Source organism: Magnolia sinica, chromosome 8 (genome assembly GCF_029962835.1).
Source record: "Magnolia sinica isolate HGM2019 chromosome 8, MsV1, whole genome shotgun sequence".
Classification (NCBI taxonomy): Eukaryota; Viridiplantae; Streptophyta; class Magnoliopsida; order Magnoliales; family Magnoliaceae; genus Magnolia; species Magnolia sinica.
Genome location: NC_080580.1, coordinates 89238122 through 89382300, shown reverse-complemented (window position 1 = coordinate 89382300; position 144179 = coordinate 89238122). Strand labels below are relative to the sequence as shown.

The following is a 144179-nucleotide window of genomic DNA, read 5'->3' as shown; positions in this document are numbered from 1 at the left end:
GTAAACAACAAGATTAAACTAATTACCAACCAATCAACAGTGCATGAAAGTTAGGAAGGGTACCATCATCCAACCATGCCTAGGAGACGATGGTAAACAACAGGGCTTCCTGACGTCATAAACATCAAAAAGGGAAAAAGAAATATTCAAAGCCATTGCAGACCCATTGTAATTTTAGTCACAACAGATCATTAAAGACTAAGAAAAACATTCCTTTAATAATCAACACAAATCAAATTCAGTTTATGAATTTAAGTTAAAAGCTTGAAATAGTATCTCCCATCTCGCTACAGGCTTCACCTCTTAGCCCTAGCTAAGGGGTTTAGCCACACATAAATGGGCTAAAATAAACAAATAAACAAATAAACAAAAGAAAAAGAATAGGAAAGAAAAAACCACAATAAGGAAAGTAAAAAAAAACTTCTCTCTCTCCTCCCTGTCTTCACGTTCCCATCTCCCTTTCAATCGTCCTCCTTGTTCCAGCCAAGCCAAACTCACGTGCCACCTCTCCCCCTCTCTCTTGGCCTCCACGGCTGCCCATGCCAAACTTCCCTCCACACGCTCCAGCCGTCCGCCTGAAAATTACCTCTTCTCTCCCGCACGTCTCCTCCTCTTTAAAGATGAAAGGACTCCTTTGGAACTGCTGTGGAGTCCCAAAAGAAATAGGTTGCGGAAGAGGTCTTTACGCACAGCAGTTCACCGAACTGGAAAGTCGATGGCGTGAATGACCCTTACGCAGTCAAATTCGGAGCCTCCAAACTCCCATTTTCCTTGCAATCTGTCCGTAAAATCAACATCCCTTGGGACGTTTTTGAATGAGCTACATGATGGACGGATCAGATCTTCTATCCGATCATTGCCATGATCGTGCAATGGCCAAAAAAGGAACGCCCAGTGTCCGGCGCTAAAACAGGGATTGCGGATGGCACTTGCGCTGTTTCGATGGTGGGGCCCAAAATCAGTGTCAGACGAGAAATCCACCACGTCCATTGTGTTCTCCTCGGAAAACCGTTTGGGACAGGCTGATTGGTCTCGAGTTTGATGCGGCCCATGGTACCAGATCTTCTAGTCGTCTGTCCTCCGTTTGAATGATTGAAATCCGCTTAATGCTATCTTCTATAATTCCTCCACCTAGGAGAGGGTCAAGCCACCCCTCTAGGACACATTGGACGGTCCAGATCATGAAAAAGGATGATGGATGGAGCTCACTGTAAAAACCCAATCACAGGCACGTACGTCACTGGACGTTTTTTTACTATTTGCATGTTTTGTACAAAAAATTGGTGGGGCCTACTTATGATGACATTCTTGGAGATCCACTCCCTCCATCAGCTCCTATACATAGTGTTAGCCCATGACTTCCAGTTTAAAGTAGATCTGACTTCAGGGTGGGCCACACGCTTAACCAATGTATGGACAACATTCACCGTTTAAAAAAACAATGGGCTTCACGTAAGCCATGCATGGCACATCTATTTACAGATTTGTCATTCTGTTTTGTTATATCTTCTGCCGTCATTATCTCCTGATTGCACCATCCAAAAGAAGTAAAATTTGACAAATATCCACCGTTTTTCGTGCTCTTTCCATCAGTTCAGTTTGGGTCCAGATCTCCTAAGGATGTCCAAGATGCTTTCTTAATGGTTATTATCCGCTGATCTCTTTATTGAGCCACTTCCACAAGGATCTAATAGCTGAAATTTGACGTGTACGGTTAATTTATGGTCCTCAGGCCATGTATGAAGTTTCGAGCCGAGTGGATGGTGGAAACCCTGTGATCTTGCATTGTGACTAACTTTCAGGCCACTTAAGCTTCAGTTTCTCAATTTTCTCGAATCTCTGACGTGTATATCCATCGATCTCGGTCCCTTGGAGTCCATTCCTTGCTCTGGTGACTTCGGAGCATTAAATCCATGCTTTTAATACTCTTTTTCAATCAAAGCTCCTTATTACATCCTGCAACAAAAACACGATTAAATTATAATATTAGGCATTATCGTGTACGTAAAATCAGGCAGTAATCGGGGTCTGATATACAATATTCGACCCTCAACAATATGCGAGATGCAAAGCAAGCATGCCAGTCCTCATCAAGTACACATGTCAGTACAGTTCCTCTCTGGATATCACCGGGGTCTGATACACTCCACACAGACTGCCTCCTCCCTAGCTGCACGGTCGAGAAAGTGGAATAGACCTCACTATCCGCCTGACCAGTAGTCTGCCAATACCTACCCGGCTTGTCGATAGCGGACTCATTTACAAGCTGGTCAAACTCAGCCTAGCTTATAGCCCCCTCACTCGGGCGGATAAGGCCACACCCCTTTCCAATCGACCACGACACAATGGGAGACGCGGCCTACTGGTATTCGGCACTCGGGCCCTCATGTATCCACTCGGTCTAGACGTTGGAGCATCTCTTGGTACCAAAAAGGTTCTGAGACTTTCACCCAAGGACATCCTAAGTGCCCACAATGCTAGAGCCAATATTTTCGGTATCCGATATGACCATCCACGATGTGCCTGTGGAGGCCACGGCCCCGATGTCGCTAGGGCGTGTAGTGATCAAGTTACACATATGTGGAATGCATGAGTCACATCGTCAAATCATGCAGTAATCCTGTGCGTACCACGCACTCATGTGGGGGCACTCCGTCTCATAAGGAGTCCCGTAAATGCCACAGCCCAACGGCTTATGCTATGATCAAACATTCCTCATATCAAGCATACATATGATGCGTATGGGCATATATCATGGAGCTATACTAAGCATGTTATAAAGTGATGAATTATCCCCATAATGCAGATGGGCCTAGAAGGCCTACACATCACAAGTACGGCCTATCAATGGGCCCTAGGGAGAGTCGTAATGCGGACATTTAACCAACATTATACTTGCAATGTGGACGTCAAACCAACATTGCTCCCAAGGCATAGCCTGCCACAAACCATGGAGAAATCACGCATTGCAATGGACCCTAAGGATAACCCATTGGGCCTCGACCCATGGGCCTTAGGTACATCAAATGGGTCGTATCACATGGGCCTTACATTCATCAAATGGGCCACATTAATGGGCCTCACCAACGGGCCTTATGTACATTGCAATAGGCCATAACCCATGGGCCTTAGAATACATCAAAATGAGCCTAATCACATGGCTTTACGTATCTCAAATGGACTACACTAATTGGGCCCCATATGTACATCAAATGAGCCTCATAATACGGGCCTTATAAATGCCAAGGTGGGCCTTAAAAATGGCCACAAATACATACATACATACATATATATATATATATATATATATATATATATATATATATATATATATATATATATATATATATATATATATATATATATATATATCATGTCAAAGGATCAACCGATCCTCACTTTAAATAATAGTGGTAGGACCCACTTGAACCACGGATCTGACTCATACTTTAGCTCATGCCTTAAAATGAGCTTGCAAAATGGATTAACGGTTGGGGTGCAACACAAGCATCATGGTGGGGTACACTGTCCAGACAGCGGACAGTGTGGATAAACACATAAATCATAGTGCACCCCACCGTCTGCTGGACGGTGGAAATGAAACACGTACATCACTTTGGGCTCCATCGTCCACTAGATAGTGGGAGTAAACACATAAATCACTGTGGGTCCCACGGAGGGCCCACCATAACATTTATTTTCCATCCAGACCGTTGATAAGGTCACATGGACTTGGATGAAGGGTAAAAAAAAATTTCAGACTGATCCAAAACTTCTGTGGCCCAGAAAAAGTTTTCAAAGGCAGACGTTCAATCCCATTGTTTCCCATGATGTGGGCCACCTGAGTCTTGGATGAGGTTGAAATTTGGAGGGGCCCCACTTATGGAGGTGTCCCACCATATGAACGGGTTTGATGGCAAATATACATCAGGGTGGGCTCCCGGATCTCATACCCGTATTCAGCGTTTGCATATATATATATATATATATATATATATATATATATATATATATATATATTTGAAAAACTTAGTTTTTTTGTGGTTTTTCAGAGGTAGGGTCCACATCTGCTGAATCTGGGTTCGTCAATGGATTCTACCATGCGTAACAAATCTATCAAGCCCAATATTGGGCATTTTTCGGTATGTAGAAAAACTAAGGTAAGTTTCAACGGTGAAAATTACTATTTTCAAAGGTGTGGCCCGCCAGAAAGTTAGATCAGTCCCATTTTTTGGCTCAACGCCTAAAATAATTTGGAAAATGAGATGAATGGCTTAGATTTGAAGCATACATCAATGTGGGGCCTATATGAGTTGGCCACCAAAAAGCTTGTGAACCAAGCTTATATTTGTGTTTTCCATGCACGTCCAGCGTCCACGGACGCTGGACGGTCTGCGCCTATCACACGCACAAGGTGGGCCACCAAATGGTGGGTGTTGTGGATACAATACATATAAGGTGGGTCCCACCTATAGATGGTTTGGGATAAAATACAAGCCTTATGGTGGGGTCTATTCGGGTGGGCCACACAATCACACCAACATCATATGAAAAGAAGAATAAAAAGAAAGAGAGGGAGAGGGAGAGAGAGAGAGAGAGAGAGAGAGAGAGAGAGAGAGAGAGAGAGAGAGAGGGACCCCGGCACGATGGGCCCTCCGTTTCAAGCATCCAATCATACATCAAGTGGGTCCCATTGCATATGGGTCCACCAAATTGAAAATCAACGGTGGAGATCCTTTCTCCACCAAAATAGAAGGTCTAGATGACCCTATTCATGCAAGAAAATAAACATCATGATGGGGTCCATGGAGAATGGCCCCATCATGGATTGATCTTAAGCATCAAGGTGGGCCATTGGCCACATCAAGGGTCCAAAGTGACATCCATACCATTGATCGGTAGGCCTCACTTGGCCCATCTTAAGAACATAAAAATCTAGTCTATAGAAGCACCCACCGGTCGATCTTCTCGGTCCGTTGGAATGCTGATCTCCTTAAGCTTCACTTTGATGGTGGAAGATGAGAAGTGAATGGCTAGGATGGAGGATTTGGGATGGGAAAGTGGGCCACACACATGCACTCTCTCACATAGAAGAGAGCTTGGACGTGAGCTCTCTTGTTTGTTTGGGATTGAGTTGAGAAATGAGAGAGAGAGAGGGAGATGGGATGTAAAGAGAGAGAGTGATAGATGTGAGTGATGGGTGAGGTGATGTTGTACTTGACATGTATGGGTGTGTAAGAGAGAGGGTGAGAGAGAGTTGACTTGGTGGTTGCCTGGGGATGGGATGAAAAGTGATGTGTACTTGACATGATGTGATTGATTGATGGATTGATTGATGGGATTGATTTGACATATTGTAGAGATTCTCTTGGGATTGCAAATGCGCAGCGTTTTCTTCGAAATAAATGACGGCTCACATCTTCCTGCCAGGGTATCGAATCGGTGCGAGAGACGCGGCGTCGGAACCGCGGCGACGGTGCGGTCGCAATGGTACAAGTCTTGAATTAAGCCGACTCAAATCTACAGCATAAGACTTAGGGTCGATCGCAAACATCGATTATACGTCACAGGTTGCCGGAATTCGACAGGAAGGATCGCGGGATTCGACGGAACAGTACGGAGTAGGATACGGGTCTTACAGTGTGGGTGCGGGTGCGAGTGCGAGTACGGTGTGTGTGTACTCGCGTGTGTGTATGTGTGTATGGGTACTCGCAGGACTGTATGTGTGGGAGTATACTCGCATTTGCGCTTTTTTATTTTAAACTAGAGAGATGCGTCCCTTCCGGTTGGTCGCCCCTATTAGGTTTAAATCCAACGGACCTAACCTTTTATAAAGGGTGCTTATGCACCACTTCAGAGTCTATATAAAGACTACCGATTTCAGTTTTAAATATGCAAAATTATCATCTCTCTTATAAAACTCTCTGATACAATTTTAAGAATTTTACTGAGTTCATCGCTAAGTCAACTCAGCACTTTCGGATTAAATTGCAAGTGGTCGAGCCCGTGTACAGTGAGTGCACCGCTGGGATCGGGTCATGGTCGTTGTATCCTGGAGGTCGATTGCTCTGGAAACCTGTTGCACTTGGGACGCTGTCCAAGGGGAGCAAATTCGATTTCAAGCCGAGTGACTCAGTCACGCCTCGACTCAATTCAATAAGTTCTTCTTTCTCAAAATTTATTTTCCTTTTTTTTGTTCTCGATTTTTAATAGTCTATTTAATTCAACCAAATATTCCAACATCCCATTCATTCTGGGAAGGCCTTAGAAGCACAAGAAGCAGAAGAAGAAGAAGAAGAAGAAGAAGAAGAAGAAGAAGAAGAAAGCAACATGTTTCTTCAGCTTCATTATCAATAGCAGGATTTTCAACATTTCGTTGTACCTTGCTGTCAGCAATATCTACAACAACGGTTTCTCTTCAGCAACTGCCTTATGGTGTTGGTAGGTATTAAGTAAAAGTCTTGAATCTTTGTTGAAGGTTGGAAGAAGTTGTCAGTGCAGTCCTAGCCTGAATTCACTACCTGTTGAACCCTGTGGGAGAAGCTCCCGCCTCTTGCACATTGGTCTTTGTTATGCTTACGTCTTGGTCTATCGGTTCGGCTCCAAACGCTATGTTGTTGCATATTTTCCTTTTGTTTCTATTGTGTTTGGATTGAGATTGGGATTTCCCTGTATATTCTGATGGCAAATGATCCCATATGTTGTATAGGTCACTTGAAAAGTCTTGGTCCTTGTCTGCACCTTGCTAGGTGGTTTTTTTTTTTTTTTTTTTTAAATAAAAAAATCTTATTAATAAAATTTGCAAGTAGTGTGCTCCCACATTTCTAAAAAAATGATAAATAAATAAATTTTTTTGAAAGATAACCGAACTTTATTAAAACTTGCACAAAGTGAAAAAGAGCAACCAAAAAGAAGAAACCATAAAAGAAGACTTGCAACCCTAAGAAGCAGACATCTCCCAATCTGAAACAAGCCTATTAACTCTAGCAATAACTTACACACCATTCCATAGCTCAAGTGGTAGATTGAGCGAAGGTAACCCCGTTTCAACATTGAGGTCTTGGTATCGATTTCCAAGTGGGGTGTGGCTAACAGTGGGTTGTACTAATAATGGGGTGTGTATTAATAACAAAAAAATAAAAAAATAAATCTAGCAATAACTTCTAATGACTTTTTGACTTGTTACAGAAACAACAACCATTTTAAGAGCCCCAAATGACCCAAAAGATCGCCATTATAGTCAACCTCAACGCCAGTTTGCTTGCTTTCCCTCCTTTGTTGTGTCAAGCCCATAATAAATCCTTAACAGATGTTGTCATCACCCAACAAATATCGAAGGAGAACAAGAAGTGATCCCATACTTTAGTTGCAAATGGACAATGGATGAAAAGGTGATCGATCGCCTCCTCCTTTTCCATACACATCAAACAAATATAGGGAAGGATGAGGGCTCTCCTCTGGAAAAAAAAAATCATTTTATTGAAGGACTTCCAAACAAGGAGAAAGAAGATGGTTGCAAGTTGCAACAAGGCCAACTGAAGTTCTTTTTTTCTTATTTTCTCTTTTGTTTAAAGAAGCCACTGTCTATGCCTACTTTCACAGATAAATGAACCCATTCTTCTACTTTTGATGACACATTAGTACACAACTGGTATCACAGAAAAGGATTACAATCCCCATAAGGTAAATTCTTGGGCATAAAAACCTTCAGTTAGAAGATAACCATCAAACGAGAAAATATTTTTATTCTTTCAACCTATTTTTATTACATTCGGATTTTTATCACCAATCCTAGAAATCTATATTCTATATAAACATCAATTCCACACACTGAACTATGTACGCATCATAACAAGAAAAACAAACACCTCCGTGATTGATTATTTTCATACGATGGACACGCATAGTAATAATGTTCTTGCCACTACACACCCACAACCTCACTAATTTTCATACACCCAATTATTCCTTGAGATTCATCAGTTGACAAAATGTAAGTGCATTGAATGACTCTAGAGAGAAAGAAGGCCTGCCAACAGATAGCTCCTGAGCCACGTGGTGCATGTTTGGCCGAGAGTCTGGATCTAGCTGAATGCATGCAAGGGCCATGGACACTGTAAATATGACTTCCTGTGCAACCTCTGCCATCGGATCGGAGAGACGTTGGTCCAACATATCCTTTAGCAGTATATCTTCTCTATTTGGTGATGACAAAAAGGAGATGAGCTCCCCAGGATGCCTTCCCATCATCACTTCAAGGGCCACAACACCAAAGCTAAAGACGTCACATTTCTCAGTCACCCTCATTGTATATGCAAGCTCTACATGATAGAAGATTGTTCAGTCAGATTCTTTAGTCTTTGCTAATCATTAATAGATAAACTCTTATGCATATATCAAACTAACCTAGTTTCTTAATCTAGGTTTCATATCTTCTAGGCTTTTGTGCTTGCTAATACCAAAGCATCTCTACAAACTGAGCATGTGCCAAGTAAGGTGTTTGGTACATCTGGGAGGAACATAACATGGGCCAAACTTTCTGATGATCTCGCTAGGAGGTCAGGATCGTCCACTCATTAGGAATGCCACATACTGATGCAGAGTGGGTCACGGACAGTTACATGGCCAAGATGGATCAGAAAAGGCCCGGTCGACGACAGAAGTGATCCAAACCATCGAACCTTAAATCTGGCGTATCTTGCAATACAGAATGAGTTATCTGACGTAAAATATATGATTTTGGGGTAGAACGAGCTACTGAAGCCAACCAACCAGGCTATGCCGGGTTATGTAGCCCGGAATTGTGAAAAACCCCTGGATCGACGGTCGTTTCCCGGTTTTAATTTCATTTTTACTGTAAATAGTAAGTTTTAGTTTGATTATAACTCTTCATCCATCGGGCTTTAGGAGTTGCGCCCAACATGAAAATAGCATAGAATAATTAGGAGAACAGTTTGGTGAAGCCAAATAGGACACTTACTATTTTTGGCCGAAAACCTTGCGCACTAGTAGACATCACGACCGTTTATAAATAGTAAGTTTACTATTTATAGTAAGTCACGGATTCTAGGAGTTTGAGTTGTAGTTTGATTCTAATTTCTTTCCCATTGCTTGGTACCCCTATTTAAAGGGTTGTGAACTCGTTTTTATTCATCAATTAATCAATTTCGAATTTCTTAGAATTTATTTCTATTTTCTGCTTTCTTTCCTCGTGGATTCAAGAAGTCTCTGTGAGGAGTCCAGAGAAGCTCCGTGGATTCGGAGTAGTTATCCTCATCACGTTCATCCTTGCGTCACATACATACATACATTGAATGCATATTGTTGGCCTTTTATTAATTATTTTATTTTTTCTCAAAATTGTCCATTGTTTTGATGTGGTGTTGGCCTTCCCGATAACAGGACAAGCTTAATCATTGTTGGGTCATTTGGATGGTTGGGCCTATTTTAATGTATGCCTCAAATTTCCTAGACGCGTGAGAAGTTGGCATGTGTGAACTAGAGATTTTAATGGCGTGTATAGGTAATGCTGTATTTAACATAATTACTTGTATCAATATTGTGGACCAACAAACTAGTATCAATATTCTGGACCTATAAGCCGAATCTCTCTCTCTCTCTCTCTCTCTAGAGGAAGTAAAGGAAACAACCCAAAAACGTGCTTAAGAATATCTAAGGTTTTAAGACTGTACTAGTGAGGTCCATAGTTCTAAGATCCAAACCATTGACATGGTGGTCCCAATTTGGATGGCTCATGCATTGGCAATTCTCTAATTGGAAATCCTAACCATTTTAGTGGCCAACAGATAAATGATCAGGAAAGAAATAAAGGTAATTGTGCACATTCAACAAAGAAAGACCATAGATTCAATGGCTAGGATTTTTCAATCAACTTCTTTTGTTGTATGGGGCATTCATTGTGTGAGACATCACATGGACAGTTTGGATCTTAGAGCTGTGGAACCCTTATACAGTAGGGAAAGCCCAAGCTCATGCTCTGGGATCTCTTGGTAGAGTATTTCACGATCCCACATTCCCTGATGCATCATTTTCAGATTTACTAGCATGGGCTAGAAGACATGAGCTTTTTCAATCATTTGTTAACTACTTGTAACTCATCTATCTAAACTTGGTATGCATGTAAATCAATCCATACCATCTGCAAACATGATCACCCATGTTGTAGATAGAGAAGATCCCAGAAATGACACTTATGGAAGGATTCTATCCAACCAATTGGTGGCCAACAAATGTACAGTTAAAAATGGTCAATGCCATAAATTTAATAGCTAATAAAATGTGGTGAAACTTTCTTAAGATTTTCAAATATGAATTTTCTCATATTCCAGTTGCCTTAGATTGCCCCATTTGATAATAGTGTGGTAACTAATGCACAAATTTTATAGTAAATAATTTAAACAAAAAATAGAAAATATTAAGAAAAATGCAGGCTAATTTATAATAAAACTATTAAGTGTTGAGAATATATTAGTGACTAACCTGGAGCGATGTATCCACAAGTGCCTGCAAGCGTAGTCCAATTGGACGAATCAGGTATCAGCAATCGTGCAGTGCCAAAATCAGAAACACTAGCCTCAAGTTCTGAATTTAGCAGAACGTTGTTGCTTGATAGGTCTCGATGGACAATTCGCAGGGTGCAATCATGGTGCATGTAAGATAAAGCATGGGCCACACCTTTAACAATATTCACCCTTAGAGTCCAGTCCAATTGTGCAGCTCCTTCATCATTGCTTAGGATACTTGCCAAGCTTCCCCTTTCCATGTACTCATAGACGAGAAACGAGCATCGAGGATGGCAGCAAAAGCCATAAAGCTTCACTATGTTGCGATGTCGGATTTCGGTTAATGCTTGTATCTCATTTCTAAAACTTCTTTGATCAGATTGATCCCCTCCTTCGAGTGGGTGAAGTTTCTTCACAGCTACTACCTGACCCAGCGGTAGATTTGCTTTGTAAACTTTTCCATACCCTCCAATGCCAATGCAGTATTTGTCGTCAAAACCCTCTGTCGCCTCCACGATGTCTTCAAACACAACAATCCCATCATAATTCCATATTGAAAATGGATTTCCGCTTCTTCTCTCAAGAACCCTTTTTTTTATATTTCTTCTTCTTTGGTAATAAATGGAAGAAATGCCAATGATTACTAATAAAAGAAACAAGGCCACTGAGACAGGAAGAATAATGAGGATCACAACTCTGTGACCTTTCATCGCTTCACCATGATTGATTGAAGAGGCATTGCAAGGTCGCAAACCTTGTACTTCACCACATAAGCCCTTATTATATATGAATGCCTCTATAGGAGCCTTCTGAAAGCTTTTGCTGTTGGGAAGATGACCTTCCAAAGCATTGTATGAAAAATCAATGGATTGCAAGCTGAACATCCCTTCAAAAGAAGGTGGAATGGAGCCTGATAGCATGTTGTGGGAGAGGTTTAACTTTTCCAGCCGAATCAATTTCGTGAGTTGTGGTGATATTTGTCCATTGAGGGAGTTATGACTTAGATCTAGTAAGCCTTGTAGGTATACTAGGTTACCGATCTGAAAAGGAATGCTTCCATTTAAAACATTTTCGCTCAATTTCAGATATTGGAGTTTGAAGCAATCACCTAATTGAGGTGGTATTGGACCACTTAGGTGATTCATTGACAAGTCAAGAACCTCCAAATTGGATAGTTTTCCAATCTCCTGGGGTATCTGACCAGAAAGCTGGTTTTCATTTAAAGTTAAGTTGAACAAAGAAGTCAGCCTCCCAAATTCCTTTGGAATCTTGCCTACCAGCTGGTTTGAAGAAAGACCAAGCACACGTAGCTGCATCAACTGCCCTATCTCAGGAGCAATTCTACCGGTGATCATGTTCCCGGATAATTGTAGCTTTGTCAAATTTCGGCATTCTCCCCAATTTGGTGAGAGTTCACCAAACAACATGTTGTTGCTGACATCCATGAATGAGAGATGCGGGTATACACCAAAGGCTTCCGATACGTTTGCAGCAAGTCGGTTTCCATTAAGTCGCACTCTTATTAAGCTAGTGCAGTTTCTGATGCTTTTTGGGATCTCACCAGTGAAATGGTTGCCAACAGCAGTGAAGAATTGAAGAGATCCGCCCTGGCATAACTGAGGTAAATAGCCAGAGAGGCTGTTGCCATCCAAGTAGAGTCTAGCAAGATTTGCCATGTTTATCATTTCTTGAGGCAAGGAACCAGATAATTGACAGTCAATGCAGGAGAACCAAGTAAGCTTGGTCAAGTTTCCTAAAGTAGCAGGGATATAACCTGTTAAAAGGTTAATGGACATGTCAACCATCCTGAGATTAACCATATTCCCTGCTTTGTGAGGAATAGAGCCAGAAATTTGATTTTGAAAGAGGTAGAGGAGTGTCAGCTTTGTCAAGTTCCCTAAAGTGGAAGGGATAGAACCTGTTAGACTGTTAATGGACAGATCAAGTTTTTCGAGATTCGTTAAATTCCCAAATTGTGGAGGAATTGAACCAGAAATTTGATTGCTGGAGAGGAACAACAGTGTAAGGTTTCTCAAATTACCCAAAGCAGGAGGGATCAGACCAGTCAGATTGTTTTGCCTCAATGTTAGCTGATTGAGACTAATTAAATTCCCAAGTTCTGGAGGAATAGAACCAGAAATTTGATTTTGAAAGAGGGAGAGGACTGTCAGCTTTGTCAACTTCCCTAAAGTGGAAGGGATAGAACCTGTTAGAATGTTCATGGACAGATCAAGATTGTTGAGATTCATTAAATTCCCAAGTTCTGGAGGAATAGAACCAGAAATTTGATTTCGAACGAGGAAGAAGACTGTCAGCTTTGTCAAGTTCCCTAAAGTGGAAGGGATAGAACCTGTTAGACTGTTATTGGACAGATCAAGATTTTCAAGATTCATTAAATTCCCAAATTGTGGAGGAATTGAACCAGAAATTTGATTGCTGTAGAGGGACAATAGTGTAAGGTTTCTCAAATTACCTAAAGCTGGAGGGATCGGACCAGTCAGATTGTTTTGATACACAGTCAACAGAACCAGATCTTGCAGATTCCCCATCTGTGGTGGAATGGAGCCAGAGATTCGATTTTGGTCCAGGCGCAAGATGGAAAGCTTTGACAAGTTCCCTAAAGTGGAAGGGATAGAAGCATCTAGGTGGTTAATGGACAAGTCTAGTTCATTCAAATTCACAAGATTCCCTATATCTAGGGGTATTGATCCACTTATACTATTTGCAGACAGATTGAGCGATGTGAGTTTATAAAGAGCGCCAATATGAGCTGGGATGGTACCAGTGAGAGTGTTGCTACTGAGATTGAGATGAACGAGGTTTGGAAATGAGGGGAAGCTCAAGTTGTCGAGCTTACCTTGCAAGCCTGCACTCGGTAGGCTTATCTCTGTTACACTTCCAAGGCTGTTACATGAGATCCCAGTCCATTTGCATGGAGATAGGGTGTTGGTGCTGGCATTAGTAGCAGGAAGTGACCATGAGTGGAGAGCTTGTGCTGGTGAGAGGCTGGCTTTCCATTTCAGGAGAGCCTCTGCTTCTGGCAGTCCTGCTGTTGCAGATGATATTGTTGCATGGGAAGAAGAAAGAAAGGGTAGGAAAAAGAGGAGAAAAGCGAGGGAGAGAGATTTATGTATGGCCATGGCTGTTGTTGCTTATGGTCTGTTACAAACTTACGATGGATATGGGTATTTATAGGAAAAGAGAGAATTATTCTGGTTTTCTGATTTTCCATTTTCACATCAGTGCTGATGTCACATATCTTCCTAACGCTGATATATGGTTTCTATCAGTAAAACAGAGTGGGGAATGCCAGCGCTACACTGGGGAAGCGACCTACCTTAACTGAATGGGTGAACCTGTGATGTTTTTCGTATATTCACTCTGTCCATCCTTTTTTAAGATCCAAAATGCAAGTGGGCCACATCACAAGAAATGGGCCACACCACAAGAAGCAGTGGTGATTGAACAACCACCATCGAAAACTTCTTGTGGGCCACTGAAGTTTCGGATCAGTCTGATATTAGTGTTTCCCTTCATCTGCATGGGAATCAACTTATTAACGGTTTTGGTTTTAGATGGCATATAAACATAAGGCGGGTCTTTGGAAAGTTTCAACGTGGGCATTTCTATTCCTGCTGTTTTATGTGGTGTGGCTCCGAGTCTACATCAATTTTAACATCACCTCCTAATCCCCTTCAATCCGGCCGGCCAAACAGGCCTATAAAGACAAGTTTCTTTTATTATTATGAGTGCGGATCTTCTGCCTCCCGGACCTCCGGCGTTTTCATTGGTCAACGTCACTATAAGTGCCATGTCATCAGATTTTTTTAATATAATTAAAAAATACATTTAATAAGAAGTATAACGGACGTTAAACGGAAGCGGTTTGTATGCTGAGTAACTCAGCAGGGTAAGCGTACTGAGTAAAGTCTGTGGAGCCCACCGTCGTCATTCGTGCATTGTATCAACTCCATCCATCTCTTTTATCATCTAATTTTAGGGTTTTACAACAAAAATTAATCATATCCAAAGATCAAGTGGGCCACACCACCTGAAACAGTGTGAATTGAATTCTATCGTTGAAAAGTTGTTGGGGGCCCACGGAAGTTTTATATCAAGATGATATTTGTTTTTTCCATTCATCCATGTCTTTGTGATCTTACAAACAGTTTGGATGAAAAATAAACATCATTGGGGGCTTAGAAACATTTCAATGGTGAAAATCAATACTTCCACTATTTCCTTTGGTATGGTCTACTTGACCTTTTGATATACTTCAGTTCTGGGCTCAACGCCTAGAATGATTTGAAAAAATTGATGGACGGTGTAGATAAACCACATGAATTCACAATGGGCTCAACAGAGTTTACTCAGTGCGATAAGACTCGTACGCAATCCAATTTCACGTGTCTAATGAGGGGATGCGGATTTCCGGCCAAAGCCTTTTGCAGTAAGATCCTGCAAGGGAGTCATGCTCCCCTGCGCACCTACGCACGTGCGCACCTTTTCACACGTGCCATGGGTGTCTAATCTGAACGGTCCATGTGATGCGGAATCCCGTAAAACCTCATTGCACAAATTTTCACCCCGATATAATATTCTGGTGGGCCATAGCAAAGAGAAATGCAAATCAAGGGAGGAAACTGTTTTCATTTTTCATGGCCCATCAAAGTTTTAGATTAAAGTAAAACTTGGGTCCTGGGGGTTTTAGGAGGTTCTGCTTCACATGAACGGTTCAGATTTTGGATCCACATCACGTATGATGGGTTCTCAAAAAAGTTCGTACGTAGTACGTACGAACTGGTTCGCAGGTGAGCGTTTCCCCTGCGCAAGGATTCTGGATGGGCCCACTGCGACGTTCGTGATAAATCCAACCCGTTCATCCATTTTTAGATATCATTTTAGGACATAATACCAAAACTAAGGTGTATACAAAACTCAAATGGGCCACATGAGAGGAAACAGTGGGGATTTAGTGTCCACCATTGAAATATTTATATGGCCACAAAAGTTTTGCATCGGTCTAATATTTTGGTATTTTCACTTCATCTTAGTAAAAATGACCTTATAAACAGTCTAGATGGCATATAAACATCAAGACGCTTAGGAAGGTTTCGACTGTGGGAATTTCTTTCTCCACTGTTTCATCTTGTTTGGCCTAGTTAAAGTTTTTGATCATTCTATTTTTTAGTTACATGTCTTAAAATGAGATCTAAAAATGGATGAATGGATTGAAATTCTTATAAACATTATGGTGGACCCCACCATACATCCTGGTGCTAGAACTTCATGCAAAAGGCTTTCCCAGGTGAATCCGTGTCCACGGTTTCCATTGAAAATAGACTGGCTACTTCCCTGCCACTCGGTACTATATGAGCCCACCATGATGTATGTGTTTCATCCATGCCATCCATTTATTTTTCTAGATCATTTTATGGTCTGAGACCAAAAATGAGGTAAACCCAATCTCAAGTGGACCACATTACATGAAATAGTGTTGAATGAACGTTGACCATTAAAAACTTTTTGGGGGCCATAAAAGTTTTAGATCAAGCTTTTACCTTCATCTGGGTCTTTATGACCAAACCAACAGATTGGATGTCAAATAAACAGTACGGTGGGCCTTAGGAGGACTTTAATGATGGATATTCAATCACCATTGTTTTCCTGTGGTGTGGTCTATATGAGATTTATATCCCTCTCATTTTTGGGATCAACCCCTAAAATTATATGTAAAAATAGATTAACAGAATGGATGAAACATATACATAATGGTGGGGCCCACAGAGTACCGACCACCACCACCACCGGGCTGGTGGTGGGGGGAGTAGCCAATCCGCTTTCATTTTCATTTGGGATTCAGTGAAACATTGACTGGTGAGACTCGCTATTGAAGTGATGTCACCTATTTATATGGGTCCCACTATGATGTATGTTTTGTATCCACACTGTCCATACATTTGAAGAGATCATTTTAGGGCACGCATGAGCCAAAGAATGAATCAGATCCAAAACTCGAGTGGACCCCACCACAGAAAATAGTAGAGAGAGTCATGCTCACCATTTATTACGACTGATGTTAATCCAAACCTCGTTACTTTGTCTACTGAACCCCGTCACTTTGTCTACTGAACCCCGTCACTTTGTACTGCAACCCCATCACTTTATCTACTGAACCCTGTCACTTAGTGTTGCAACCTCGTCACTTTGTCTAGTGAACCCCGTCACTTTGTCTACTGAACCCTGTCACTTTTTACTGCAACCTCGTTACTTTGTCTGCTAAATTCCGTTACTTTGTACTGCAACATCGTCACTTTGTCTACTGTACCCCATCACTTTGTGTTACAACCTCGTCACTTTGTCTACTGTACTCCGTTACTTTATGCTGCAACCTCGTCACTTTGTCTAGTGAACCCCGTCACTTTGTACTGCAACCCCGTCACTTTGTCTACTGAACCCCGTCACTTTATACTGCAGTAAACAAAGTGACGGGGTACAGTAAACAAAGTAATGATGTTGCAGTACAAAGTGATGGGATTCAGTAGACAAAGTGACGGGGCTGCAGTACAAAGTGACGGGGTTCAGTAGACAAAGTAACGGGGTTACAGTACAAAGTGACGGGGTTTAGTAGACAAAGTGACAGGGTTGTAGTACAAAGTGACGGGGTACAGTAGACAAAGTGACAGGGTTGCAGTACAAAGTGACGGGGTACAGTTAGGGGTGTACACAAACCGGGCTAGCCCGGTTAACTCACTCGACTCGGCCCAACCCGGATTTGAGTTCGGGTCGGGACGGGCCATTTTCTTCAGCCCGAAACTGAGTTCGGGTCGAGCTCAGATAGGTCCCAGTTTGGCCCAACTCGACTCATCCTGACTCGCCCTTTAGCGTATATATACCTTGTTTTAAGGAAAAAGAAAAAGAAAAAGCTTCTGAAACCCTTCTCTCTCAAGGTATGTCTGTTTTCTTTCTTTCCTTTTTGTAATTTTAGATTCAAAAATTTTATTTTTCTTCATTTTCTTTTCATGGCCTAGATCTAGATAGATGTTGTTACATTAATAGATTTTCAATTTTAAGGGGATTTTAGGTACTTTTATTTACGGTGTAGATCTTACTGTGGATGAGATTTCCGTTATCTGCTTCTGATTTTCATGTTATGTGGTGGTATTATTGAATATGATCTTGAACCTACGATCGGGATTTTAGCTGTTATATGTAGTCTTTCGAGTTGTTTATTTATTTATTGTGAATTTTGTTGTTTTTCTTATGTTATTGTTGTGGATCTTTAATCTACGACAAGGTTTTATTTTATTGTATCTGATCTTGAATCTATGATCGGACTTACAGCGAAGTTTGTGGTTTTTTTCATGTTATTGTATTAAATCTTGTATCTACAATTGGATTTCGATCAGTTTTTGTTGAGGTTAGATCTGCGTAGAGATATGCGATCTGCTGATCCTGACTTTACGATCTGATTTTCAGTTATTTTTGTGGTTCGAGCGGACCTACTATTTTAAGGGGTTTTGGCTATTTCTTTTTGCTACTTCTGAATCAGATCTAGCCATGGATGACATCTCAAGCTGTTTTTTCTGATTTTCAAACTGATTGGTGATGGCGTTGGATCCGATCTTGGACGTACAATCCCATTTTCAACTTTAAATTGTGGACGTTTTAAAGAGGGATTTAATTTTTTTTTCTTACTCTTATGTTATTGTTGTAGGTTTTCGGCTATTTTCAGTTTTGTAGGTTTTCCTAACTCGGCCCGACTCATCCCGAAACTGGCCCGAACTCGAAGGTTCGAAACTTGCCCGAACTCGCCCGATTGCTGACCGGGCCGGGTTCGGGCTAGACATGTTGGCCCGGTGACCGGACCAGGCCGGGCCGAGTTCGAGCTGGGTGTGGCTGGTGACCGGGCTGGGCTGGGTTGAGCCCAGTTCAACTCGGATCGACTCGTGTACACCCCTAGGTACAGTAGACAAAGTGACAGGGTTGTAGTATAAAGTGACAGGGTTTAGTAGACAAAGTGGCGGGGTTGCAGTACAAAGTGACGGGGTTCACTAGACAAAGTGACGAGGTTGCAGCACAAAGTGACGGGGAATAGTAGACAGTGATGAGGTTGTAGCACAAAGTGACGGAGTACAGTAGACAAAGTGACGATGTTGCAGTACAAAGTGACGGGGTACAGTAGACAAAGTGATGATGTTGCAGTACAAAGTGACTGAGTTTAGTAGTCAAAGTAATGGGGTTGCAGTACAAAGCGACGGGGTTACAGTACAAAGTGACGGGGTTCACTAGACAAAGTGACGAGGTTGCAACACTAAGTGACAGGGTTCAGTAGATAAAGTGACGGGATTGCAGTACAAAGTGACGGGGTTCAGTAGACAAAGTGACGAGGATTGGATTGGATTCAATTGTAATAAATGGTGGGCGTGACTCTCTCCACTATTTTTTGTGGTGGGGTCCACTCGAGTTTTGGATCTGATTCATTCTTTGGCTCATGCCCTAAAATGATCTCTCCAAATGGATGGACGGTCTGGATATAAAACATACATCATAGTGGAACCCATATAAATAGGTGACATCACTTCAGTAGCGAGTCTCACTACCCAATGTGGCACTGAATCCCAAATGGAAATGAAAGTAGATTGGCTACTCCCCCAACCACCAGCTCGGTGGTGGTGGTGGTCGGTACTCTGTGGGCCCCACTATGATGTATGTGTTTCATCCATTCCGTTAATCTATTTTTACATATAATTTTAGGAGTTGACCCCAAAAATGAGAGGGATATAAATCTCATATGGAGCACACCACAGGAAAATAATGGTGATTGGATATCCATCATTAAAATCCTCCTAAGGCCCACCGTACTGTTTATTTGACATCTAATCCGTTGGTTTGGTCATAAAGACCCAGATGAAGGGAAAAGCTTGATCCAAAACTTTTATGGCCCCCAAAAAGTTTTTAATGGTCAACATTCATTCAACACTATTTCATGTAATGTGGTCCAGTTGAGATTGGGTTATACCTCATTTTTGGTCTCAGATCATAAAATGATCTAGAAAAATAAATGGATGGCATGGATGAAACACATACATCATGGTGGGCCCACATAGTACCGAGTGGTAGGGGAGTGGCCAGTTCATTTCCAATGGAAACCATGGACGCGGATTCACTGAGGAAAGCCTTTTGCATGAAGTTCCAGCATTGGGATATATGGTGGGGTCCACCATGATGTTTATAAGAATTCCAATCCATTCATCCATTTTTAGAGCTCATTTTAAGACATGTAACCAAAAATTAGGATGATAAAAAACTCAACTGGGCCATACAAGATGAAATAGTGGAGAAAGAAATTCCTACAGTTGAAGCCTTTCTAGGCGTCTTGATGTTCATATGCCATCCAGATTGTTTATAAGGTCATTTTTACTAAGATGAAGTGAAAACACCAAAATATTAGACCAATGCAAAACTTTTGTGGCCATATAAATATTTCAACGGTAGACACTAAATCCCTATTGTTTCCTTTCGTGTGGCCCATTTGAGTTTTGTATACACCTTAGTTTTGGTATTATGTCCTAAAATGATATTTAAAAATGGATGAACGGGTTGGATTTATAACAAATATCAGTGGGCCCATCGGAATCCTTGCGCAGGATCTTATTGCAAAAGGCTTTGGCTGGAAATCCGCTCTAACGTGAAATTGGATTGCGTACGAGTCTTATCGCACTGAGTAAACTCTGTTGGGCCCATTGTGAATTCATGTGGTTTATCTACACCGTCCATCTATTTTTTCAAATCATTCTAGGGGTTGAGCCCGGAACTGAAGTATATCAAAAGGTCAAGTAGACCATACCAAAGGAAATAGTGGAAGTATTGATTTTCACCATTGAAATGTTTCTAAGCCCCCAATGATGTTTATTTTTCATCCAAACTGTTTGTAAGATCACAAAGACATGGATGAATGGAAAAAACAAATATCATCTTGATATAAAACTTCTGTGGGCCCCCAACAACTTTTCAACGATAGAATTCAATTCACACTGTTTCAGGTGGTGTGGTCCACTTGATCTTTGGATATGATTAATTTTTGTTGTAAAACCCTAAAATTAGATGATTAAAGAGATGGATGGAGTTGATACAATGCACGAATGACGACGGTGGGCTCCACAGACTTTACTCAGTACGCTTACCCTGCTGAGTTACTCAGCATACAAACCACTTCCGTTTAACGTCCGTTATACTTCTTATTAAATGTATATTTTTAATATATTTAAAAAATCTGATGACATGGCAGTTATACTGACGCTGACCAATGAAAACGCTGGAGGCAGGGAGTTCCTGCCTCCGGGAGGCAGAGGATCCGCACTCTATTATTATTAATTTTATTTTTTTTTGTTGGAGCCGGCAGATTTCAAAGAATGGGCCCATGACAGGATGGGTTTGGGTCCAACATGACGTTTTGATGCCATCCAACCTTGTTATTCTCGTGGGGCTGAAGGGAAAAGATAGAATCATCCTGATCTAAAACTTTTGTAGCCCAAATATGATTTCAACAGTGGGCATTCGATCTCCACTGTTTCTAGTGATGTGGCCCACTTGACTTCTAAGTCTGAATAATTTTTGAGAACATGTCTTAACATGGGCTAGCTAAACGGATGGGCAGACTGGATATGATATAGACATATCAGAGCAGGCCTTATGGAGTGTGGCTCCGAGTCTACATCAATTTTAACATCACCTCCTAATCCCCTTCAATCCGGCCGGCCAAACAGGCCCATAAAGACAAGTTTCTTTTATTATTATTAATTTTATTTTTTTTTGTTGGAGCCGGCAGATTTCAAAGAATGGGCCCATGACAGGATGGGTTTGGGTCCAACATGAGGTTTTGATGCCATCCAACCTTGTTATTCTGGTGGGGGCTGAAGGGAAAAGATAGAATCATCTTGATCTAAAACTTTTTTAGCCCAAATATGATTTCAACAGTGGGCATTCGATCTCCACTGTTTCTAGTGATGTGGCCCACTTGACTTCTGAGTCTGAATAATTTTTGAGAACATGTCTTAACATGGGCTAGCTAAACGGATGGGCAGACTGGATATGATATAGACATATCAGAGCAGGCCTTATGGTGCTGAGGGTTACACAAGGATCATGTAACTCCTAGTCAGAGGCAAGTTGCGTTCCAGTGAAAAATCCGGACCCTTACACCCTTTAGAGAAGTTGTGATGTGGCTGTAACTTCAGTCGATGGTGTTGGATTGGGGACCCAGCCCTGTTTTATAATGCAGATGGCAGAGGAGTTTGAAACCCATCAAAACTCCTCTCCCTACGGCTCCACACGAATTTGACGATCCTAATTCATCTCGACTACTGTAGCACTCCACCTCTTACCCGAATTTCTAAATGTATCACAACTTAGTGGGGCCCACTGGGATACCCGATCACATTATCCAACCCTTAGGACAATCCAGACCGTTGATCAACAAGGCCCACCTTATGGAATTCTTACAAGATGATATTGGTGTTTCCCTTCATCCATGAGGGAATCAACTTATGAATGGTTTTGGATGGAATTTAAACATTAGGTGGACCTTAGGACAGTTTCAACACGGGTGTTCCCATCTCTAGTAATTCATGTAGTGTGGTTCATTTTAATTAGTTTTTGAATATTCCTTATTTTTAACATCACTTCCTAACATAGTTTAGCACAATAAATTGGACAGATATAACATAGTCGACGTCACAACACTCCCATAGAGCTTAATGGATGCTGATTGGGTCCTATCCCTGCCCGGACGGTAATCCATCTGGGCAGGGCTCTGTGGGGCCCACTGTGACGTAAGTATTTTATCAACACTGTTCATCGCTTTTCTCAGATCATTTTAAGGTATTATACAAAAAAATGAAGCAAATAAATAGCTCCAGTGGACCACATCAAAGGGAGATGCAGTTATAATGACACCCACCGTTGAAACCTTTCTAAGGGCCACCGTCATGTTTTTTTACCACCCAACCTATTAATAAGGTCATGCAGACTTGGATGAAGTGAAAACACAAATTTCAGCTTGATCTGACACTTCTTCAGCTCCCAAGAAGTTTTTAATGGTGGACGTTCAATCCCCACTTTGTGGTCCACTTAAGCCCAGAAACTACCTCAATTTTTGTCTCATACCTTAAAATAATATATAAAAACGATTAACTGTGTGGACAAAATACTTACATCACGGTGGGCTCCATAGAGCTTAATGGGGCATTTGGCGCAGGGTATTGGATAGGATTGGTGGGATAGAATTGCATTTGGTCCGTGCAAATTCCAATGCAACATTTGGGGAGGATGAGAAAGGTTGGGATTAGGTGGGATGGAAATACATTTAATCCCATGGAATTGCATTTGGTCCCATGTGGGTTTTCTGTGGATTTTGAAATCCACTACACATGTGGGCCCTATAGTGATGCATGCATTTATCCATGCCATCCATCCATATACACGGTTTACACGTGACATTCTGGTTATATATGTGTACAAGTGAACGACATCCGTTGTGAATTTGGTCCGTTGATTACAATTCCATAGTCCACCAAACAGGATTTTACTTAATCCAGTGTTTTCCCATGGTGAGAATTTTATACCAAACATGGGATTGGATGGCTAAAATGCCATGGTATTTCAAGACATGCAATCATTGTGCAATAACAATGTTAGTCCCATCTAATACAATTCAATGCCATTTTATTCCATGGCCCAATCATGCCATAAGGCTTTAGGGGATTCTAGAACCTCGGAAGACAGGCAAGTTCCATCCTTGATATTCCAGGGAGTGGGGTCCAGTACTTGATGATTTTGGAGCAGTATTCTATGTTTGGAGTATTGTCTCCTTATTAAATTGGGTGCTATGACATTTTCAGGAGTTGGGTATGGGACTGGATGGCTTCAGCCCCTCCTCTTTTGTAAGAAGCATCAAGAATCAAGAGGTGGGACCTTGGACTGGATGGGTTTGGGCCTAGATATTGCTTTTGCCGTCAAATCTCTCATCCTTTTAGAAGTCAAGTCTTTTTCTTTTATTTGGTGCTGCCGTAAGAGTTGGGCTCATGCTTGTGTAGGTTTGGACACAGTTTCTACATTTATAGTTAGGTCTTCCTAACTTCTAGGGTCTTCAAGTCCTTTATTGTTGAGTCCTGCCAGGTACCAAGGAGTGGGATGAATTACTGTTGCGGAAGCGGCCCCATATGGTGTGTATCATGGTGATGCAGTTTGGCTGGTGACCCAAACACCAGCCTAGCCAGCTAGCTGGTGTCAGAGCTCTGTAGGCCCTACCATAATTTATGTGTTTTATCCACAGAGAGCATCCATTTTGCCAGCTTTTTCTAGGGCATGAGCCCAAAAATGAGGCAAGCCCAAACCTCGAGTGGACCACACCACAGGAAACAATGAAGATTGAAGGCATCCAAAACTCTAGTGCGCCACACCACACAAAAGAGTGGGGATTGAAACACTCGGTACCCTGATGTTTATATGGTACCCAAACTCTTGGTACAGTTACAGTTATTCCCAAAAGGATGAACATAAAACACAAATATTAAGCTGATCCAAAACTTCAGTGACCCCAGGGGAGGTTTCAATGGTAGGTGTTCAATCACCACCTTTTCCGGAGGCATGGCCCACTTGAATCTTGGGTCCAACTCATTTTTAGGCAAGGTGGTCAAACTGATGGACAGAGTGGATGTCACACCCACATTGTGGTGGGCCCTACAGCTTTTTGCTTACATGGGCTCCATGTAATGGCAGTTGCAGGAACAGGATCCCTCCAACACTGGTCATACATCTTCTCACAGCTTTGGTTTACATGGGACCCTCAACACCGGTTATACGCAATGCATAAAACACCCAACAGCTGTGAGGCCCACCAGTTCTATATATAAAATACACTCCACTCAAGACAGTGGGCTAACGTCATAACGTGATCCGATAAAATGGATGAACAGAGCTTCCCCCCAGGGTGCTCCCTGTATGGTGGGCCACAGGAAAGTGGCATCAAATGCGAATTGCATATAATCAGAAGTTATGTGAATCTGATATATACATATAAAACAGTGGGGCCTGAAACATATATACATCATGGACACTTTCTTGGGCCCACAATGATTTCTTTTGGATCAAGCTGGTATCTGTGTGATCCTTCCATCCGATCTTTGTGACCTTATAAACAGATTGGGTGGCAATTAAACATTACATTAGCCCCAATAAGTTTTTAATGGTGGGTATTCAATCGCAATTGTTTCTTGTGGTGTGGTCCACCTAAGGTTTGGACCTGCTTCATTTTTAGAATTAATGGCCTAAAATGAGCTTTCAAAATAGATGAACGGCATGGATGTAAGGCATATATATAACAGTGGGCCCCACAATAAAGGATTCACCGTAGTCGTGCCTGGATCTGGGAGGAAGCTCTGCTACCATAGTGTTGACTTGGGGGTGTCAACCGCCGGGTTAGGCTGGGCCAAGCTCTGTGGAAGCCCAGCCCTCAATTTCTCCAAATGAAATTTCCAAATAGAGTTGGAGATGTGGATATGAATATGAATATTTTGTTTTAAAATAAAAAATAAAACAGAGAGAGAATAGTGATGGATATGGAAACTGAGAGAGTTATTATCGGTAGCTTTGAAAGTGCAATCTCCACTGTCGACGCGGGTCGATAATGTGGCCAGAGATCGGATGGCTTTCCCATTTGGACGGGACTTCGCCACGACCCCCAAACCAGCAATGCAGGTAGGATCCCAACCGTGGGCCCACCTAGATGTATGCATTGTATATCCACGCCATCCATCCGTTTTTTTCATATTATTTGAGGACATAGTCCCAAAAATGAAGCAGATGCAAATTTCAGGTGGACCACACCACTGGATATAGTGGTCTATGAACATTTAAAACCTTTTGTGGACCACAACAGTGCTGGATCAAGTTGATGTTTGTGTTTTCTGTTCATTTAAGTTAAGCGTGTGACCTTAGCAACAGGTTGGATGGAAAATAAACATTACAGTAGACCGTAGGAAGTTTTTAATGGTAGCCGCAGTTTCCATTGGTGTGGCCCACCTGAGATTTTTATTTCCTTTATTTTTGGGACAGTGCAATAGAATAATCTGGAAAAATTGTTAGACGGCATGGATGTACATGCATACATCAAGGTAGGCCCGGCAGTTCACTCGGGTCCCAGCTAATGGCATCTGAAGACACTGGGACTGACGTGGACCAAAATCCCCCACCCCTGTTGTATAGAGAGTGCAAGGTGCAATGCTCGAGTACATACTGAATGAAGAAAAATCCATAAAAATAGATCTCATCCAGATCTTACGTCAGTTATAATATTTGAATGTAGATGTTTTAGTGGTGATTTGGCCCATTTGAGTTTTTATCACCTGAGTTTTATTAATTAGAATTATAACGGGATGGCTGAGATTTTATATAAACATCACGATCGGCCACACAAAGCTAAAGTGTTTCACAAATATCAACTTGATATGAAACTTTTGTGGTGCCCTCGATAAGTTTTCAACTGTAGACGCTCAATTCCTACTATTTTATGTGGTGTGGTTCACTTGAGAGTTGGATATACTTTATTTTTATGCTCTTTCTCTAAAATGATTTTAAAAAAAAATGTATGAATGGCATTGAAAATCCATACATCAAGGTGGGCCTTACAGAGTTTACTCACCATACTATAATGTGGTTACTCATTACATAATCTGTGCCTGTCCCAGCCTATGGCTAGGGTTTGGGTGATACCATTGAGAATGCTATGTGCACTTGCACGAGTGAAATTATATTCATAATGCATGTGGAAATAAAAAGTACGTGCAAAGGAATCATATCCTCTCGTGAGGAAATACCCAGTGAAAGATACATTTCGTAGGCCGGCTGAGAGAGAGAGAGAGAGAGAGAGAGAGAGAGAGGGATTGAGTACCGGGGAGGAGGTGAGAGATTGAGTACCGGGGAGGACTGGGCCAGGCTCATAGGCTTTCGTTTATTTACGTCCAAGCTCTGCCCGATTTTCTTATGGGCTTGGTTTTTAAGCCCATGCCTAATTGTTAGGCCCGAACTTTGGCCCAAGCCCAACGGGCCAACCTGGCCCATTGACACCTTGTAGTGTTTGGTATGGTATGGTTCACCTGAGCTTCGTATCTGCCTTATATTTGGATTAATGTAATAAAATAAGTTGGCAACATGGATAGACGACACATATAACAAATACATGATAGTGGTCCCAGAGAGCTTATGGGCATCTCCAGGCAATGCAATCCGCATACAATTTATAGGTTATCAATCTCCTTTTCATATACCAGACTTTCAAATAAAAGCATAAAAAGACAAAAGGGCCAAAAATTAAAAACCCTTAAAAAATTATCCAAGTATATAACTAAAGGAGAAGATGGATGAGAAGAAGTAATGCAAAAAAGAGAAGAAAAATGTCATGGAAAAGAGTGTTACCAATATAAATATAAAAGAAAGGATGGTTGAAAAGAAAGAGATTGAAGAAGAAGACAACAACTACAATATAACAATGAATAAAAACGGGCCAGGCAGAGGCAGATCAATTGATCCCTTTCTTAACTCGATAGTGTCTGATGAGGCCTACCCCTGTTTTTTCTAGGACCATGGATCCTCTAATAGGCCTGGGAAGAGGACATATTTCTCCCCTGTTGTTTCCTCCGGTGGTATGGTCCATTTGAGGTTTGGATCTGCTTATTTTTGGGCTCAGTTAAAATAGATGGACCGTATGGATAAAACACATACATCATGGTAGGGCTCACATATTTGACACCAGCTAGCTGGTTGGTGTTCGGGTCACCAGCCAAACCACGTCCGTGCCCATTTCTGCAACACTTAATCACCCGCAGGGAGAATTGATCATATAAACATTATGGTGTGCCCAAGGAAGTGTCAATGGTGAGTGTTCCTGTCCCCACTGTTTGTGTGGTGTGGCCGGTTAGAGTTTTGGATACGTTCAATCCTCGCTGTTTCCTGTGGAGTGGTCTACTTGAGGTTTGGATATCATTCCCCAAAATAAGCTGGCAAAATGGATGGACTACAAAGATAAAACAAATAAATTATGGTAGGGCTGACAGAGCTTTGAGACCGGATAGCTGGCTGGTGATAGGGTCACCAACCAAAATGATCTCCATGATACACACCATATGGGGCCCATTTCACATCATCGCAGCTGGAAAATGTTTTCACCTACTGCAATTTATTCATCCTATGGTGTGGGGCTGACAGCGTGGTGCAACTATTACAGGGGTTGGATCTCATAATCACCGTCTGGCCTTTACAATGCTTGACTGCATCACTTCTAAAAATTTACAAAAATAAAAATAAAATGATACAGGGATGCATAAAACGAGATTCTTCTATGGTGATTTAGGGGCCTTTTGGATGCACTTCCACGGTAGGGGTTTTTGGATGAGTTGGCACTTGGCAGCCTACTTCTTTGATGATTTTGGGGTCCATTTTCATACACTTCCACAAATTAGCGTTTTTTGACGGTTTGCTTTATAGTGTCTATTTTGTCAAGCAGAAGAAGGGGATTACGCAAAGTCACGTCATAAATTGTTGTTTGGAACAAAAGTGCTCTTAGGGCTTAAACACTCCTTGGGAGGGTGCATCCAAACGGGCCCTTGTAATCTAATAGCTCCCTAAAAAAGGGGAGACGTGACTCAAAAGTAAAGGGGGACTTGACTTTGAAAGTAGAATCTGGACCCAAACCCATCCAGTCATGGGCCCAAAAATTTCAAAATCTACCAACACCCAAATAAAAAAGATAAAAGACTTGAGACTCTAAAAGCTAGAAGGGAAGACTTGACTTGAAATGTAGAATTAGGGTTAAACCCATCTACTCCACTGTTCCACTAGGAATCTCGAAAAGTAGAATCAGGGCAAACCCAGGATTACGAGAATCACATGTGACTTTAGGCTCTATGAGGGCAGCTGTGACGTCTGTGTTACTCCATTCCTAGTGCCAGCAGAACATGCTAGGAGGTGATGTTAAAATTCATGAAGATTCAGAGCCACATCGCATGAAATAGTAGGGATATAAATGCCCACGTTGTAACTTTCCAAAGGCCCACCTTATGTTTATATGCCATCTAAAACGGCTAATAAGTTGATTCCCATGCAGATGAAGGGAAACACTTATATCAGACTGATCCGAAACTTCTGTGGCCCAGAAGAAGTTTTCAATGGTGGTTGATCAATCACCACTGCTTCTTGTGGTGTGGCCCATTTAAGATTTGAATATGCCTTATTTTTTAAATGAGTTCCTAAAATAAGCAAATGCAATGGATAAATGAAGTGGATATAACACAGACATCACAGTGGGCCTCATTGAGCTTAGGATAAGAGTAGATTCCTTTAACCTCTAATTACTGCCAATTTGCATTTGATGCCTCTTTCCTGTGCCCCAACATGCATGGAGCTCCCAAGGCAGAAGCTCTGCCCATCAATTTCACTGGAATCGCGTTAGGACATGAGCCCAATCATGATGAGGCAGATCCAAAACTCAAGTGGGCCACATGATAGGAAATAGTCCTAAGATGAACCTGCAAAACGAATGGACGGAATGGATGTTGCACATAGATTGTGGCAGACCACATATAGCTACCACCTACTGGAACATCTTCTATGCAGGGGCACAGCCAATTCACATCCATTCATCTCCGAAGTTCAGAGCAGGCAAGAAATAAAGGAATTGAATACCACCATTGAAAATTTCTTTAGGATCATAGAAGTTTCATATTAGGCTGATATATATTCATATTTTCCATTCATGCATGTAAGAATTGTCTTATGAACATGTTAGATGGACGGCATGGATGAAACACGTACATCATGGTTGGGCCCACGGAGCATCCACCACTAGCCATTGGCTGGTGGCAGTCCGTTTCCACTAAAAACAAGGGGGCGTGACTCAAAAGTAGTGGGAGACTTGACTCTTAAGGTAGAATCTGGGCCCAAACCCATCCAGTCATGGGCCCAAAACTTTCAAAATCTTTGTTATTGATTCAACACCAGGAATAATTGATTCACTAGAATGCATGTTATTTGACTCGGTTTGAATGGTCTCTTGGCTACTGATCTTGGCCCTCAATTTCATTAAGAAACAACAAAGTTGTTACTGACTAGGCCAAATCAAACTTGGATTTCGTAGATTGGCCATCGGAACTAATTCTAAACCTTGAACACCTTAACACGTTTATGGTTTTTTTTTTTCTTTCAATGCTTTGAAATTGAATATCGAGGACTAGTAAGTCAATTTTAATATGCATATATTGGTGGGTGACTCATTTTGTCCTCTGTTAAAACAAAATTGGGTTACTAAACAACCATTAAATCTTGTTATTAGTTTACCAAGCTTGCATCTGAGGATTCTGAATATTTACATTACTCAGGGATCTTATTTTTCTCACTGCACATCTATTTGGCTTTTTTGTTCATAACCGAATGCAGAGAAGATCCAGGAATGAATACTCCTTTCCGGAATGAATGATATGGACATCAAGTAGAAATTTCAAATCAAGTTTGAGACTGGATTTTAATGTGTTTAGATGTACAATTTATACCATGCTGCGCGGTAAAACACATCCGATTTATACCCACTCGACTGGTCAAGCAGCGCGGTAAAACACATCCGATTTATACCATGCTGACCAATCTCTCCTCTGAACTGAGGAGGAAAACCCCATCCATATTCTCCCACGTGGAGAAGTTATTCATGTCCACGGAAACATGTTCACATCATTACCTTTGAAAACGTTTTCACCTACTGAAAGTTACTCATCTTACTGTGTGGGGTGACTGTGTTAGTTTTATACCATCCCACAAGCACATTTTAGCGAGCCCTGCCATGATTATCAGCTTGGACCAAAAGCCAAGTCAGTTCCAACCGTGAGGTGGACTACAGGCTGAGGTTTTTTTTTTTTAGTGTATTATAGTTTTCTAAGGTGGCCCACCTGATGGTTGGACCAGCTAGATTTTGGAGTCATCTAGTCATGTTAGTCATGGTGTAAATATTGCTGGGGTTGGATCTCATAATTACCGTCTCGGCCTAACAACGCTTGGCTGCACACCACTTAAAAAATAATTTTAAAAATGATACAGGAATGCATAAAATAGATTCTTCTTTGGTGATTTAGGGCCTCTTTGGATCCACTCCCTCAATAGGGTCTTGGAAAAGGGGTTCCAAACCTGCCTTTTGGTTGAGTTGGTAGCCTGCTTTGACGATTTTGGGGTCATTTTCTTTCACTTCCTCAAATTGGTTTTTTTTTGAGTTTATTGTTTTATAGCATCTATTTTTTTCAAGCAGCACGAGATTTTGCAAAGTCACACCATCAATTGCTTTATCGATCAAAACTGCTCTCAAACACCCCCGGGAGGGTGCATCCAAAATGGCCCTTGGAATGGGAGCAGATTAGGTGATACCGCAGATCCACTGAGGTTGGTGGGACCACTGATTTGGGGCCCACTGTAATGTACGTGATTACATTCACGCCATTCGTCCATCCCTATTGAAAGCTCATTTCAGGGCATGATCCAAAAAAAGAAGCAGATCCAATTCTCAGCTGGACCATAATAGAAGATACAGTGGTAATTGACCAATAAAAACTTCTCGTGTGCCACAGAAATTTTGGATCAAGCTGATATTTGTGTAGTCTCTTCATCCAGATCTTTGCGACCTTATCAACAGGTTGATGGAAAATAAACATTCCAGTGGGCCCCATGAAATTTTTAGTGGTGGGGATTCAATCACTACTGTTTCATGTGGTATGATCTACATAAGATCTGAATCTAGTACATTTTTAAACTGATGTTGTGAAATGAGCTTTCAAAACGGTTGGATGGAGTGGATTTAAGGCACATACATCACTATGAGCCCCACAGTCAGGGGTCTCACTGACCTTGGTGGACCCGGGTCTCATCTAATCCGCTCCCCTTTGGAATCCAGTAGCTCCCTTAAAAAAGGGGGACGTGATTCAAAAGTCAGGGCAGACGAGAATCACATGTATACAAGTCCAAATCCATCCTGTCCAACCCAAAAAAAAAAAAAAAAGACTTTCCCTTTAAAAGCAAACCTGACTCGAAAAGTATACGAGTCCAAATCCATCCTGTCCAACCCATATGGCACTCCTTGGAATATCGTTGATGCATTACGAGAATCACATGTATGTGACTTTAAGCTCTATCAGGGCAGTTGTAACGTCTGTGTTACTCCATTCTTTGTGCCAGCCCATGTTAGGAGGTGATGTTAAAAATCGAGAAGATTCAGTAACTAAAGTGAGCCGTTGAGATTTGAATATGCCTTATTCAAATCTCAAAAGATAAAACACAAACATCACAGGTGGACCTCATAGAGCGTAGGATAAGAGTAGATTTACTAACTTCTGATTACAGGCAATTCACATTTGATGCCACTTTCCTGTGCCCTAGCATACAAGGAGTCCCGTAGGCAGAAGCTCCATTCATCAATTTCCCTGGATCACCTTAGGAGATGAGCCCAATCACAAGGGAGATCCAAAACTCAAGTGAATCACACAATAGGAAATAGTCCTAACATGAACCTGCAAAACTGATGCATGAGAAACGGATGTCGCACATAGATCAGAAAATGGGAATGCTTCGTTAGACGTTAATCCTCTGTGCAAGTGCACATAGTAATAATCCAAACGGTTAAAATAATGTTAGAAACTGTGGATAGTCCATATACTTAAATGGCTCTAAATAAATTATTCCATCCATCATATCAATGTCTAAAATATGTCCATAGTTATGAACTGGGTCAGTCTAGATCGTGTTCGTCCATGTGTTCTACAAAGCGGAAAGGACCTGCATTCAATGAACAAATGCAAATCATACAGAGGTGAGATAGGTCCAATGGATCTGATTTCAGCTATTACTCTCCATCTAAGTTAAGGTCAACAAATTGGGGTAGTCTAGATTGTGTGCCTGCCTGTCTAAGTTAGGGTCCACAAATTGGACCACGCCACAAGAAACAGTTGTGATTGAATACCCACCATTAAAAACTTCTTGGGGCCAATGTAATGTTTATTTCTGTTTATAAGGTCACAAAGATCTGGATGGAGGGATCACACACACAGATATCATCTTGATCCAAAACATTTGTAGCCCACAATAAGTTTTAAATGGTCAATCACTACTGTTTCTTTAATTTGGTGTGGTCTTCTTGAGATTTATATCTACTTAATTTTTAGGATTATGCCTTAAAATGAGATTTCAAAATGGATGGATGGCATGGATGTAAAGCACATACATCAAAGTGGGCCCTAAGTGAGGGATCCACTAAAGCCGTGCACCCCAAAACTAACTGCTATCCTACAAGCGTTAAGGACACAGTTTCGAAACGAGTCGAATTAATTGAACTTTTTCAAGTAGAGTCGAGTGAGCTAACCGAGCTAACTCTGCTCGTGTACAGCCCTAAGGACACTAAAGCTCCGTGGGGCCCACTGTGTTGTCCGTAACATCCACTCCATAGATCAGGTGAGTCTCTACATGTCAAGCCTTGGGTGAAATGTCCATGACATCCACTCCATATATAGTGTGTATTTCAACCAACCCATTGAAATAAGGTGGTTCAGCAATACAGGTGGGCCCCATTGAAAATCAATGGTGGGTGAGGGTCTCCACTGTTCCTTATACTTTGGTATACCTGAGTTTTGGACCCTTGGGGATCTGATGGATGGGTTGGATTTGATATATACATCACATGGGTCCTGCATCCACCCAGTACCACGGTAGCTCACCTCTTTTATAAAAGAATAGTAATGGTAGCAAGATTTTAAAACAGTTCCCTATTTATTAGTAACAAGAGTGAATTTGGATGGGTCACATACACACCCTGGTTGCTCCACACAAAGCTATGGTTGGTATCCAATCCATTATTTGAATGATTTCTTTTACCTCATAGCCTAGACTCAATGATAGAACCTGATGGATGGAGTTGATTTCACGTATAGAACTGGTGGACCCCACTGCTCTTGGGTGTTTAATAAGTTGTGTAGAAATGGTGTTGAGGGTCCCATGTAATCAGAAGCTGTGGGACCATGTAAAACCGGACTTGGAGGGATCCTATCTAAACCAAAGCTTTGTAGGACCCTATAACCGGTACCGTAGAGAGCCCCTACCTACAACTGGGTTATATGGAGCCCGTTTAAGAAAAAAGTTGTGGGGTCCACTGTGTTATGCGTGTGACATCCACTCTGTCCAGCAGTTTGGCTAGCTCATTTTAGGGAGTGAGAGCTCATAAAAGAGGCCGATCCAAGACACAAGTGGGCCACCCACAGGAAATAGTGGTGATTAAATGCCTACCATTGAAACTTTCCTAGGGTCAATGAAGTTATGGATCAAGCTAATACTAGGCTCTCAGCTGTATAGCTTATCTTGTGAATAAAATTTCTTTTTGCCGTAAAAAAAAAAAGGTCTAATATTTGTGTTTTCTGTTCATCACCTTTGGAAGTATTGGATGCCATATAAACATCACGGTGGGCCCAAGGAAGTGTCCATGATGTGTATTTCGGGCCCACTACTGTTTTGCGTAGTGTGGTGATGGAGTTTTGGATTTTGCCACATTAATTTTTCCGCTCATGGCTTAACTTGAGCTGGCGAACCCACTTGATTGGATCAACCCCATTTTGCAGGTCCCTCATGAGTTGATTAGGTGCAATTGATGCACCCGGGGTTCGGATGGGTGAGGTGTTGGTGGATTTTGGACCATTAACACTCATAAAAGACATGAACACGCTGTTTGGCTGGTGACCCAAACACCAGCCAGATAGCTGGTGTCAAAGCTCTATTGGCCCCACCACGATGTAGCTGTCTGTCCATTTTGTTAGCTTATATATTTTAGGTCATGAGCCCAAAAACAAGGTTGATCCAAACCTTAAGTGGATCACATGAAAGGAAACAGTAGGGATTGAAAGCTTATTTTGAAAACTTATTAGTGGGGATTGAATGCATGGTGTTGAAAACTTATCAGGGCCCACAAAAGTTTTGAATCAAGATGATATTTGTGATTTTCTTTCATCCATGTTTTTTGACCTTGTGAACAGGTTGGATGATAAATAAATATCGCTGTGGGCCCCAGGAAAGTTTCAAGGGTGGACACTAGTCTCCCTACTGTTTCCTGTGATGTAGTCAAATTGAGGTTTGGATCTTCCTTATTTTTGAGTTCATGCCCTAAAATAAGCCGGCAAAATGGATGGACTGCAGGGATAAGACACATCCATCATGGTAGGGCCCTCAGAGCTTTGACACCAGCTAGCTGGTTGGTGTTGGGTCACCAGCCAAACCTGTCCCCCTTATACACAATGTGGGGCCATTTCTGTAACACTTCCTGTGTGTAGAAGTTATTCGCATTGAACGGGAAACTTTTTTACATCATCATTTGGTCACCAGACAAATCCCATCCTTGTGATACACACCATGTGGGGCCCATTTCTACAACACTAGCTCATGTGCAGGGAAACTTGTTCGCATCATGGTACTGGAAAACATTTTCAACTACTGAAAGTTATTCATCTGACCGTGTGGGGCCGACTGTGTTGTTTGTGTGCCTTCCCACAAGCGCATCTGGTGAGCCCCGCAGTGATGATCAGCTTGACCCAAAAGTTAGGTCGGTTCCTATCATCAGGTGGGCTACAGGTTCCAAGGTTTTTTGTGGTGTATTATAGTTTTCTAAGGTTGCCCACATGATGGTTGTACCAGCTAGATTCTTGGGTCATCTGGCCGAGATGGTAGTGGTACAAGTATTGCTGGGCTTGGATTCCAAAATCACCATCTGGGCTAACAATACTTATCTGCACACAACTTTAAAAAGAAAAAAATATGATTGAGGGATTCATAAAATAGTTTCTTCTTTGCTGATTTTGGGCCCATTTGGATGCACTTACATTAAAATAAATGCACCACTGGGCCTAGAAATGAGAGCACGTGGCTCAGAAGTAGGGAGAGACAACTCTAAAGGTAGAATCAGGGCCCCCTACTTGGAACGGCGATGCTCTTTGCAAAAGAAGAGACTTGACTATAAAACCATAAACTTTTGGGGTAGAACGAGCTACTGAAGCCAACCAACCCAACTACGCCGGGTTACGCAGCCCAGAATTGCGAAAAGCCCCTGGATCGACGGTCGTTTCCCTGTTTTAATTTCGTTTTTACTATCAATAGTAAGTTTTAGTTTGTTTATAACTCTTCATCCGTCGGGCTTTAGGAGTTGCGCCCAACGTAAAAAGAGCTTAGAATAATTAGGAGAACAGTTTGGTGAAGCCAGATAGGACACTATTTTTGGCCGAAAACCTTGCGCACTAGTAGACATCACTACCATCTATAAATAGTAAGTTTACTATTTATAGTAAGTCGCGGATTCTAGGAGTTTGAGTTGTAGTTTGATTCTAATTTCTTTCCCATTGCTTGGTACCCCTATTTAAAGGGTTGTGAACTCGCTTTTATTGATCAATTAATCAATTTCGAATTTCTTATAATTTATATCTATTTTCTGCTTTCTTTCCTCGTGGATTTGAGAAGTCTCTGTGAGGAGTCCAGAGAAGCTCCGTGGATTCGGAGTAGTTATCCTCATCACGTTCATCCCTGCGTCAATTGGTATCAGAGCGAGGATTCCTCTCGGGTCGATGGCAAACAATGAAGGTATGAATCAAAATTCAGTGGACGGTGATCCAGGGATTGGTTATCTTTCGAAAAGAATGGAAGCTTTCCACTAAGAGAGTCAGTTGACCATGTAAGGGTTGCAGGCAACTCTCGACCGTCTTATGGATGCGCTACTCCCGCCCCGAGCCCTAGGCGATGCTCCACCACCTTTGGTTGCTCCCCCACCCATGGTGGCTCCACCACCCATGGTTGCTGTACGACGTAACCTTGATTTTCGTAGAGCACTACCAGTGGCAAACCGTAGGGCTACACCAGATGATTCAAGTTCTAGCGATGAGGACCTTAATGAGGGTTTTGCCTGACGACCAATCCATGGAGGTGATCATCTAGACATGCTGAAAGAGACTATCAAGGTAAGGCTGAACTTCCTAGTTTTAACGGTTTATTACGTATAGAAGATTTTCTCGATTGGCTAGTCGAAGTAGAGAGATATTTTGATTACATAGACGTGCCAGATCATAAAAGGGTAAAATTGGTAGCGTTTAAATTAAAATCTGGTGCTTCTGTATGGTGGGAACAATTACAACTCTTATGAGCCCGCCAGAACAGGGCGCCCATCTCATCATGGCCACAGATGAGATGTCTTCTTCGATTTTAATTTCTCCCCAGTGATTATGAGCAGATATTATTCCAGCAATATCAAAATTGCAGACAAGAAAATCAAACAATCACAGATTACACTGAAGAATTTCAATGGCTGACTACACGAAACGATCTGTCAAAATTTGAGTCACAGAAGGTGACACGATTTATAAGTGGGTTGCGACCGACAATTCATAATCGAGTTCGATGTACCCAGTCGGATGTGGATGAAGTAGTTCAATTGGCGGGTAGGCGAAACACAACTTGCAAGAGCTCCTGCTCGTCCATATCCTTCAACTCGACCCCCATGACGGGTCCCACGCAAAATCCAGTGCTGCCACGAGGAAAAGACCCAGTACCTCAACTTCCTATAACCGCAAGTCGTGATACGGGGAGCGATTCATCCAGACCTCAACGTGCAGCACCCACAACAGCAGGTCTGAGTAGGATTACAAATCTTTATGCTCGGCCAAGGTCGAACAATTGTTACCGTTGTGGCCAACCAAGCCACTTATCAAACACTTGTCCTCAACGTCCCGCAACACACTTGACTATAACGAAGGGGGCACTGAAGATGATGCCGCAGAAGAAGACCATCGCTTTGATGAACATGAATAAACCACTAAAGAAATAGCAGGTAGTAATGAAATGATGGGCGAGGATCGTGACGAATTTCTAGTTGTGAGGCGATTGCTGTATGCCCCACGAAAGGAATTACATCCACAACGACACAATATATTTCGTACTCGGTGCACCGTCAACGAAAAGGTCTGTGATGTGATCATATATAGACAATGGTAGTGGCGAGAACATCGTCTCAAGAGTGATGGTGGACAAGTTGCGGTTACCAATGATGAAACATCCTTCCCCGTACTCAATTGGTTAGATAAAAAAGATAAATGAGACAAAGGTAACTGAACAATGCACTATCTCGTTTTTAATTGACAAAAATTATAAGAATCAAATACTTTGTGACGTGGTCAATGTGGAAGCTTCTCATATACTACTCGGTCGACCCCTGGCAGTTGGACCGTGATGCCACCCATCGAGGACGAGATAATGTTTACGTATTCGAAGGATAGTCGAAAAATAATCCTTGCCCCTATGGCACCAGAGAACCACCCTGAAGCTTCTAAAGTGGAGGGGAGTTTCCTCTTAACCATTCGGGATTTTATGGAGGAATCCAAGGAAACCGGCGAGGTATACACTGTAGTGGTGAAAGGTGAAGAAGAGGAACCCTCAAACATCCCTCCAAGTTTAAGACTGTTATTAAACAAAATCAAAGAAGTCTGGCCTGAGGATTTACCTGATGGATTACCTCTCATAAAGGACATCCAACATCACATAGACCTCGTCCCTGGAGCTAACCTGCCCAACCACCTTCATTATCGGATGAGTCTAAAGGAGTGTGAGATACTTTAGAGGCAAGTGGAGGAATTGATCCGTAAGGGTCTCTTGAGAGAGAGCATGAGCCCATGTGCCGTACCGGCATTATTAATGCCAAAAAAAGATGGAATGGCGCATGTGTGTCAACAGCCGGGCAATCAACAAAATTACCATCAAATATCGGTTCCCAATAACACGGTTAGACAACATGCTCGATATGGTAGAAGGGGCCAAGGTATTTTTTAAACTAGATCTAAGGAGCGGGTACCATCAGATTCATATTCGACCCGGTGATGAGTGGAAAACGACATTCAAGACCAAGGAAGGGTTATATGAGTGGCTGGTCATGCCCTTCAGCCTATCGAACGTACTAAGTACTTTTATACGTTGGATGAATCAAGTTCTAAAACCGTTCACCGCCGATTTGTGGTAGCATATTTTGATGACATATTGATATATAGCCAGGATGAGGCGGAGCACGGAAACATCTTAGGCAGGTGCTGCAAGTCCTACAAATTAACAAGTTGTACCTCAACTTGAAGAAATGTAATTTTTTAATTGATAGTCTGTTGTTTTTAGGATTTGTTGTAACGTCCATAGGCATCCGTGTAGACGATAAAAATGTGCGAGTTATTAGGAAATGGCCGATTCCGACAAACATTCATGAGGTGAGGAGTTTTTAAGGGTTAGCGACTTTCTATCGTCGATTTTAGCACTATAGTCGCGCCTATAACAGATTGCATGAAAAAAGGACTGTTCCAGTGAACCGATAAAGCTGACAAGAGCTTTCATGAGATCAAGTATCGTTTGTTTACCACACAGGTCTTGGTGCCTCCTAATTTTGACAAATTGTTTGAGGTTGAGTGTGACGCTTCATACGTTGGAATTGGAGGAGTATTACTACAAAAAGGCAGGCTGATAACCAAGCTCAGCCCGAAAGAAGTGGTCGACTTATGAGCTTGAGTTCTATGGGCGCTGTGACATTGACGGCATTATCTCGATTCAAAGAGAGTTTGTTTTGTATACGACCATCAAGTATTAAAGTTTATTAATAGTCGGACTAACGTGAATAGTGTGCATGCTAGATGGGTTGCATTTTTACAGAATTCACGTTCATTCTGAAGCACAGGGCAGCAAAACAAGGTGGTCGATGCACTTAGTCGTCGTGCATCACTACTTGTTACGATGAGCAACGAAATGGTCGGCTTCGACGAGCTGTATGTCAAGGATGAGGACTTCAAAGATTCTTGCATGAAGTGCCAAGAAGGTCACCCGGTGACCTTCATATACGGGACGATTTTCTCTTCAAAGGGAATCGATTGTGCATCCCTCAAAGTTCTGAGGGAATAGATTATTCAGGAGCTACATGGAGGTGGCCTCGGTGGACACCGGGGCGAGACAATACGCGAGCTCTTGTGGAAGAGCGATATTATTGGCCGCAATTAGTACGCGATGTGGGAAAAGTCGTACAATGTTGCCATGTTTGTTAGACCTCCAAGGGACAATCTCAAAATATGGGCCTCTACACCCCGTTACTGTGCCTAATGGTCCTTGAGAGGATTTATCAATGGACTTCGTGCTTGGTCTCCCACGAACACAACGCGGCATAGATTCGGTGTTCGTGGTGGTAGATCGCTTCTCTAAGATGACGCACTTTATCCCATGCAAGAAGACCCTTGATGCAACACATGTTGCAAATCTATTTTTCAGGGTGGTCGTGATGCTAAACGGTGTCCCCAAGACCATTACTTCGATCGTGACACGAAGTTCATTAGCCACTTTTGGCGGACTTTATGGAATCGATTCGATACACGACTGCAATTCAGTACCACCCACAGACTGATGGGCAGACCGAAGTTGTGAATGGCACGTTGGGAAACCTCCTTCGCTGTATTTCAGGAGAAAAACCAAAGCAGTGGAATTTGACCTTGTCTCAAGCAGAGTTTGCATTCAACAATATGATGAACTGCTCGACAGGGAGATCATCGTTCCAGATTATTTACGGACGAGTACCTCGCCACACACTTGACTTGGTCCCTCTGCCCAAACACCCAGGCACGAGCATTGCAGCAGAACATATGGCAGACAAGATCATGGGTATCCATGCAGAAGTGCAGACCAAGCTACATGCCTCGAACAAGAAGTATAAGGAATAAGCAGACAAGCATCGGCGATAAAAAGTGTTCGAGGTGGGTGACCGCGTTATGGTCCATCTGCGCAAAGAGAGATTTTCGACCGGGACATACAACAAGTTGAAAAATAAGAAGATTGGAATGGTACCAATCATCCAAAAGATTAATGACAACACTTATGTTGTTGATCTCCTAGATGACATGGCAATCTCACGGACTTTCAATGTCACGGACCTAACCGAGTATCATGAACCAGAGCATGACGAGAACTCGAGGACGAGTTCTTTTGAAGTGGAGGAGACTGATGTAGAGCGGGTCGCGGACAGTTACATGGCCAAGATGGATCAGAAAAGGCCCGGTCGACGACAGAAGTGATCCAGACCATCAAACCTTAAATCGGGCGTATCTTGCAATCCGGAATGAGTTATCTGACGTAAAATATATGATTTTGGGTTAGAACGAGCTACTGAAGCCAACCAACCCCGCTATGCCGGGTTACGCACCCCGAAATTGCAAAAAACCCCTGGATCGACGGTCATTTCCCTGTTTTAATTTCGTTTTTACTATAAATAGTAAGTTTTAGTTTGATTATAACTCTTCATCCGTCGGGCTTTAGGAGTTGCGCCCAACGTGAAAAGAGCTTAGAATAATTAGGAGAACGGTTTGGTGAAGCCAAATAGGACACTTACTATTTTTGGCCGAAAACCTTGTGCACTAGTAGACATCACGACCGTCTATAAATAGTAAGTTTACTATTTATAGTAAGTCGCGGATTCTAGGAGTTTGAGTTGTAGTTTGATTCTAATTTCTTTCTCATTGCTTGGTACCCCTATTTAAAGGGTTGTGAACTCATTTTTATTCATCAATTAATCAATTTTGAATTTCTTAGAATTTATTTCTATTTTCTGCTTTCTTTCCTCGTGGATTCGAGAAGTCTCTGTGAGGAGTCCAGAGAAGCTCCGTGGATTCGGAGTAGTTATCCTCATTACGTTCATCCTTGCGTCAATTGGTATCAAAGCGAGGAATCCCCTCGAGCCGATGGCAAAGGTAGAATCAAGGCCCCCCTACTTGGAATTCTGATGCTCTTTGCAAAAGAAGAGACTTGACTATAAAAACGTAAACTTTTGGCCCAAAGCTACCTTGGAAATCTCATAGCACCCTATGTGTGTGTGTGTGTGTGTACAGTGGGTTGCAGACACTTTCATGGCAAAGATGGACCAGAGAAAGCCCAATCGAAGGCAAAAATGATCCGGACTGTCCACATGATTTTGCTTCATACCTTTGCCATTGGCCCGAGGGGAGTCGTCGCTCTGAGACCAATTGACGTAGGGATGAACATGATGAGGTCGATCGCCATCTTCCTCAAGGATAACTACTCCGAATCCACGTAGCTTCTCCGGACTCCTCACAGAGACTTCTTGAATCCACAGAGAAAGAGAGCAAGAAAATATAAATAAATTCTAATAAATTCATAAATTGATTGATTGATGAAATAAACGAGTTCAAAACCCTTTAAATAGAGATACTAAGCAATGTGAGAGATTTCAAAATCAAACTACAACTAAAACTCCTAGAATTCATGACTTTCTACAAACAATAGATTTTCTATTTATAGTAAGTGTCCTATGTGGCTGAACCATGTTATTCTCCTAATGTTTCTAAACACTTTTCATGTTGGAGACACGTTTTCACCTACTGAAAGTAACTCATCTTACTGTTTGGGGCTGACTATGTTATTTGTATACCATCCCACAAGCACATTTAGTGAGCCCGTCCAAGTCAGTTCCAATCGTTAGGTGGACTACAGGTTTAGGTTTTTTGTGGTGTATTATAGTTTTCTAAGGTGGCCCGTCTGATGGTTGGACCAGCGAGGTCAAGTTGGTCGTGGTGCAACTATTGTTGGGGTTGGATCTCATAACTACTGCCTGGGCCTAACAATACTTGACTGCACACCACTTTTAAAAAAATGATACAGGGATGCATAAAATAGATTCTTCTTTGGTGATTTAGGGCCTGTTTGGATCCACTTCCTCAATAGGGTCTTGGAAAAGGGGTTCAAACCTGCTTTTTCGGTTGTGTTGGTAGCCTGCATGGATGATTTTGGAATGATTTTCTCTCTCTCTTTCTTAAATTGGTTTTTTCCAATTTAGTGTTTTATAGCAATTAGTTTGTCAAGCAGAAGGAGGGGATCTTGCAAAGTCACACCCCTCGGGAGTGTGCATACAAAGTGGGCCTTGGAATCGGAGCGGATTAGGTGAGACCCTAGATCCACCCAGATGGGCAGGATATGATCCAAGAAATGAAGCAGATCCAAATCTCAAGTGGACCACAATACCAGAAACAATGGTACGAAGCAGATCTAAATCACAGGTGGACCATAATACAAGAAACAGTGATAATCAACCATTAAAAACTTCTCATGGGCCACAAAAGTTTTGGATAAAGCTGATATTTGTGTGGTCTCTTCATCTAGATCTTTGTGACCTTATCAACAGGTTGGATGGCAAATAAACCTTCCGGTAACCCCATGAAGTCTTTAATGGTGGGGATTCAATCACTACTGTTTCATGTGGTATGATCTACATAAGATCTGAATCTAGTACATTTTTGAACTAATGTCCTGAAATGAGCTTTCAAAATGGTTGGATGGTGTAGATTTAAGGCACATATATCACTATGAGCCCCACAGTCAGGGGTTTCACCCACCTTGGTGGACCAGCGTCTCACCTAATCCGCTCCCCTTTGCTATCTAGTAGCTCCCTAAGAAAGAGGGGCGTGACTCAAAAGTGGGGGCAGGCTTGACTGTTAAAGTAGAATCTGAGCCCAAACCCATCTAGTAATGGACTCAACTCCTTGAAATCTGCTAGCACCAAAAAAAATAAAAAATAAAAAAATAAACAGACTTTCCTTTTAAAAGGAGGGAAAACCTGACTTGAAAAGTATATTCGGGGCCCAAATCCATCCAGTTAGTCTTCATACTTGAAATTACAAAAGAATATTATTTCATATTAGCCCCAATTGGAGCAATGTTAAGCTTCTACTAAAACCTCAAAGTACATAGAGAATGGACCACCTGAGTTTTTTTATCAGACCGTCTTTGTACATTCACCTTACGCCTCTTGGTTACACTTGGATAATGGGTTTGACAAAAGATACAGACTTATGGTTGGCATCCCTTCCATTATTCCATAGGGGTGGCCACTTGAGTTGTGGATCACTACTCTGATTTTTTATTTATTTTATTTTGGCATCACAACCAAGACTCATGGATGGAACTTCATGAATGGAGTGGATTTTATATATAGAACTGGTGGGCCCCACAGCTCTTAGGTGTTTTATGGATTGTGTAGAACCGGTGCTGAGGATACCATGTAAACAAAAAGTTGTGGGGCCATGTAAAAACAGAGTTGTAGGGAGGCCCATTCCTACAATTGCGGTTACATGAGTCCGTGTAAGCAAAAAGCCATGGGGTCCACCGTAGGACCCATGGAGCTTTGACACCAGCTAGCTGGCTGGTGATCAGGTCACTAACCAAGCCGCATCTCCATGATACACACCATATGGGGCCCATTTCTACGACACCTTATGCAGTAGTTATTCACGTGGACAAAGCTTGTTCACATCATCTTCACTTACTGAAAGTTTTTCATCTTACCGTGTGGGACCGACTGCAATTGGATGTTTTTTTTTTTGGTGTAATATAGTTTTATAAGATGGTCTACCTGATGGTTGGATGAGCTGGATTGGATTTTTGGGTGATCTGGTCAAGTTGTTGCGTGCAACTATTGCAGGGGTTGGATCTCATAATCACTGTCTGGGCTTTACAATACTTGACTGCATCACTACAAAAAAAAAATGATACAGGGATGCATAAAACAGATTCTTCTCTGGTGATTTAGGGCCCGTTTGGATGCACTTCCACGATAGGGGTTTTTGGAAAAGGTGGTCCAAACCTGCTTTTTCGGATGAGTTGGCTCTTGGCAGCCTACTTCTTTGATGATTTTGAGGTCCATTTTCATCCATTTTCACAGATTTTTTTTTTTTTTTCAGTTTGTTTTATAGTGTCTATTTTGTCAAGCAGAAGAAGGGGATTTTGCAAAGTCACATCATCAATTGCTGTTTAGAACAAAACTGCTCTTAGGGCTCAAACACCCCCTTGGAGGGTGCATCCAAACAGGCCCTTGGAATCTAATAGCTCTCTGAAAAGGTGGGGACGTGACTCAAAAGTAGGAGGATACTTGACTCTTAAAGTACAATCTGGGCCCAAACACAACCAGTCATGGGCCCAAAACTCTCAAAATCTGTCAGCACCCAACTAAGAGAGACAAAGACTTGCCTCGATAGGTAGAATTAGGGCTCAAACCTATCCAGTCCAGGGTTCCACTAGGAATCTTGAAAAGTAGAATCACGGCCCAAACCCATCCATCAGAGCAATGGCCACTCCCAGAAATCTCACAGCACCCAAAAAAAAAAAAAAAAATAAGAAAAGAAAAAGAAAGAGACTATTTTATATCCAGAAGACAAGTCCAAAACCATCCAGTCCCTCCCTAATCGCACGGCTCCCCTCTAACCCAGGGTTACGAGAATCACATGTGACTTTAAGCTCTATGAGGGCAGCTGTGACGTCAGTTTTACTCCATTCCTTGTGCCAGCCCATGCTAGGAGGTGATGTTAAAATTGATAAAGACTCAGAGCCACACCACATGAAATAGCAGGAATAGAAATTCCCACGTTGAAACTTTCCAAAGACTTGTATGCCATCTAAAATCGTTAATAAGTTGATTCCCATGCAGATGAACGGAAACACTAATATCAGACTGATCCGAAACTTATGTAGCCCACAAGAAGTTTTCGATGGTGGTTTTTCAATCACCACTGCTTCTTGTGGTGTGGCCCATTTCTTGTGACGTGGCCCACTTGCATTTTGGATCTTAAAAAAGGATGGACAGAGTGAATATAAGAAAAACATCACAAGTTCACCCATTCAGTTAAAGTAGGTCGCTTCCCCAGCGTAGCACTGGCATTCCCCACTCTGTTTTACTGATAGAAACCATATATCAGCGTTAGGAAGATATGTGACATCAGCACTGCTGTGAAAATAGAAAATCAGAAAACCAGAATGCTCTGTTAGACATTAATTCTCTGTGCAAATGCACAGTCGTCATCCAAACCCTTAAAATAATGTATACAACAAGTCAATACTTCTTTTTTTTTTTCGTTTTTCCTAGTCATAAAAATAAGATGGGCAGCGCAATCAAAGCCATTTGTATCAACCTTTTCCTATAAATACCCATATCCATCATAAGTTTGTAACAGACCATAAGCAACAACAGCCATGGCCAAACATAAATCTCTCTCCCTCGCTTTTCTCCTCTTTTTCCTACCCTTTCTTTCTTCTTCCCATGCAACAATATCATCTGCAACAGCAGGACTGCCAGAAGCAGAGGCTCTACTGAAATGGAAAGCCAGCCTCTCACCAGCACAAGCTCTCCACTCATGGTCACTTCCTGCTACTAATGCCAGCACCAACACCCTATCTCCATGCAAATGGACTGGGATCTCATGTAACAGCCTTGGAAGTGTAACAGAGATAAGCCTACCGAGTGCAGGCTTGCAAGGTAAGCTCGACAACTTGAGCTTCCCCTCATTTCCAAACCTCGTTCATCTCAATCTCGGTGACAACACTCTCACTGGTACCATCCCAGCTCATATTGGCGCTCTTTATAAACTCACATCGCTCAATCTGTCTGCAAATAGTATAAGTGGATCAATACCCCTAGATATAGGGAATCTTGTGAATTTGAATGTGCTAGACTTGTCCATTAACCACCTAGATGGTTCCATCCCTTCCACTTTAGGGAACTTGTCAAAGCTTTCCAGCTTGTACGTGCACCAAAATCGAATCTCTGGCTCCATTCCACCACAGGTGGGGAATCTGCAAGATCTGGTTCTGTTGACTGTGTTTCAAAACAATCTGACTGGTCTGATCCCTCCTGCTTTGGGTAATTTGAGAAACCTTACACTGTTGTTCCTCTACAGCAATCAAATTTCTGGTTCAATTCCTCCACAATTTGGGAATTTAATGAATCTTGAAAATCTTGATCTGTCCAATAACAGTCTAACAGGTTCTATCCCTTCCACTTTAGGGAACTTGACAAAGCTGACAGTCTTCTCCCTCTTTCAAAATCAAATTTCTGGTTCTATTCCTCCAGAACTTGGGAATTTAATGAATCTCAACGATCTTGATCTGTCCATGAACATTCTAACAGGTTCTATCCCTTCCACTTTAGGGAAGTTGACAAAGCTGACAGTCCTCTCCCTCTTTCAAAATCAAATTTCTGGTTCTATTCCTCCAGAACTTGGGAATTTAATGAGTCTCAATAAGCTAACATTGAGGCAAAACAATCTGACTGGTCTGATCCCTCCTGCTTTGGGTAATTTGAGAAACCTTACATTGTTGTTCCTCTACAGCAATCAAATTTCTGGTTCAATTCCTCCACAATTTGGGAATTTAATGAATCTTGAAAATCTTGATCTGTCCAATAACAGTCTAACAGGTTCTATCCCTTCCACTTTAGGGAACTTGACAAAGCTGACAGTCTTCTCCCTCTTTCAAAATCAAATTTCTGGTTCAATTCCTCCACAATTTGGGAATTTAATGAATCTCGAAAATCTTGATCTGTCCCATAACACTCTAACAGGTTCTATCCCTTCCACTTTAGGGAACTTAACAAAGCTGACAGTCCTCTTCCTCTTTCGAAATCAAATTTCTGGTTCTATTCCTCCAGAATTTGGGAATTTAATGAATCTCAACGAACTTGATCTGTCCAATAACATCCTAACAGGTTATATCCCTTCTACTTTAGGAAACTTGACCAAGCTTACTAGGTTGTCCCTTATTGACTGTCAATTATTTGGTTCCTTGCCTCAAGAAATGACAAACATGACAAATCTTTCTGAACTCTACTTGGATGGCAACAGCCTCTCTGGCTATTTACCTCAGTTATGCCAGGGCGGATCTCTTCAAGCCTTCACTGCTGTTGGCAACCATTTCACTGGTGAGATCCCAAAAAGCATCAGAAATTGCACTAGCTTAACAAGAGTGCGACTTAATGGAAACCGACTTGCTGCAAATGTATCGGAAGCCTTTGGTGTATACCCACATCTCTCATTCATGGATGTCAGCAACAACATGTTGTTTGGTGAACTCTCACCAAATTGGGGAGAATGCCGAAATTTGACAAAGCTACAATTATCCGGGAACATGATCACCGGTAGAATTCCTCCTGAGATAGGGCAGTTGATGCAGCTAAGTGTGCTTGGTCTTTCTTCAAACCAGCTGGTAGGCGAGATTCCAAAGGAATTTGGGAGGCTGACTTCTTTGTTCAACTTAACTTTAAATGAAAACCAGCTTTCTGGTCAGATACCCCAAGAGATTGGAAAACTATCCAATTTGGAGGTTCTTGACTTGTCAATGAATCACCTAAGTGGTCCAATACCACCTCAATTAGGTGATTGCTTCAAACTCCAATATCTGAAATTGAGCGAAAATGTTTTAAATGGAAGCATTCCTTTTCAGATCGGTAACCTAGTATACCTACAGGGCTTACTAGATCTAAGTCATAACTCCCTCAATGGACAAATATCACCACAACTCACGAAATTGATTCGGTTGGAAAAGTTAAATCTCTCCCACAACATGTTGTCAGGCTCCATTCCACCTTCTTTTGAAGGGATGTTCAGCTTGCAATCCATTGATTTTTCATACAATGCCTTGGAAGGTCCTCTTCCCAACAGCAAAAGCTTTCAGAAGGCTCCTGCAGAGGCATTCATATATAATAAGGGCTTATGTGGTGAAGTGCAAGGTTTGCGACCTTGCAATGCCTCTTCAATCAATCATGGTGATGCGATGAAAGGTCACAGAGTTGTGATCCTCATTATTCTTCCTGTCTCAGTGGCCTTGTTTCTTTTATTTGTAATCATTGGCATTTCTTCCATTTATTACCAAAGAAGAAGAAATATAAAGAAAGTGGTTCTTGAGAGGAGCAGCGGAAATCCATTTTCATTATGGAATTATGATGGGATTGCTGTGTTCGAAGACATCGTGGAGGCGACAGAGGGTTTTGATGACAAATACTCCATTGGAATTGGAGGGTATGGAAAAGTTTACAAAGCAAATCTACCACTGGGTCAAGTAGTAGCGGTGAAAAAACTTCACTCACTCGAAGGAGGGGATCAATCTGATCAAAGAAGTTTTAGAAATGAGATACAAGCATTAACCGAAATCCGACATCGCAACATAGTGAAGCTTTATGGCTTTTGCTGCCATGCTCGATGCTCGTTTCTCGTCTATGAGTACATGGAAAGGGGAAGCTTGGCAAATATCCTAAGCAATGATGAAGGAGCTGCACAATTGGACTGGACTCTAAGGGTGAAGATTGTTAAAGGTGTGGCCCATGCTTTATCTTACATGCACCATGATTGCACCCTGCCAATTGTCCATCGAGACCTATCAAGCAACAACGTTCTGCTGAATTCAGAACTTGAGGCTAGTGTTTCTGATTTTGGCACTGCACGATTGTTGATACCTGATTCGTCCAATTGGAATACGCTTGCAGGCACTTATGGATACATCGCTCCAGGTTAGTCACTAATATATTCTCAACACTGAATAGTTTTATCATAAATTAGTCTTTATTTTTCTTAACATTTTCTATTTTTTGTTGAAATTATTTACTATAAAATTTGTGCATTAGTTACCACGCACACTATTGTCAAATGGGGCAATCTAAGGCAACTGGATTATGAGAAAATTCATATTTGAAAATCTTAAGAAACTTTCACCACATTTTATTAGCTATTAAATTTATGGCATTGACCATTTTTAACTGTACATTTGTTGGCCACCAATTGGTTGGATAGTAATTATGTTAAATACAACATTACCTATACACGCCATTAAAATCTCTAGTTCACACATGCCTACTTCTCACGTGTCTAGGAAATCCGAGGCATACATTAAAATAGGCCCAACCATCCAGATGACCCGACAATGATTAAGCTTGTCCTGTTATCGGGAAGGCCACCACCACATCAAAACAATGGACAATTTTGAGAAAAAAAAAATAATAATTAATAAAAGGCCAACAATATGCATTCAATGTATGCATGCGGCATGCCTAATGAGTGGACGATCCTGACTTCCTAGTCCAATCATCAGAGAGTTTGGCCCATCTTATGTTCCTCCCAGATGTACCAAACACCTTACTTGGCACATGCTCAGTTTGTAGAGATGCCTTGGTATTAGCAAGCACCAAAGCCTAGAAGATATGAAACCTAGATTAAGAAACCAGGTTAGTTTGATATATGGATAAGAGTTTATCTATTAATGATTAGCAAAGACTAAAGAATCTGATTGAACAATCTTCTATCATGCAGAGCTTGCATATACAATGAGGGTGACTGAGAAATGTGACGTCTATAGCTTCGGTGTTGTGGCACTGGAAGTGATGATGGGAAGGCATCCCGGGGAACTCATCTCCACTTTGTCATCACCAAATAGAGAAGATACACTGCTAAAGGATATGTTGGACCAACGTCTCTCCGATCCGATGGCAGAGGTTGCACAGGAAGTCATATTTGCAGTGTCCATGGCCCTTGCATGCATTCGGCCGGATCCAAACTTTCGGCCAACCATGCACCACGTGGCTCAGAAGCTATCTGTTGGCGGGCCTTCCTTCTCTCTAAAGCCATTCCATGCACTTACATTTCGTCAACTGACGGATCTCGTATAATTGGGTGTATGAAAATTAGTGAGGTTGATGGCGTGTAGTGGCAAGAACATTATTGTTGTGTGTCTATTGTATGAATATATATTTCTAGGATTAGTGATAAAAATACAAATGCAATAAAAGTAGGTTGAAAGAATAAAGATGTTTTCTTGTTTGGTGGTTATCTTCTAACTGAAGTTTTTACGCCCAAGAATTTACCTTATAGGGATTGTAATCCTTTTCTGTGATACCAGTTGTGCACTAATGTATCATCAAAAGTAGAAGAATGGATTCATTTATCTGTGAAAGTAGGCATAGACAGTGGCTTCTTTAAACAGAAGAGAGAAGAAGAAAAAAGAACTTCAGTTGGCCTTGTTGCAACTTGCAACCATCTTCTTTCTCCTTGTTTGGAAGTCCTCCGATACTATTCCAGATTGCTTGTTGGCTGATTTCTATTAGTTTAAATATGTCGAAATATTGTTTGACAGGTAAACAGTTGAGATCAACAGGTCAAAAATTACAGAATTTTCTATTTAAATCTCTGGATAGTTTTTAGTTGTCTCAACTTATAGACTAGACAACTTGATGACAGGTCGATCGACAGTGGAAATTTACATATTTTTCAAAGTTTATTTTCTTATTTGATTGGAATTCTTTGATTACATTTCTAAGATTTGTTTAGGATTATTTAGAGGATGTTAAACTCTTTTTTTATATCATTCATTCAATCAACAAACTTCTTAAGAAATTTCTTATTTTCTCTCATGGATTCGAGAAACCTCTTGTGGATTCAAGAGTGCCTTGTGGATTTAAGGTATTTATCAATTGAGGAAGATGGTGATTGACCTTATCACGTCCTTCCCTGTATCATATTGGATACTTTAACATAACTTATATGCTTAAGCAAAAAAAGATTGCTTTTCTATTAGAGTGGAGTGTGATTGAAGGTGTTCGCAATAATCCTAAACAGAAACCCATAGTTAAAGGGAAGACCTCCACTGTTGTGATCCAATAAAGAATCTCCTGACGGTTTTGAGAACTCTGGATTCCTTTCTGCCAGAGATTTTCCCTTTGAAACTTCCAGTGAAACTGCAGCTGTGGATTTTTGAAAATTTTCCAAATCTTTTGCTGCAGCTGTGGATTTTTGAAAATTTTCCAAATCTTTTGCTGCAACTTCAATGGAGGAATCTCCCATCAATTTTGACAATACTAGATTACTCTTTGCCAGAGATTTTCCCTTTGAAATGGCGGCATCTGCGTCCTCAACATTGTTTATTCTCTCCAGCAACTCTGAAGCAGTAGATTGTACGAAAGAATCTGCCTTTGACGTTGAAAACCTTAGATCCTCCTTTGCAGGAGATTTTCCCTTCGAAACAGTGGCATCAGCATCACCGATATTGTCAATTCCCTGCAGCAGCTCTGCATCCATGGATTTTTCAGAAGAATTCACCTTCGATTTTGAAAACCTTAGATCCTTCTCAGCAGCAGGAGATTTTTCTTCCGAGGCATGGGATCTCTTCGTGCTCCTCTCTACAAACCCTAGATTCGCACCATCCCTTTGACAAACTACTCCGACAACACTCGGAGGATCATTGACAACATCGGCTGCATTATCTCCACTAACGATCCTTAGCGGTGGGGAAGAATATCCCTTTCACTCCGGAGACCCTAAATCTGGAGATTTTCCGATTTTTATCGAGACTTGATCCTCTCAAAGAACCATAGATCCTTCTCCACCAAGGATTTTCCCTTCGAATCGATCCTCGAAAGCCCTACATCAAGAGGGAGAGAGATCGAGAGGGAGGGTCAGGAATAGGGAGTGGGAGAAAGGGAGAGATCTGGCGAGAGGGCTGGGAGGGTTAGGATTGGGGTTGGAATTAGTCACGTGTTGGTTCTAGAAAGGTATAAAATAGTTCCACATTTGATACAGTTTTAAACCGTTTCAAAACCAAAAAAGTACCCGTTCCTGAATGGCCTTTTTGGTGTAGTGACAACCATATCTACCAGATGACCCAAAAGTCTAGCTAGTCTATCCATCAGGTGGGCCACCTTAGAAAACTACAATACACCAAAAAAAAAAAAAAAAACCTCCAGACCTGTAGCCCATGTGATGATTGGAACCGACTTGACTTTCGGGTCAAGCTGATCATCATGGCAGGGCTCACCAGATACGCTTGTCAGAAGGCATACAAACAACACAGTCGGCCCCATAGTAAGATGAATAACTTCCATGCATGATGTGAACCAAGTTTCCAGGCACGTGAATAACTTTTCCGTGCAGTTGAATAAGTGTTGCAGAAATGGGCCTCACATAGCGTGTATCACGGGGACGTGGTTTGGATGGTGACCTGGACACCAACTAGCTAGCCGGTGTCAAAGCTGTGAGCCCTACCATGATGTATGGTGTTTTATCCATGCAATCCATCCATTTTGCATGAGCCCAAAAATAGGCAGATCCAAACCTCAAATGGACCATACCACATGAAATACCCAATTATGGGGCTACTGCCAGAAGCTCAGAAAATGAATGCAATTGAGGTGTATAAGATCTCTAGGGCCATGTTCTTGGTGGCGCTCTTCGCCACTGTCCCGGGCGACTGGTTTACTGTCTTCCTTATTGATCAGATTGGACAGTTTGCGATCCAGATTGGCGGGTTTCTCATGATGTCCATTTTCATGGCAGTTGTTGGATTCCAGTACAGTGAGGTAAGGGGCAATTCTTGCGACGGACAATCCCTGTCGGGATTTTGCGAAGAAAACATATTCCAGTTCATGGTGTTCTATGGGCTTACCTTCTTCTTTGCGAATTTTGGGCCTCACAGCACAACATTCATCCTGCTGGCTGAGCTGTTCCTGGCGAGGCTCTGGTCCACCTGTCATGGGATATCGGCAACTGCTGGGAAGGCGAGGGCCATTATCAGTGCCTTCGTCGTCTAGAGATGCACAGTACTCCATGTGGACAAGAACGATGATAAGATCAACCGGGTGGTGAATTTCATCGGATGTCTGTTCACTTTCATGTTGCCGGAGACCAACGGCCGATCGCTCGAGGAGATCTCGGGTGAGGACAAGGATCTCGGCGGTGGGAGGGAGGAGAATGAGAGGAATTCAATGGCTGAGATCTACCCTATAGTGGAAATGGTTTAAGTTAATGGCATTGATTTAAGGGTGCTAAGACAGGAGTGGCTTGCTTGGGTGGTAGACTCTCAGGAGTTTCAACACCCGGTCAAGGGTTCAAGTATCCATAGGTGGTGAAATTCCACTAGCGTGAGTGTGTGGGGTGTGTGTGCGTGTGTAAAATAAAAAAAAAAAGGAGGTGGTAAGACAGTGGGCCGGAGCCAAAAATTACAAAAAAAAAAGTATGATTCTAGCGTGCCTGATGATGAGGCATCTAATGGGTTCCCAAATTCAACAAATCAACATCTATTAATTAAACGTAAGTGGGATTATCTGATCAATCTGATTTTCTGTTTATGACCAATCTACAGTCGGTCCCACTATTGGACGGTTCAGATTTGAAGTAAATGCGATGAACATAATAGAAAAACCACCCCAACAATACTGCAGTTTGGAGTATGGTATGCATCCATGCATCTTTGTTTTTCCGCACGTTGTTTGATTTTGAATTATCTACTGTGGAAGTCGTGTTTGCAAACACGACTTCACGAAATTTCATGATATTTGGTACAACCAAATGCTCCTAACAAGAAAATAATAATAATAATAATAATGTGGTAATTTCCCTGGTGTGTGGCCCATGGTTGGTTCATCAAAGCCATTGATCTGATGGTCCCCTATCATGAATGTACCATACTCAGATCGCTTGTAATCTTTTTTAGAGGAGAGAAACTTTGATACTCTGGCAGAGTGTGATGGATGATACACATGCACTTAGAAATTACTTAGAAATTGCATATGTGGAATATACGTAATTCAAATTACACATAGAATGATAAGTACTTCCGATGTTGAAGATTTCTGAGGCAGTTACCATCAGCTGTTTGCCTAGCCAGATCAACGATCTGGATCACTGATCCATAATCCCACATGTACATGGGAATTGTCTGAAGGGCAGGAACTTATGATGCTATTTGCCTAGTCAGATCAACGGTCTCGATCACTGATCCATGGTCCCCCATCCAAGCGGATTGCGTGGTAACCCCAACATCACTGATATCCCTGATGATCAGACTCTGTAGGGTCCACTGTGATGTGTGTGTTTTATCCACACCGTTGTTTCGTTTTGCCAGCTCATTTTAGGCTCATGCCTTAAAATGAACTGTCAAAACGGATGAACGGTGTGATTAAAAAACATAAATTACGGTGGGCTCCACAGTGTCCCGTTTCTTTGAAAGGCAACACTATTCCAAGGCTTGGACCTGGATCACTCGCATACACTATACTACCCCTACCAACTCATCTAGGCTGCACGTCTTGAAAACCCTGTGCAGGTAAATTCCTACCGTTGAAATCTCGCTGGGTCCTCTATGATGTTTATATACCATCCATACCGTTCATATGGTCATTACTATTAGTATGAACTGGAAACACAAAAAATAGCCTGATTTTATAACTTATGTGGTCCACGCATGTTTCAACTGTAGACGTTCAATCCTCTGCCGTACGAGCCACTTGATATTTGGATTTGGGTCATTTTGGGTCTATGTCCTTACATGATCTGGAAAAAAATAAAAAACCAATGGACGGGGTGGATTTCCCATAAACATCACGGTGGGCCCCACATAGCAGGAAATCCGCGTCCTAAAGACCATTTTCTTGTTGGTAACGACTTTTCAAAAAAGCCGTTACTTCCAAAGTGAATTTCTTGTTTAAATCACAGCCAGAACTTCCAAACACCAAGTTCGCTAATTCCACACGCGACGGTATATGCCGTATCATCCATATGTGGTCACGCGTGCAAATATGAGACACGTGTATGAGATCTGATTTTTACGTGTATGAGATCTGATTTTTTCATAAGGTTGAAAATAATCCTTAGTTCTTCTTTCTGAAAACTCAAAACTATTCATTTCTTCAAGTGGGCCACAAGTTGCAAAGTAATTTGACGGTTGAAATTTCCTTCTTTGTAGCCATTCATTTTTTTTCAATATAATATGGCCCACTTAGTTATAAAATGACCTGAATTTTATTCCAGAAGATCTAAACAATATTGTAGATCACCTGATTAAGAGCTAAGATCTCACAAATGTATAACAGAGAGACAGATGCACTCGTGTGGAGATGTGTATGTCTCCAACACGTGTGGATTTAGCCACTCCTCTCCCATACGCAATCCAGATAAAACAGAAACCCGCCCTATGCAACACCACCATTCCATCTCTAACACACAATCCTCAACACCCATTTGGCGACGCTCAGTCGGACGATCGGACGGTTGAGATTGGTTAGCAATGTTACTACCACAAGGTATGATCGCCGTCTTCTCGGCGCTCGACAATGAAAAGGCCCAGCTCTACCATTTCACACAGATCGCCGGGATGGGGTTCTTCACCAACGCCTACTACCTCTTCAGCATCACAGCCGTCATTAAGAAGATAGGCCGCCTCTACTACTACAATCCAACGATCCAAAATCCAGGGACCCTGCCAGACAATGTCAACAATGCAATCTCCGGCGTAGCGCTGTGTGGGACACTCGCCGGCCAGCTGTTTTTCTGGTGGCTTGGAGACAAGCTTGGGAGGAAGAAGGTGTACGGTATCAAGCTCGTTACGATGGTTGGATCTGCGATCGCATCCGCCTTCACAATGGGGTCCACCGCCAAGACCGCAATGAGCTGTCTATGCTTCTTCCGCTTCTGGCTTGGATTCGGCATTGGTGGTGACTACCTCCTATCGGCTGTCATCGTGTCGGAGTACACCAACCAAAAGATGCAGGGTGGGTTGATTGCTGCCATAAGCGCGATGCAAGGAACTGGGATTATGGTGACGGGGTCCGTCGCGATGTGCGTCTCCATGGCATTTTGTGTGTACTACCCACCACTAAGCTTTGTTACCAACCACGTACTGTTGACACAGCTGGAAGGTGATTTCGTCTGGCGGATTGTTCTCTTGTTAGGGGCGATTCCAGCTGTTCTGACATACTATTGGCGGATGAAGATGCCGGAGACAGACCGGTTCATTGGAAAGGGGGACGATAAGAAGGCGGTGGCTGACATGGAGAAGGTCCTTGAGAGCGATATACAGGCTACTGAAGTTGAAACCGGGATGAGAAAATCGTATGTGTTGGTCTGCAAGGAGTTCGTGGCTTGCTACTGGCCCTACCTGATTGGAATATCCATGACATGGTTCTTCCTTGATATCAGTTTCTTTGGAACATTCATGAGATGGTTCCTCCTTAACATTGCCTTCTACAGCTACAACATCACGCAGAAGGACACCTTTCCGGCGATCGGGCTGGTGCGGAAAGCCCAGAAAATGAATGCAATCGAGGAGGCGTTCGGGATCTCCAAGAAAATGTTCCTGGTGGCGCTCTTCGCCACTGTCCTGGGATATTGATTCAGTCTTCCTTATTCACAGGATTGGACGGCTCATGATCCAGCTCGGCAGGTTTTCATGACGTCCATTAATCTTACACCGAGTCAAAGAACGCAATAGAAAATGAAAATTTACAAGTCACGTTTTTAAAGAAGTCCAGTAGAAATCATGAATGTCAATAAAAAATAAGTTTATCATTTTTATTAAGTCACGTTTTTCATGGAGTTTGATTATGAAACTTCTTCCCACGTTGTGAGGAGTTCAGCTTCTCAGAGAAGCTCTGTGGACTTGGAGTAATTATCTCCTTGAGGAAGATTGATCGACCTTATCACATTCATCCCTGCGTTGGTATTAGAGCGAGGAGTCCCCTCAGATTAATGGCAAATAATGAATAAAATTGACCAAAATCCTGTGAATGGTGATTTAAGGATTTGTTATATTTTGGAAAGAATAAAAGCTTCTAACCAAAAGAGTTATTTAAATATAAGAATTGCAGGCAACACTCAGACCATCTTGTTAATAAGCTAATTCGACCTCGGCGATGCTCAGCAAGTGGTTGCCGTACAACACAACCCAAATTTTTATAGGTCACTGTCACTGTCAGTGGTAAATCGTAGGACTACCCCATCACTTATTTGGCATTATCAATTCACCGTGAGTCGTAACAAATAGATGGATCGGATTGTTCATTGGACCTAGTTGTGTAAAAAAACTTGGCCGTTGGATTGAAGTGACGTTCCGAGAGCAACCGACCTTTTTCTCGGGATTTTTTTTTTTTTCGTTTTTCTTTCTTTAGACACGCGCCACATAGCACACGAACCCATGACCCGATGGTAGAAACGGACTGTCTACCAGTGAGCCATGGGATGGAAACCACGGGATTAGATGCACCGTTGAATTGAATTAGCATACTCTAACATTCAATGGAAAAAAGGCCAATGTTCGGACGGCCAGGATCTTCCAATTTAGCGATTATGGGGCTTGGGCCAACAGATCAATAGCTTTTGGATCCACACGTGCGCAAATCGAAAGTTATCAATCAGTCAAAAATAGAACCCTCCAGCGAAACTAGTATGATATGTGGCCCTTTATCTTTGCATAGCACACGCTTTCTCAATTCTGGAAAGTGGGGCCCACGGTTTGATGATCCAAACCGTTGACCTGTCGAATCCTACTGTGAATGGAGCATATGCCGCCCTCATCTTTGCAAAACATACACGGTTTTTGAATTCAGATAAGGGCCCCACAGTTCGATAAACCAGACCATTAGTCCCTTGATCAGTTCCACCTCTGATAGAGCAAGCCCAAAAACCTCCAAGATTGAAAGATCCCAGCCAGCAACATCAGGACCTTTCCAGGTTGAATCTGCACCATTGTTTGATTTCTCTCCTTGAACCATCTATTCGTAGGCCATGTTTTAATTTCAACTGAAGAAATTCTCAAGGCATAGCCAATACATAGCGGAACACAACAAACCAATGGTCTGGATCACTTCACCTTCGTCCCCAACTTTCAGAATTGAAAATCTGTCACATATCCTGTAATTCCACTCAGTGTAATTCAATCCAGTGGATTAGCTGTTGTACCGCACACCAGCAACCTCGCTGGTGTATGTATGTGGGGGCACACAGAAAAGTCCGGCAGAAGATCAACGTTCTATGGGCCCCATTATGATATATTTATTACATCTACACCGTTCATACATTTGGCGAGATCATTTTGGAGCATGCGCCCAAAAATGAGTCATATCCAAATCTCAAGTGGACCACATCACAAATAGCAGTGGGGACAATGATTCCCACTGTTAAAACATTCATAGGGCCCACCATAATGTTTTTTCTCCCTCAAATCTGTTCATAAGGTCACACAAACATAAACGAAGAGAAAAAACAAATATAAGATTGATCCAAAATCAGTCCATGAAAAATCATTCTATAACAAGTAAAATCATTTCAAGAAAAATGATAAAAATAAATAGGAACTCTTATTAGCATTAAATTGCCTTTTTCATCAATCACATTCAACTACACCATGAATATATAGAAATATGTACTAAAAACTTACGGATTTTGCTGCCGCAATCTTCCATGGACGTCCATTCGACCTTAGTAGAATTTAATGGGGTGATGGATGCAAACAAACGGCTCTGATGCTTTATGCCTTTTTCAAGTGCTGGAAAATAGCTACATGAGCTGCATCCAATTCGTACGGAAGAGTTTTGCACTGATGAGAATTTTTCTTTCTTTTCCTTCCAAAAGTTCCCGAGTCCAAAACTGAGTTGACTCAGGTCATTGTCTCGATTTTGGTCTGCAATGAGTCACTAGACCAAAATGGAACTGAGTCAGGGCGAGTCATAGCAGTTTTGGTCCGCAATCCGTAACCGCTGTTAAAGACCATGTCGCGGAAGCACCCATTGTTCACTTGTTATCTTTTTAGAAGAGAAAAACTTTGATACTCTAGCAGAGTGTGATGGATGATACACAGGCATTTAGAAAATACTTGAAATTGCATATGCACATCAGGTAGTTCAAAATAAACTGTAAAATTATGGGTCCCAGTTTCAATGTATCGTGAACCAAAATTATGCGTATCTGATTATCTAATGCACGGGCATTTTCACACCATACATGAGTGGGGTGACTTGTGCGATGCAAGGCACACTTGGTGTGGGCGGCCCGTGTGAGGTAGGCCCCACCCATGTGAAGCAGGTGGCTTGTGTGAAGTGGAACCCATGTGAAGTGGGACCCATGAAGGGGGTTCGGCCGAGGTCCTAACCCATAGGATGTGGGGCTTAGGCTTTGAGATAAATGGATTGATTCGCCATGCTCTATCAATTCACGCTTTTAGAACAATTGGTTAATTGTACTGCATCAAATTGGCATCGGAGCGTTGATTAATGGAGTAGCATTTTCACACCAGACTCGAGTGGGGTGGCCTGTGGGATGCCGGAGCACACTTGGGGTAGGTGGCTCATGTGAGGCGGGCCCCACCCGTGTGAAGCCTGCATCATTATCTGACTGTAAAATTCATGGACATTTATTGGACAACCAAAAATGAAAAATATCCAATGGTCCTATTTCAACAAACAAGTGTCCGCAGGCCTGAGGTTAGGATTATTCAACCGATCTGATTTTGGGACCAACTTAGCACCAGTGGGTTGCACAATTTAGTCAGTTTACTTTGAGTTAATATAAGCCACGTGTATAATCTCTGAGCCTGAGTATCAAGCATCAGACCTGCTAGAGTATCAAAATAACTCCCTATTCAAGAAATGAATCCACCATTTACACCCACCCCTTACGCTTACAAGAGTGTTACTTTCCACTAATCCATTTTTTGAGCATTTTAATTGATTTTTCAATGATACTTTCACTAACCTGGAAAATCAAGTGATCATGGTCACTTTGGGTAAACATGATAAGCATGCTTATCTTCTGCCACGTGGCCTTAATAAAAGAAAAGTGTGCTGATTGGGGGTATTAGAATTGCCCGTCCCTGCAATGGTGCGCCTTGCTTTACTGTTACTGCATCAAAGGCCACGATTTCAGTGAATTCGTATGTTAAATAAGAGAAGAACTTCCAACCTAAATACACGATCTTGATAACCATCTCCAAGGGTTATGATCATAGCAGATTTATAGTTACTGAGGTGTGGGAATCCATGCATGTTGTGTTGAGGGTCAAATATTGCATATTAGACCCCAATTATTACTTGGATCTACAAGCATAATTCCGTTTAAGGGCTGATTTAATCATGTTTGTGATGCAGGGCGTATCTACGAGTCTGGACTGGAAAAGGGTACTAAAAGCATGGATTTAACGGTCTGAAAGGCAAGGGACGGACTCCAGGGGACCAAGATCGGCAGATTTGCACACTAAGGATCCAAGAAGATCGAGAAAATGATGCTCAAGTAGCCCTCAGGAAGTCAAGAATGAAAGATCATTTAAGAGCTTGGATTGAAAAGAATGCTAAAAGAATGGATTTAATGCTCAAGAATCGCAAAAGCCGCCAGTGGACAGATCAACCATTAAATTTTAGGCCACATGATTGCTGGATATGCTTCAAATTTTGGACTCAACCACTTAAATTAGATGGAGAAACCGGATGGACGGAACAGATTTCTCCTACTCATCAAGGTAGGCCCCACTTCATGTAGCTTGTGTACACAGCAGAAGTACGCCTGCTTTGTACCGAATCAGAAAAAGATTTCAAAAAGCACTATCCCGCATAATCCCGAACGGATTCAGAAATTCGAATCGCACACTGCGAATTGACAAACAGAGACTCGCGGACGAAATTCGGTGGGCCACCATCTTAATTCAGAAGCCTAACCGTACTGTTCTATAAGCCTCCACGGTCCTCTCAGTCGAATTCGGCGACCCGCGATCTAGTATCGGCGTTTGCGCCCGATCATGAGTCGTGTCCCGTATATCAGAGTCGGATCGACTCGAAACTTATACCCTTGCGACCGCGCCGTCGCCGCGGTTCTGACGCCGCATATTACGCGCCAAGGCGAGACCCGGTCCAGGAGATGTGGGCCCGCGTTCAGTTCGAGGAAAACGGCGCGCGTTGCAATACCGAGAGAATCTCTACAATAGGTCAAATCAATCAAGTACATGTCACCTTACCCAAAAAGCAACCCAAAGTCAACTCTCCCTCTCTCCACCCATCCCTTTTCAAGTACACCCATCACTCACCCATCACTCACCCCATCACTCACCCATCCCTCTTTTTCTTACATCCTCTCTCTCTCTCATCTCTCTCTCATTTTTCTCTCCCAAGCACCATGAGAGCACCCCACGTCCATGGCTCTCCATGGGAGGAGCTTTGTGTGGCCCACTCCCTACCATCTAAGCCAATCCTTCAAAGCCGATCTCAACCGTTGAATCACACCCATTCGAGCTCTAGATCGCATTGGCGGAAGAAAGAAAAGAGATCTTAGGTGGGTGATTTTATTACTTGATTTATGATTCGAAGGCCCACACATGTGGGACCCATCTTGATGTATGTGTTGTATAGAGGGGCCCATAGTAGCGGGGTCCCTCCTATTTCCACCGATCTTTCCTCCTTTTTCTCTATTTCTCTCTCTCATTCTCTTTTGGTGTTGGAACGTGGACCCACCTTGAAAGATGGTGCTGGACGTGGGACCCACCAATCGTGTGTGTTGAATCCACACCGTTGAGCAACCCTGGTATGGTGCTGGACCCACCAGATGCATGTATTTTTATCCCAGCCATCCATCAGCATGGTGGAGCCCACTGACGCATGTGTTGTACCCATGACTGCCTAGTCCATGGGGCCCATGAGATGTATGTATTTTGTCCTGGCCTCCACCATCCAGGCGGGGCTGGACGTGGACCCTAGCATGACATATGTTTTGTACCCAGACCGTCCATCAAATGGACGTCCAGTAGGGACGTGGCCCACCTTGGATGTCTGTATTCTGCGTCCACATTGTCCGTCCTTCCGTTCACACGTGTGTACCACCCCCTGGCGTACATATGGGACCCACATTAGGTATGCTTTATATCCACGCCATCCAGCAGCTTCCGTGATGCCCCGAATTCGGCACTCGACTTCCATACACCAAGTCCCGAGTTTGTTGAGGGTCGAATATTGCATATCAGACCCAGTTATTGCCTGGATTTATAAACATGGTACCGTTGAATAGCCCATTTTAATCATGTTTGTATTGCAAGGTGGAATTGCGAGCTGAGACTGGATCGGGATGCTAAAAGCACGGATTTAACGTTCAGAATGCACCAAGGCAAGGGACGGACTCCAGTGGACCAAGATCAACGGAATTACACGCCAGGGATCCACGAAAATTGAGAAACTGAAGCTCAAGCGGCTTAAAAGTCAGCCAGAATGCAAGATCACTGGGTTTCCATCATCTGTTTGGCTCGAAACTTTATACATGGTTCGAGGACCAAAAACCAACCGTACACGTCAAATTTCAGCCATTGGATCCTCGTAAAAGTGGCTGAACTAACAGATCAGTCCATAAAACCCTGATTTAGGGCCCACCCGCTGTCCGGATACTCTTTAACTCGGCCCCACGGCTCAAATGAAATGAGGAACAAGATGGATGGTGTGGATTTCTCATAATCACCATACAGTGTACATAGTACACTTTTTGCACTAAGACGTGCATGGCAAGACAGGGACGTCTCCCTCTCCAATTCAAATTCTCGCCAGCGCGCAAACAGAGCTCCATCCAATTTTGAGTTGTGGGGCCCATACATTGTTCAAACTGTAGATTTGGACCGTCTATTCGATCCTTTGGACGGCCAAGACCAACATATAGGTGTCCGTTTGCCACCTTGCAAGCAGTTGTGTGAAGATCTCAGTGGAACGGAAGATGGACGGTAAAATGAAAAATTCAGTGGACCGCATTAAAAGCAATCCAAAAGCAGTCATTTCTGACCGAAATTTCGAGAGTAATCCGGTGGACGGAATGGATTTCTCAAAATAAGATCGAAGTGGGCCCCACCGACTTCAACAGCGACCCCATCCTTGCGCAGACTCTGTTTTCCGCGTCCGGAAAAACCGGGACTTCCAGGCCGTTCCACGATCAAGATCATGGTCGGTTCGTTGATCTGAACCGTTCAAAGTCTTCCAATGGGGCCGCCTTCCATCACCAAGGAGTCTGAACGGCTCAGATCTCAAACTCAGCTGCTCCATCGTCCCAAGATCGGGCCAAACGCAAGTGAGTTGGTTTCCTTTCGCATGCAGACTCTTCTGCGTAAAAGAGGCCACCGACTCACGCCTCTGGGGACGCACTCCATCCCACTGGCCTAGTTTTTCTTTTGTCTATAAAAGGGAACATGAAGAGGGAGAAAGGGGATCATCCAATCTTTGGAACATGAGCAGCCGTGGAGGCATCTGGAAAAGGGAAGCTTTGGGCATCAGAAGAGGCTGGGACGTGGCTGGAACGTGAGAGAGAGACAGAGGCAGCCGGTTTTCTTCTTTTCCTTTATATTTCTTTTGTTTATTTTTAGCCCATTCATGTGTGGCTAAACCTCTTAGCTAGGGCTAAGAGGTGAAGCCTGTAGCGAGATGGGAGATTCTGCTTTGTGCCTTTAATTCATAAACTGAATTTGATTTAGTTGATTATTAAAGGAATATTTTTCTTAGTCTTTAATGGTCTGTTGTGACTGAAATTACAATGGGTTTGCAATGGCTTTGAGTATTTTTTTCCCTTTTGATGTTTATGACGTCAGGAGGCCCTGTTGTTCACCATCGTCTCCTGGGCATGGTTGGATGATAGTACCCTTCCTAACTTTCATGCATTATTGATTGGTTGGTAATTAGTTTAATTCTGTTGTTTGCTTTGTCTCCTAGGCATGGTTTGATGATGGAATCCATTCTAATTCATATACCTTTCACCTCTTGAAAACTATATCAAAGGAAGTCTAGTTAATTTCTATGATTTCTAAAGCAGGTATAAGATCTCCCTGATCCCTACAAGTGGATCCTCTGAATCCCTAGTTTTTCTTCCTCTGAATTTCTTAAGTTATTAGATAATTACTCCACAATTACTCCTTAAATTCTATTTGGTTTAGATTTCATCTTAGCCTAGTTCTAGTATGCTTTATATCCACGCCATCCAGACCATCCATCATCTGGACGGTGGTTGCGGGACACCTCACGTCCAGTCCGTGGGCGTGGGACACCGCAGGACGTATGTATTTTAATTACACTGTGTATAGATGGTGGAATAGCCCACCATGTTGTATGGATTTCATTTGCACCGTCTGTGCAGGGGCCACCGTGATGTATCTGTTAACCCTGCCGTCCATTCATAGGGTGGGACCCACCTTGGTGGATGCCTTGCATCCACGCGTGTGGAGCTTACTTGGTGGATGGCCTGATCTTGCACCGTCCAGCAGCAATGGTGGGGTGTTATTGTGATGTACGTTGAACACCACCTGTTCTTTGCATGGAATGTGGGGCCACTTGATGACGTGTTGAGTGCACACGTGGCACTATTCTGATGCAAGTGTTTTGCCACACCGTCCAGACCTTGGACGGTGGGGCCCCTTCTGATGTACGTGCTTGTACACACCGTCCATCAATTTTTAATCCAAACCATTCGAGCTGTCTGATGGTGGGACCCACTGCAAATTTCGTCAGCAAGTTGTGGGTCCACGCAGCTCAAAGCTGTTGTACGGCTGTCAGTAGGTTCCGTGGACGTGGCCCACATGGTTTTTGTAGTTCATCCCACGCCGTCCATCTGTTTCATCCACACAGTCCATTACCTAGATGTGGGGCCTACCATGATGAATGTGTTGCATCCTCACCGTCCAATTACTGTACGGTGGGACGGTGGCATACCTCTCACCTATTTTATATTATAATATTATATTATATAATATATGTATATATGATATATATCTGCTGTATATATATCCCTGGACGTGGCAGATTCAAAAGAAGAGATAATATATATGTATATATAATATCTATATATGTATATATTATATTATATAATACATAAGGTGGGCCCCACTTGGAAACCCACCTGATTGGAGGGGATTGGCTGGTGTTTGTACACTGTCCAGATGGTTGGACGGTGGAACCCAGCTGATGTATGGATTTCATCCATACCGTCCATCCATCAGGGATGGGCCACCCTGGTGTTTATGTTCTATCCACACCATCCATTGTTTGGGACGGTGGGACCCTCTCACGTATTGTATATGTTGGACCCAAACCGTCCATCCACCTTACGGCCCACGTAATGTATTTGTTTCATCCTCACCGTTCAGACAGTGCTGGATGGCACTGAACAATGTTTGGATGGTGCCAAATTACATGGGAAATGTTTGGATGGTGCTGATTTACCTGGGCAATATTTGAACAGTGCTGATCATCATTAGTGGGCCTGTGCCCCATTGAATGATAGTGTACAGTGATATACATATTGCACATACAACTATTGAAATGATTTTTAGATGTAATCCAAGCCCCATTCGTCGGGCCCACCTTGATGTATCTTATGGCCCATTCGTCAGGCCCACCTTGATATATTTTATGGCCCATTAGTGCAACACATTGTTGCAGCCCACTTGTTGTATTTGAGGCCCATAGGTTGCGGCCCACATGTTATGTATTTGAGGCCCATGTGCAGGGCCCACCTAGTGTGTATTCGAGGCCCATGGGTTGTGGCCCATTGCAATGTATTTGAGGCCCATGGGCGAAGCCCAATGTGATGAATGTGTGGCCGCTACGTTGTGTATGAATCTTTTATGTGGGCCAATCCTTGGGAGCAATGTTGGTTAGATGTCCACATTGATGGGCAATGATGGTTGGATGTCCACATTGTAACCTTCCCTTAGGCCTTGTTCGACCCTTTCTCATCGAGGCCGATTGTCATGACCGATTTGCCGATTTTGATTATCGATCGATCCGATTATCGTGACCGACTGCCGATTCTGAATGACGATTTCGATTTGTCGAGGCCGATTGTATAGGCCGAATCTGATTGTCAAGGCCAAGTATTGAGGCCGATTTTGATTGTCGAGACCGATTTCGATTGCTAAGGCCGATTATCGTGACCTATGTGATGTATATGAGGCTTATGTGATGAGGCCCATTGTGATACATTTGAGGGCCAAGCGATGGAGCCCATTGTGATGTGTATTAAGCTCTTGAATGAGGCCCATGGTGTTGTATATCAGGCCCTTTGTGAGGCCATGGGTCCACTATATATTAGGTTATATGTAGGCCACTCCTTGGGGGTAATGTTGGTTAAATGTCCACATTGTCGAGGCCGATTATGATTTGCGAGTTATTGATACCGATTATGAGTGTGTGACAACATAGCATCACAATACATGCCCATACGCATCATCTACATGTTTGTTATGAGATATGGTTGACCATTACATATGACATTAGACATCTTTGTTATGAGACTCCCTAATAGGTAGAGATTGTCTCACATGAGTACACGGTATGCGCGAGAATTAATGCATGACTGGATTGTATGACTCATGCATCGTGCATTATGTGTTGTGATTACCGTACGCCCTAGCGACATCGGGCCGTAGCCTCCACAGATATTTCGTGGATGGCCGGATGGGACACCGGAAATTCATTCTACATGGGGTGCTATAGATATCCCTGGGTGCAAGTCCCTAAACCCTCTTAATTCCGAGAGGTTGCTCCAACGTTTAGGCCGAGTGGATGCATGAGCGTATGAGGGCCGTATACGTTAGGCCGCGTCTCCCACTGTTTCGTGGTCGGTTAGAAGGGGTGCGGCCTTACTCGCCCGAGAGGAGGGGGCAATGCTAGGTGATTCGACCGGCTCGAGGAATGGGTCCGCTATCGACAAGCGGGGCCTGATATTGGCGAGTGGATAGTGAGGTCTCTTCCACTCACCTTGTTGCGCGCGATGGGGCGGCAATCGGTTTGGAGTGTAATAGACCTCGGTGATTTTCCAAAGAGGAACCGATCGATATGTGGACTTATTGAGTAGGAGTTGCATACTCATACATCCATTTCATTCACTATCCACTCGGTGGTGGTGCGCACTAATTATTGTGTACCTTCGCATGGCCAGGATTTCGGTTGGGCGCACGACTAACATGAGATCAGGAGTTACCATATTGTGTTCGACTATCTAAATTTAGGTATGGGACTGGTTTGGATAGAAGCCCTTCGTGATAGACCCCTAGCTTGCGATACTACGTACAACCATCCCGACTTCACAGACTTCGGCTTGGTCATTTCATTCGTACTACATATTGCATTGCATCCGCAGTAGTTAGCATTTTGGGTTACTATGTTTTTGCACTTATATGACTTAGACGGACTTAGCGGGATTTACATATTACATTGTACTCTCGGCATATGATATTTGACTCTCTTTGACTCTTCATTTGTATAGTTGATATGTATCGTGTATTCTGATAATGTTCTTCATTTGTATAGTTGATCGTATCGTGTATTCTGATATTGTTCTTCATTTATATAGTTGATCTGTATTGCCGAGTCAGATTGTCGACTCATGGACTTGTCGATATTTTCGCTTACTCGATAACGTATGATTCATAACCTTGCGCTTATTTCAACTTTGTATGATTATGTCATTGCATTGAATACTTGGTACTTACCTTATGCACACACTTACACCACTCACTAAGCTTTACATAAGCTTATGCACGACAGATGCGTGTAAGTGATGTTAGGTTGCGATAGCATTGAGCATGGAGCGTGCAGCGATCTTTTGGAGCTTCGATTTATTTTATATATGTATTTCCCTTTCGATTGTACTCAAACGATTATATTAGTGGATATGTGATGGTGATGTTGCTTTTGTGATTTGGGTAATCTTGTGGTTATGCTCATTACGAGATAAATGTACGTTGAAAAAAATCCTCCTTGTAGGATCTCAGGATCGGAATCTGGCGTATATACGCTGGGAGTCGAGAATGGGGTACTACGGACGAATCGCCCACTGCGAATGGACAAACAGAGACTCGCGGACGAAATTCGGTGGGCCACCATCTTAATTCAGAAGCCTAATCCGAACTGTCCATTCGAACCGGACGAGGGGCCCGACCAAGATTTGGGTGATCTTGGTCTAGGACACGTTAGACAGCGGCCATTAACTCACTGAGCATCAGATTCTTCACCGCACGATCAATCAGGTGGGCCGCATTAAAGACAATCCAAAACTGTCCATATCCGACCGAAATTCCGCCAAGAATCCAATGGACGGAATGGATTTCTCCAAATCCAGAGAATACAGGCCCCGCTGAGGCTATCACAACCTGCATTACACAAGAATTTACGTCCGAGAAATCCGGACGATCCGACGTGCAAATTCGAGATCAAAAGGACGATCTGGTCCGTCCAAACTTCGAGAGAGGGGATTTCGACCCTTCTTATGCGGTCGGTTTGAGTGGATTGGATGATCCTTCCTTCCAAACTTGGATCAAACGCAACCAGTTTCTGCATTTTTGCTACGTAGAAACAGAGGTGCGCAAGTCGGTTCTGCGAGCGATTTTTCCTAAAAAAACCTAGAAGAAATACAGCACACCAGAAAGAGGCTTGGGCAGGACGTGGAAAAAGAGAAGGGAAGGAAGAAGAAAAGGGACAGGACGTGGAGTAGAGAGAGCTGGGAGTGGAGAAGTTCACAAAGTTCTTTTTCTTCCTCTCTCCTTTGTTTTGATTTTATGTCTTTTATGAGATCTAGTCCCATCATGTTGGGCTAAACATCTTAGCTAGGGCTAAGAGGTGAAGCTTGTAGCGTGATGGGAGAACTTGTTGCTTGTGCCTTTTGTTTAGATTGAAGGGGTTTTTTATTTAATTTTATTATGAGAATATTTTTAGTTTTTAATGGTCTGTTGTGACTGAAATTACAATGGGTTTGCAATGGCTTTGAGTATTTATTTTTCCTTATTTTGATTATGACGTCAGGAAGCCCTGTTGTTCGCCATCGTCTCCTGGGCATGGTTGGATGTCGGTGCCCTTCCTAACCTTCATAATCACCTGATTGGTTGGTAATTAGTTTAATTATGTTGTTGACTTTGTCTCCTGGGCATGGTTTGGCAATGGAATCCATTCTAATTCATATACTTTTCATCTCTTTAAAATTATATCAGAGGAAGTTCAATTTAATTTTCATGATTACACCCTTCAACTAAATCCCCCTGATCTTTACAAGTGGATCCTCTGAATCCCTAGTTTCTTATTTCTGATTTCTCTTAAGTTTTAGATTAATCTCTTACCATTATTCATCACTTTACATTGGATTTAGATTTCACCTTAGGCTAGTTCTATTTCTATCTAGTTTCAGGTAACGTACAAGTGTCACTCAGTCTCACCGAGTTCATTATTACATCACAACCCTATACTTGGGGAGTGAACAAGTTTTTGGCGCCATGGTCGGTGATTTAGACCATTGATCTGATGACCCCACTATGACTGTAGGATGCAAAAAAATCTCTAGGTTGGAGACTGCTAAACTTCAGAAGTTAGGACTATTTTCTGATAAATGTGAATTGTTGGGGTGATTCTTTTTTCCATCTATCTGCACGCCAGTGATCAGAGGGTTAGGAATCTTCCTATCTGGGAGATTTTTGGGCTACTGAGCTGATGGGCCCACCAAAGGGTGGGCTATGCCCCAATATCTCCCCCCATCAGATGATCCTACCCATCCAAGAGGCTCATGGGCCCACCTTACCGTAACTTATAGTCCAACCAGTTCGACTGGAGACCTAATATTTAAAATAACTAATTGGAAGTTGAAGAATAAAAAATAGTGGAACTAAGCATATGCATAGTTGTCGGTATGGTGGTTATAAGTGTTTGCTTTGCAGAGTAAAAACCAGCAAGCAAGTTTCCTAGTGACTCATCTCGAAATCTCGCCCACCGAGTTGAATCGACCGACTTTCAACTCGAGTCACCGAGATTTAAAACTACAGTTTGATTAGGCAACACCAACGGAAAAGAGCGGTAAAGAATCAAACGGAATACCTAACAAAGAGAAAACACATGCAAATCTAATAATGAAACAATGGCTATGTAAATTACCTCAAAATTCACTGGGTCAAGCTTAGTTTCGAAAGAACAGCAGCTGCCTGGTCACCGCCCAATAAGAAATACGGATGCCTGAGAGCTGCAGCGGCTGACAACCGCCCTCGTCTCTGAAATCCTCTCTCAGAAATAAGCTTGTTGGCCAAATCCCACCCTCTACCAGAGTCGAGATCAAGTATACGTAAGTCCGGCGTTTTCCGTGTGTACTCCCTCCATTTCTTTAAGTCGTATCCGACGCTCTTTATTTCTGAATTGAAATTCTTCAGACCTGCTGAAGACCTCAATGTCGGAACTGCCATTTGCATGAGTATAATTCCGGCAGAATACATATCAAACAGATCGGGACTATTAAGCTGTAAAAATCACAGAAAAACACACCCGTAAGAGCGTTGAGCTAGAAGTAATGGAGAAGTATAAAAAATCCAACTACCGGAATTCATTTGCGCCCATCATTCCATACATGTGGGGCCTGCACGCTTTCCAGTGATCCAGACTATTCTATGGCCCTTGCCCTGGATGCATGCAACAACAATGGAAGGGCTCCCTCATCGACAATCCTAGCCATCAGATTTTTGGACTCAAATGGATGCTTAAAAACAGAATGCAGCAAACGGTCCATGTGCGAGGGGACAATGTCCAACTATCAGATGGCTGGGAATTGCTCGACGAAGGTGATTTCTGGTCCATCACCCATCCACTAATAGGGCCACAAATTAGGGATGTCAATTGGCAGTTGGCTCCCGGACCGCGGGTACCTGATGGTCCTGACCTAATGTTAACAGGTCTGGTCCAATTTCTCAGACTTGTTTAGTAATCGGGTCGGGTTTGGGTCTGCCATTTGGACCTGGTAGAAAAACTGTCTAGTTGGGTCCTGGTTCACCATCTTGGACCAGATTTAAAAAGGGGGCTGGGTCTGGTGCGGACCAGGTCTCTTAAATTTTCTAGAATCCAAATGAAGTTTGCCAACCCTTATCACTTTGAATTTGTAAAATTATCACATGGATGTGTCATCGAATCCATCAATTCGAGTGAGCTGACCATGTAAATGTCCTCTTTTGATGTGGGCACTACCCGAATCTGACTCGAAACTAAGATCCGAAGACCCGATGGGTCCCCGAAAGCACCCGAAAGCCAATCAGATCCAGGTCCAATACCTGAAAAAAGACCCAGACCTGAAACAACCTGATCCGGCAAGACCCAACTTCAATCAAACCAGATCCGGGAACACTAGGACTAGATCCGAACCTGACCGATTGACAGCCTTACCACAAATGAATAATAAGAATAGCTGAAAAGTGGGCCCTGTCTGTATTGGATACTGGTCTGAACAATGACACTTAATTCAATGCAAGCATTGTATAAATACCCCAAGATGTTAAATATACCTGCCAAAGGATCGGAGAAAGGATAGCTGCAATCGGTTCTGGTGGAGGGTTTGGTGTCTCCTCCGGAAGAACGTATAATTCCCGCGGACAGTAGTCCGGGTCAAGTAGACCACGGTTGGGTACATAGTTCTTGCCAATACGGAGATCTGTTGCTGCCCCAAAATCGATGAGCTTGATCCGTCCCTTCCTTGTCACAACCAAGTTGGCCTGTTTTATGTCCCGATGGACAATGCCTGTGTCATGGATCTTCTTGAGAGATGTAATGATCTGCCGCATGATTTGCTTGATGATCAGTGCATTCCTTTCAATCGAGTCTAGTCCTTGTATGACCCGCCCGAACATAACAGACTCTAAGTTGAAAGGGAAGCTGCGATCTTTCATGTAGTCGGCCAGGTCTCGGTCTCCCTACGACAAGGTACTATCACCAATTAGTGACAGAATAGAATTAGGAATAAAATTCTACATAGTGGGAAATTTGGGTGTCTTGAAATTGTAGATGGGTGCATGGTTTTAAGATTTGGACAAGAGTTGGCCAAACCCTACTCCGAATCCTAGGTCATGATTTATTACTAAACATTTATAACCACACTTAACTAATCTCATTACAATAACAACGTTCATCAAATACAATCTTTAACTATTACAGCCTAAACTCACTTCTAAATTCTTATTATACATTTTTTTTCCATTGGTATAAATAAAAGATAAGTAAATTAATGATTGGATCTTCACTTCACTTTGCCCTTGACTAAACTCTGATGCTCTGAAATACTGTTATTTTGGGTATGAGCACAACCGCTTGTGGGATCTTATCCAACCAAATCTGAAATTTTTATATTTATATCGAATAAATAAATAATAAAAGTACTTTCTTGATATTCAAAACATAAATCAAAATATTGAATATTAAATATGACATGAATGTAATACTAGAATCATAAAGACGTACTGAATGCTACACTATCATGAATTCAATAATAAAATTAAATAATCATCATATCTTACAACACCATACTTAGGTGTATGGTCACGTTATATTAACGCCCACACACTGGTACCTCGTGGTGAGGAACCCATTTATACGTTAGCTGGTCAAACTACTACTCCAGTTGTACCTCTAATGTATGTTTGTGCACACAATTGTACTCATACACCGTACACAAAGAAGACTCCGAAAGATCCAACGGGTTTTAGGGTCTTTCACCCAAGGGACACGATTGCCCTACTTGCTGGCTTTAGGGTCTTTCACCCAAGGGACATGATTGCCCTACTATGGCTTTAGGGTCTTTCACCTAAGGGAGACGATTGCCCTACTTGCTAATACCATAATCATTTCCTCATTTTTCTTTCTTTTTCTATAATTCCATAATCAGTAGAGATGAATGCATTTCATGAATTATTCTAAAATCAGTAGTGAAATAATTTAATTATTTAAATCCCTATACAACAATGCAAGTTTTATACAAATGTGTAGAAATTCGATGCCGTAAAAATTCAATTCCTAAAATTTACTGAAACATCAAGCTATTTTCTTTGCCTTTTAAAAAAAAAAAAAAAATCAAAATTTAGAATTAAATTAATTAATAGTATTTTAAACCAATTAATTTAAATCAATTACTTTAACACAGATTTAAGGTATAAATCTTAACACCAAATTTCATAAATAAAAGTTAGATTAAAATCTAACTCTACAAGTTAATCAGATTTAGTAAATGCTATAATTTAGAAAAGTAGATATTAGGTATAAAGGAATTTGACAATATTAATATGAAGTCATTATGTCAAATAAATAAATAAATAAATAAATTTTCTAAAATACATAAAATCAAAAAGTTCATAAATGGAGGAGAATTACCCACCTGATATTTAGATCGTCGATTTCTGGAGTAGACTATACGCCCACGACCTACTTAGCGTCGCATGCTAGAACTGACTCACGCTTACGCTCTCAACGAGTTTCTCCCACTGACGCAACACATAGCATTAACTTGTTGTTTATACTCGCTGAATGCGTGAGAAGTTGAGTTTCAGGACACCATCTACCAAAAGAAAATAACACCTAAGTGGTCTATTTGATGAATGGTTTGGATTTCAGGTTAGTCTATTTAACCATGGCTGTTTCCAATCAAGGTTTTCTACTGTTCATGTTGTTGGGCTGATATGGTATGTAAGATGAATCACTGTTCTACAATCGAAAATATCAACAATATAAAATTTTATTTCTAATTAATAATTCTAGATATTTTTTTGTTAAAACTTTAATAATTCAAATACTTAAATAAAATATTTTTTTACTATTATTTAATTTAAGAATTACAGTGAAATAATGTACAAGAAATTTTATTTAAATTCTAACTTTAATTAAATTAATTTTTTTACTTAAAGAATGTTAAATACTAGCATAAAAATATTTATTATTTTTATTCACTAAATTCTAAAATTAAAATTTTTATTTTATTTATCTCACACACACACACACAGACACACACATATATTGAAATAACTTGATTATTTTATAACAAATTTTAATTTCTCTTTTATAATTCATTGAGAATGTATATTTAGGTTTAATCGATAAATTATTTAAATTTTAATTTAAACAAAAATTTTGAACTACAATGAAAAGATTTTTTTTTTTTTCAAAGTTAAAAATCTAATATTATACTTTATTAAAATTTTAATTTAATAAATTTTTAAATATACATTAATCACTATAATTCCAAAATATAGAAATCTAATCAATTTAGCTTCAATTCCAAAATTTTGAAAAAAATTTCTTAAACTTAAGTTCATTTAAATTTAAATTAATTAACTCTTTAAAATTTTAGAATTAAAATTTGAATTTTTAATCTTTACAGAAACAAAAATATTACAATGATTTCTATAATATAGCATTAATAATGTAATTAAATTATTATTTAATAATTTAAGTTAATCTATCTTAAAAATTTTAATCTAATTATTTTAAATCTAAATTCAGAATTTTATTATTATTTATTTTTATATCTAAATTTAATAAGTTAAAGGAAGTTATTAATTTGAACTTTGGATACTATTATTTTTTTATTTCATTTTAAATTAATTTTTTTTAAATCATAATTAATTCTAAGTATTATAAATTATTGAAATTTAAATTTTTGGCTTACCTTTTTTTTATTTGATTTTTATATATATATATATATATATATATATATATATATATATATATATATATATATATATATATATATATTCAGATTAATTACAAGATTAAATTTAATAACTAACATACTTATTAATTAAAAATATTCTAAAAGTAATTCAAATTTACTAATTTAAATAAATTCATAAATTAATTTAAATTTAATCTATTTTTAATAATTTACTTTCGTATTAATTAATTTTTTAAATTTTAGGAATAATTTATTTTTAATTTTTAATCTTAAAAAAAAGAATTAATAAATTAAGATATAAACTTAGATAAATTATATATTTTATTTTGTATATTTTTTTCTCTCTTTTCAAAAGGATAGAAATAAAGCAATTAATATTTATTCTAATCAAACAAACTTAAATTAGATATTTTAAATTAGAATTAAAGTCTAAATTTAGCTAATTTAGTTTAATATACCTAAAACTAAATTTCAGATTTGATGTTAGAATAAAATTGAACTTTATGAATCAATAAAAATAAATTAATATTAAATTCAAAAATATAAACATCATGTATAAATGAATTTGATAATTCTATTTATAAGAAATTTATTTTAAATTTTAATTCTCAGAAATATATAAAAATAGAAAATTCATAAATGGGCAGGATTACTCACATAATAATCAATGAAAATAATATTTCTATTAAAATTTTAGAATAAATAATCATCATAATTAACTGAAAATAATAAACTTTAGGATAAGATCACCTACCTCAAAAATCTGATGATCCGTCCCTGCTCCAGTCTCTCTCTCTCTTGATCTACAGAGTTTTCTCTCTCCCTCTCTCTTCTTTTGATATGATTGAATATTTGTTCATGTCTTTCCTTCCTTTTTAATGGATGTGAAGAACGAAGCGGAAGAGTGGGAGGGTTCAGTGCCTATTACTGTACGAAAAGGAAGGAAGAATGGAAAAGGTGGGTTAGGCGGCTGCGGAAGATAAAATCTTTATTTTTATTTTATTAATTTTTTTAAAAGATCTGGTGGGTCCCACTAACGATGATATACATCTACTCCGTCCATTATCTTGGCTTGACCATGAGAGGATATAAGGTCAAAAATGAGGCTGATCCAAAACTCAGGTGGACCACACACAAGCGGACGGTGGGGTTGGTTCTCACAAAAAATGGGTTGTTCTCGATTTTTATTTTATTTTTTAACAACAATCTAGTAGTTAAGATCAGATTAATCTCAATGCACAGTCAATAATTGATGTTAGCTAGATTTGGATTAGTTAATAATTAAACACGTGGTCTTAAGTATATGAGATGAGAGAGTGCATTATAAATAAACTTATATATATATATTCTACCAAAATCATGTAATCATTAATGACATTAATTAATAGTTCGCACTAAGCAAAACGATCACACATATCAACGGTCACAATTTACATGAGCTGATAGATGTATGTGTGCATGGGTGCATGGATGTATGCATGGGTCTATGTGTGTATACTCCAATGAAGGCAATTATGTATACATGTATGTGTATGCACGTGTCTTGAAATTGTAGATGGGTGCATGGTTTTAAGATTTGGACAAGTCCCCGGCGGGTAGTCGGGGCCAACTTGGAGGACTTGGTCAGACCCAATCCAGTTTGACACCATGAATCACCCCCAACTCAACTGATTTGGGCTGATTCACCCCTGACTAAGGAAAGTCGCAACTTGACTCGAGATCAAACAAGTCAGTCCGAGTTTCCGAGTCTTTTAACCATGGTCGGGTGGCATTCGATTCTGAAAAAAGGATAGTGCAAACCATACAGCCTGTTTGTTTCTCCTCTTAGTAGAAACGAGTGGAATCCTTATTTCAGGCTGATTTGCCTTAAACAGATTTCCCACACAATGCGAAATTCATTTTCCATGTTTTTCCAAATACCTCTTCATCAATTTCCAAATGCAACCTTAGGGTGTGCTTAGAGGTTGTACTTTCTATTGTTATTTGGATGCGCCTTGTTATCATACACATAGAAAACATGTATGGTGATCGAGATTGTTGCTCCAGTGGGCCACCAAACAGATGGCTATGGTAGGCCAAATAGTGTAGTAATTGGATGAATATTGTGGATTGGTATGGAAGAGAGTGGAGGTAGGTATTGTAGAAATGAACCCATATAAACCATTACCACATACCTCAAATTTCCATACAAGCCATTTCCCTCCCTTAGTGAATTGCGAGTTTGTCTTGTCAGCGATGAAGCTTCCAAGGAACTCAGCGCATGTCTCGGGAGCTGCTCTTGAAAGCCTGTAGTTAAACCACTCCTCAAAGTCGCCGCATTCTTCCGCCCCATTAATTCCAACATGGGACACCCAACAGCTGTGAGGCCCACCAGTTCTATATATAAAATACACTACACTCATGACAGTGGGCTAACGTCAAAACATGATCCGATGAAATGGATGAACAGAGCTTTCCCCCAGGGTGCTCCCTGTATGGCGGGCCACAGGAAAGTGGCATCAAATGCGAATTGCATATAATCAGAAGTTGTGTGAATCTACTCTTATCGTAAGCTCTATGAGGCTCACTGTGATATCTGTGTTATTTCCACTTCGTTTATCCATTGTGCTTGCTTATTTTAAAGGTCATTTTAAAAATAAGGCATATTCAAATCTCAAATGGGCCACACTAAATGAAGCAATGTATATTGAACCATCATCATAAAAAAATTATCAACTTATGAACAGTTTTGGATGACTTATAAACATCAGGCAGGCCTTTGGAAAGTTTTAACATGGGCATTTCAATTCCCACTATTTCATGTGGTGTGGCTCACTTTACTCTCTGAATCTTCCTGATTTTTAACATCACCTCCTAACATGTGCTGGCACAAGGAATGGAGTAACACAGAAATCACAACAACCATCATAGAGCTCAAGGTCACACCTGATTCTCATAAACCTGGGTTAGAGGCAAGTCTCATCTATGATATTCCAACGGGTTCGGTCTGGAAATTGATGGTTATATATATATATATATATATATATATATATATATATATATATAGCAGCTTTGGGCCAAAGGATTAGGTTTTTATATCAAGTCTCCTCTTTTACAAAGAGCATCCAGATTCCAAGCAGTGGGGACCTGATTCCAGCTTTATAGTAGTCTCCCCCTACTTTTGAGTTATCGTTCACTCAATTGTAGGCCCAATGGTGCATTTATTTATTTTTCATTTAATATTTTTTAAAGTAAGTGCATCCAAAGAAGTCCTGTATCATCGAAGAAAAATCTACTTTATGCATCCTTCTCTATCATTTTTTATTTTTTAAAGTGGTGTGCAGTGGAGCATTGTCAGCCCTATCTGGTGATTTTGAGCCCTGCAATACTATATATATATATATATATATATATATATATATTGGTAAAGGTAGGAGGTGAGAGATTGTGTAACGGGGAGGACTGCGCTGGGCTCATTGGCTTTCGTTTATTTACGTCCAAGCTCTGCCCGATTTTGTTATGGGCTTGATTTTTAAGCCCATGCCTAACCATTAGGCCTGAGCTTTGTATGGTATGGTTCACCCTGTAGTGTTTGGTATGGTATGGTTCACCTGAGCTTTGTATCTGCCTTATATTTGGATTAATGTGGTAAAATTAGTTGGCAACATGGATAGATGACACATATAACAAATACATGATAGTGGTCCCAGAGAGCTTATGGGCATCTCCAGGCAAGGCAATCCGCATACAATTTATAGGTTATCAATCTCCTTTTCATATACCAGACTTTCAAATAAAAGCATAAAAAGAAAAGGGGCCAAAAATTAAAAACCCTTAAAAAATTATCCAAACATAGAACTAAGGGAGAAGATGGATGAGAAGAAGTAATGCAAAAAAGAGAAGAAAATGTCATGGAAAAGAGTGTTACCAATATAAATATAAAAGAAAGGATGGTTGAAAAGAAATAGATTGAAGAAGAAGACGACAACTAAATATAACAATGAATCAATGGTCAGATCTTCACCAATGTATTCTTGAACTGATCTTGAAACATACGACTCTACATGATTGCAATCAATTCCGCTCCATCTATTGCTCATGGTGTGCAGTCAAAAAGCAAACTCACCTACCTCAGCTCCCTTGGCTCATGTTCTACAGAGACTGTTCAAGCGAAATTGAGACTCTTCTATGTGAAGGATGGATATATGATATTTTTGATGCAGCATCTGCAATATCTTCTTCCTCCTCCTCTCCTGCACCAAAAAGGGTGTAAAGGGGACCCTGGCTAAAGCCAAAGAACATCCAATGCTTAAGTCAGTTGATGAACAAGGAAGAAGGTCTTTTTAAGGTATTTTCTGCGTACCTAATTTGATCCCGTAGATGTCCTTTTTTTATAGGAGTGGGAGATCTCGCCGTGCAGGGATTCTATTCCCAATTCGTAGGAGATTTGATATGGTTATAGATTTTATCCGACCCTGAGATTCTTGCGATCATCGACCTGTATACTGGATTTTCGAAACGGTATTTAGGATTATACCGTCTCATTCCTTGATCGGCTCTGCCTTAATCGACTCTGGTAGTAAACGAGTCTCGGCTAGCTAAAAGGATGGAGCTTTTTGCCTTCTGTCGGACGGAACAGAGTCAGCATATGACCGATATCCTTCCTTAATCTGATAGTCGACACTATAACCGGCCTAATATGGGTTGGTTTCATAGTCGGTCAGGTGACTTCTAGCATTTGGGTCTTAATTGGCCCATTTAGACGTTGCTGTTTCGTTAGCCGAGTCAACTTTATGCGTCTTATATATTTTGCCTATGGCTCTTGACTCTTTAAGTCTAGGTCGCGATTCATTTTCTACAAATCCGAACTAAGTTTCTTCTTTAGGCTTTCTCTTGCCTCGGTCCAACCCGTTGCCTCGAACTTTCTGGCAGTGTCAGTAGAGTTGGTCCATTCCATAACCGGGTCTTCGGACTTGTCATATTTTCCCCCAACAACCAAGCCCCACTCCTTGTGTTAGCTATGTCGACATTAAGGAGTAATGAGTTTTTAGTTGGTGTGCCCTGGAGACTAAGGTTATGATGGAGCATTTAATGTTTCTCATGTCATTCTTAACGTACGTCGGTTCATTGCTCGAGGTCGCACGAGCGGACGATCGTCAAAACGTTTTCCCACTTATCGGCATTGGACGTGTGGCGAGCGTTACTTGCTTCAATCGGCGTGCACCACATATCGGGTAGGGGAGTCGAAAGCAGGCATCGATTCGACTCCTTAAATGCCTCCGCCACGTGGCGGCTATAAAAGGAAGAGCGGGATCGATTTTTGCATTTTCGCCCATCCGCTCCTTCTGTGCTCGATTCCCTTGTTTCCATTTCTCCCGCCGTTCTCGTCCTTCTTTCTCCTTTTTTACCTCCTCGTCTGTGTGCTTTTCGCCTCTCCGGTGAGTTTTTCTCCCTCCCTTTCCTTTTCAATCTCAATGGCAATGCATTCTTCAAGTCCTCGGGAGGGAATTTTCGGTGATGAGGACGAAGCGAGCATCTCTGGAATGTCTCGGAATCGCCCTCATTGCGGCGGAGATGGCGATTAATGCCAATGAGGCTTTTCGATTTTCGAAAGAGTGTTTGGGCCGTCGTGAGCGTCCTACTCCGGCAGTCCTTCGGCACGATTACTACCCTGGTAGACCTACCCCTTATTTTCCGGGATGACACGGAAGAAGAGGATGAAGAGTTTGAGGAAACCACTGAGTTGGTTCCTCTGCGGAGATTGGCGAGGACCGTTGAATCGGTGCCGAGGAAGGGGAGGCCGAGGATGAACAGAAGGGTTTGGTCCCCTCAGTTTTAACTGAGGTGGATCTGGACATGATTAGAGTCGGGTATCATGTCCCGGACTCGGTCATCCTGCCCATCCCCCTCCTGGGATGGTCGTAATTTTTCAAGTTGCCATGCAATGTGGCTTGCGTCTTCCCCTACAACCCATTGTTCAGGATTTTCTTTCCCGACTCAGGATTGCTCCCAGGCAGATAGTCTCAAATGGGTGGAGGAACTTGTTTGGATGTGCAGTGTTGTGGGCCGCGACTGAGCAGCCCCCACTGACTGTGGACGAGTTCCTCTATCTATACCAAGTTCAGCCGAATACTTCGCAGCCCGGCTGGTATATTTTGAGTGCTTGGTGGAACAAGGGTGGTTGTTTGATAACCGACCCTCCTACCTCTAACAAGCACTGGAGAGAGAGGTGATTCTGGGCATGCAGTCGCTGGGAAACTGCCGAGCCTGGGCTCTTTGAACCTCGCGTTCCTCGAGCATTCTCTAAAGCAGGTGACTTGGCATGTCCTTTATGTGTCTTCTCTTGCTATAATATTTTTGAGTCTGACTGGATGTATTCTACAAAGACATCCCTAAAAAAAGGCTGAAGTTAGGCGCAAACGCTTTAGCCCGGATCAAGGAACTGAGGGCGCTAAGTCTGGAAGAGCAGTCTTGGAAGAATCTTCTTCAGCCATAGCGTCTTCTTCTCGCAGGCCTAGATTCCATCGTAACAGGTATCTTCTATTCGTTTTGATGTGTTTCTTCTGGACTTTACTTAACTTTTTTATCTCGTTTGATGAAAATATGGCTGAAGCTTGACCTCTTCTAAAACCAGCATCGAAGATGAAGGCTCCTCCGAGGTTGGTGCTTCTGTCGGAGCCTTGGCCTTCAAAGAAGGCAAAGACGGCTCCAAAGGCTAAGGAGCCGTCTGCCCCGGTCGCCCTTGCTCCGGCCGTTGTCGTACTCTCTGACCCCGAAGAGAGGGCAGAAGAGGTGGACACGGTTCTTGCCGTGTCCCAGGTGGCTCCTGAGCGAGGACCCGTTGCAGACGGGTCTCGGAACTAAGAGAGGAGCCGAGAGGGGAGAACTGAGGAGGGGAGATGACTCAACAGGAGCCCTCTCCCCTTCTGCGAGATGTGTCGGTTATGGTCCCATGGGTCATCTCTCATGAAGGGGAGAAGGACTATGCCAGCCTCTGCGGCTCTCCTTCGAGGCGGCTTCTTGCTCACGCAGCGAAGGTGCTGCTCAAGGTAAGGTCTTTGATCTTTATCGTCTTAAGTAGTTTCCCTTTTGTTTCGGCGACTTAGTTCTGACCTCAAGTTTTCTTTTTGTAGTTTGCCCCTTGTACTCTCAGAGCAAGTTCGGAGTTTGCTGATACTGAGAAATGAGTTACGAAGTTGGAGATGCAGCTCGAAGGCACTCTGACTCGGGCTGGCATACTGTCGAGCGACTTGGGTCTTGCTAGAAAAGCTGCTGAGGATGCCAAGGCTGAGTGTGCCCGTGTAGCCTTGCTGCTGAAAGAGGTTCAGGAGGAGAGTCGGCGACTTCGTATGGCTCATGCCTCTTGTGCGGATGGCTTGGCTCAAGGCCGAAACTAGGGCTGCTATTGAGCAAGCCAAGGAAGAGGCTAGGGACCAGGCCATAAAGGCCTTTCTTGAATCTAAGAGTTTTCGGATGAGAGGGATCGCTTGTATCAAGGTGGGTACACGGTTTGTATCCAGGCGATGAAGCAATCTTTTCCCAACCTTGATGTAATGACCCAAAAAATTTCGTGCCAAGACCCGAGTACTATCTCTATTTTCCTTAAAAGTTATTTGTGGGTTAACTAGCGTTAAACTCGATTGCTTGTGAAATTAGCATCAATTACTTTAAATTTGATCTGCAGGACTCAAAACCTGTAGAATCGTTAGCGCTATGTTACTCTAAAATCTGGGATTCATCGCTAAATCCAGTTGTTCTTGGAAATTTTTGGAAGTTCTGGATCGGACCTGGACCGCGCATCGAAAGTCCGATAGCGATGATCTTAGGCAGTTGTGGTCACCATGTTGGACTTGACCATCACCTCATAAATCAAGTCCAGATGATGTTCTGGGTTGATTTGATTGAGTCCGGAGTGAAGAGTGTGAGAACGGTGAGAAATTAAATAAGATTTTATGAAATCTGAGTCGTGTCGCTTGCATGACGATTTTAAGCAATCTGACCGTTGGATTCTGACCCAATTTCACCCTCGGATCAGGGAAGGTGGTCTAGGCATGTCCTAGTGCTTGTGGTCCTGATCGAGATTCGGTGACCGTTGTATTGAGTGTGGTCCGCCACGGCTGATTTGAAGATCCGATCGGTATGAAAACTCGGCTGACCTAGATCTATGGTCGGTGAGCTTAAGTCCGACCGCACGTGGAGAAAGGACCACCTGGAAGTGCTCAGTTAGATCGAGAGAGGCCTGATTTGGTTATAACCTAAGTATACCTTGGCCCAGTGGCTATTTTCATCAATATTAGGCATATATAAATACCTTAAAAGACTCACTCTATTTCCCATACGAATTTCCTAACCCTAGCTAAGAAAGAGAGAGAGAGAGAGAAGAAAAGAGAGAGAAAGTAAGAGAGAAGTTGGTGAATCATTGGAGATTCTTTCTTGTTTCCTTGCATCCTTAAACCATCACTTTTGAATCGTTCTTCCGATGATTCTAAGTTCCTTCTTGGGTAAGTTAATCTAACCCTAATCTGTTTTAGAGCTTAGAATAGTCTATGTGTTGATGTAGCTCATTTCTATTCTTGCCTTAGGTTATCTAGTCGCCGTTGACGAAGACATATCGTCTGAATCAGTTCGGTGTGCTTTTTCTGGTTTAAGGTGCAGACTATATTCGTATAGGTTATGGTTTTCAAGGCTTTCAATGTCAGATAATGGTTTATTATTGTTATAGATGCAATTTCACATGCCAAATGCTATGTTTATTTTGCGTTCCTGATATGTATGTGTTATATTGAGATTTGTGTATTCTATGTATATGTAGGAAGTATCGTATATGTATAAAATATGAACATGTGTTTGCCATGATTATTTATCGTGTACTTGTGCTAGTTGTATGTGTGTCAACTCCTTGGCAAAAGGAATTTTCCAAATGCGTGTATTCCAACATACATCATGTATGTTGAACTATGTAGTCTAAGTGTTTGTAGAAATGTCTGAATAGTCTAAAGCGTAATATATTATCCTATTTGTGGGCGTTGAGAAGCGATTCTCAATTCTCCTATTGGTGTGTATGATTTCCTACATGCAAGTCACATTCTTTGTTGTTTAACTTCAAGTATTACTTATGTGTAAATCCATGTTAAGTTGATATTCTTCAAATGCTCACATACTACATGAGTTGAATTGTTGTTCCATTACTGTTCTAAATTGTATATGCATATTTGTGATAATGGAATGTGTTTGGGACTATGAAATAGTCCAGGAAATCGGTAATCGGCCTTAAGTTCGTGGCTGAGGTTGCTTTCGCCACGAAGGACATGATTTGACGAACCCGAGTTGTATTAGAGTTGTCGGCAGTGGTTTGGCCACATGGAGTGTTTGCGCACTCTATGTCGTTCAACCCAATGTGCGCTCGTGCTAGTCCAATTCATCAAGTAACCCGATTGTCCGATGTATGTTCACCATGTATGGACGCTATTGTTTGAATCTAGGGTACCAAACTTACCGATGAAATCTCGTTAACCGTGGTACTTTGATCCGCTAAGACTCATGAGCCGGACATGGTGGTATGGGACACCGTGGTTGAGCTGTCGGCCCTACGCTGGGGTGACAAGCCTCCCGTAGTGACCGGTGAGCACACCGGACTCATGAGCCGATTATGGTGGCATAGGACACTATATTCGTGCTGTTGTCGGCTTACATTGATTGGTGGCGAGCCCTTTGTAGTGACCTCGAGCATACCTTGATCTCGCATTAAGGCGACGAGCCTTAGAGTAGTAACGAAGGTATGATAGGCATGTATTGATTGGTGGCGAGCCCTTTGCAGCGAACTAGAACCATATGATCGTATGAGATGGCCTAGGGTGATGACCCTAGAATGGATCAACGTGTGAAAATTGATATGAGGAAGGTATCTTAGCTTCCCAATCTGCTTGTATGAAAAGGACTAATAACAATTGGTAATCATGTTTATGCACGCATTGCATGTGCGTAGAAGTTGTTGGCACTACGGGAGGTTGTCATGCGTAACGTCAGATGAAGACTCCAGGGAGTCCACGGGCGAGAGCATGCATCATTTATACATACATCCTTGCATTAACAAGAGTACTTTAGACTTGTTTAATTGTATTGCCTTATCATTCTTTGCTTGATTGATTTGATATCATATTAACTTTTACGGTATAGTTCCACCGAGTTGATCACTCACTCTCACGTGGAGGCGGTGTTTCAACACCAACCGGACTCTAACTTAGATGCAGATGTTGTCGCGACCCCTGAGGCAGAGCAGGAGTTCGAAGATGATGAGGCGCGTTTTCTTTTATGCGGTTCTCGGGCGGGTTCATGTGAGCCATGTCTGGATCTATGGGATTCTGGGTTTTCTTTGTAATTATACTAGATGATGTCATTTGATGCTTGTATTTTTGAAAGCAATACTTGTAAGTATGACCTGGCATGAATACGTATTTCAGGGACTTGCACATATACATATATGTTTCTTTAAGTCTTCATCAGCTTGCGTCTTTCACTTATCCACTGAATTATGTTTGCGGTTTGGCTTAATCTCTTCCATGTTTTATGTACTCTTACGGACAACATACATCCATCATTAAATATGTTGCATAAGTGATGTTTTAAAACTCGGGAGTGAGTTATGCTCGACCCCCAAATTTCGGGGCCTCGAACTTGATCTCTCGAAATTTGAGGATGGGCCTCCCGAGGATTCGGCGACTGAAGCGGCTGAGCCTGATGATGTTGCGGGTGGTACCGGGGTCAAGCCTGAAGCGGCTCAGCCTCCAGAGGTCATTCCTAATGACCCCTGAAGCCCTGGAGCTTAGTTTTTGGTACCACCATCAGCTCCATTTTTGGTACTCACACCGGCTCCATTTTTGGCACTCACACCGACTCCGGCAAGCTCGAGAATAGAGTTAACTGAAGAAGAGAGTCGCACGTTGTGGCTGATCTTTATTTTACCTCTGTCTAGTCTAACGATGTAATGCCGAAGCAAGATGTAACTCGATGTAACAAACACACTGATGAATGAATATACTTGGTTTTCTTCATTCATGTGACTCAGTTTATATTTTTTTCTAATTTTTTTAGTCTTCTCAAACGCTTCACTCGGCCGACCTAAGGGTAGTAGATTTTTAAATGCTCGGCATTCCACAGATGAGGTAGCAATTGCCCGGTTAGGTCTTCCAATCGGTACGTTCCTAGTCGGATGGTGCTTGAGACAACATAAGGCCCTTCCCAGTTAAGTCTCAGTGTGCCCGCGCCAACTTCCTTAGTATTGAAGAACGTTTTTTGGAGGACCAAGTCCCCGACTCAAAATTGCCTGACCTTGACTCGGGCGTTGTAGAACCGAGCTATTTGTCGTTGCCGAGCCATCATTCGTGGCCGAGCTCTTTCCCTTTGTTCGTCCATGAGATCTTCGAGGGCTAAGAGTTCTTCATTATTTTCTTCATTAAACAAACCGACTGGTGAAGGCAACTCGATGTCGACTAGAGTGATAACTTCCGAGCCATAAGCCGGGGTGAAGGAGTTTCTCCGTAGCGGTTCGAGTGGTTCGATATGCCCACAGTATCTTCGGAGTTCTTCAGCCCATGCTCCTTTGGATCGGTCGAGCTTAGTTCGGAGATGCTGTTGTTTGATGATCTTATTAACCGCCTCAACTTGTCCATTTGTCTGAGGGTGGTGGGGCAATGAATACACATTTCGATTCCGAGATTACCACACATCTCTTGATAGCTTCTATTGTCGAACTGCTTCCCATTATCGGTAATAATAGTCAGGGTATCCCAAATCGAGACAATGTTCTTCCACACGAAGTCTGTGATCCTTTACGCTCGTTATCCTTATCAACGACTACTGCCTCGACCTATTTTGTGAAGTAGTCTCTGCTACGACGGCAAACTTGGTCTGGCCTTTCCCCATAGGGAGCGGTCCAATAATATCAATTCTCCATTGCGTAAAGGGTCAGGGACCAGTCATAGGAGTCAGTTCCTCTTGGGGTTGCCTCGGAATGGCCGCAAACTGCTGACATTTGTCGCATCTTTAGACGAGCTTACGAGCGTCGTGCTAGATGGTCGGTCAGTAGTATCCCTGACGTAAGACCTTGTGTGTAGGCGATCGCCCACCCAAGTGGTTCCTACAGATCCCTTCGTGAATTTCACGTAATACATAATCGCCTTCACTAGGGTTTAGGCATCGTAGCAATAACGGAGTGTAATAACCCTTTTTGTATAACGTTCCGCTAAGTACGGTATAACGGGAAGCTCGGATCTTCAATCATCGAGCCTCGGCACGATCTTCGGACAATTTGCCATTGTCGAGATATCGGAGGATCGGGTCAAGCCAAGTAAGTTCCAAATCAAGAGTGAGTACGGTCGAGCTATCTAGTTCATTGATACTCGGTTTAGTGATGTACTCGATTAGAATGGACCTGGGTATGTCATCCTCATTGGCAAAGATGAGTCTTGCTAATAGATCAACTTTGGCATTTTCTGTCCGAGGGATCCTAGTGATGACATAGAGTTGAAAGCCGCCGATCAATTCTTTAGCTTTCTCCATATATGCTTTCAACTATTCTTTTCGTGTTTGATACAACTGGTAACTTGATTAACGACTAGTTGTGCTGAAGACGTTGAGATGAGTAACGCCCAAACTGGCCGTGAGTCGGAGGCCGAGCAACAAAGCTTCATACTTTTTTGTATTGTTCGAGGCTTGAAATTCAAGTCTTAAGGCATACTGCATGTAGGTCTAATCGAGAGTCTCTAAGACTACTCCTACCCCGTTTGCCTTAGAGTTGGAGGAGCCGTCGACATACAACTTCCAAGGGATTGGGTCGGGCGATGACTCGGGAGAAGCGGTCGTTAATTCTTCAGTAGGCTCATAGCATGCTCATTCGTTGAATCGGCTTGTGGTGTCACTTCAGCAATGAAGTCGGCCACGACTTGTCCTTTGATTGCTACTCTCGGCTTGTATTGAATGTCGAATTCGCTGTTTAATTGCCCACTTTGTAAGTTGGCTTGAAGCTTCTGGTTCTGTAGAATCTGACGCGGTGGGAGGTCGGTCATAACGACAATGGTATGAGCTTGGAAGTATGGCCGAAGTCGTCGCGAGGAGACTACTAGGACTAGGGCTACTTTTTCCAGTAGTGGGTATCTTATCTCTGCTGGTAATAATGCTTTGCTAACGTAATAGACCGGCAATTGTTTTCCTTCATGCTCCCTTATCAGTGCCGAGCTAACCGCTGCCTCGGCGAGATATAACAGCAGAGCTTCCCCTGGTTCGGGTTTCGATAAAAGAGGCGGAAACCCGAGGTAAGACTTTAATTGCTTTGAAATGTTGTTTTGCACTCTTGTCCAATCATTGTTTATCATCTCTTGATTGTTTAAAGAATGAGAGACATTTGTCGGTAACTCGGGAGATGAAACGGTTGAGTGCGGCTACTCGTCTGGTCAGTCTTTGTATGTCTTTAATTGTTTTCGGAGACTCCATGTCAAGCAATGCCCTGATCTTCTCCGGATTTGCCTTGATTCCTCGCTAGCTACTAGGAATCCGAGGAACTTTTTCGAGCTTACGCCAAAGGCGCACTTTCTCGGATTCAATTTCATTTGGAACTTGTGCAAGATCAGGAGCATTTCTTCTAAGTCGGTTATATGGTCGGCCGCATGTATACTTTTGACGAACATGTTGTCAATGTATACTTCCATGGTCCGACCGATTTGCCAAACAAATATTTTGTTCACTAATCTTTGATAAGTCGCTCCGGCATTTTCAAACCAAATGACATCACTTGGTAATAATAAAGACCTTGGTAATAAAGGTGGTCTTAGATTTATTAGATTGATGCATTACAATTTGATTATATCTGAATAAGCATCTATAAAACTAAGAAGTTTATGCCCATGATCTATCTACCAACCGATCGATCCTCGAGAAAAGGAGAGTTATCTTTTGGGCGAGGCTTTGTTTAGGTCGGTATAGTCAATACGGACTCGCCACTTCCCATTGGCTTTCTTCACAAGTACAACATTAGCTACCCATTCGAGTAGTATATCTCTTCTATGAATTTTGCCTTGAAGAGCTTGCTAACCTCTTCTTCAATGGTGACATACCTTTCGGGGCCAAGCGGACATCGCTTCTGTCGGATCGGCCGGTAGGTCGGATTGATGTTGAGTCGGTGAGTCATCACAGATGGGTCGATCCTAAGCATATCTTCATAGCTCCATGCAAATACATTAGCATATCGTCGGAGTAGAGCTATCAGCTTGTCTTTCAAGGGTGATCATAGAGGCGAGCCAATTTGCACCATTTTGGACTCATCTGTTTCGACCAAAGGTATCGAGATAAGGTCTTCTACTGGTTGTCCTCGCTCGTGAGTCTCGACCTGAGTATCCAGCTTTCGATCGTAAATACTTCGATTGGAAATTTTTACAGCTATCACGTAGCAACGTCTCGTGTCCTTGTTGATCTCCTTTAACGACTCCTACTCCCAACTCGGTTGAAAATTTCATTCATGAGGTGATATGTGGATACCACGGCTTAGAGGAGACTCAGAGAGAAGGTCGGCCGAGTATCGCATTATAAACGGCGACTGATCGACTATCGAAAAGTCGACCATTACTGTCGCCTGATGAGATCGTCAAGTCCTAGTGTTGAGGTCAAATATTGCATATCGGACTCTGATTATTGCCCTGTTTTTACAAACATGATACTGTTTAACGGCCCGATTTAAATCGTGTTTGTATTGCAGGGCGTATTTACGAGCTTGAACTAGGAAAAGGTACTAAAAGGATGGATTTAACAGTCTGAAGTCACCAAGGCAAGCGACGGACCCCAGGAAACCAAGATCGACGGATGTGCATGCCAGGGATTCAAGAAAATCGAGAAACTGAAGCTCAAGTGGCCCGAAAGACATCCAAAATGCAAGATCACAGGGTTCCCACCATCCGTTCAGCTCAAAAATTCATACATCGCCCGAGGACCATAAATTAACCGTACACGTTGAATTTCATCCGTTCAATCCCTGTGCAAGTGTCCCAACGGACAGATCAACCCATAAACTCTTGATTTAGGGCCCACCTGCTATCTGGATATGCTTCAAAATTGGTATCAACGCGTTAAATGAGATGAGAATACAGATGGACGGAGCGAATTTCTCACAAATATTGTCAAAGGGCCTCATGTACGTCATGTGTACACTGGAGACAAGTGCACTAGCCGTGCACTAAAAGTCTCAAAGTTGGTCAGCACACGCTGACCGACTCCATCGTCTCAAAATCGGTCAGCACACGCTGCCGTTGTCCGTCTGTTTTACAATAGTGGGGCCCACCTATCATACATATGTACGATCTGGACCGTTCATTGTGTCCGTAAGATGGGTACTACCACAATTATGGTGAATTTTTGGTCCCATGCACCCGATCACAAGACATCTATGTTCAAACTTGAGATGGACGGCCGAATGAAGATCTGGGCCACACCGAAACTGATTAAAAATCATCCATGCCCGACCGGTTTTGCGAGAGGAATCCAGTGGAAGGAATGGATTTTCCAGATGATACCGATCATGGACCCTACCATAGTCACAGTGGAACTATTTTACGCATACCCTGTTTTGCGTCCGGAAAATTCGGGATTTCCGTGCGGTTTTGGCCCACTATATTTGATCAGATGTATGATCCAAACCATCCATCGTGTATCTCGTCCAAAGATTCCCCAAGGGACGTTATTTATGTGGAAAAAATGTGAGGAAAGTGGAAGTTTTTTTCTTCCATTTTCTTGGCTGCGAAAAGACCTACGCACCGACCTTGCTGTGTAAAGAAGTCTTCCGCAGCCTACTTCTTTTCGGACTCTACCACAGCAGCTCCCAAACACAACCTTTTGTCTATAAAAGGGAGAGATCTGGAATGTGATTGTGGGGGAGAAAAGAGGAAGATTGTGCTCGACTTGGACGATTGCAAGGGAGAGAGAGAAGATAGAGAGTTTGTTTTTTTTCTTTTTCTGATTATTTTATTTTACTTTGTTTAGCCAATCATGGTCGGCTAAACCTCTTAGCTAGGGCTAAGAGGTGAAGCTTGTAGTGAGATGGGAGACTCTATTTGTTGATTTAACTATTTAATTGTGAATTGAACTTGATTGTGATTGAATTATTAATGGAATGTTCGTAGTTTTTAATGGTCTATTGTGACTGAAATTACAATGGGTCTGTGATAGCTTTGAGCATGTTCCTTTTCTTTTATGTTTATGACGTCAGGAAGCCCTGTTGTTCATCATTGTCTCATGGGCATGGTCGGATGACAGTACCCTTCCTAACCTTTATACATTGTTGATTGGTTGGTAATTAGTTTAATTCTGTTATTTACTTTGTCCCCTGGGCATGGTTTGGTGATGGAATCCATTCTAATTCATATACCTTTCATCTCTTTAAAATTATATCAGAAGAAGTTCAATTTAATTCCCATTATTCTTGAAGCAGGCCTAAGATCTCCCTGATCTCTACAAGTGGATCCTCTGAATCCCTAGTTTCTTATCTCTGATTTCTCTTAAGTTTTACATTAATCTCTCACCATTATTCATCAATTTATATTTGATTTAGATTTTATTGTAGGCTAGTTCTATTTCTACCTAGATTCGGATAAGTACAAGTATCGGTCCCTTGGGATTCGACCTCGGTCTTACTGAGTTTATTATTACATCACAACCCCGCACTTGGGGAGTGAACTGTAAGTGGTAGTGAAATGATTCCTTCTGGGAGTATTTGTCCTCCCGAGAATCCGATTAATGAGGTATGAACTGGCTTAATGCCGATCGTTTAACACCCATTTTGTCGAACGCCTGAGTGAATAGCACGTCAGCAGGTGATCCTATGTCAACGAGTATGCAGAACACCCTACGGTTTGCGATGGTGAGAGTGATGACCAATGCATCATCGTGGGGGTGATGAATACCCCAAACATCTTCATCAGTGAATGAGATGCAGTATTTTTTTCTCTTCTTTTCTTTAGAAGGTCGAGCTATGATCCTGGCGTGATTTTTTCAAGCTATGATCTCGGATTCGGGTCGACTGATGCTCCTAGCGTGATTTTTTCGAGCATTGTTTGAGTCGCCTCCGCCTTAGAGACCACCGACGATAGTTCGAATTTCCTCTGTGGGTCGGTTGTCACCTGGGCGTTCTTCCACTGTTCTGGTTCTTTCAACGTGTTCTCTGAGTCGGTCGTCTCGGATGAGCCTTTCAATCTCTTCTTTCAGATGAAAACAACACTCGTATTATGCCCATGATCGCAATGATAATGGCAATACTTGTTCTTGCTTCGTCGATTGGGATTGCTTTGAAGTTTGTCTGGCCAGTTCACGAATCCTTCATCTTTAATCTCCATCAATACCTATTCTTGGGGTTTATTAAGCGATGTGTATGTAGAAAACTTTCGATCAGGTCGTTTACCCAACTTGCGCTCTTCGTGCATTCGGTTGTCCTTGCGCTTCTTCCCTCCGGCCGAGTCAACTTCCTTTTTAGTTGACTCTTTGGCTGGGGGCTTTTGCGTTTTAGGCAGCCTCGCGCATAATTCGTGTTTCCTTGGCATCCGCGTACTTATCCGATCAAGTTATAAACTCGGCCAAAGTCATAGGTGAATTCTTATCCAGGGATGCTAGAAACGGCTTATCCCTAACACCCTGCATGATTGAATTGAGTGTTGTCTCCTCTGAATGTTTTCGAACTTGGAGCGACTCAAAATTGAAACGCTTAATGTGGTCTTTCAGTAGCTCTCCCTCATTCTGAACTATGTTGTTCAGATGCGCAGGGGGCTTCAACTTCTTCTTTCCACCAATGAAGTTGGTGAGGAACGCATCACTGAGCTCTGCAAACGAGCTAATAGACTTTAGTTTCAGCTGAAGTCGAGCTACATCGGCTAAGGTGAGGGAGAAAGCTCGGCACATCACGGCATCTGAGGCATCGTACAATTCCATGTATGTTCGAAAGCATTCGATGTGTTCAGTTGGGTCGGTTTTACCGGTGAAAGGTGTAATCTGTGGAAGACGAAACCGTTCCAGTAGCCGAGCCTACATTAATTCCTCCACAAAACTGGGATGCCTTTGTTTCGGGTCTGGTTTGATGTGCATCCCGACTCTGTTTCATGTCCGCAATCTCTTCCCGCACTTCTCTCCTAAAGTCCTAGAGGTCAGCTTTCCAGGGCCCGTCGCTTTCTGCCATTCCCTCAACCGGAGGCCGACTGCGCCTTCACCGATCTATCTCGTGTTGGAGATCAGTGGGGGCAGCACGGCAGTCGTGGAATGAGTGGGCACTGGCTTGGACAGACCGTGGGGCTGACTTCGCTGAGAGACTGATCGCAGAGCGATAGGCCGGGGGTCGATACATTGTTGCTGAACGTTCGTTGCCTGACTGAGATGGGGCTGAACTTATTGGCGATGCATCTGTTTCAATAGTTGCTTCATGACATTTATGTCGGATCTGAGTTCCTGAACCTCCCTGTCCAATTGCCCATTGCCTCGGTTCCACTGGGTATTTTTTGTTGTAGCAGAAGCTGCTGGACAAGCAACGAAATCTTGGTGGTTGTCGGGCTGATTCTGAGCTCCTTAGGCCGTGCTAGCACTCGGTGGTCCAGTAACAGTGACCTCATTCGGCTCTTCTTGGACCGTTCTCCTAGTTCTCGCCATTAGTATACATTTACAACTTCTGGATAGAGCGTAGGAAACGTCTTTTTGTACCGTTTCCCACAGATGGCGCTAAACTGTTGATGCGGATTTCTGATACGCCCCCTTCCTTCTCTTGCCTGCACAAAAAGGGTGTAAAGGGGACCCTGGCTAAAGCCTGGGAACCTCTGATGCTTAAGTCAGTGACTGGGTAAAGAAGAAGGTCTTTTTTGGGATTATTTTTTGTATACCTTTGATCTTGGAGAGTCCTCCTTTTATAGGAGTGAGAGGTCCCGGCGTGAGGGGATTCTCTTCCCGATTTCTAGGAGATTCGATTTGATTTGTTTCTCGAGATCGGAGATCTTCATACAAGATTTTCGAGACGGTATTTAGGTTTACACTGTCTCTCCCTTGCTTGGCTCGGCCTTAACCAACTCTGATAACAATTGAGTCTCGACTGGCTGCAAGGGTTGAGCTTTTTGCCTTCTGTCAGATGAAATAGAGTCGGCCTATGACTGATATCCTTTCTCAATCCGATAGCCGACACTATAACCGGCCTAATATGGGTCGATTTTATAGTCGGTCAGGTGACTTCTAGCATTCGGGTCTTAATCGACCCCTTTAGACGTTGCTACCTCGTTAGCCGAGTCAACTTTATGCGTCTTATATATTTTACCTATGGCTCTTGACTCTTTAAGTCTCGATCGGATTTCCAATTCCGCTCCATCTATTGCTCATGGTGTGCAGTCAAAAAGCAAACTCACCTACCTCAGCTCCCTTGGCTCATGTTCTACAGAGACTGTTCAAGCGAAATTGAGACTCTTCTATGTGAAGGATGGATATATGATATAAAGCTTCGTAAAATGAGTGAGAAACTTGAAAGGATGCTGGAAGTATCTCAGCTGATTATACACACACACACACACACACACACACACACACACACACACACAAAGTGGGCAGAGCCACCATCTTTGAATTAAGTAAACAGAGTGTACAGCCATTCGGGCATACCCAAGATACAAAAAGGTGAACGGGTCCTGTATATTGTATGATGAAAAAAACTACAGAATTGAAGGAGAGGGGGGCCAGGGGAACAAGAGAGGAGGGACGCAGGGGCCAGCAACAACAGGGATCAGCTGTAGAGAGGCGAAATCAGCAGCTGCAACAGATTGGAGCAGGAAGAGCCAGCAGCGCCTAGAGATTGGCATTATCATGGTCCAAAAACATACAGGTGGACAACAGAAAAATTGGAACCAGAATTAGCACTGGGCAGGGGCGCAAGGAGCAAGCTGAGAAAAAAGCGGGCGACAGGGCCAGAAAAATTGGCCTGAAAAATGGGCCAGGCAGAGGCAGATCAGTTGATCCCTTTCCTAACTTGATAGTGTCTGATGAGGCCTACCCCTGTTTTTTATAGGACCTTGGATCCTCTAATGGGCCTGGGAAGCGGACATCATTCTCGCCTGTTGTTTCCTCCTGTGGTATGGTCCATTTGAGGTTTGGATCTGCTTATTTTTGGGCTCAGTTAAAATAGATGGACTGTATGGATAAAACACATACATCATGGTAGGGCCCACATATTTGACACCAGCTAGCTGGTTGGTGTCTGGGTCACCAGCCAAACCACGTCCGTGCCCATTTCTGCAACACTTAATCAGCTACATGGAGAATTGATCATATAAACATTATGGTGGGCCCAAGGAATTGTCAATGGTGAGTGTTCCTGTTCCCACTGTTTGTGTGGTGTGGCCCGCTAGAGTTTTGGATACGTTCAATCCCCACTGTTTCCTGTGGCGTGATCTACTCGAGGTTTGGATCTCATGCCCTAAAATAAGCTGGCAAAATGGATGGACTACATGGATAAAACAAATAAATTATGGTAGAGCTGACAGAGCTTTGAGACCAGATAGCTGGCTGGTGATAGGGTCACCAACCAAAATGATCTCCATGATACGCACCATATGGGACCCATTTCACATCATCGCAGCCGGAAAATGTTTTCACCTACTGCAATTTATTCATCCTACGGTGTGCGGCCGACTGTGTTGTTTGTACCTGATCATTGGACTGGCTAGATTTTTGGCTGATCTGGTCGAGTTGGTCGTGGTGCAACTATTGCAGGGGTTGGATCTCATAATCACCGTCTGCCCTTTACAATGCTTGACTGCATCACTTTTAATTTTTTTTATTTTTTATTTTTATTTTTAAAATGATACAGGGATGCATAAAACGAGATTCTTCTCTGCTGATTTAGGGGCCTTGTGGATGCACTTCCACGGTCGGGGTTTTTGGAAAAGGGGTCCAAACCCGCTTTTTCAGATGAGTTGGCACTTCCAGCTTACTTCTTTGATGATTTTGGGGTCCATTTTCATACACTTCCACAAATTAGTGTTTTTGGACGGTTTGTTTTATAATGTCCATTTTGTCAAGCAGAAGAAGGGGATTACACAAAGTCACATCATAAATTGTTGTTTGGAACAAAACTGCGCTTGGGGCTCAAACACTCCTTGCGAGGGTGCATCCAAACGGGCCCTTGTAATCTAATAGCTCCCTAAAAAACGAGAGACATGACTCAAAAAGTAAAGGGGGACTTGACTTTTAAAGTAGAATCTGGGCCCAAACCCATCCAGTCATGTGCCCAAAAATTTCAAACTCTACCAACACCCAAATAAAAAAGATGAAAGACTTGAGACTCTAAAAGCTAGAAGGGAAGACTTGACTTGAAATGTAGAATTAGGGCTTCAACCCATCTAGTCCAGTGTCCCACTAGGAATATCGAAAAGTAGAATCAGGGCCCAAACCCAGGATTACGAGAATCACATGTGACTTTAGGCTCTATGAGGGCAGCTGTGACGTCTGCATTACTCCATTCCTTATGCCAGCAGCCCATGCTAGGAGGTGATGTTAGAATTCATGAAGATTCAGAGCCACATCACATGAAGTAGTAGGGATAGAAATGCCCACGTTGTAACTTTCCAAAGGCCAACCTTATGCTTATATGCCATCTAAAACGGCTAATAAGTTTATTCCCATGCAGATGAAGGGAAACACTCATATCAGACTGATCTGAAACTTCTGTGGTCCACAAGAAGTTTTGGATGGTGGTTGTTCAATCACCACTGCTTCTTGTGGTGTGACCCATTTGAGATTTGAATATGCCTTATTTTTTAAATGAGTTCCTAGAATGAGCAAATGCAATGGATAAATGAAGTGGATATAACACAGACATCACAGTGGGCCTCATTGAGCTTAGGATAAGAGTAGATTCCTTTAACCTCTAATTACTGGCAATCTGCACTTGATGCCGCTTTCCTGTGCCCCAACATACATGGCGCTCCCAAGGCAGAAGCTCTGCCCATCAATTTCACTGGAATCGCGTTAGGACATGAGCCCAATCATGATGAAGCAGATCCAAAATTGAAGTGGGCCACATGATAGGAAATATTCCTAAGATGAACCTGCAAAACAGATGGACGGAATGGATGTTGCACATAGATTGTGGCAGACCACATATAGCTAACACCTACTGGAACATCTTCTATGCAGGGGCACAGCCAATTCACATCCATTCATCTCCGAAGTTCAGAGCAGGCAAGAAATAAAGGAATTGAATACCACCGTTGAAAATTTCTTTAGGATATAGAAATTTCGTATTAGACTGATATTCATATTTTCCATTCATGCATGTAAGAATCGCCTTATGAACATGTTAGATGGACGGCATGGATGAAACACGTACATCATGGTTGGGCCCACAGAGCATCCACCTCTAGCCATTAGCTGGTGGCTGTCCGTTTCCACTAAAAACAAGGGGGCGTGACTCAAAATAGTTGGAGACTTGACTCTTAAGGTAGAATCTGGATCCAAACCCATCCAGTCATGGACCCAAAACTTTCAAAATCTTTGTTATTGATTCAAAACCAGGAATCATTGATTCACTCAGAATGCATGTTATTTGACTCGGTTTGAATGGTCTCTTGATTACTGATCTTGGCCCTCAATTTCATTAAGAAATAACAAAGTTGTTACTGACTAGGCCAAGTCAAACTTGGATTTCGTAGATTGGCTATCAGAACTAATTCTAAACCTTGAACACCTTAACACCTTTATGGTTTTTTTTTTTTTTTCTTTCAATGCTTTGAAATTGAATATCGAGGACTAGTAAGTTAATTTTAATATGCATGTATTGGTGGGTGACTCATTTTGTCCTCTGTTAAAACAAAATTGGGTTACTAAACAACCGTTAAATCTTGTTATTAGTTTACTAAGCTTGCATCTGAAGATTCTGAATATTTATATCACTTAGGGTTCTTATTTGTCTTACTGCACATCTATTTGGCTTTTTGTTCATAACCGAATGCAGAGAAGAATGATCCAGGAATGAATACTCCTTTCCGGAATGAATGATATGGACATCAAGTAGCAATTTCAAATCAAGTTTGAGACTACTTCGGATTTTAATATGTGTTTGGATGTACAATTGAGATGAAATGGCATACTTCATTCAACAAAGAAGAAATGATGGTATTGTAGTCACCGTCGTTAATGATCAACATGAGGAAGTAGTTCTTACCTTCATTAAACATATCTTTGATAGTAGGTCGACCTACTAGAGTTTATGAGGAATTCCAATTATTATCAGCTATCTGAAGGCTGTGATCATGTTATTTCAAGTATTGTTTCCCGTGGAGTGGTGCACTTGAATTTTTGATTTGGCCCCCATTGAGTGGTGCGCTTGAATTTTAGATTTGCCTTATTTTTGGGCCCATGCCCTAAAATAAGCTGGCAAAATAGATGGACTGCATGGATAAACCACATACATATCGTGATACGGCCTGTGATAGGGCCCACAAACTTTTGACATCAGCTAGCTGGCTGGTGTTTGGATCACCAGCCAAACCGACCCCACACTAATTCACCTGTGGGTAGAAGTTGTGCAAGTGCACGGAAACTTGTTCACATCATCACAGGATCACCAGCCAAACCGTATCCCTGCAATGCACACCACGTGGGGTCCTTGTCTGCAACACTTATTCACTAGCACATAGAAGTTACTCACCTGCATGGAAACCATGTCCCCGTGAGTATCACCGTTTGGGGCCATTTCTGCAACACTTATTCACCCACGTGGAGAAGTTATTCATGTCCACGGAAACATGTTCACATAATTACCTGTGAAAACGTTTTCACCTACTGAAAGTTACTCATCTTACTGTGTGGGGTGACTGTTATTTTTATACCATCCCACAAGCACATTTAGTGAGCCCTGCCATGATTATCAGCTTGGACCAAAAGCCAAGTCAGTTCCAACCGTGAGGTGGACTACAGGCTGAGGTTTTTTTTTTTAGTGTATTATAGTTTTCTAAGGTGGCCCACCTGATGGTTGGACCAGCTAGATTTTGGAGTCATCTAGTCATGTTAGTCGTGGTGTAAATATTGCTGGGGTTGGATCTCATAATTACCATCTCGGCCTAACAATGCTTGGCTGCACACCACTTAAAAAAATAATTTTAAAAATGATACAGGAATGCATAAAATAGATTCTTCTTTGGTGATTTAGGGCCTGTTTGGATCCACTCCCTCAATAGGGTCTTGGAAAAGGGGTTCCAAACCTGCCTTTTGGTCGAGTTGGTAGCCTGCTTTGACGATTTTGGGGTCATTTTCTTTCACTTCCTCAAATTGGCTTTTTTTGAGTTTATTGTTTTATAGCATCTATGTTTTTTCAAGCAGCAGAAGGAGATTTTGCAAAGTCACACCATCAATTGCTTTATTGATCAAAACTGCTCTCAAACACCCCCCGGGAGGGTGCATCCAAAATGGCCCTTGGAATGGGAGCAGATTAGGTGAGACCGCAGATCCACTGAGGTTGGTGACACCCCTGACTTGGGGCCCAATGTATGTGACTACATTCACGCCATTCGTCCATCCCTATTGAAAGCTCATTTCAGGGCATGATCCAAAATAAGAAGCAGATCCAAATCTCAGCTGGACCATAATACAAGATACAGTGGTAATTGACCAATAAAAACTTCCCGTGTGCCACAGAAGTTTTAGATCAAGCTGATATTTGTGTAGTCTCTTCATCCAGATCTTTACGACCTTATCAACAGGTTGATGGAAAATAAACATTCCAGTGGGCCCCATGAAATTTTTAGTGGTGGGGATTCAATCACTACTGTTTCATGTGGTATGATCTACATAAGATCTGAATCTAGTACATTTTAAAACTGATGTAGTGAAATGAGCTTTCAAAACGGTTGGATGGTGTGGATTTAAGGCACATACATCACTATGAGCCCCACAGTCAGGGGTCTCACTCACCTTGGTGGACCCGGGTCTCACCTAATCCGCTCCCCTTTGGAATCCAGTAGCTCCCTAAAATAAGGGGGACGTGATTCAAAAGTCAGGGCAGACGAGAATCACATGTATACAAGTCCAAATCCATCCTGTCCAACCCAAAAAAAAAAAAAAAAGACTTTCCCTTCAAAAGGAAACCTGACTTGAAAAGTATACAAGTCCAAATACATCCTGTCCAACCCATATGGCACTCCTTGGAATATCGTTGATGCATCACGAGAACCACATGTATGTGACTTTAAGCTCTACGAGGGCAGTTGTAACGTCTGTGTTACTCCATTCTTTGTGCCAGCCCATGTTAGGAGGTGATGTTAAAAATCAAGAAGATTCAGTAACTAAAGTGAGCCGTTGAGATTTGAATATGCCTTATTCAAATCTCAAAAGATAAAACACAAACATCACAGGTGGACCTCATAGAGCGTAGGATAAGAGTAGATTTACTAACTTCTTATTACAGGCAATTCGCATTTGATGCCACTTTCCTGTGCCCTAGCATACAAGGAGTCCGGTAGGCAGAAGCTTCATTCATCAATTTCCCTGGATCACCTTAGGAGATGAGCCCGATCATGAGGCAGATCCAAAACTCAAGTGAATCACACAATACGAAATAGTCCTAACATGAACCCGCAAAACTGATGCACGGAAACGGATGTCGCACATAGATCAGAAAATGAGAATGCTTCGTTAGATCGTTAATCCTCTGTGCAAGTGCACATAGTAATAACCCAAACGGTTAAAATAATGTTAGAAACTGTGAATAGCCCATATACTTAAAATGGCTCTAAATAAATTATTCCATCCATCATATCAATGTCTAAAATATGTCCATGGTTATGAACTAGGTCAGTCTAGATCGTGTGCGTGCATGTGTTCTACCGAGAGGAAAGGACCTGCATCCAATGAACAAATGCAAATCATACAGAGGTGAGATAGGTCCAATGGATCTGATTTCAGCTATTACTCTCCATCTAAGTTAAGGTCCACAAATTGGGGTGGTCTAGATCGTGCGCCTGCCTGTCTAAGTTAGGGTCCACAAATTGGACCATGCCACAAGAAACAGTTGTGATTGGATACCCACCATTAAAAACTTTTTGGGGCCAATGTAATGTTTATTTGCCACCCAATCTGTTTATAAGGTCACAAAGATCTGGATGGAGGGATCTCACGCACAGATATCAGCTTGATCCAAAGCATTTGTAGCCCACATTAAGTTTTAAATGGTCAATCACTACTGTTTCTTTTGGTGTGATCTTCTTGAGATTTAGATCTACTTAATTTTTAGGATCATGCCTTAAAATGAGCTTTCAAAATGGATGGATGGCATGGATGTAAAGCACATACATCAAGGTGGGCCCTAAGTGAGGGATCCACTAAAGCCGTGCACCCCAAAACTAACTGGTATCATACAAGCGTTAAGGACACAGTTTCGAACCGAGTCGAACTTTTTCGAGTAGAGTCAAGTGAGCTAACCGAGCTAACTCTGCTCGTGTACAGCCCTAAGGACACTAGAGCTCTGTGGGGCCTACTGTGTTGCCCGTAACATCCACTCCATAGATCAGGTGTGTCTCTACATGTCAAGCCTTGGGTGAAATGTCCATGACATCTACTTCAACCAACCCATTGAAATAAGGTGGTTCAGCAATACAGGTGGGCCCAATTGAAAATCAATGGTGGGTGAGGGTCTCCACTGTTCCATATACTTTGGTATACCTGAGTTTTGGACCCTTGGGGATCTGATGGACGGGTTGGATTTGATATATGTACATCACATGGGTCTCGCATCCACCCAGTACCACGGTAGCTCACCTCTTTTATAAAAGAACAGTAATGGTGGCAAGATTTTAAAACAGTTCCCTATTTATTAGTAACAAAAGTGAATTGAATGGGTCACATACACACCATGTTTGCTCCACACAAAGCTATGGTTGGTATCCAATCCATTATTCCTAGGGGTGGCCAGCCTGAGTTTTGGATTTGGATGATTTCTTTTACCTCACAGCCTAGACTCAATGATAGAACCTGATGGATGAAGTCGATTTTACGTATAGAACTGGTGGACCCCACTGCTCTTGGGTGTTTAATGCATTGTGTAGAACTGGTGTTGAGGGTCCCATGTAATCAGAAGCTGTAGGACCATGTAAAACCGGACTTGGAGGGATCCTATCTAAACCAAAGCTTTGTAGGACCCTATAAAACCGGTATTGTAGAGAGCCCATGCCTACAACTGCGGGTACATGGAGCCCGTGTAAGAAAAAAGTTGTGGGTCCACTGTGTTATGCGTGCGACATCCACTCTGTCTAGCAGTTTGGCTAGCTCATCTTAGGACGTGAGAGCTCATAAAAGAGGCCGATCCAAGACACAAGTGGGCCACCCACAGGAAATAGTGGTGTTTAAATGCCTACCATTGAAACTTTCCTAGGGTCAATGAAGTTCTGGATCAAGCTAATACTAGGCTCTCAGCTGTATAGCTTATCTTGTGAATAAAATTTCTTTTTGCCGTAAAAAAAAAAAGGTCTAATATTTGTGTTTTCTGTTCATCACCTTTGGAAGTATTGGATGCCATATAAACATCACGGTGGGCCCAAGGAAGTGTCCATGATGTGTATTTCGGGCCCACTACTGTTTTGCGTAGTGTGGTGATGGAGTTTTGGATTTTGCCACATTAATTTTTCCGCTCATGGCTTAACTTGAGCTGGCGAACCCACTTGATTGGATCAACCCCATTTTGCAGGTCCCTCATGAGTTGATTAGGTGCAATTGATGCACCCGGGGTTCGGATGGGTGAGGTGTTGGTGGATTTTGGACCGTTAACACTCATAAAAGACATGGACACGCTGTTTGGCTGGTGACCCAAACACCAGCCAGATAGCTGGTGTCAAAGCTCTATGGGCCCCACCACGATGTAGCTGTCTGTCCATTTTGTTAGCTTATATATTTTAGGTCATGAGCCCAAAAACAAGGTTGATCCAAACCTTAAGTGGATCACATGAAAGGAAACAGTAGGGATTGAAAGCTTATTTTGAAAACTTATTAGTGGGGATTGAATGCATGGTGTTGAAAACTTATCAGGGCCCACAAAAGTTTTGAATCAAGATGATATTTGTGATTTTCTTTCATCCATGTTTTTTGACCTTGTGAACAGGTTGGATGATAAATAAATATCACTGTGGGCCCCAAGAATGTTTCAAGGGTGGACACTAGTCTCCCTACAGTTTCCTGTGATGTGGTCAAATTGAGGTTTGGATCTTGCTATTTTTGAGTTCATGCCCTAAAATAAGCCAGCAAAATAGATAGACTGCAGGGATAAGACACATCCATCATGGTAGGGCCCACAGAGCTTTGACACCAGCTAGCTGGTTGGTGTTGGGTCACCAGCCAAACCTGTCCCCCTTATACACAATGTGGGGCCATTTCTGTAACACTTCCTGTGTGTAGAAGTTATTCGCATTGAACGGGAAACTTTTTTACATCATCATTTGGTCACCATACAAATCCCATCCTTGTGATACACACCATGTGGGGCCCATTTCTACAACACTTGCTCATGTGCAGGGAAACTTGTTCGCATCATGGTACTGGAAAACATTTTCAACTACTGAAAGTTATTCATCTGACCGTGTGGGGCCGACTGTGTTGTTTGTGTGCCTTCCCACAAGCGCATCTGGTGAGCCCCGGAGTGATGATCAGCTTAACCCAAAAGTTAGGTCGGTTCCTATCATCAGGTGGGCTACAGGTTCCAAGGTTTTTTGTGGTGTATTATAGTTTTCTAAGGTTGCCCACCTGATGGTTGTACCAGCTAGATTCTTGGGTCATCTAGCTGAGATGATAGTGGTACAAGTATTGCGGGGCTTGGATCCCAAAATCGCCGTCTAGGCCTAACAATACTTAACTGCACACCACTTTAAAAAGAAGAAAAAAAAATGATTGAGGGATTCATAAAATAGATTCTTCTTTGCTGATTTAGGGCCCATTTGGATGCACTTACATTAAAAGGAATGCACCACGGGGCCTAGAAATGAGGGAACGTGACTCAAAAGCAGGGAGAGACTACTCTAAAGGTAGAATCACTTGATTATAAAAATGTAAACTTTTGGCCCAAAGTTACCTTGGAAATCTCATAGCACCCTATATACGTGTGTGTGTACAGTGGGTTGCAAAGACTTTCATGGCAAAGATGGACCAAAGAAAGCCCGATCGAAGGCAAAAACGATTTGGACCGTCCACATGATTTTGGTTCATACATTTGCCATTGGCCCGAGGGGAGTCCTTACTCTGAGACCAATTGACGCAGGGATGAACATGATGAGGTCAATCGCCATCTTCCTCAAGGATAACTACTCCGAATCCACGAAGCTTCTTCGGACTCCTCACGGAGACTTCTTGAATCCACGGGGAAAGAGAGTAAGAAAATATAAATAAATTCTAATAAATTCATAAATTGATTGATTGATGAAATAAACGAGTTCAAAACCCTTTAAAGAGGGATACTAAGCAATGTGAGATATTTCAGAATCAAACTACAATTAAAACTCTTAGAATTCACGATTTTTTATAAACAATAGATTTTCTATTTATAGTACGTGCTCTATGTGGCTGAACCACATTATTCTCCTAATGTTTCTAAACACTTTTCATGTTGGAGACAACTCCTAAAGCCAAATGAATGAAGAGTTATAATCAAACTAAAACTTACTAAAAATAGTAAAAACGGAAATAAATATAGAATTCGACCGTCGATGTGATGGAATCTCACAAATTCGGCATGGAAAAACTGGCACATCCGGGTTGGTTGGCTAAAGTAGCTCGTCCTACCCGAAAATCATATTTAGTAAGTCGAGTAACTCATTCTTGTTTGCGAGATATGCTTGTTTTAAGGTTCTGACGGTCTTGATGACTTTTGCTTTCTATTGGGCTTTTTTTGGTCCATCTTGGACATGAAAGTGTTCGCGACCCACTCTACATCACATATGGACATCAAGTTGCAGTTTCAAATCAAGTTTGTGACGACTTTGGATTTTAGTTTGTGTTTGGATGTACAATTGAGATGAAATGGCACACTTCATTCAACAAAGAAGAAATGATCCTATTCTAATTAATGAGGAAGTAGCTCTTACTTTCGTTAAACACATCGTGATAGTAGGTCAACCTACTACAGTTTATGAGGAATTCTAATTATTATAAGCTGTCTTGAGGCTGTGATCATGTAATTCCCGTCGAGTGGTGCACTTGAATTTTGGATTTGCTTCATTTTTGGGCCTATGCCCTAAAGTAAGCTGGCAAAATGAATGGACTGCATGGATAAAACACATACACCATGATAGGGCCCCGCAAACTTTTGACATCAGCTAGCTGGCTGGTGTTTGGGTCACCAGTCAAACCGACCCCACACTAATTCACCTGTGGATAGAAGCTGTGCAAGTGCACGGAAACTTGTTCGCATCATCACAGGATCACCAGCCAAACTGTATCCCTGTGATACACACAATGTGGGGTCCATGTCTGCAACACTTATTGACTAGCACATAGAAGTTATTCAGGTGCACGGAAACTTGTTCACATCACCGTGGGGTCAACCAGTCATTCCACGTCCCCATGATACACATGGTTTGGGGCCCATTTCTGCGACACTTATTCACCCATGCAGAAAAGTTATTCATGTCCACGGAAACTTGTTCACATCGTTGCCGTTGAAAACATTTTCACCTACTGAAAGTTACTCATCTTACCGTGTGGGGCTGACTGTGTTATTTGTATACCATCCCACGTGCACATTTAGTGAGCCCCACCATGGTGATCAGCTTGGCCCGAAAGCCAAGTCAGTTCCAATCGTCAGGTGGACTACTGGTTGAGGTTTTTTGTGGTGTATTATAGTTTTCTAAGGTGGCCCACCGGATGGTTGGACCAGCTACATTTTTGGGTCATCTAGTCAAGTTGGTCGTTGTAAAAGACTTTCCCTTTAAAAGGAGGGAAGACTTGACTTGAAAAGTAGAATCGGGGCCCAAATCCATCCAATTAAGGTCCCGCTATTCTGAATCTTGATGCTCCTTGTAAGAGAATAGGAGACAAGTCCAAAACCATCCAGTCCCACCCAAATCACACTCCTTGGAATATCGTTGATGCGAATCGCCTCTAACCCAGGGTTATGAGAATCACATGTATGTGACTTTAAGCTCTATGAGGGCAGTTATAACGTCTGTGTTACTCCATTCTTTGTGCCAGCCCATGCTAGGAGGTAATGTTAAAAATCAAGAAGATTCAGAAACTAATTGAGCCATTAAGATTTGAATATGCCTTATTTTTGAAATGACGTCCAAAAAATGGACAACGCAATGGATAAAACACAAACATCAATTTCACCATATCACCTTTGGAGATGAACCCAATTACGAATCAGATCCGAAACTTGAATGGGTCACACAATAGGAAATAGTCCTGACATGATCACACATAGATCAGAAAACAAGAATGCTCTGTTAGATGTTAATCCTCTGTGCAAGTGCACAGTCATAATCCAATGGTGAGTGTTTCCATCCCCACTGTTTTGTGGCGCATTAGAGTTTTGGATGCATTCAATACCCACGGTTTCCTGTGGTGTGGCCCACTTCAGGTTTGAATCTGCTTCATTTTTAGGCTTATGCCCTAAAATAAGCCCGCAAAAATGATGGACTGCCTAGGCAAAAAGCTTGTTCACATCATTGCTCACATCATTGCCCGTGGAAAACGTTTTCACTTACTGAAAGTTTTTCATCTTACCGTGTGGGACCGACTGCAATTGGATGTTTTTTTTTTTGGTGTAATATAGTTTTATAAGATGGTCTACCTGATGGTTGGATGAGCTGGATTGGATTTTTGGGTGATCTGGTCAAGTTGTTGCGTGCAACTATTGCAGGGGTTGGATCTCATAATCACTGTCTGGGCTTTACAATACTTGACTGCATCACTTTTTAAAAAAATGATACAGGGATGCATAAAACAGATTCTTCTCTGGTGATTTAGGGCCCGTTTGGATGCACTTCCACGATAGGGGTTTTTGGAAAAGGTGGTCCAAACCTGCTTTTTCGGATGAGTTGGCTCTTGGCAGCCTACTTCTTTGATGATTTTGAGGTCCATTTTCACAGATTAGGTTTTTTTTTTTTTTTTTTTCAGTTTGTTTTATAGTGTCTATTTTGTCAAGCAGAAGAAGGGGATTTTGCAAAGTCACATCATCAATTGCTGTTTAGAACAAAACTGCTCTTAGGGCTCAAACACCCCCTTGGAGGGTGCATCCAAACAGGCCCTTGGAATCTAATAGCTCTCTGAAAAGGTGGGGACGTGACTCAAAAGTAGGAGGATACTTGACTCTTAAAGTAGAATCTGGGCCCAAACCCAACCAGTCATGGGCCCAAAACTCTCAAAATCTGTCAGCACCCAACTAAGAGAGACAAAGACGTGCCTCGATAGGTAGAATTAGGGCTCAAACCTATCCAGTCCAGGGTTCCACTAGGAATCTTGAAAAGTAGAATCACGGCCCAAACCCATCCATCAGAGCAATGGCCACTCCCAGAAATCTCACAGCACCCAAAAAAAAAAAAACAAAACAAAACAAAAGAAAGAAAGAGACTATTTCATACGCAGTCCAAAACCATCCAGTCCCTCCCTAATCGCACGGCTCCCCTCTAACCCAGGGTTACGAGAATCACATGTGACTTTAAGCTCTATGAGGGCAGCTGTGTCGTCAGTTTTACTCCATTCCTTGTGCCAGCCTATCCTACCATGTGATGTTAAAATTGATGAAGACTCAGAGCCACACCACATGAAATAGTAGGAATAGAAATGCCCACGTTGAAACTTTCCAAAGACCCACCTTATGTTTATATGCCATCTAAAACGGCTAATAAGTTGATTCCCATGCAGATGAAGGGAAACACTAATATCAGACTGATCCGAAACTTCTGTGGCCCACAAGAAGTTTTCAATGGTGGTTGTTCAATCACCACTGCTTCTTGTGGTGTGGCCCATTTCTTGTGACGTGGCCCACTTGCATTTTGGATCTTAAAAAAGGATGGACAGAGTGAATATAAGAAAAACATCACAAGTTCACCCATTCAGTTAAAGTAGGTCGCTTCCCCAGCGTAGCACTGGCATTCCCCACTCTGTTTTACTGATAGAAACCATATATCAGCGTTAGGAAGATATGTGACATCAGCACTGATGTGAAAATAGAAAATCAGAAAACCAGAATGCTCTGTTAGACATTAATTCTCTGTGCAAGTGCACAGTCGTCATCCAAACCATTTAAATAATGTATACAACAAGTCAATACTTTTTTTTTTTCCTAGTCATAAAAATAAGATGGGCAGCGCAATCAAAGCCATTTGTATCAACCTTTTCCTATAAATACCCATATCCATCATAAGTTTGTAACAGACCATAAGCAACAACAGCCATGGCCATACATAAATCTCTCTCCCTCGCTTTTCTCCTCTTTTTCCTACCCTTTCTTTCTTCTTCCCATGCAACAATATCATCTGCAACAGCAGGACTGCCAGAAGCAGAGGCTCTCCTGAAATGGAAAGCCAGCCTCTCACCAGCACAAGCTCTCCACTCATGGTCACTTCCTGCTACTAATGCCAGCACCAACACCCTATCTCCATGCAAATGGACTGGGATTTCATGTAACAGCCTTGGAAGTGTAACAGAGATAAACCTACCGAGTGCAGGCTTGCAAGGTAAGCTCGACAACTTGAGCTTCCCCTCATTTCCAAACCTCATTCATCTCAATCTCAGTGGCAACACTCTCATTGGAACCATCCCAGCTCATATCGGCACTCTTTACAAACTCATGTCCCTCGATCTGTCTGCAAATAAAATAAATGGATCAATACCTGTGGAAATAGGGAATCTTGTGAATTTGAATGAGCTACACTTGTCCAATAACCATCTAGATGGTTCCATCCCTTCCACTTTAGGGAACTTGTCAAAGCTTTCCATCTTGCGCCTGCACCAAAATCGAATCTCTGGCTCCATTCCACCACAGATGGGGAATCTACAAGATCTTGTTAAGTTGACTGTGTATCAAAATAATCTGACGGGTCTGATCCCTCCAGCTTTAGGTAATTTGAGAAACCTTACATTATTGTCCCTCTACAGCAATCAAATTTCTGGTTCAATTCCTCCACAATTTGGGAATTTGATGAATCTCAAAATTCTTGATCTGTCCAATAACAGTCTAACAGGTTCTATCCCTTCCACTTTAGGGAAGTTGACAAAGCTGACAGTCCTCTACCTCTTTCAAAATCAAATTTCTGGTTCTATTCCTCCAGAACTTGGGAATTTAATGAGTCTCAATAAGCTAACATTGAGGCAAAACAATCTGACTGGTCTGATCCCTCCTGCTTTGGGTAATTTGAGAAACCTTACATTGTTGTTCCTCTACAGCAATCAAATTTCTGGTTCAATTCCTCCACAATTTGGGAATTTAAAGAATCTTGAAAATCTTGATCTGTCCAATAACAGTCTAACAGGTTCTATCCCTGCCACTTTAGGGAACTTGACAAAGCTGACAGTCTTCTCCCTCTTTCAAAATCAAATTTCTGGTTCTATTCCTCCAGAACTTGGGAATTTAATGAATCTCAACGATCTTGATCTGTCCATGAACATTCTAACAGGTTCTATCCCTTCCACTTTAGGGAAGTTGACAAAGCTGACAGTCCTCTCCCTCTTTCAAAATCAAATTTCTGGTTCTATTCCTCCAGAACTTGGGAATTTAATGAATCTCAACGAACTTGATCTGTCCCATAACCTTTTAACAGGTTATATCCCTTCTACTTTAGGAAACTTGACCAAGCTTACTAGGTTGTCCTTTGCTGACTGTCAATTATCTGGTTCCTTGCCTCAAGAAATGACAAATATGACAAATCTTTCTAAACTCTACTTGGATGGCAACAGCCTCTCTGGCTATTTACCTCAGTTATGCCAGGGCGGATCTCTTCAATTCTTCACTGCTGTTGGCAACCATTTCACTGGTGAGATCCCAAAAAGCATCAGAAATTGCACTAGCTTAATAAGAGTGCGACTTAATGGAAACCGACTTGCTGCAAACGTATCGGAAGCCTTTGGTGTATACCCGCATCTCTCATTCATGGATGTCAGCAACAACATGTTGTTTGGTGAACTCTCAACAAATTGGGGAGAATGCCGAAATTTGACAAAACTACAATTATCCGGGAACATGATCACCGGTAGAATTCCTCCTGAGATAGGGCAGTTGATGCAGCTACGTGTGCTTGGTCTTTCTTCAAACCAGCTGGTAGGCAAGATTCCAAAGGAATTTGGGAGGCTGACTTCTTTGTTCAACTTAACTTTAAATGAAAACCAGCTTTCTGGTCAGATACCCCAAGAGATTGGAAAACTATCCAATTTGGAGGTTCTCGACTTGTCAATGAATCACCTAAGCGGTCCAATACCACCTCAATTAGGTGATTGCTTCAAACTCCAATATCTGAAATTGAGCAAAAATGTTTTAAATGGAAGCATTCCTTTTCAGATCGGTAACCTAGTATACCTACAGGGCTTACTAGATCTAAGTCATAACTCCCTCAATGGACAAATATCACCACAACTCACAAAATTGATTCGGCTAGAAAAGTTAAACCTTTCCCACAACATGCTGTCAGGCTCCATTCCACCTTCTTTTGAAGGGATGTTCAGCTTGCAATCCATTGATTTTTCATACAATGCTTTGGAAGGTCCTCTTCCCAACAGCAAAAGCTTTCAGAAGGCTCCTGCAGAGGCATTCATATATAATAAGGGCTTATGTGGCGAAGTGCAAGGTTTGCGACCTTGCAATGCCTCTTCAATCAATCATGGTGATGCGATGAAAGGTCACAGAGTTGTGATCCTCATTATTCTTCCTATCTCAGTGGCCTTGTTTCTTTTATTTGTAATCATTGGCATTTCTTCCATTTATTACCAAAGAAGAAGAAATATAAAGAAAGGGGTTCTTGAGAGGAGCAATGGAAATCCATTTTCAATATGGAATTATGATGGGATTGCTATGTTCGAGGACATTGTGGAGGTGACAGAGGGTTTTGATGACAAATATTGCATTGGAATTGGAGGGTATGGAAAAGTTTACAAAGCAAATCTACCGCTGGGTCAGGTAGTAGCTGTGAAGAAACTTCACTCACTCGAAAGAGGGGATCAATCTGATCAAAGAAGTTTTAGAAATGAGATACAAGTATTAACCAAAATCCAACATCGCAACATAGTGAAGCTTTATGGCTTTTGCTGCCATGCTCGATGCTCGTTTCTCATCTATGAGTACATGGAAAGGGGAAGCTTGGCAAGTATCCTAAGCAATGATGAAGGAGCTGCACAATTGGACTGGACTCTAAGGGTGAAGATTGTTAAAGGTGTGGCCCATGCTTTATCTTACATGCACCATGATTGCACCCTGCCAATTGTCCATCGAGACCTATCAAGCAACAACGTTCTGCTGAATTCAGAACTTGAGGCTAGTGTTTCTGATTTTGGCACTGCACGATTGCTGATACCTGATTCGTCCAATTGGAATACGCTTGCAGGCACTTATGGATACATCGCTCCAGGTTAGTCACTAATATATTCTCAACACTGAATAGTTTTATCATAAATTAGTCTTTATTTTTCTTAACATTTTCTATTTTTTGTTGAAATTATTTACTATAAAATTTGTGCATTAGTTACCACGCACACTATTGTCAAATGGGGCAATCTAAGGCAACTGGATTATGAGAAAATTCATATTTGAAAATCTTAAGAAACTTTCACCACATTTTATTAGCTATTAAATTTATGGCATTGACCATTTTTAACTGTACATTTGTTGGCCACCAATTTGTTGGATAGATTCCTTCCATATGTGTCATTTCTAGGATCTTCTCTATCTACAACATGGGTGATCATGTTTGCAGATGGTATGGATTGATTTACATGCATACGAAGTTCAGATAGATGAGTTACAGGTAGTTAATAAATGATTGAAAAAGCTCATGTCTTCTAGCCCATGCTAGTAAATCTGAAAATGATGCATCAGGGAATGTGGGATCATGAAATACTCTACCAAGAGATCCCAGAGCATGAGCTTGAGCTTTCCCTACTGTATAAGGGTTCCACAGCTCTAAGATCCAGACTGTCCATGTGATGTCTCACACAATGAATGCCCCACACAACAAAAGAAGTTGATTGAAAAATCCTAGCCATTGAATCTATGGTCTTTCTCTGTTGAATGTGCACAATTACCTTTATTTCTTTCTTAATCATTTATCTGTTGCCACTAAAATGGTTAGAATTTCCAATTAGAGGATTGCCAATGCATGAGCCATCCAAATTGGGACCCACCATGTCAATGGTTTGGATCTTAGAACTATGGACCTCACTAGTACAGTCTTAAAACCTTAGATATTCTTAAGCACGTTTTTGGGTTGTTTCCTTTACTTCCTCTAGAGAGAGAGAGAGAGAGAGAGAGAGAGAGAGAGAGATTCGGCTTATAGGTCCAGAATATTGATACTAGTTTGTTGGTCCACAATATTGATACAAGTAATTATGTTAAATACGACATTACCTATACACGCCATTAAAATCTCTAGTTCACACATGCCAACTTCTCACGCGTCTAGGAAATCTGAAGCATACATTAAAAAAGGCCCAACCATCCAGATGACCCGACAATGATTAAGCTTGTCCTGTTATCGGGAAGGCCACCACCACATCAAAACAATGGACAATTTTGAGAAAAAAATAATAATTAATAAAAGGCCAAAAATATGCATTCAATGTATGTATGTGGCATGCCTAATGAGTGGACGATCCTGACTTCCTAGCCAGATCATCAGAAAGTTTGGCCCATGTTATGTTCCTCCCAGATGTACCAAACACCTTACTTGGCACATGCTCAGTTTGTAGAGATGCCTTGGTATTAGCAAGCACCAAAGCCTAGAAGATATGAAACCTAGATTAAGAAGCCAGGTTGGTTTGATATATGGATAAGAGTTTATCTATTAATGATTAGCAAAGACTAAAGAATCTGATTGAACAATCTTCTATCATGCAGAGCTTGCATATACAATGAGGGTGACTGAGAAATGTGACGTCTATAGCTTCGGTGTTGTGGCACTGGAAGTGATGATGGGAAGGCATCCCGGGGAACTCATCTCCACTTTGTCATCACCAAATAGAGAAGATACACTGCTAAAGGATATGTTGGACCAACGTCTCTCCGATCCGATGGCAGAGGTTGCACAGGAAGTCATATTTGCAGTGTCCATGGCCCTTGCATGCATTCGGCCGGATCCAAACTTTCGGCCAACCATGCACCACGTGGCTCAGAAGCTATCTGTTGGTGGGCCTTCCTTCTCTCTAAAGCCATTCCATGCACTTACATTTCATCAACTGATGGATCTCAAGGTATAATTGGGTGTATGAAAATTAGTGAGGTCGTGGCTGTGTAGTGGCAAGAACATTATTGTTGTGTGTCTATTGTATGAATATATATTTCTAGGATTAGTAATAAAAATCCAAATGTAATAAAAGTGGGTTGAAAGAATAAAGATGTTTTCTTGTTTGGTGGTTATCTTCTAACTGAAGGTTTTTATGCCCAAGAATTTAATTACCCTATAGGGATTGAAATCCTTTTCTATGATACTAGTTGTGCACTAATGTATCATCAAAAGTAGAAGAATGGGTTCATTTATCTGTGAAAGTAGGCATAGACAGTGGCTTCTTTAAATAGAAGAGAAAAGAAGAAAAAGAACTTAAGTTGGCCTTGTTGCAGCTTGCAACCATCTTCTTTCTCCTTGTTTGGAAGTCCTCCGATACTATTCTAGATTGCTTGTTGGTTGATTTCTATTAGTTCAAATAGGTTGAAATATTGTTTGATAGGTCGACAGCTGAGATCGACAGGTCAAAAATTATAGAATTTTTGATTTAAATCTCTGGATAGTTTTTAGTCGTCTCGACTTATAGACTAGACAACTTGATGACAGGTCGATTGACAGTGAAAATTTACATATTTTTCAAAGTTTATTTCCTTATTTGATTGTAATTCTTTGATTACATTTCTAAGATTTGTTTAGGATTATTTAGAGGATGTTAAACTCTTTTTTTATATCATTCATTCAATTAACAAACTTCTTAAGATTTTTCTTATTTTCTCTCATATATGGATTCGAGAAACCTCTTGTGGATTCAAGAGTGCCTTGTGGATTCAAGTTATTTATCGATTGAGGAAGATGGTGATTGACCTTATCACGTCCTTCCCTGTATCATGTTGGATACCTTAACATAACTTATACGCTTAAGCAAAAAAAGATTGCTTTTCTATTAGAGTGGAGTGCGATTGAAGGTGTTCGCAATAATCCTCAACAGAAACCCATAGTTAAAGGGAAGACCTCCACTGTTGTGATCCAATAAAAATCCAGATGTCTTCCATTTAATGTCAAAAACAGAATTTTAGCTGCAACTTTTGCTAAAGAATCTCCTGACGGTTTTGAGAACTCTGGATTCCTTTCTGCCAGAGATTTTCCCTTTGAAACTTCCAGTGACGCTGCAGCTGTGGATTTTTGAAAATTTTCCAAATCTTTTGCTGCAGCTGTGGGTTTTTGAAAATTGTCCGAATCTTTTGCTGCAACTTCAATGGAGGAATCTCCCATCAATTTTGACAATACTAGATTACTCTTTGCCAGAGATTTTCCCTTTGAAATGGCGGCATCTGTGTCCCCAACATTGTTTATTCTCTCCAGCAACTCTGAAGCAGTAGATTGTCCGAAAGAATCTGCCTTTGACGTTGAAAACCCTAGATCCTCCTTCGCAGGAGATTTTCCCTTCGAAACAGTGGCATCAGCATCACCGATATTGTCAATTCCCTGCAGCAGCTCTGCATCCATGGATTTTTCAGAAGAATTCACCTTCGATTTTGAAAACCTTAGATCCTTCTCAGCAGCAGGAGATTTTTCTTCCGAGGCATGGGATCTCTTCGTGCTCCTCTCTACAAACCCTAGATTCGCACCATCCCTTTGACAAACTACTCCGACAACACCCGGAGGATCATTGACAACATCTGCTGCATTATCTCCACTAACGATCCTCAGGGGTGGGGAAGAATATCCCTTTCACTCCGGAGACCCTAAATCTGGAGATTTTCCGATAAAAAATCGAGACTTGATCCTCTCAAAGAACCATAGATCCTTCTCCACCAAGGATTTTCCCTTCGAATCGATCCTCGAAAGCCCTACATCAAGAGGGAGAGAGATCAAGAGGGAGGGTCAGGAATAGGGAGTGGGAGAAAGGGAGAGATCTTGCAAGAGGGCTGGGAGGGTTAGGATTGGGGTTGGAATTAGGCACGTGTTGGTTCTAGAAAGGTATAAAATAGTTCCACATTTGATACAGTTTTAAACCGTTTCAAAACCAAAAAAGTACCCATTCCTGAATGGCCTTTTTGGTGTAGTGACAACCATATCTACCAGATGACCCAAAAGTCTAGCTAGTCTATCCATCAGGTGGGCCACCTTAGAAAACTACAATACACCAAAAAAAAAAAAAAAAAACCTCCAAACCTGTAGCCCATGTGATGATTGGAACTGACTTGACTTTCGGGTCAAGCTGATCATCATGGCAGGGCTCACCAGATACGCTTGTCAGAAGGCATACAAACAACACAATCGGCCAACCCAAAGGGGTTGAATATATAGAGATTACAACATCTATACAAGGAAAGTAATAAAATCAGAATCCTCTACCTATGGAAACCAACTATATAAGGTATGCTAGCTATACAATGTATATTTCAGTCTGTCTAACATCCCCCCTCAAACTAATGCGGGTCATCGACAAATAATAGTTTGCCAACGAGAAATAAGTGACGTGCAGAAGTTAGGGACTTGGTGAAAATGCCTGCAATCTGATCATGGGATGCAACATGTGGTAGAGAAATGAGCCCAAACTGAAATTTTTCACGGATACAGTGACAGTCAACTTCGATATACTTCGTCCGTTCATGAAAAATCGGGTTAGGCAATCTGAATGGCACTGAGATTATCAACATGGAGTGGAGTAGGATTCTGCACAGGAATGCCCAAGTCAGAAAGAAGTCCACGTAACCAAACAAGCTCACTACACGCAGCAGACATCGCTCGATACTCGGCTTCGTGCTTGATTTGAAAACAGTGGCCCGCTTCTTACACTTCCAAGAGATGAGAGAAATGCCAAGAAAAACACAGTAGTGGTAGATCTTTGTGTGAGAGCACAACCAGCCCAATCAAAACATCCGAATAAGCACGAAGGTTCAGAGTCGTCGTGGAGGAGAAGAACAGTGATCGATTCGGAGTTCCACGTAGGTACCGTATGATGCGTAACACTGCAGGTTATATGAAGAGTCCGAGGAGCAAAAACAAACTGATCTGACGACTTGGACGGCGTAGGCAATATCAGGGCGAGTCATAGTTAAGTAAACCGGACTCCCAACCAAACGGCGGTATAAGTCGGGCCGTGCAAGTAGATCACTATCGTCGCGGCCATAATGAATGTTAAGTTCTAAGGAAGTCTGAACTATTTTCTGATCTGTCAATGATGCCAAAGCGAGAAGATCCTTAGCATATTTACGCTGGCCGACCAGGATCCCACGTTTAGAACGTGAAATTTCAAGCCCAAGAAAGTATGTGAGATAGCCGAGGTCTTTCATCTTGAAGGAGGATTGCAAAACTTCCTTTAAAGCCGAGATGCCAATAGCATCGCTACCAGTCAGGAGGAGGTCGTCAACATAGACCAGAACAATGACAATTCCGTGAGCAGTGATGCGCAAAAATAAGGATGGGTCATAACCACTTTGAGTAAAGCCGGCACCGTAACAACATCGTGAAAGCGTTGGAACCATACGAGGTGCTTGTTTGAGGCCGTACAGGCTTTCTTTAGGCGACATACCTTATTGTCGTGGATTAAAGAGCCAGGAGGAGGTTTCAAATATACGGTTTCTTGGAGATCTTCATGAAGAAAGGCATTTTTCACATCCATCCGAGCGAGTGGCCATGAGCGAACAGCAGAAGATATAGCTAGAAGAGTACGAACAGTTTTCATCTTTGCCACGAGAGCGAAAGTCTCATCATAATCAATTCCGTATTCTTGTTTGTATCCGAGCGACAAGTCAAGCCTTGTATCGATCCAATGATCCATCGGACTTGAGCTTGACAGAATAAATCCATTTACTACCAATTATTTGTTGGTCAATGGGTCGAGTGACAATGTCTCATGTATGATTATCATCTAATGTTACAAGTTCTTTTGCCATAGCCTTCTTCCAACAATCATGAGTGGCTGCCTGAGTGTATGAAGTAGGAATAAATAATACAGTATTCAAAGTAGCATTCATGGAAGACATAGAGCAATAGGTTGTCGATGTACACGAGCGAAATGACGTATCGAGGTAGGTTCGGGATTTACAACAGATAAGTAGGTTTAGGTTGAGTAATAGGTGGTGGATCTATACGTGGTCGACGTGAGTAAACCTGCAACGGACGAGGGAGAGTACTCGAGGCAAAAGTAATGTCAGGAAAGGCGGTTAGACCAGGAGAGTTTGGAGTGTGCGGAGGAGGAAGAGATAAATGGAAGGCAATATGTTCAAGAAAAACAACACGTCGTGAAACCCGAACACGATAAGAAACAGGATCATAACATCGAAAACCCTTTTGAGTTGTTGCATAGATTTACACGCATAATACCGCTTAATGGCCTGATTAATCGTGTTTGTAATGCAGAGTGTATGTACGAGCCTGGACCGAAAAGGGTGTTTAAAGCATGAACTTAACGCTCTAATGACACCAAAGCATGGGACGAACTCCAGAGACCCAAGATCAACAGAATTACACATCAGGGACCCAAGAAAATCGAGGAATTGAAGCTCAAGTGGCCTGAAAAGTGTCGAGAATGCAAGATCATAGGGTTCCCACCATCTGATCAGTTCGAAACTTCATACGTGGCTTGAGGACCATAAATAAACCATACACGTAAAATTTCAGCCCCTGGATCACTGTGGAAGTGGCCCAACGGACAGATCAGCCCCTTTAATCATTATGTGGGGCCCGCCTGATATCCGGATATGCTTCAAAATTGTTCTAGACTGTTTAAACCACGTGTCAAAGCGGATGGACGGAGCGGATTTCTCACGATCATCACAGTGGACTCCGTATGCACAGCGCGTGTACATAGTGCACCGCTGCCCGTGCCGCACCGGACGGTCAGCCCGGTCAAAGACGGGCTGACCCGTCTTCTTCTTCCGCATCAATAGCAGACGGATGCTATCCGTCCGTTTTTCATTAGTGGGCCCCATCCATCACAGGTATCGGAAATCAGAACCGTCCATATGCTCTGCAAGGTGACTAACACCGTCGCCTAGCTTTCTTTTTTGGCCCATGCACACACACAAAGGCAGATTACCTGATAAACGTCAGATGGACGGCGGAGTAAGCAAGCTTATGGACCACACCGATTTTCTCCAAAAAATACTCATTTTCGGAAGGTTTTTCGTCCTGAACCTAGTGGACGGAATGGATTTCTCAAAATACATCACTGTGGGGTCCACCGACCATCACAATTTCGCAACAGAGCCTGCGGCGGATCGTTGTGGGCCACTCTCTGAGGCGATCGGTTCAATCTGGACCATTTAGTGGATTCCAAAGAAGCCTGGAACCATCACCTAGGTGGAAGTTTTCTAGGAATCAACGTGTAGCGGATTTTGACCGCCGAAACTCATGATGAACGGCAGAATACAATATCCAGTGGGCCATACAAGAACCTGCCAAAATCACTCTTTCCTGACTGGATTTCCACGAGGATTCCAATGGACGGCATGGATTTCGTTGACAAAACCGATTATGGGCCCCATCAGCAGCTCAGCGCAAGTTTTACGCAGACAAAGTCTCCAAGGAGAACACGGACGCTGCCGTGCGTAAACGGGTCTTTGGCACTCTCCGTCTGCAGGAAGGATAAAAGGAGAGAGGAAGTTTGGAGGGTTGGCATCGAGAGAGAGAAGGGTTGGAGGGAGGAGGCTGGTGGCAACAAGAGAGAGAGAGAGAGAAAACGGAAGGGAGGGACAAAGAGTAGGGGCGTGGCTGCTGGACGTTAGCTTGGGACAGGAGCTTGGTGCCGGTTTTGTGCTCGGTTTGGCTGCTGGCAACGTGGACAGAAGCTGGACAGGGTTTGGGCTGGAACGTGGACAGAAGCTGGACAAGGCTCGGTTCTCCTTCTTCCTCTTTTTTTTCTTCTTCTTCTTCTTTTTAATTGGAATTTAGCCCATATCATGTGTGGCTAAACCTCTTAGCTAGGGCTAAGAGGTGAAGCCTGTAGTGAGATGGGAGATTTTACTGTGTGCCTTTAATTCATAAACTGAATTTAATATAGTTGATTTTTAAAGGAATATTTTTCTTGGTCTTTTATGGTCTGTTGTGACTGAAATTACAATGGGTTTGCAATGGCTTTGAGTATTTCTTTTTCCCTTTTATGTTTATGAAGTCAGGAACCCCTGTTGTTCATCATTGTCCCATGGGCATGGTAGGATGACAGTACCCTTCCTGATCTTCATACATTGTTGATTGGTTGGTAATTAGTTTAATCCTGTTGTTTGCTTTGTCTCCTGGGCATGGTTAGATGATGGAATCCATTCTAATTTATATACCCTTCATCTCTTGAAACTCGGATCAAGTAAATTCAGTTTGATTTCCATAAATCTTAATGCGGGCATAAGATCTCCCCGATCCCTACAAGTGGATCCTCTGAATCTCTAGTTTCCTTCCTCGAATTTCTTAAAGTTTAGATAATTATTCCACAATTATTTCATAAATTCTAGTTGGTTTAGATCACATCTTAGTCTAGTTCTAGTTCTACTTGGTTTCGGATAACGTACGGGTTTCAGGTCCTGTGGATTCGACCTCGATCTTACCGAGTTTATTACTACATCACAACCCTATACTTGTGAAGTGAACATTCTTCCAATTGACTGTCGGTTACGTTTTTCTGAAATTAATTAGTTTTAGAATTAGGTTAGGATTAGGATTTTACTTACTTTAGGATAGAAGTTTTTATTTTATTTTATTCTATTTTTAGAAGTTAACATGTTTTCCTGTTTTGTAGGATCCTGACATAAGTTCTTAAATTTGTAATTCCTTCCTAATTTCTCTACTTCTTCTGTTTTTAGAATTAAGGTTTAAATCTTAGAAATTTTCTAACTCTAGTATCCTCCCTTCTGTAGGAAATAGTTTATTTTTAGAAATTAGGTTATTTCTTTCCCTTTTTAGAAATTAACTTTCTATTCTTATTTTAGTAACTTTCTAATTTAACTCTTTTAAAATCTAATTTGTCTCCTAATTTATTTTTAGAATTATTCATTATATACTAACCTTCCTTTTTTTTAGGCGTTTAAGATATAAATTTCTTATTCTGTAAGCTCCTTCCCTACTTTCTATTTTTCGGTTCTCTTTTAATAATTTACTTTCTAGTTTAGGTCTTTCCTAATTTACTTTAGAAATTTCCACTTTCTTTTAAGAATACCTTCTTTTAGAAATTAATTTACTATTATTTTTCTTTTAAAGGATCATTCTTCTCTTTTTAGAATCTAACTTATTTTTGTTTTATTTTGTAGGTTTTTAACTTAGGACTCCAATTTGGTAATTTCTTTCCAACTCTCTCCTTCTTTCTAGATTTTCTTTCCCTTTCTTAGGATTAGGTTTTTAATTGAGGGCTACGAGTGTTTTCATGCCCAAGTGGGCCCGTGACGACACTCGACGTCTCTTGACTGAAGGAGGATTGGTTGAGGGGTTGACTATCCATCGCAGGACTAGACACCACTCGAAATCCCTTGAGTTAATTGAAGTTATGGCTGAAGACCAACCTCCTCTACTTCCACCCAGGGTGGAGGATACCCAAGATGAGAACGAGGTGCATCAGGCACCCCCGCCTCGTACTTTACGAGATTATCTACAACCGGCGGGAGTGAGTATGCCCTCATGCATGATTTTTCCTGAAAACACAGGACAAATGGACATCAAGCCAGGAGTTATCCAACTCCTTCCCAAATTCCATGGACTTGAATCAGAGAGTCCATATTTACATTTGAAAGAGTTCGATGAGATTATAGCTACATTATGTTTTCCTAATGTATCTGAGGATACAATTAGGCTGAAACTCTTTCCTTTTTCCTTAAAAGAGAAAGCTAAGACGTGGTTACATTCACTGCGTCCTAGATCCATTGGCACATGGAACGACATGCAGAGGGAATTCATAAAAAAATTCTTCCCACATCATAAAACGATTACCTTCAGAAAAGCAATAATGAACTTTACCCAAAAGGAAGATGAAACATTCTTCCAATGTTGGGAAAGGTTCAAAGATTTGGTCAGTTCATGCCCACAACACGGATTTGAAACGTGGCGCATTACAAATTTTTTCTATGATGGACTGACATCTTCTATGCGCCAAATGGTCGAGACAATGTGTAATGGAGAGTTCATTAACAAAGATGTTGACGAGGTATGGGATTACCTCGATAGTCTCGCTGAAAAAACACAATCATGGGACTATTACCCAATGGCGAACACCACGTCTAGGCCGACTCAATTAAAGGAGAAAGGTGGATTATATCTCTTGAAAGAAGAGAATGATCTCAAGTGTAAAGTGACTACGCTCATAAGGAAAGTTGAGGCCATGGAAGGAAAGAAGGATAAGGTCAATGAAATTGTTTGCAGCATCTGTGATTGCAACATTCACACAACTGAAAACTGTCCTACAATACCTGCCTTTCGAGGAGTATTGAATGAACAAGCCAATGCCGTAAATAATTATCAAAGACCTTTTACTGGACCCAACTCCAATACATACAACCCTGGCTGGAAAAATCATCCAAACTTTAGTTGGAGGAATGGACAGACGGCGACTCCTCCAGGTTTCTTCAATCAAAATCCAAATCAAGTGAAACCTCAAGAGGAACCGGTTCAAAATCCCATACAAGAGTTGGCTTAGGCAATGCGGAATCACAGATTTTATGCAAAAGATAGATTCTCGTATGACGGTTATAGAAAAGGGGATGCTTCCTTCACAACCTCTCCCCAATCCTAAACCGCAGTACGAGATTAATGATCCCAGCTCTTCAAATCAGATGGGGCATGCTAAATCCATCACCACTCTTAGGAGTGGGAAGATCATTGATAAAACTCTTCCGGTTAGACCCGAAAAGCCTTAAGAACCGAAAGAGGACAACAATAATGAATCTAGTGAGGCCCCACAAAAATTAGAACCGAAACTTCTAGAGAAGCCAGTTGCTCCATTCCCCCAACGGTTGGTTTCACCAAAACCTCTCTCTAACTCTCAGGATATACTAGAGGTGTTGAAACAAGTGAAAGTCAACATTCCTCTACTTGATGTCGTTAAACAGATACCTTCATATGCCAAATTCCTGAAAGACTTATGCACGACCAAAAGACGGAAAATTATTCAAAAGAAAATCTTCTTGACTGAGAAAGTGAGTGCCATCCTGAAGCAAGACGTGCCACAGAAATTCAAGGATCCCGGTAGCCCAACCATATCATGTGTAATCGGGAACCATCGAATTGATCACGCACTTCTTGACTTAGGAGCGAGCGTCAATCTGATTCCTTACTCGGTATACAAACAGTTAGGTTTGGGTGAATTAAAACCCACCCTAACCACACTACAACTTGCTGATCGCTCTGTTCGTGTACCAAGAGGGATAATTGAGGATGTGTTAGTCCAAGTCGATAGATTTTACTACCCTGTAGATTTTATCATCCTGGACACCGAACCCATCAATAACATGAGCACTCAGATTCCCGTCATTCTTGGTCGCCCATTCCTTGCCACGTCAAATGCAATTATCAATTGCAGGAATGGTATCATGACTATGTCTTTTGGAAATTTGACATTGGAGTCAAACATTTTTTCAATAACGGTAACTCAGAAGATGATGACGATTTCCACGACATTAACATGATTGACTCTTTCGTGGAAGATACGACACCTCCTGACCTTATCCTCCGACCATCTAGAGACGTGCCTGGCCCACTCCCATGATTTTGATGATGACATGATTAGGGAGACATGTGCCTTGCTTGATATTACCGGTACTTGAAGTTAACCGGTGGAGGCCACAATTTGAAGAATTGCCACAAACCGATGTAGTGCCTCTACCGTCTAACCTCAAGCCGCCGAAGCTTGACCTAAAACCTTTGCCCTCTGATTTGAAATATGCCTATTTAGGTCAAGATGAGACATACCCGGTGGTGATCTCTGCCCACCTGGAGAAAGAACAGGAGAGTATGCTCATATCTACTCTCATTGAGCATAAAGGAGCCCTGGGATGGACGATAGCGGACCTCAAAGGAATCGATCCCTCGATTTGTACTCACCGCATATATCTTGAGGATAATGCAAAAACCGCTCGGCAACCACAACGTAGACTAAATCCAAACATGAAGGAAGTGGTTAAGGCCGAGGTTCTTAAACTATTGGATGTGGGTATTATATACCCTATATCTGATAGTCAATGGGTGAGTCCAACTCAAGTGGTCCCTAAGAAGTCCGGAATCACCATCGTAGCCAATGCTAATAATGAACTCGTGCCAACTAGAGTCACTACTGGTTGGAGAATGTGCATTGACTACAGGAAATTGAATACCGTCACGAGGAAAGACCACTTTCCTTTACCATTCATTGATCAGATCCTGGAAAGGTTAGCTGGTCATTCCTATTACAGTTTTCTTGACGGGTATTCGGGCTACAACCAGATAGAGATAGCCCCTGAAGACCAGGAAAAGACTACATTTACATGTCCTTACGGCACCTTTGCCTATCGAAGGATGCCATTCGGACTATGTAATGCCCCTGCCACCTTTCAGCGATGTATGCTTAGTATCTTTTCTGATATGGTAGGGCAATATCTAGAGGTCTTCATGGACGACTTCTCTGTTTATGGTCCATCTTTCAGCAAGTGCTTGGAAAGTCTTAAATGTGTGCTGAAAAGATGTGAAGAAAAGAACTTGGTACTTAATTGGGAGAAGTGCCATTTCATGGTTCAGAAGGGAATTGTCCTTGGGCATATCATCTCGTCCAAAGGAATCGAGGTAGATAAGGCAAAAATCGATCTTATCTCTAACCTACCTCCACCCAAGAACATCAGAGACGTGCGATCCTTCTTAGGACACGCAGAATTTTACAGGCGATTCATAAAGGACTTTAGTCTTCTCTCTCGTCCTTTATGTAATCTTCTTCAAAAGGATGCTCCGTACGAGTGGACTAAGCAATGCCAGGAAGCTTTCACCAAGCTTAAGGCACGTTAACCACTGCACCTATCATGCAGCCACCCGACTGGAGCCTTCCTTTTGAGCTTATGTGCGACGCTTCTGATTATGTTCTTGGGGCGGTCCTAGGCCAGAGAAAAGATAAGAGGCCCTATGTCATTCATTACGCAAGTAGAACTTTAAATTCTTCCCAGGTAAACTACTCGACTACGGAAAAGGAACTCTTAGTTGTAGTGTTCGCCTTGGACAAATTTAGGTCCTACTTGATCGGATTCAAGATTATTATCTATACAGATTTGCAGCACTTAAGTATCTTCTTTCAAAGAATGATTCTAAGCCCCGTTTGATACGATGGATCCTTCTACTCCAAGAATTCGATTTGAAAATTAAAGATAAAAAGGGAGTAGAAAACGTTGTAGCCGATCACCTTTCTCGCCTTAATACCTCGATTCCCTTGAGACAACCCATATCAATGACATGTTCCCTGAGGAACAATTGTTTAGAGTCTCCCATTCACCTTGGTTCGCTAATATTGCTAATTTTCTTATCACAGGTTCTATACTAACACATTGGACTGCGCAAGATAAGAAGAAATTCTTTACCAAGGTGTGCAACTTTTTTTGGGACGATCCATATTTATTTAAATATTGCCCAGATTAAATCTTAAGGAGATGTATGCCAGACGATGAGCATTAGAGTGTCATCTCCTTCTGTCACTCACAGGCCTGTGGTGGTCACTTTTCTACAAAGACCACGGCTAAGATTCTGCAGTGTGGCTTTCTTGGCCCACTATGTTTAGGGACACTCATGAGTTTTGCAAAGCTTGTGAGCGTTGTCGAAATTGGGAGCATTGTCCCGTCGAAATATGATGCCTTTGAATCCCATTCTTATCATTGAAGCATTTGATTGCTTGCTGGGGCATCGATTTCATGGGACCATTCCCCAATCGGTTGGGAATCTGTATATATTGCTCGTCGTAGACTATGTTACTAAATGGTTGAAGCGATTCCGTGCTGGAACAATGACCATCACACAGTCATTAAATTTTTAAAAGAAAACATCCTTTCTTGGTTCGGAACGCCTCGAGCCTTCATTAGTGATAGGGGCTCATACTTTTGTAATAGACCCTTCGAGAGTTTAATGAAAAAATATGGTATCTCTCATAAGGTGAACACCCCGTACCATCCACAAACAAGTGGGCAAGCTGAGATTTCTAATAGGGAAATTAAACATATTTTGGAGAAAACGGTTAACCCAGATCGTAAGGATTGGTCAATCCGATTGACCGATGCCTTATGGGCATACCGTACTGCATTTAAAACTCCTATTGGAATGTCTCCCTTTAGACTTGTCTATGGGAAGGCTTGTCACTTGCCTGTGGAGCTGGAACATAAAGCGTACTGGGCGATCAAAAATCTTAATTTCAATCTGGACAACGCTGGCTCGCTACGCAAACTTCAATTGAATGAACTGGAGGAAATCCGGAATGATGCGTACGATAATTCGAGAATTTACAAGGACAAGATGAAAGCATTTCATGACCAACACATTTTGCGAAAATCATTCACGCCTGGTCAGAAGGTCCTTTTGTACAATTCTCGATTATATCTCTTTCCGGGTAAGCTTCGATCTCGTTGGACCGGCACTTACATTATTGTCACTGTTTTTCCGTATGGGGCCGTTGAGATAAGAGATCCCGACAATGGCAAGGAGTTTAAAGTCAATGGACATCGATTGAAACCATTTGTCGAGAAATTTGATTCAAAGGACAGGTCCATGCCTCTGACTGATCCTGTTTACCAGGATTGATCTCCTAGTCTGAGACGTTAAACTTAGCGCTCATGGGAGGCAACTCAGCCTTTTGCTTTATTGTATTGCTTTTTATTTCGTTCATTTTCATTTTTATTAGTTAGTTACTTCAATGTTTGTGGGTAACATTACTGCAAACCCTCACGAGACTACAACTCGTCCACTAGGGGTAACCTAGGGGTTTAAAGGCTTGTTGCATACGCTAAATGCAATCGAGAGTACCTGCGAAAGTGGTGTAGGTAGGATTTCATTTTTGTTATTTTTATTTTACTTTTGTTGGTTTCTCTCTGGTGCTGACCCGCTCTTACGTAGATATCTTTGGAAAGCCTCTTGATTCTTTTCGTCCAGGTACTATCTTTCCATCACTCCTATTTTTCCGTTGTCTCATGTGCATTGCATGTCTATTTCTTTTTACATTGAGGACAATGTAGATTTTTGGTTGGGGGTGGGAGATTAGGTTTCCTAATCAGCGTTTTCTTGGTCTTGAGCAAAAGTTGTGAAAATTTTTAAATTTTTCTGGAATTTTGTATGAATTCGAAGTGATTTTGACGGCCATCTTAGATTTAGAATTACAAGATAAGTGATGTTGGTAATCTATGACTCTTGGATTCAGTCATCTATTAAATTTCACAGCTAAGTTTGAATTGTTAATCCATTATTAGAATTTGTAAACTTTAATTGAGTCATGAATTCGTAGGACACATCTCGCTTGCATATTAAGGTTTCAGTTCGATATTAAAGGATTAATTTGGTAATCACTAAATATGAAAGGAACCAACTTGAGAAATCAAATAGATTGAGCGAACAATCTTTACCATAGGTTTGCTCCCTATAGGTGAGGATCTAATCCCTCTTCTTGGCGTTACTTCTAATAAAAAAATTAAAAAATTAAAAGAATAAAAAGATAATGTGTAAGCCAAGTTGGGTTATCGTGAATTCTCTTAGTTGTTACCAATGATATCCTTAAATATCGAGGTGAATCTTAATGTTGACAAGTCGAGATTAGACTATACATTCATAGATCTCATTGGTTAGAATTTTTCTAATTAATGGAATAATACTTTGAACTTGATTATGAAGTTTACCGTGCGCTGGAGTCTAGGAGAAAGTAATATCCAACAGTCATGAATCTAAAAATTCTCATATCTGGATTACTCTGCAAAAATCACTCGAGTTTATAAATTGTTCTGTAATTCTCAACTTATTTTTCGCATACCTTGCTCGGGACTAGCAAGATGCTAGTTGGGAGTTGTGTTGAGGGTCAAATATTGCATATCAGAACCAGTTGTTGCATAAATTTACACGCATGATACCGCTTAATGGCCTGATTAATCGTGTTTGTAATGCAGAGTGTATGTACGAGCCTGGACCGAAAAAGGGTGTTTAAAGCATAGACTTAACGCTCTAATGACACCAAAGCATGGGACGGACTCCAGAGACCCAAGATCAACAGAATTACACATCAGGGACCCAAGAAAATCGAGGAATTGAAGCTCAAGTGGCCTGAAAAGTGTCGAGAATGCAAGATCATAGGGTTCCCACCATCTGATCAGTTCGAAACTTCATACGTGGCTTGAGGACCATAAATAAACCATACACGTAAAATTTCAGCCCCTGGATCACTGTGGAAGTGGCCCAACGGACAGATCAGCCCCTTTAATCATTATGTGGGGTCCGCCTGATATCCGGATATGCTTCAAAATTGTTCTAGACTGTTTAAACCACGTGTCAAAGCGGATGGACAGAGCGGATTCCTCATGATCGTCACAGTGGACTCCGTATGCACAGCGCGTGTACATAGTGCACCGCTGCCCGCGCCGCACCGGACGGTCAGACCCGATCCTTCTCGCATACAGAGAACAGCGGGCGGACGCTGTTCGTCCGTTTTCGTGTAGTGGGCCCCATCCATCACTGGTTTCGACGATCAGAACCGTCCATATGCTCTGCAAGGTGACTAACACCGTCGCCTAGCTTTCTTTTTTGGCCCATGCACACACACAAAGGCAGATTACCTGATAAACATCAGATGGACGGCGGAGTAAGCAAGCTTATGGACCACACCGATTTTCTCCAAAAAATACTCATTTTCAGAGGGTTTTTCGTCCTGAACCTAGTGGACGGAATGGATTTCTCAAAATACATCACTGTGGGGTCCACCGACCATAACAGCGCTCAAACACGCAGGCTCTGTTTCGCAACAGAGCCTGCGGCGGATCGTTGTGGGCCACTCTCTGAGGCGATCGGTTCAATCTGGACCATTTAGTGGATTCCAAAGAAGCTTGGAACCATCACCTAGGTGGAAGTTTTCTAGGAATCAACGTGTAGCGGATTTCGACCGCCGAAACTCATGATGAACGGCGGAATACAATATCCAGTGGGCCATATAAGAACCTGCCAAAATCACTTTTTCCTGACTGGATTTCCACGAGGATTCCAATGGACGGCATGGATTTCGTTGACAAAACCGATTATGGGCCCCATCAGCAGCTCAGCGCAAGTTTTACGCAGACAAAGTCTCCAAGGAGAACACGGACGCTGCCGTGCGTAAACGGGTCTTTGGCACTCTCCGTCTGCAGGAAGGATAAAAGGAGAGAGGAAGTTTGGAGGGCTGGCATCGAGAGAGAGCAGGGTTGGAGGGAGGAGGCTGGACGATTGCAAGAGAGAGAGATCCGATTTTTTTCCTTTTTTGGGACAGGAGCTTGGTGCCGGTTTTGTGCTTGGTTTGGCTGCTGGCAGCGTGGAAGAAAAAGAGAAACAGAGAAGGACGTACGGCTGGCTTGGGTTTGGGCTGGAACGTGGACAGAAGCTGGACAAGGCTCGGTTCTCCTTCTTCCTCTTTTTCTTTTTCTTCTTCTTCTTTTTAATTGGAATTTAGCCCATATCATGCTTGGCTAAACCTCTTAGCTAGGGCTAAGAGGTGAAGCCTGTAGCGAGATGGGAGATTTTACTGTGTGCCTTTAATTCATAAACTGAATTTGATATAGTTGATTATCAAAGGAATATTTTTCTTAGTCTTTTATAGTCTGTTGTGACTGAAATTACAATGGGTTTGTAATGGCTTTGAGTATTTCTTTTCCCTTTTTATGTTTATGAAGTCAGGAACCCCTGTTGTTCATCATTGTCCCATGGGCATGGTAGGATGACAGTCCCCTTCCTGATCTTCATACATTGTTGATTAGTTAGTAATTAGTTTAATCCTGTTGTTTGCTTTGTCTCCTGGGCATGGTTAGATGATGGAATCCATTCTAATTCATATACTTTTCATCTCTTAAAAACCAGATCAAGTAGGTTCAGTTTGATTTCCATAAATCTTAATGCAGGCATAAGATCTCCCTGATCCCTACAAGTGGATCCTCTGAATCCCTAGTTTCCTTTCTCTAAATTACTTAAGTTTTAGATAATTATTCCATAATTATTCCCTAAATTCTATTTGGTTTAGATCACATCCTAGTCTAGTTCTAGTTCTACTTGGTTTCAGATAACGTACAGGTATCAGTCCCTGTGGATTCGACCTCGGTCTTACCGAGTTTATTACTACATCACAACCCTGCACTTGGGGTGTGAACAAGTTTTTGACGCCGTTGCCGGGGACTGACGGTTACGATTCTCTGAAATTAATTAGATTTAGAATTAGGTTAGAATTAGGATTTTACTAACTTTAGGCTAAAAGTTTTTATTTTATTTTATTCTATTTTTAGAACTTAACTTGTTTCCTGTTTTATAGGATCTGGACATAAGTTTCTTAAATTGGTAATTCCTTCCTAATTTCTCTACTTCTTTTGTTTTTAGAATTAAGGTTTAAATCTTAGAAATTTTCTAACTCTAGTATCCTCCCTTCTGTAGGAAATAGTTTATTTTTAAAAATTAGGTTATTTCTTTCCTTTTTAGAAATTAACTTTCTATTCTTATTTTAGTAACTTTCTAATTTAACTCTTTTAAAATCTAATTTGTCTCTAATTTATTTTTAGAATTTTTGTTTAGAAACTAACCTAACTATTATATAATCCTTTAAGAAAGAAATTTCTAATTCGGTAAGGTCCTTCCCTAGTTTCTAATTTTAAGTTCTCTGTTAATAATTTAATTTCTAGTTTAGATCTTTCCTAATTTACTTTAGAAATTTCCACTTTCTTTTAAAAATACCTTCTTTTAGAAATTAATTTACTGTTATTTTTCTTTTAAAGGATCATTCTTCTCTTTTTAGAATCTAACTTATTTTGTTTTATTTTGCAGGTTTTTAACTTAGGACTCCAATTTGGTAATTTCTTTCCAACTCTCTCTTTCTTTCTAGATTTTCTTTTCCTTTTTTAGGATTAGGTTTTTGAATTTAATTGAGGGTTGCGAGTGTTTCATGCCCAAGTGGGCCCGTGACAACACTCGACGTCTCTTGACTGAAGGAGGATTAGTTGAGGGGTTGACTATCCATCGCAGGACTAGACACCGCTCGAAATCCCCCGAGTTAATTGAAGTTATGGCTGAAGACCAACCTCCTCTACTTCCACCCATGGTGGAGGATACCCAAGATGAGAACGAGGTGCATCAGGCACCCTCGCCTCGTACTTTATGAGATTATCTACAACCGGCGGGAGTGAGTATGCCCTCATGCATGATTTTTCCTGAAAACACAGGACAAATGGACATCAAGCCAGGAGTTATCCAACTCCTTCCCAAATTCCATGGACTTAAATCAGAGAGTCCATATTTACATTTGAAAGAGTTCGATGAGATTATAGCTACATTATGTTTTCCTAATGTATCTGAGGATATAATTAGGCTGAAACTCTTTCCTTTTTCCTTAAAAGAGAAAGCTAAGACGTGGTTACATTCACTGCGTCCTAGATCCATTGGCACATGGAACGACATGCAGAGAGAATTCGTAAAAAAATTCTTCCCATATCATAAAACGATTACTCTCAGAAAAACAATCATGAACTTTGCCCAAAAGGAAGATGAAACATAAATCATGATGCAAGCATAAGATCTCCCCGATCCCTACAAGTGGATCCTCCGAATCCCTAGTTTCCTTCCTCTGAATTTCTTAAAGTTTTGAGATAATTATTCCACAATTATTTCTTAAATTCTAGTTGGTTTAGATCACATCTTAGTCTAGTTCTAGTTCTACTTGGTTTCAGATAACGTACAGGTTTCAGTCCTGTGGATTCGACCTCGGTCGTACCGAGTTTATTACTACATCACAACCCTATACTTGGGGAGTGAACAATCATAAATCTTACAAATTTGAACAGCCCTCCAAATCCCAAGTACATACATTTGACTGATTTTGGAGATAGTTTGTTACATTCACGTGAAGCCAGGTGAACATAACAGATACAACTAAAAACACGAAATGTGAAATAGGAAGGAGGTAAGTCGGTGAGAACAGAGTAATGAGATTTACTGTTCAGAATTTGGTTGGTATCCGGTTAATCAAGTAGACAGAATGTAACATTGTTTCCACCCGGAAAGAACGAGGAACACTCATAGTTGTCATCGGGGTGTTGGCGGTTTCAACAATATGACGATTTTTCTATTCCCACCCCGTTCTGTTGTGGAGTATCAGAACAGGTGGTTTGATGAATAATTCCATGCCCTTGAAGAAATGTATGAAAATCAGTTAAGAGATATTCCTCCCTGAGTCAGAGCGGAGAGTTTGAACTGAAACCCGAAATTGAGTCTTCACCGTAGAGTGAAATAACTTGAATTTTTCAAAAACCTGTGACTTCGATTGCAGAAAGTAAATCCAAGTGTAACGTGTGAAATCATTAATGAATATAACATAGTATCGTAACCCGGAGAGAGACATAATTGGTGAAGGACCCCAGACATCCGTATGCACAAGTTCAAACATAGAAGATGATTTTGTAGTACTTAGGGAAAATGGAACACACTTACTTTTTGAAAGACAACAGGAAGAACAAGAATAATCCAAATCATTTTTATTAAGAGAAATATTCCCTAACATGCCAGACGAAATTAACTGAAGTAACCGATCGGAATGTGGATGACCCAGGCGAAAGTGCCATAGTTTCCACAATTTATTTACCGAAGAAATATCTGATGAAGAAGAAGAAAAGAAACAACGAGCCGGAGTGACAGATGGATCAAAATCCAGCACGTACAAATGACCATGCCACCTACCCCTCCCAAGTACCTTCCTCGTCGCCAGATCCTGCACAAAACAACAGTTGGGAAGAAATATGACTAAGCAGTTATTTGATGTGAGTTGACCAACTGAAATTAAATTGAAGGAGAGGTTAGGGACGTGAAACACATCACGAAGGGTGAACTGGCGATGAGCAGAAGGAGAGAAAGTCAATGATCCAACAAACCGAATAAGTAGTCTAGTGCCATTCGCAGAAGAAATAGGACTGATTTTTGGTGTAGGGACGAATGTCACGAAGATGGGATACAACACACCGGTCATATGATTGGAAACACCCAAATTGAAGAACCATGTAAAAGATGGGGATATACCGGACATACTGGCCGCAAGGGCCTGAACGATTTCTTGGAGCATCGCAGAGTCAACGGAGATGAAAGATCTTCGCAGAAACGGTAGATGTAGAATCACTAGTGGCAGCAGTAGTAGAAAGAGCACGACCACGACCACCACGTCCACGGCCGGAAGAAGATGCATAGGCACGTGTACGGCAGTCCTGAATACCATGACCAGTTCGTCGACAATAAGCGCACCATTCTTTGCATTGAGCGCGACAACATGACCCACCTTGTTGCAACCACGACAAGTCAAAGGAGAGGAACCACGTGTTGGTGTAGTGGTGGTCACAGCAAGCACCATATCAGATGATCCCGGAGTTGAGGAAGGAAGAGAGAGAACTTTCAGTCGTTGTTCCTCAACCAATAGATCATTAATAACTGAATTCAATGAAGGAGTAAGGCTACAGTTCAAGAGAGCAGCCCGACAATGCTCGAATTCCGGACGTAGCTTCATAAGAAATTGGCGAACTTGTGCACTCTTGCGCATAGTTTGGAAAATCCTAAAGTCATGAGGAAATATTAGATCCTTCAAGGCCATCTCAGTCTAAATTGTGACAATTTTAGAGTAAAATGATTGAATACTGTCATCACCCTGAGTAAGGTTAACGAGATCCTGTTCCAAACGATATGACCGGGCTGCATTACTTTGTTGATAAATTGTCTGAAGATGCTCCCACATTGCCTTAGCCGTGCGATGAGGTGTGAGGCCAACAGCAATGGACCGATCGATCGAATCGAGAATCCAGGTAATAATCCGTCCATTGTTCATTTCCCAATCAGCCAATTTATCGGCATCTGTGGAAGTAGGAATAGTAAAGAGATCCATCAATTAGTCCCCACAAACCACGACCCTTGAGGAAGTTACGAAAATGGATGGCCCATAGCAAATAGTTGGTACCATCAAAACTATACCTTGGGGCCCTGTACGTGATAAGTTCTTGTCCATTAATCGGAATTAATATAAAGCACAAAGAGTTGTAGCAGAAGAATATTTTAGGTGTACCGTATAGCAGGGGTAAGATGTCTAGAATCGGCGTAATAAGAACAACAACATGAGCTCTTGTTCGGAAAATGTAGATACGAATCGGCGGAATCGCAAAGCAATAGTGGATCTCGGATCTGGATAAGTGAGATTTGGTGTTGGATCGGGATAGTCGAGATCTGGCGACACAATAGCAACAGAATAAATCTGGATGGGACCAGGGCTGGTCGGACGAGCAGAGGGCGACGCCGGTCGACGAGTAGAGGGGCGATCCGGTCGGATGAGTAGGGCTGGTCGGACGAGCAAAGGGAGAGAGATTAGAGAGGTGGTGGCGCTGGACGAGCAGAGGGGTGGTCGACGAGAAGGGGTGGTCGGATCTACAACAGGGGCGCGGGACGAGCAGCAGATGGCGCTAGACGAGCAGAGGGATGATCGGAACAAAGGGCACCGGACGAGGGGTGGCCGGACGACACAAGAGGGGTGGCCGGACGACGCAGGGTCGGTCGGACTGACAGGTGGTGCCGGATTTGGATCGGAGAGCTCCGATACCATGTAAACCGAGAGGAGCCGAAAGCTTTTGTGTATTTGAGACAACCCAAAGGGGTTGAATATATAAAGATTACAACATCTATACAAGGAAAGAAATAAAATCGGAATCCTCTACCTATACAACCAACTATATAAGGTATGATAGCTATACAAGGTATATTTCAGTCTGTCAACATGGCAAGGCATACAAACAACACGGTCGGCCCCATAGTAAGATGAATAACTTCCATGCATGATGTGAACCAAGTTTCCAGGCACATGAATAACTTTTCCGTGCAGTTGAATAAGTGTTGCAGAAATGGGCCTCACATAGCGTGTATCACGGGGACGTGGTTTGGATGGTGACCTGGACACCAACTAGCTATCCGGTGTCAAAGCTGTGAGCCCTACCATGATGTATGGTGTTTTATCCATGCAATCCATCCATTTTGCATGAGCCCAAAAATAGGCAGATCCAAACCTCAAATGGACCATACCACATAAAATACCCAATTATGGGGCTACTGCCAGAAGCTCAGAAAATGAATGCAATTGAAGTGTATAAGATCTCTAGGGCCATGTTCTTGGTGGTGCTCTTCGCCACTGTCCCGGGCAACTGGTTTACTGTCTTCCTTATTGATCAGATTGGACGGTTTGTGATCCAGATCGGCGGGTTTCTCATGATGTCCATTTTCATGGCGGTACAGTGAGGTAAGGGGCAATTCTTGCGACGGACAATCCCCGTCGGGATTTTGCGCTATGGGCTTACCTTCTTCTTTGCGAATTTTGGGCCTCACAGTACAACATTCATCCTGCTGGCTGAGCTGTTCCTGGCGAGGCTCTGGTCCACCTGTCATGGGATATCGGCAACTGCTGGGAAGGCGAGGGCCATTATCAGTGCCTTCGTCGTCTAGAGATACACAATACTCCATGTGGACAAGAACGATGATAAGATCAACCGGGTGGTGAATTTCATCGGATGTCTGTTCACTTTCATGTTGCCGGAGACCAACGACTAATCGCTCGAGGAGATCTCAGGCGAGGACAAGGATCTCGGCGGTGGGAGGGAGGAGAATGGGAGGAATTCAACGGCTGAGATCTACCCTATAGTGGAAATGGTTTAAGTTAATGGCATTGATTTAAGGGTGCTAAGACAGGAGTGGCTTGCTTGGGTGGTAGACTCTCAGGAGTTTCAACACCCGGTCAAGGGTTCAAGTATCCATAGGTGGTGAAATTCCACTAGCGTGAGTGTGTGGGGTGTGTAAGTGTGTAAAAAAAAAAAAGAAAACAAAAAAAAAAAAAAAAAGGAGGTGGTAAGACAGTGGGCCGGAGCCAAAAATTACAAAAAAAAAAGTATGATTCTAGCGTGCCTGATGATGAGGCATCTAATGGGTTCCCAAATTCAACAAATCAACATCTATTAATTAAACGTAAGTGGGATTATCTGATCAATCTGATTTTCTGTTTATGACCAATCTACAGTCGGTCCCACTATTGGACGGTTCAGATTTGAAGTAAATGCGATGAACATAATAGAAAAACCACCCCAACAATACTGCAGTTTGGAGTATGGTATGCATCCATGCATCTTTGTTTTTCCGCACGTTGTTTGATTTTGAATTATCTACTGTGGAAGTCGTGTTTGCAAACACGACTTCACGAAATTTCATGATATTTGGTACAACCAAATGCTCCTAACAAGAAAATAATAATAATAATAATAATAATGTGGTAATTTCCCTGGTGTGTGGCCCATGGTTGGTTCATCAAAGCCATTGATCTGATGGCCCCCTATCATGAATGTACCATACTCAGATCGCTTGTAATCTTTTTTAGAGGAGAGAAACTTTGATACTCTGGCAGAGTTAGATGGATACACATGCCCTTAGAAATTACTTAAAAATTGCATATGTGAAATATACGTAATTCAAATTACACGTAGAATGATAAGTCTTAAATATAGTGAGATTTGAAGGTGCAGTCTAGGTGTTCGTGAAAATGCAGCACAGGCGAACTCAGATTGAACTCGGCTTGAACCGGCTCGAGCTGCTAATCGAGCCGAGCCGAGCTAGCCAATTAGGCTTGAGGACTGAGCCGAGCCGAGTTCGAGTTGAGGTCAGCTAGTGGCCGAGCTAAGTTGATTTGAGGCCAACTCGACTCGGTTCAACTTGATGTACTGTAACGCCCTGAAAATCGGGGGTCAAGCAGGTACCCAACTCCCGAGTTCCAACACATCATTTATGCAACGTATATAATGATAATTTGATGTTGTCCATATTAGTACATAAAACATGAATGAGATTAAACTAAATTAGCGAATCACACTCCAAGGATAGTTGAATTTGCGCAAGCAGAAGACTGTAAACAGAGTATAAAATATATAAATCATTGTAAGTCCCCAAAGTATAAATACATTGCCAGGTTAAATAGTTACAAGTATTGATTCAAAATACAAAATGTCAAAAGAGTGGTAGTCCTCTACAAGCATGAACCCTGAAGCCCTGCCGATTCAGAATTGTCTACGAGAACCCGCCCGAATACTGCATATATGAGAATGCCTCCTCATCATCCTCAAAGTCCGGCTCCGCCTCGCAGGCTATGCCGTCATTTGAACCTACAACAGAGTCTGGTTAGTGTGTACAACACCATCCCGTAACGTGGGAGTGAGTGATCAACTCAGTGGAATAATAAAGCAAAGGTTAATATGTTATCAATTCAGTCAAGCAGTAATGACAACCTAATACAATCAAACATCCCTAAATACTCTGATTAATGCAAGAATGATATGAAATAATGATGCATGCCCTCGCCTGCGCTCCCTCAGCGACTTCATCTCACGATCGCGCATGAAACACTTCCTCAGTGCTTGACCTGCTACGCCAAACGCACACGTAATGCAGTGCATGAGCGTGATTACCAAGTTCTTATTAGTCCTTTTCATACAGCAGGATTGGAAAGCTAAGGTACCTCCCTTATATCAATTCTCAAACAATGATCCATTCTAGGGTCGTTAGTCCTAGTAAATCTCATACGATGTTACGGTTCTAGGTTACTATAAAGGGCTCGTCACCTTATTAGTACATGCCTAGTATGTACTCTTGTTGATACATAAAGGCTCGTCGCCTTTACGCGATCTTAGAGTATGCTCTAGGTCACTACAAAGGACTCGTCACCTTATCAGTGTAGGCCGACAGCTCAAATACAGTGTCTCATACCACCGTATTTAGCTCACGAGTTTGGGTTGCTCATTGGTCACTACGGGGAGGCTTGTCACCCTAGTGTAGGCCGACAGCTCTACCATGGTGTCCCATACCACCATGCTCAGCTCATGAGTCTTAACGGATCGAGGTACCAAGGTTAAAGGGGTTTTCACTAGGGAGTTTGGTACCTTAGATTCAAGCAGTAGCGTCCATATATGGTGAACATACATCGGGTCAATCGGGTTACTTGACGAGCTCGACTGGTATGAGCACACATTGACTTGATCGACATGGAGTGCGTAAGCATTCTGCGTGGCCTAACCACTGTCGACAACAACATACGACTGAGATTCGTCGAATACATTCGGTGTGGCGAAACAGCCTCAGTCACCAACCCAGGATCTGTTACCGATTGCCTGGACTATATAATAGTCCCAATCACACTCAATTCCAACAAGCAATCACATGAGATAGTCAAAACAGTAATGAACAAATATTTCAAGTATTACAATCATTTGAGCATTTTATAAGGACACATATTAAACATGTTATCCTACGCATGTATTTCATACATAAATCACGCAGTTAGATTTTAGTCACATGAAGGAATTTATACATATAACCAAGGTAGTTGAGAATCTCATCTCAACACCCTTAGAAAAATACAATTTAACAAACACTTACTCTTTCAGACATTTTATCGAACACTTAGACTACACCTTTCAACATACATGATGTATGTCGGTTACAACATATATTAGGACAAATCATTTCGCCAAGGAGTTGTCAAGTACACAACAATTATGTATTTGCATGCAATAATCATGGCAAGCACAATTTATAATTCCGCATCCATTCAAACATTTCAACAAACGCACCGAATGCATTTAAAAGCAACATAGTTTATATATGTGTAATATACAGAAACATCGTATCTAGCGTATGTGATAGCATTTAAGTCAGTCAAAAATCATTAACTGACATTAAAAGCTTTGAAAACCATAACCTAAGCATTTATAGTCCGCACCTTACGCTCGTAAACAAGTATCGAACTCAGTTTGTATACTGAGTCTTTGTCTACAGCACAATGGCAACTTGCAGTACGAAATAAGTTAACTATTTCATCACTTACATGATTTGAAACCCTAAAACAGGTTAGGGTTAGGTTTTTCTTACCTAAGAACGGCGTCGGAATCGCTGGAATAACGATACGATAACAGTGGTTAAGTGCGTGGAGCAACGGGATCAATTCCCAAGATGAATCTCCAACTCTCTCTCTCTCTCTCTTTCCTTTCCTTTTCCTCTCCTCTCTTTCTTAGGGTTAAAAAATTCGTGTGAAATATAAGAGAGAGGGTTTAAGGCCCTTATATAGGCCTGGGTCTGATGGAAATGGCCCCAGGGCCAATGTATACTTAGGTTATATGCAAAGGACGTCTGTTTCAGCCCAATGGAGCACTTTTGGTGGCCCCTTTTCCACATGCGGTCGGACTTAAGCTCCCTGACCATGGATCTAGGTCAGGCTGAATTTTTGCTCCGATCGAGTTTACAGATCGACCGTGGCGGACTAGTTTTAGTTTAACGGTCACTGTCACTCGATCGGGCCACAAGTACATTGCCATGTATGGGATATTTTTCCGATCCGAGGGTGTATTTGGGTCATATTCGGCGATGCGAATCCTTATATTTGGCCCGCAAGTGACACGACTCGGATTACTTAAATTTAGATTTTATTTCTAAAGATATTCACATTTCTCACACACTTTGCTCCGGCTCAAATTGTGCATTTCTAGACATAATTAAGACTTGATTTTCGAGGGGATTGTCAAGTCCAGTAATGCGGTCATAACTTTATAATTTTGCGATTATCGGACTTTCGACGTACGGTCCAGGTCTAATACGGAGTTTCGGTGTGCTCCCGAGAGTAACCGGGTTTAAGGATGGATTCTAGATTTCAGGGTAATGTAGCGTCAATGATTATGCATGCTTTTGGTCTTGCAAATCATATTTAAAGCGATTAGTGCTAATTTCATAAGCACTCTAGTTTAACACTTGATAATATTAACATAATTTCTAAAGGTTTTGGTCCTATGTGATTTTTGCCTGAGGTGGTACTCGGGTCCTTGTACAGATTTTTTTCTGAGACGTTACAATCTACCCCCCTTAAAGAAAAATTTCATCCTCGAAATTAGTACCTTTTCATACTCCTCGAGAATCTGAGGGTAGTTCTTTCGAACCTCGGCTTCTGTTTCCCAAGTAGCCTCTTCCTCCGTGTGGTGCATCCACAGTACCTTCACAAGTGGGATAACCTTGCTACGCAGCACCAGTTCCTTCCTATCCAAGACACGCGTCAGTCGCAGTACATAAGTAGCGCCCTCGCTCAACTGGACCTACTCCCATCTGATAATGTGGGAAGGATCGGGAACAAATTTCTTTAGCATGGATACGTGAAATACGTTGTGAACGCCTACGAGTGGAGTGGATAAAGCAAGGCGGTACGCTACCGCCCTCACTCGATCAAATATCTAGAATGGGCCAATGAATCAAGGCCTGAGCTTCCCCTTCTTACCAAACCGAAGGACTCCCTTCATGGGGGAAACTTTAAGGAATACATGATCCCCAACCTCGAACTCTAATGGTGGCCGTCTCGTATCGGCATAGCTCTTATGTCTACTCTATCAGAAGTCGGTGCCTAATAATGTCGATCTTCTTTGAGGTCGCGAACTAACTCTGTGCCTAATCGGGCTTTTCTCGCCAACCTACGCCCGAATGCGGTGCCCTACACGGACGCCCATATAGTGCCTCGTAGGGGAGCCATGTCAATACTCGCATGGAAGCTGTTGTTATAGGCGAACTCTGCATAAGGAAGACAGTCTTCCCAACTGTCCTTGAAATCCAGCGCCAGCTCGCAACATATCTTCCAAAATCGATTCACCCGTTCCATCTACCCGTCGGTCTGTAAATGGAACGCGGTGCTGAACTTCGATTTCACACCCATTGCTTCTGGATGCGAGTCCGGAAGATGGATGTGAATCGTGTGTCTCGGTCCGGACACGCTCTCCAAGGGAACTCCATGTAGACGCATAATCTCCTTGATGTACAACCGGGCCAACTGTCTACTGAGTTTAAAACTTTAATCGGGAGGAAGTGAGCCGACTTCGTCAACCGATCCACGATCACACAAATGGAATCATGTCCCTTCCTCGTCTTCGGTAGTCCCAGAGATGAAACTCCCTAAAATGAAACTCCTACTTCCATTCGGCTATGGGCATGGCTGAAGCAGTCTAAGAGGTCGGTGATGCTCGGCCTTAACCTGGCATGTGAGACAACAAGACACGTAATCCGCTATGTGGGCCTTCATGTTGTCCCACCAAGACGATCTCTTCATATCGCGATACATCTTTGTACTTCCAAGGTGCATCTCTATCTTTGAATTATGCGCACCTCGAGAACTTCTCGCTTGATTGTGAAGATTTGGGATGCATAGGCGACCATGGTAACGTAAGCCCCCATCCGTACCAACTCTCCATTCGGTGTCCTCATCGCTAGCTTGTTCTCTCATCTTCGCCAATAGCTCATCGTCTTTCTGAGCCGCGATAATCCTATCATCAATAAGTGGCCGCACGTGGACGTGTGCGATGCTCTCATATGGCTCCTCCACGGTGAGTTTCTTGCTTGAAGTCTCGCACGAACTCTACCATGTCCCACTCTGCTATTATCGGAGCCACAAATGTCAATGCCTTCTTGTGGCTCATGTGTGTGCCATAAGGTTGGCCTTGCCGGATGATAGGAAACCTCGAACTTGAAGTCCTTTAAGGTTTCCATCCATCGCCGCCGCCTTTCAGGTCCCGTTGAGTGAATATGTATCTGAGGCTCTTGTGGTCACAAAAGAGCTCGAACTCCTCTCCGTAGAGGTAATGTCTCTGAGCTTTAGTGCAAAGATGATAACTAACTCTAGGTCGTGAGTAGGATAGTTCTCCTCGTGTTTCCTCAACTATCTCGAGGCATAAGTAATCACCCTGTCATCTGCATAAGGACACAACCCGGACCAACGTGAGACGCATCGGTGTATATAGTATACTTAACCCGTTGCTCTCGCGATACTAGCACAGAGCGACGTTAGCTTGTCCTTGACTCTGAAAAGCTACGCCTTCTCATGCCAGGCGAACTTTAGATCTTTTCATGTCAACTGAGAACGATCTGGCTATCTTGGAGAAGTTCTGAATGAATCGTCGATAGTAACCTGCCGGACCAAGAAAACTCCTCACCTCGATAACCGAGCTGCTCCTAGTCTTGAACCGCGGCTACCTTAGCGAGGTCCACAGTTATTCCTTCCTTGGACATCACATGTCCCAGAACTTGACTTCCTCTTTCCAAAAGTCACACTTCTTGTACCGTGCAAACAACTGGTTCCTCAGAATATCCAAGACTACTCGCAGTGTTCCTCGTGTTCTTCCCGACTCTTAGAGTATATAAGTATATCATCAATAAACACGATGACGAAGTGGAAAAGAAACGGCCGAAACACCCTGTTTATCAAATCCATGACATGGCCGGTGCGTTCGTAAGACCAAAACGACATCATGAGAAACTCATAGTGCCCAAAACTGGTTATGAATGCCGTCTTCTGCACATCCTCATCCCTAACACGCAACTAATGATATGACTGCAGATCGATCTTTGAGAAATACTTTGCCCCCTTCAACCGATCAAACAAGTCATCTATCACTGGGCAAAGGATACTTGTTCTTTGCCGTCACTTGGTTCAATCTGCGATAATCAATACATAACCACAGGAACCATCTTTCTTCTTTACGAACAACACAGTGCTCCCCATGGAGACGCTAGGCCGTATAAAACTCGCATCCAACAGATCATCTATCCGTTTCCTTAGTTCCTCCATCTCACATGGAGCCATGCGATAGGTCGGAAGGGATACAGGTGTGGTACTAGACACTAGATCGATGGAAAAATTGATTTCGCGCTGAGGGGGTCCCAAATTAGTAAAACACATCTAAGTCTAGCGACGGAGGAGGGGCGCCCTTATCCTTCGGGCGGCACAAGATAGCTTTCAAGGTGCGAGTCACCTTCTTAAACTTGTGCTTCACGAGGGCCCGGTATCAATGATCTCCTGTCACAGGCTGGCCCTCCTCAAGTCGAGCTAAGTGGACTTCCCTAGAAGCCTGATCAGTGTCATGCTCCATTGCCATAGGAGGGGAGCTCTCATCTGTGTCCTGAGCCTCCACTTCTTCTTCCTGTTCTTCCTCTATCTCTTCTATACTTTCCTCCTCACTTCCATACTCCACACTAGCCGTCTCGTCCTCACTTTCATCGAGTCGGGCTTGCCATGCCGTGGCCCAATTTTCATCGATTGAGAGTAGTTTCGTTGATGTAATAGGTCGGCACCGGTATTTTCGCCCGAGTCTATAGCCAAATTCATGTGCAATCTTGCATATGAGTTGGCCGAATGGGAGCGAATCAGATGCTCTGGTGGAGCGTGAGGTAAGAACTATCTACCCGCAGAATATGCATAGGCACGCACAACTTCTCTCCCTACCTCACTTGATACAGAAAATCATCAGACGGGTGCACTCGCTGCGGTTGCTCCACCTGGGGTACAAGTTATACGTGAAGATGTGGTGGAGCAGGCGGAAGTCGCCAGTCATATTTGTTGCTAGGAGGCTGTTGTTTATTCCAGTGGGCCAGTTGTCCACAATGGAATCGCGTACGATAATCCCTTTCACGTGCACTCCTCAAATTCTTCTCGCTTATATGCACTTCGCCAAGCGGCACCTTCATAAGCCGAGCTATCAACCCACCATCAATTGTGGCCTCCTTATCTCTACCCATTGGGATGGCTCCAGTGTAGGCTCTCGAATGTGGGAGTAGAAGGCTCGGACTGTGCCCACATTTACGTGGTATTCACCCTCGAATACAGGACCCCACCCAGCCTTGACCAGGCGGTCCATCACTAGGTATTGCCCAAAGAGTCTCTCATCCACATGAGCTTCAAAAAGGACCCTGCGACCATGAAACCTCCCATGAGACATATCCGTCAGAAGGATCCTTTCGAGGGGAGCCCTGGGATCAAGCTCCCGCTTGGTCCTTATCTCTCGATCGATGCTTGCACTTGTGGTGGCGCCTCTCGGCCTCCTTGAACAAGTAGGGCGACTAGGCCCGACTTCATCCACAGGAGCCCTTTTCTTTCCCATCATAGAGAGAACGGTGGAAATTAAGAAAAAGGCCGTCACAAGCTCGAATAGAGTCATTAGAATGGAATGATATGTGGGGAATAGGATGGGTTGTTGGACTTGAAGGTATATGAGACACAAATGAGAGATTTGTGCACTCAAATCGAAGGAAAAGAGAGAGATATGAGAGGGTTTTGATGGAAAATGATGGAGGGGTGTGTGTAGTGAAGGAAAATGTGAAAATGGGTGGATGGAGGGGAGATTTGAGAGAGAAACAAGAAATTTTGAAGAAAAAGGAGAGCTTGGAGGGGTGGGAAATGAAGAAGGGGAGAAAATGGGGTGTTTAAAACCATCCCCACACAATCCGGTGGGCCACACAGCACCACACTAGCGCCGGCCCACATCGGCCCGATAGGCCCGCCCGTTCAATCGACGAGGCCTCGCCGAACCGGTGAGGCCCTCGCTGGTCTCTGGACATTCCGGCGATGGCTCACCGGTGGGGCAAGGTCCTCCTACCCCCTAGACCATAAAAATGTGTGGGTCCCCTCCTGGGTCCCCCTGAAAATGTCTCCCCTGACTCCCTCTTGAGTCGTTTCGGGCCATTTCAAGTACTTTCTAATGTACATTCGTGTTTATAGATTGTTGAAGGCTAGGATGGGGTAAATCGTGGTCTAAACCCATCAATTGACGGTCTAAAAGTGATCCGGGATCATTTCACGTGATCACGGGTGTGTACGGGCCCGATCTCGGAGGTCGATTTTAATGAATTTCGCCAATTGGTGAAACTGGGAATCCTATGCCTGTTTCTATATTTTCTCGCACCCTCCTTGTAAAGTCTCAGAAAAATTCGTGTGACCATAATCCAGGTCCATTTTAATTCAAATCATGCTCTGATACCAACTTGTAACGTCCTGAAAATTGGGGGTCGAGCAGGTACCCAACTCCTGAGTTCCAACGCATCACTTATGCAACATACATAATGATGATTTGATG

General features: G+C 42.2%; 5 protein-coding genes, 1 non-coding gene and 1 pseudogene across 6 annotated transcripts; 4 read left to right on the top strand and 3 right to left on the bottom strand.

The window, feature by feature from the left end:
- Nucleotides 1-7767: 7767 nt before the first annotated feature.
- On the bottom strand, nt 7768-13663 carry LOC131254374 (MDIS1-interacting receptor like kinase 2-like). The gene is made up of 3 exons (XM_058255363.1): nt 12997-13663; nt 10501-12729; nt 7768-8321 (listed from the first exon to the last, which is right to left on the bottom strand). The coding sequence occupies exons 1-3, from the start codon at nt 13661-13663 to the stop codon at nt 7963-7965; spliced, it is 3255 nt and encodes a 1084-aa protein (XP_058111346.1). The 3' UTR covers nt 7768-7962.
- Nucleotides 13664-45674: 32011 nt separating this feature from the next.
- On the top strand, nt 45675-50133 carry LOC131254373 (MDIS1-interacting receptor like kinase 2-like). Its single transcript, XM_058255362.1, has 4 exons — nt 45675-46320; nt 46609-46752; nt 47128-48981; nt 49778-50133. The coding sequence occupies exons 1-4, from the start codon at nt 45675-45677 to the stop codon at nt 50131-50133; spliced, it is 3000 nt and encodes a 999-aa protein (XP_058111345.1).
- Nucleotides 50134-52012: 1879 nt separating this feature from the next.
- On the top strand, nt 52013-53046 carry LOC131254110 (low affinity inorganic phosphate transporter 8-like). The gene has a single exon (XM_058255121.1). The coding sequence runs from the start codon at nt 52510-52512 to the stop codon at nt 53044-53046; it is 537 nt and encodes a 178-aa protein (XP_058111104.1). The 5' UTR covers nt 52013-52509.
- Nucleotides 53047-55520: 2474 nt separating this feature from the next.
- On the top strand, nt 55521-135428 carry LOC131253638 (low affinity inorganic phosphate transporter 8-like; annotated as a pseudogene).
- LOC131253728 (serine/threonine-protein kinase STN8, chloroplastic-like) lies at nt 69667-80204 on the bottom strand. The gene is made up of 4 exons (XM_058254865.1): nt 80077-80204; nt 76864-77047; nt 71538-71942; nt 69667-70505 (listed from the first exon to the last, which is right to left on the bottom strand). Exons 1-4 carry the CDS (start codon nt 80202-80204, stop codon nt 70158-70160), a joined length of 1065 nt encoding a protein of 354 aa, XP_058110848.1. The 3' UTR covers nt 69667-70157.
- LOC131253637 (MDIS1-interacting receptor like kinase 2-like) lies at nt 107740-113140 on the top strand. The gene is made up of 3 exons (XM_058254726.1): nt 107740-109173; nt 109462-111258; nt 112743-113140. Exons 1-3 carry the CDS (start codon nt 108096-108098, stop codon nt 113099-113101), a joined length of 3234 nt encoding a protein of 1077 aa, XP_058110709.1. The 5' UTR covers nt 107740-108095; the 3' UTR covers nt 113102-113140.
- LOC131254527 (small nucleolar RNA R71) lies at nt 120986-121092 on the bottom strand. The gene has a single exon (XR_009175641.1). It is a non-coding gene; the product is annotated as a small nucleolar RNA R71 (small nucleolar RNA).
- Nucleotides 135429-144179: the final 8751 nt, after the last annotated feature.

Coding starts and splice junctions, on each gene's coding strand:
- LOC131254110 (XM_058255121.1), top strand. CDS start 52,510: ATGGTGTTTTATCCATGCAATCCATCCATTTTGCATGAGCCCAAAAAT.
- LOC131254374 (XM_058255363.1), bottom strand. CDS start 13,663: ATGGCCATACATAAATCTCTCTCCCTCGCTTTTCTCCTCTTTTTCCTA. Junction 12,730..12,996: donor TCCGATCCCTCCAGCTTTAG/GTAATTTGAGAA, acceptor ACATTCTAACAG/GTTCTATCCCTTCCACTTTA. Junction 8,322..10,500: donor TTGTGGATACATCGCTCCAG/GTTAGTCACTAA, acceptor TCTATCATGTAG/AGCTTGCATATACAATGAGG.
- LOC131253637 (XM_058254726.1), top strand. CDS start 108,096: ATGGCCATACATAAATCTCTCTCCCTCGCTTTTCTCCTCTTTTTCCTA. Junction 109,174..109,461: donor GTCCAATAACAGTCTAACAG/GTTCTATCCCTG, acceptor ACCTTTTAACAG/GTTATATCCCTTCTACTTTA. Junction 111,259..112,742: donor TTATGGATACATCGCTCCAG/GTTAGTCACTAA, acceptor TCTATCATGCAG/AGCTTGCATATACAATGAGG.
- LOC131253728 (XM_058254865.1), bottom strand. CDS start 80,204: ATGCTCGCTTCGTCCTCATCACCGAAAATTCCCTCCCGAGGACTTGAA. Junction 71,943..76,863: donor GGCTTGTATGGAAATTTGAG/GTATGTGGTAAT, acceptor ACCTTGTCGTAG/GGAGACCGAGACCTGGCCGA. Junction 70,506..71,537: donor TTTCTCCGATCCTTTGGCAG/GTATATTTAACA, acceptor TGATTTTTACAG/CTTAATAGTCCCGATCTGTT.
- LOC131254373 (XM_058255362.1), top strand. CDS start 45,675: ATGGCCAAACATAAATCTCTCTCCCTCGCTTTTCTCCTCTTTTTCCTA. Junction 46,321..46,608: donor GTTTCAAAACAATCTGACTG/GTCTGATCCCTC, acceptor ACATTCTAACAG/GTTCTATCCCTTCCACTTTA. Junction 48,982..49,777: donor TTATGGATACATCGCTCCAG/GTTAGTCACTAA, acceptor TCTATCATGCAG/AGCTTGCATATACAATGAGG.